General features: G+C 44.2%; 7 protein-coding genes across 19 annotated transcripts; 3 read left to right on the forward strand and 4 right to left on the reverse strand.

Moving 5' to 3' along the window:
• Positions 1-7,405: 7,405 nt before the first annotated feature.
• Positions 7,406-10,312, reverse strand: ppp1r3cb (protein phosphatase 1, regulatory subunit 3Cb). The gene is made up of 3 exons (XM_028969639.1): positions 10,245-10,312; positions 9,035-9,362; positions 7,406-8,690 (listed from the first exon to the last, which is right to left on the reverse strand). The coding sequence occupies exons 2-3, from the start codon at positions 9,046-9,048 to the stop codon at positions 7,748-7,750; spliced, it is 957 nt and encodes a 318-aa protein (XP_028825472.1). The 5' UTR covers positions 9,049-9,362; positions 10,245-10,312; the 3' UTR covers positions 7,406-7,747.
• A 1,098-nt stretch (positions 10,313-11,410) lies between these two features.
• mpp3b (MAGUK p55 scaffold protein 3b) lies at positions 11,411-23,006 on the reverse strand. 5 transcript variants are annotated; one of them, XM_028970227.1, is made up of 20 exons: positions 22,837-23,006; positions 19,889-19,993; positions 19,169-19,287; positions 19,011-19,088; positions 18,428-18,508; positions 17,905-18,042; positions 17,398-17,479; positions 16,910-16,995; positions 16,684-16,758; positions 16,396-16,592; positions 16,213-16,274; positions 15,677-15,697; positions 15,308-15,346; positions 14,792-14,857; positions 14,103-14,243; positions 13,226-13,306; positions 13,048-13,141; positions 12,748-12,856; positions 12,536-12,664; positions 11,411-12,425 (listed from the first exon to the last, which is right to left on the reverse strand). In XM_028970227.1, exons 2-20 carry the CDS (start codon positions 19,911-19,913, stop codon positions 12,246-12,248), a joined length of 1,803 nt encoding a protein of 600 aa, XP_028826060.1. In that variant the 5' UTR covers positions 19,914-19,993; positions 22,837-23,006; the 3' UTR covers positions 11,411-12,245. The 5 variants fall into 5 exon arrangements, with proteins under 5 accessions (XP_028826060.1, XP_028826059.1, XP_028826062.1 ...); XM_028970226.1 differs by having other exon boundaries at positions 15,308-15,349; XM_028970229.1 differs by lacking the exon at positions 14,792-14,857 and having other exon boundaries at positions 22,837-23,004.
• A 1,827-nt stretch (positions 23,007-24,833) lies between these two features.
• On the reverse strand, positions 24,834-36,683 carry LOC114768114 (olfactory receptor 142-like). The gene is made up of 5 exons (XM_028960237.1): positions 35,731-36,683; positions 25,956-26,082; positions 25,765-25,828; positions 25,370-25,510; positions 24,834-24,875 (listed from the first exon to the last, which is right to left on the reverse strand). The coding sequence occupies exons 1-5, from the start codon at positions 36,647-36,649 to the stop codon at positions 24,834-24,836; spliced, it is 1,293 nt and encodes a 430-aa protein (XP_028816070.1). The 5' UTR covers positions 36,650-36,683.
• Positions 36,684-45,197: 8,514 nt separating this feature from the next.
• LOC114768123 (radial spoke head protein 3 homolog B-like) lies at positions 45,198-48,123 on the forward strand. Its single transcript, XM_028960248.1, has 7 exons — positions 45,198-45,212; positions 46,614-46,722; positions 46,824-46,966; positions 47,204-47,407; positions 47,545-47,692; positions 47,821-47,907; positions 48,050-48,123. Exons 1-7 carry the CDS (start codon positions 45,198-45,200, stop codon positions 48,121-48,123), a joined length of 780 nt encoding a protein of 259 aa, XP_028816081.1.
• Positions 48,124-53,711: 5,588 nt separating this feature from the next.
• On the reverse strand, positions 53,712-60,133 carry tut1 (terminal uridylyl transferase 1, U6 snRNA-specific). 3 transcript variants are annotated; one of them, XM_028969651.1, is made up of 11 exons: positions 60,060-60,133; positions 59,594-59,820; positions 59,255-59,445; positions 57,971-58,177; positions 57,771-57,885; positions 57,541-57,668; positions 56,743-56,969; positions 56,323-56,432; positions 55,875-55,997; positions 55,302-55,394; positions 53,712-55,115 (listed from the first exon to the last, which is right to left on the reverse strand). In XM_028969651.1, exons 2-11 carry the CDS (start codon positions 59,667-59,669, stop codon positions 53,992-53,994), a joined length of 2,394 nt encoding a protein of 797 aa, XP_028825484.1. In that variant the 5' UTR covers positions 59,670-59,820; positions 60,060-60,133; the 3' UTR covers positions 53,712-53,991. The 3 variants fall into 3 exon arrangements, with proteins under 3 accessions (XP_028825484.1, XP_028825486.1, XP_028825485.1); XM_028969653.1 differs by having other exon boundaries at positions 60,092-60,132; XM_028969652.1 differs by having other exon boundaries at positions 59,594-60,125.
• Positions 60,134-60,168: 35 nt separating this feature from the next.
• Positions 60,169-64,880, forward strand: LOC114784465 (zinc finger protein OZF). Its single transcript, XM_028969897.1, has 5 exons — positions 60,169-60,470; positions 61,276-61,444; positions 61,962-62,020; positions 62,093-62,192; positions 62,562-64,880. The coding sequence occupies exons 1-5, from the start codon at positions 60,279-60,281 to the stop codon at positions 63,569-63,571; spliced, it is 1,530 nt and encodes a 509-aa protein (XP_028825730.1). The 5' UTR covers positions 60,169-60,278; the 3' UTR covers positions 63,572-64,880.
• Positions 64,881-66,187: 1,307 nt separating this feature from the next.
• ccser2b (coiled-coil serine-rich protein 2b) lies at positions 66,188-110,894 on the forward strand. Of its 7 annotated transcripts, XM_028965603.1 has the most exons (13): positions 66,188-66,516; positions 66,831-66,909; positions 76,969-78,370; positions 78,881-79,062; positions 86,865-86,964; positions 87,952-88,054; positions 89,384-89,519; positions 94,672-94,758; positions 97,585-97,671; positions 99,590-99,706; positions 102,270-102,357; positions 103,795-103,834; positions 106,517-106,710. In XM_028965603.1, the coding sequence occupies exons 3-13, from the start codon at positions 77,011-77,013 to the stop codon at positions 106,575-106,577; spliced, it is 2,361 nt and encodes a 786-aa protein (XP_028821436.1). In that variant the 5' UTR covers positions 66,188-66,516; positions 66,831-66,909; positions 76,969-77,010; the 3' UTR covers positions 106,578-106,710. The 7 variants fall into 7 exon arrangements, 5 of the variants coding, with proteins under 5 accessions (XP_028821436.1, XP_028821434.1, XP_028821433.1 ...); XR_003744207.1 differs by lacking the exons at positions 102,270-102,357; positions 103,795-103,834 and adding an exon at positions 107,402-110,894 and having other exon boundaries at positions 106,517-107,270; XR_003744208.1 differs by having other exon boundaries at positions 102,270-103,834; positions 106,517-106,625.
• Positions 110,895-142,836: the final 31,942 nt, after the last annotated feature.

Here is a 142,836-nt window from a genome sequence, read left to right on the forward strand (position 1 = left end):
CGGTCGATGGCAGAGAGAGGTCAGGCCGACTCGCCACCCCCAAGCACGCTGCGTTTCTGTCCAACGCACGGTGCGGCCGTGATGAGAACCAGGTTTATTCCGAACGATGTCTGACGGGGATCGGAGATCTAATCTGGTCGTCCATTCATCAATCACGTAACTGTGCGTGTGGTGTGGACTTACGCAAGGCATGCATACATTCCCACAGATACGACAGGTGACGGCCATAAATCGGGTCTTACACTGCAGAGGGATAATGTGGCCGGATGAGTCAACAGTTTGGCATACGTGACCCGTCACAATGCTGGGGGAGGGGGGAGGGGGGATTTAGCGGCCAAGGGGACCTACTTTTGACCAGCTGACCGCCGTACATTATTCTATTCCAGGGTGACTTGGCTGGATTATGTGTGGCATACGACGAGCCGTAAGTCATTTCTAAGAGATGAATACAATTTAATAAAAAGAGTTGGTTTCTGAGTTATTAAACTAAATTGCAGACCGGGGGCTGGTGAACCAAATGAGGGACTTTGAGGTGATAAACAACTTTATTCATCGACATTTTCCGGGCATGTCCCAAAAAGCAAACTATATCTAAATAAGTAAATATAAACCTGGGGCTTGATCAACCACCGTATGAAGATATGTCATTTCCTGTTAGCTCACTGTGATGCTTGGAGGAATGACAGAGGGGAGGGTTTGGAGAGTTCATTGCAGATATCTGTGTGCATCAAGGTGAGATGCATTCCGGAGGTGCAAACCACCTTCATCCGAATTTCCTTGTTGGTTCTATTTCAAAATTGCGATGAGGCAAGATTCTGTTTAATACATTTAGACAGATACAGACAGACATATAGACATATAGAGTGACCATGAGTGAGTGACCATAGGTGAATCACTGGATCACAGTGCAGATTAAAAATAGAATCTAAAAGGAGCCCTGCGAATAATCTAACACCCGCACCTCTCCGCCGCTCTCTGTCTCTGCCCGTCTTCGGGCCGCAGCCTTGCCAAGTCATGTCTGTCACCCCACATTCGTCAGGCCGTCTGACTGCTTCCCAGCCCCGGCCCATGCCTGGCAGTGCAGTCACACAGAATAAAGCGGCAGTGTGTGCTGGGGCAGCAGTGCGCTGCTCTGAACAAGAGCAGGGAGATGTTGCAGTCTGGCCAGTCTCTCTCTCTCACTCACAAGCTGAAAACATAGCAAAACCCCCTAAAATACTTCATAAAGTTGCGCATGCAGAAGTTTGACCCCCATGTGCAACCAAAGTATTTAAAGAGCATCTGTAAAAACACACGTGCATTTTGTGCAAATACATAGAGTATGTATTTGTTTCTTTTGTCCACTTGTTTCTTAACCTTATATTTATGTAAGGTTTAAAAAAGAAAAATCGTGCATATATTTAGTAGCAGCAGTTTTGCAACAGAACGTAAAACTGCCATTTCCTGTGTGGAGATGAAACTGTCCAAAATCGACGCCCTGCCTCCTTCCCTCTGCATAGTTTTGTCTGTTTCTGGCTACATTAGCAGCAATACATTAGGAGGCTCCTGTCCCTCCGTCCTCAACGTCTCGAACCGTCACTGTATTGTGCAGGAGTCATGGCAACATGACGTGCTTCGGTGGAACTTCACTTTGCTTCCCACTGAACCCAAATCAGGAAATGAAACCGACAGCAGAAACATACCGACAGCAAGGTCACAGTCAACCAGATGCTGGTGCTTTTTTTTTGTGTAGCTGAACATATCAGAATTAATAATTAACACCATTTCCATTGCTCCCAACGATAGTTCGGATAACAAGATTCTTTTTTCTGGTTCATTAACTAATTTAATTAATTAGATCTTTAGATGTTGTTTCTATATTTATGTCTTGTATCCGGTCACCTTTATGGTCAGTTCAGGTTGAGTTCATCAGCAGTTCCTGACTGGAGGCTCCAATCACTGTCCAAGGGGGTGTTCCACAAAACACGAGTTAGCTGGATTAAATTCAAATTTAAAGTCAGGATAAACCAATAGGAAGGCTCCTTACCTGAACTTGTATAGAGAGCCATGACTTCTATCATAAGTTGTCCCAGCTAACTGAGAAATCTTGTTTTGTGGAACACCCTGCCAATAGTCCTGTTGCCACGGAGTTATAGCCAATGAGACCAATCTACCAATCTGTTTTTTGGAACAACTCAAGAGTGTCACATCATTTGGGTCACTTCTCACAGCTCATTTCCTGACAAAAGGTTGCTTTTTGGAGCCTGTATGAAAACGACTGCACACAATCGCTCGCTCGAGCCCTCAGTATGAAGATATGAAAACCCAGGGTTTTTTTTTCATTTCCACAAGAATCCCAAAGGCCCTTGCGGGGATTCAGCGGAGCGTGCCGCAACAAAGCGGCCAAAACCCGAAAAGCGCGCCCTCAATATCCGCCCCGTCTGCAGAAGATTCCTCCGACCCCAGTCTGCCAAGGCTTTCCCCTGAAGACCTGGGCTTATTTTGCCACCTGAAGGAACCTCTTGACTGTTTCAGGCTCGACATTAAAGCATCAGGCTTTCACCTGTCCAAATCATTCTGAGCTCACAATTTCGTTTGGTTTAATAAGACAACACGAAGGCTCATTTTAGATTTTAGAAATCACATTTCATGGGGTCGGCGGGCAGCTGTGGCCACGCAGAGGTCTAAAACGGAGGGATTCCCATGGGCATAATCTTGGCTTGCTGTCCTGTTTCCACGGCTCACCCTCGACATCTGAGCAGGAGTTAATCCCCTGAACCAGATCAGCCACACAAGGTACAGTTGGAGCTGAAAAATCATATAATGTACACTACTCACAATCAGGTAGGGATATTGTTATTTACATGAGTGATTTTCCTAATTGCTTAGAATTTTAATTAAATAAGTAAAAGTTCCCCTTAAAGTGACTAATAATGTATGAGACGAAACACCATTTTCATTAGTTTAATATTTATTACCCCAAAAATCTAGACAATTACAGGGATATCTCCAAATAACAAAAATTGACAATGTCAGTAGCGGGTGTTTCCACCATTTGCCACAATGACAGCTTGACAGTGACGTCTCATGTTCCTCACTAGCATTATGATGTTGTTCTGAGGCAATGCGTTCCACTCTTCCACAAGTGCTACACGCAGTTCTGCTGGGTCACATGGGGTGGTGTACAATCTTTCAGTCTCTGCTTCAACTGGTCCCAGACGTGCATCTATGGGGTTCAGGTCAGGGGACATTGATGGCCGTACCATATGAGGCACCCCAACTTCCTGAAGTCGAGCTGTGACAATTCTGCCCCAATTCGGTGGAGCATTATCATCCAGGAACAGAAAGTTGGGGGTGTGCTGGCAGAATTGGGGGATGATGATGGGTTCTATGATGTCTCTGAGGTAAGAACGTGCGGTGACTGAGCCATGTACAATAACCAAATCTGTTTTGACTGACTGGTGATGCCCAGACTGTTGCACCTCCTCCACCAAAGCAAACCTTGGGGACCATGTTGACCTCAGCGTATCGTTCACCTCGCCTTCTCCAGCAACGCTGACGTGACACTCATCAGTGAACAGGACGGTAGACCAATGCTGCATTGTCCAGGTCACATGGTCTTGTGCCCACTGCAAATGTTCACGCCGTTGTCTTGGTGTCAGTGGAGTCACCTGCAACGGTCGCCTGACATTCAAGCCAAAGCGGTGGAGCCGGTTGCGAATGGTTTGTCTGGAAACCCTAGCACCCCTTCTCGTAGCATCTCGTAAACTGGTCATCATTGCAGTCACTCGCGGGGTTCCACTCCTGGGTCTGTCATGAACTCTGCCAGTAGTTCTGTGTCTTGATGCAAGTCTGCGGATGACACTTTGAGACACACCAAGTTCTGAATGCCTGCCACCAACGTGCCATGTCCAGGTTACACTGCTTATCCAAGTGACATTGTGTGTTCATGGCTGTTTGAATGGTGAACTTGGAATGACTTATTGACATTACCAGCTTTTTATACCCCCAGAATGCTGAAATTGATGCCACATTGAGAAAGGTTGTCTCTTGGTATTGGCCCCAATATAAACCACACCTGTACACTGAGACCATGGAAAACACAAAATGTCTATCACCCCAATTCAATTGCCTCCCTATCCCAAAAATGTCTGAAGTGAAACAAACATCACTAAGTCTCTCACAATATCTTTAACTTATTGTGAGTAGTGTAGATATATGGCAGACAGACACACAGAGCACTGATGGTTCTTACTGGAGCGGCTGCAAAAGTTTCAAAGTCTAGTAGCATTTCTTACTGTCATATTTTAGGCGAACAACAAATCCCTCATTTAAATTTAAAAGTGTGGGGGAAAAAAAGTGTAAAAAATGCATTTGAATATAATAATAATATAATAAATTATTATAAATCTATACATAAAGTTTTTGCGGTAAATATCCATTTGGTTCTCACCCCTCTGTATAAGTATTAGAGCAACTTAATAGTATGGGCTGTCTTGGTCCGCCTGCTGATGGAGTCTAACCACTTTCATATGGTTTCTGTTCAGATGTTTCAATAAACTGAGGGAGCAATATTTTGGAAACCATAACTACCAATACAGGACATTGAAAAAGTTTAGCAGACATGACTAATGGAAAAAATTATTACTGGTTCAGTTCTAATCAAACGATTCGATCAGGCAGGTTCTAAGATTCTCGTCATGATTTTAAACACCAAATGTTAACAAGACTTGGCACCAGTCAAAACCACGCCCTCCACCTTCCTGTTCATCGGCCTGATGTTGCTGCCCGTGACACATGTCAGTGAAATCCGAGTGGCATCTCTCATTGCGCATTACAAATGACTGAGCATTGCTTTTCAAACAAAATTTACACCCAGCCACATGCTTCAGGGCGGATTAGTGTACAGTACAGTACATACCTCACACTCAGACATGCTCAACACTATCCTTCCCATACGGCTGCTGGGGACTTTGCCCTCCAATTTCATCATGTCTTGAGTATCTAACCCATCCGAAGTTAAAGTCATTATTACATTATTGTAAACAGTGCCAATAAACTTTGGAATTTTGAGTGCTTTATTGAAATCAATTGAGTTTTTTTCCCCCATTATGTATGACAGGCCACGTTGAAATGTTAGCATGTTATAATTGTAAGGTTTCCATCTAGGTAAGCACATACAGGCTAAATCTACTCTCAGACTGCATTCTGGCGGATTCGTTGACAGCCGTGCTAAATTTACCCCTGAGTGACGTTTGGACCCTGGACCTGCAGTTGAGGACCAGGCTGAGAATAGAATCTGCCTACTGAGAAGTAAAACTTCTAGAAATACCTGGAATAGGAAGACCTGAGTCACCGAATCGCACGGATGCGCACGCAGTGACCCCCCAAACCCCTACAGTAAAGCACGAGTGAGTCGGCACGTTTTCCTCTCAGTCATAAGAAACGGTTGGCGCAGTGCGTGACACACGGTTAAGGAAGCGGCCCCGTAATCAGAAGGGTGCCGGTTCGAATACCGAATCGCCGATGGTGCCACTGAGCAAAGCACAGTCCCTACACACTGCTCCCCGTGCGCCTGTCATGGCTGCCCACTGCTCACTCAGGGTGATGGGTTAAATGCAGAGGACAAATTTCACTGTGTGCACCGTGTGCTGTGCTGAAGTGTATCACAAGTGACAATCACTTCACTTCATTAATAAATGACCTAAAACTTCACTGGAAATGCATGTTTACTTGTGCTGTGACGGCCATCTTTGATAATAGAGCAGACAATCGCAGGAATGTTAATCATCGCTTTTTCTGCCAGAGTGTCATGTCCAATCAGAGAGCGGGAGAAACGGCGCTTTCACATCGAGGCGACTGAAGCCTTCTGGTTGTTGGGCCCGAAAAATCTATTAATAAAAGTCTGGAATACACACAGGGATTTCACATGCATCCCAACATGGCAGTGCTTCTGCAACGCATCCCCTTATCAGGTCCTGTTTCGGGGTCATGCTCGAAATATGTGAGAAATCGCAGGTCTGGGCTATGTTGGGAACGCTCGTGCTTGCCATGGTATTTTGACTTATTAAATATCGGAATTTTGTCGAAGAAAAAAGCAACCATACCATCAGCTCTGCACGCGGCATAGAAGAACCCAGGGCCGCTTCAGAATTCGCTGAATTTTTGACATTTGTCCAAAGGAGCCGGATCAGGCCCTGTCTAAACAGAGAAGAGGCTAAACGAAGCCCCCAGCATTTGATGGTTTGGTAACCATGGCTGGTTCCTCCCCTACAGAGAGAAAAACAGATCCATGGGCTACTCCCGGACACCAAACGTTCCCAGCTGTCGTGCCACCATGGGTGTATGGATAACGTGCATGTGCCTGCCAATGTCTCCTGATAAACAGGAGATTATTAATGCTTATTTTGTAATTGTATTGTTGCATGTGTCCCCATGATAAAAAAAAAAAATAAAAAAAATTCAAGAGGCATACAGAAACATCAACTTTTAGTGTTTTATTTCTAAAAGGAACATGGATTACATCGAACAATTTCTTCTTCTAAACAGACAATTTCCTTAGCAGTGCAAATGAAATAGAAAAGCTCACCGTTTCACGTACACCCCTCCCCTCCTCCCACCATCGGCCAGCGACACAAGTGACCCGGCCTCAACAGTCCGTGCTCGCGTGCACGTGCGTGCGTGCGTAAAAATAACCGAAGCCCAAAAGCAGCGTCAACATTCACCAAAACGTTCACATAGTCCAGCTGGCTCGCATCCCTTACATACAGATCCCTCCACAGCGTTACCGGCACGTTCCCTTAAAGCAGACCCGTTCTCAAACGCCACGGGTTCGTGAAGAAAACAAAGAAGAAGCCAAGAACAGTGGAAATAAAACGACACACGCTGTGCTTTTCGCAAAGCGATAGCGCACACCCGGACGCCCAAGTGCCAAAAAGGGGTGGCGGCCATTAACACCCGTATCACGGCCAACCGCGGCCTAGTGTCCAACTGTTCCCGCCGACGCACAATTTCTATTGCATCGGATCCCCCCCCCCTTCTCAGTTTCACAGTACCGCAACCTTCCGGCATATGAGCTTCAATATGAAGCGACGCCAGGTTGTACCAGGTTCATTCACTTTCACATTCTCACGTTAAAAAAAAAAAAAAAAAAAAAAAAAAAAAAAATGACAAATGGCACATTCTTAATGTTAAAAAGCCATTCCCCTCCCCCTGGCCCAGGTGCTAGCTCCGCTGCCGATAAATTCGTACTCAGTCGCACGATTCCCCCCCACGTTAGACTACTCGGGTTAATATTTCAGTGCGGAACACGACAACGGTGAAAATCTGAACGTTACAATCCCACGTGTGCTTAAAAAGAGTACAAACTCGCATGACGTAGCACTGTTGTAAACTAATGCCACTGGATTCCATTTAATCGTTTCAAATATAAAAATAGGAAGGCGTCTACGTTACGAAAATAGTCGATTCTCCTTCTTTTTTTTTTTGTCAACACTAATTGTTTTTTCCTGGATTCTGGATTAGTCTGGGACAGACCCAGTACTAACAGTTAGGCCTAGTACACGCATCCATCTTTCAACGTCGACCATGAAAAAGATAAAGTAGACTTTCCGCTGGTGAAAAGTACAGGTCTGGACCCGTCCCAAACGTCGCAGAAGCTGCGTTATTAGACGTGACAAGCCCAGTCCTAAAAAGAACCGATTATTACTAAGCCCCCCCCCAGGTCATCATCTGCAGGATTTCATAACTAGGGGGTCTTCGTCTGCCATCACCAGTAAGGGGTATTGTTCTCGATGTGGCCCCAGCTCTGCCATCCCGGGAAAAAGCCGCTGGACGTCCTCGGGCTTCCGAACTGGTCAAACTCCATGTCGGGCCTCTTGCCTGGATTCTTGAATTCTGCTGGGGCCTTCTGGGGGACACCAGACGTCTGGTCAGGTTCACACTCGGAGTGGACCAGCCTGTAGTTCGTCTCGTCGTTGTTGTCCCAAAACGTCAGCTCAGGCGTTTTGTAGCAGACGCAGAACTCCACTCGTTCGTCTGGAGGCACGACGGCCGGTAGATCGACAGCGAAGGAGAAGGTGTCCACGTCCAAGCACCCGTACACATTATTCATATAGACACACGGAACGTCCGTGTAGCTCTTCCACGAGTCGAACGTTATCCGGACAAAAACGCTCTTCTCAAAGCTGACGTTGCTCACCTTGATGGTGCCGCTGAGCGATTTCTCCTGAAGCAGGCAGTTCTCCAGGCAGACCTGGTTTTTCTTCAGACGGTTCCTGAAGTCCAGGTAATCAGCAGCAGGCTGGCAGAAGTCCAGGACCAAACTCTTCTCCTTCTCAACCTTCAGGCCAATGATGGCGCCCTCCAGGTCCGAGAACTCGAACTGCAAGTCCAGGATGGGGTCCTCCTCAAACTCTTTGAACACGTGGATGGCGGTTAAAGACATGCCTTTGGAATCGGCGAAGACCACCCTCTTCTTCCGCTTGGCCGTCGGGCTCTTCCAGCCCCGGCTCGCCTTCTCCACGTCGGCCTTGGAGCTGATGCACGACCGCAGCGGCTTGTACTGGCCCACGCGTTTGCCCGGCCTGCAGTCCTCGTACGGGCCCAGGAAGCTGCGGATGGGGGGCGAGTGGGCCAGGCAGATTCTCACGGCCACGTCGACAGGCATGATGGGACCTGGCATCGGCCTGGGGTTCAAGATCTGCAGGACCCTGGCCAAACCAAAACCAGCACAAATGGTCAAAAAAAAAAAGACAATATTCACACACAATATTCAAATCTATTCATTTTTTCTCAAAGCACTGTTTGCAAACTATATACTGAAGGTTTTAAAAAAATTAAGGCATCGGGCAGCAAATTGCACTGGATAAGCAACCGTTGTAAACTTGTATTAAACATTACAAGACCCGGGTCGAGGAAACTGATCTGCGGTCAGCTGTGAGCCGGAAAAAAAAAAAAAAAAAGAAGCCACCAAAGCCCAGACGAATCGCAACAGGCGGCGCGTCTGCGCCTGCAACGTGACTTTTTAATTCCCCGACGCACTTCGCCGCCTTACCTGGTGCAATTCATCGGAAGACGGCGGCAGCTCGACGAGACTTTAAAACGAGGGGGAGGGTCTGTGCTCCGGCCGGGTCGAGGGGGGGAAACTCGGCGAACTTCGTCACATCATCAGACCGGCCCGCCGCCGCCGCCGGGTTGCCCTGATGGCGTCCGAGTCCAGCTGATTCCTGCCGCGCCGCACCGCCCCCCAGCCACAACTTCCCCGCACTGCCGAGAGCCGAGCCGCTTACGGCCGGCTACATCCCAGATTATTTGCGTGGCGCCTCGCGGCGGGCCAATGGGAGCGCGGGGGCGGCGACGCTGCGGGCCAATCGGACGGGAAGCTGGGGGCGGGACAAGTGGTTAGCGTGGCCCTGTAGACCCCTGCTTCTCACTGACGATTCTCATAAACCTTTTTATCTCCTTTTTTTTAACCCTAAAAGACATTATAACGCAATTATTATTGAATTGGACCTCTAATACACTCCAGCACTTTCAATCACTGTATCCCCCCAGGATTTGGCACAAATTTTCACTTTACTTTAACTTTACACATTTGCACACCTTCACCCTACCTGTGACACAAATGTTATGTTTAAAAACATAAAATTGGAATATTTGTTTATGTTTGCATTATTTGCATATTGGTTCACTTGAATACTTGAAATATTGAGATCCATATTGAGGTCCATAGCTGTCACAAAAGCATTTCACTGCATGTCATACTGTGTATGACTGTGTATGTGACAAATAAAACAGTGTCAAGACGACGTGCCTGTGGTCTTGTACACGCATTCAATATCATCATCACGTCACACACGTAGGCCAGTGAGGGACCACAGTAAGATGTCATATGTCATACAGACGAAAGCAGGCGCGACATGGGAAGTGTGGAGATAGCCGCCCGTCCGGAGATAAGAGGTGTAGGTCACCAGGCCCTGGGACTGCATACCATTGAAGTCATTTTTTTCCTCTCGGATCTCAAAACGTTTTAAGGTTCCAAAAAAAAGTGCAAGAAATTGCGGAAGTTACGATATTTAAAACAAGTTTTGTTGTAAACATGCTGCGGTGGCTAAGTTCTGTACCCACAGTATACAAGTATTACTTACAGAAATGAACCTGGAAAACTTTTTGATTAGCGATGAACGCAGCACATTTGTTTTGCATTAAATGCACTGAAAATGCACAAAAAATATTTTTAAGAGGATGTAGCACAGTTACATTACCTTCAAAAGTCCAACTTCCCCTTTGGTTTGTTTAGCCAGAAATGCACCAACGGGTTTGAAACCTCCTGTGACTGGGATATCATCATTACTGACCATTTAGGCTTTACGAAACAGGAAACGCACTGTATTTGCCAAGCAACTTCATTACCAGAAGTGAAGTAAATGCAAACATCGGGTACCATCCAGTTTTAAAACATAAAATCCCCACTAATGATGCAACCAGTAAACAAAACAAGATGCAAGTTTATGGAGGCCGTATTGTGTTTGGTTGAAGTGGGAGTTATTAATGATTCCCGGGGCACGACTGAACAATGGTGGGTGTGCTTTGCTTCACCTCTCTGTCGATTAAAATGAAAACATTGTGGGGGGTTTATGGGAATAAATGCATTTCTGTATCACGAAGCCTTGTTTGGTTGACAATAATGGTTTCATAATGTAACACACCGGAGTTATCAGCAGTAAAACAAATAATAAAGAATTGCCCTGCGTTCAATGAACGTGACTCCTGCACAAATAGCAATAATGATGGATCTTTTCCACAGTATTCAATTGTTAGACATACATATACTGTATGTCATATATGCTGGGACAGGGAAACATAGCCTAATGACCTTGGAATTATGTCAAGGCTTTGAGATAAGGATGTTACACTTTAAAAATACACGCTTTGTCAAAAGTCAAACACAGGAAACCGGACTCTGGGTTGGTAGTGGGCTAGTGGTTAAAACACTCAGCCATGAACCATTAGACCACAAACCCCACTTACTACCATTGTGTCCCTTGAGCAAGACACTTAACCCTGAGTGTCTCCAGGGGGACTGTCCCTGTCACTACTGATGGGATAAGGGCCACAAATGCAAATGTGAACTCTGAACCCCCCTGCTGACAGGGCCTGATGAAATCTTGCAGCGTGCGCCAATATTTGCACAGCTATTGCAAGAGCAAGCCCTGCATTTAAAAATAAACCAAAGAAATAGGCTGGTGGCTGGATACAGAGGATGATGCCAAAAGCTCTCAGGGTTGAATTTCACATTCTATAACTAATATTCACTTTAAATGATGTTCTCTAACATTAACATGGGATGGTAGTGTAGAGATATGACTTTCAACAGTTTAAAAAAGTTCAATTGTGCCATCTAGTGCTCATACACAATAACAACAATATATTTCTGAATGTTCCCAGATTCCAACCCGAAATACTTTTATTTTAATGAACAACACAATGAACAAACATAAAAAAAATCAAAACATGTCAGTGCATTTTTTTTTGTGCATGATATTGTCAATCACTTCACATGTTAATAAAAAAAATAAGAGAATTCGAGCCATCATGAGTAATAGGGCATTTTAACCATATTTACAACATAAAGACTATTTGGCTTATTAACAGAAAACATACAACTGGCTTTGTCTTACTTTAGGGTAAAACACATAATTTAATACTTTTTGTCATTAACGTGTACAGAACTACATTTCCACGCATATTTTAAGTACACAAAACATGGTATGCAAAAAAAGAATACATAACATTACATTCGTTGAAGTAGTTCCTATTATGACATTAACCATAGAAACACCACCCACCAGGACAGAATATTTTGCATGAAGCGAGGTGTCTCTCGAGGTGCGTTTCAGATAGTATGTGCTTCTTCAGCCAATGCAGGACAACAGTGGCACGTGGATGAGAGAGCGTTGGTTGCATTTGTAATTTGCTCAGAGAGCGACCCTCTGTGCTGAGCAAAAGCTGGGGCCTTTCCGTTCTCATTGGAACGAGCTCAATTGCATTGCATTTTACAATCTTGAATGTTTCCATCCTGAAAATCTCACCTTATTCAATTGTGCTGTTTTATTTTTTAAAGCACCCTGCCTCAGATATTCAATGTCACTCTGTTTAATTTGGCCCTGAATTATAACAAATGGAATAGAATTGAACAGGAAGAGGTAGAGGACACAGAGAGAGAGCTTTAGTCAGGCCTTGCCCGGCAGATGAAGAGCGGCGAACTAACTCCTGACCCAGCACACCGGCACCCACTGCGGCTCCCTCTCTAGCACTTCCAGAACGTTCCTCAGCTCATTGCTGGCACTGGTCGGGTCCTCTTTCAGCAGGACACGGTCCACCCAGTGGCCATACTGCTGGTCCATCTGCTCGGCCGACTGCCGCATCTCCTGCAGGTCTTCGTCCTTAAGGGAGACGGACAGGTGCACTCTTCATTTAAAGCAGCTTTTGCCTTCATATTTTGCCTCATCATTGCCAGCACATTTCTACTATAAACAGTTGCCTTGTGACTTACGTGGATGTGACCATTGGTGCCCTCTCCTGGTGAGACGGCAGTGGTGCGGCGCCGCAGAGTTCCCACAATGCGTGGCTTCACAAAAACCACGTAGGGTTTAAACTCAGGGGTCCGAAGGATCTTCAATGCCTAGGCGATAAATGATGGAGAGATTAAGCATTAACGTCGTTGAGAGAATGAAAAAAAAAAAAAAAAGGTGACATTAGGTATACCTCGGGCTGCACATCCACCACACACAGCTTTTTTCTGGCCAGCACATTGCGAATGGATTCCAGACTGGTGCCATACTGGTTGTCTTTATATTCTCCATGCTCAATGAATCTAGGAAAACATCCCATCAATGTATTAATCACATCTGAAGCATTTGCAGGGATAATAAAAACAGTGATCTCGTAGAGCATGGTTTTATTGTTGGACAGCTATAAAATTAACATAACCAGTAAGGTGCTATGGCACAGTATGAAAATCGCAACAGGGCAGAGGTGTGAAAAGGGTCAGAAGGTCAAACCCACTTGTTGCTCTGAATGTCAGCTTCAAAAGCCTGTTTAGAGATGAAGTGGTATTCCACCCCCTCCTTCTCGTGGGTCTTTCTAGGTCTAGTTGTGTCTGTAAAACCAGAGCTCATAAAACCCATAAACAAGACAGACAGACAGACAGACAGACAGACAGACAGATAGATAGATGACTTACGTGGGACAGCTGCTCCATATCGGTGTGGGTTCTCAGCAATCACCTTCTGCTTCAGTTCATTGATTCGGGCTCCAAGAGAGCCTGTCCATTAGGAGAAGGGATAGGGATTTATATATTGTACATAAGTAAAGTTAAAACTCACTGACGCAATTAACAACAACAAAAACGATTGAGATTTAATCATTTTCATCATTCAAAAAGAGATGTATTAACGAATGTATTATACCTTGTAACATGGACTGAATGGATATGGACTGAATTCACATAGTAAACAGTGAAACTATGTACAGTTAATTGATGCATAGCAAGATATGTAGAAAATATTACTTGCATTTACAGTACATGCAAACTAAAGTATGTTATTGTTTCCTTAGGGATGCATTAATTTACAATAATATACTTTATGTCTTGGGTGTGTATAGTAATACTTAAACAATACATTAAAATTACAGACAAATTTAACAATGAATTAAAACCATGAACAATTGTAAAACCATTGAAAAAGGGACTGACAGCAAGTCCCAGCTAGACTTCAAACAAGACACTTGTTTGGCGGGTTATTATTACAGTTTACACGTCTCTCCTTTGTGAAGGTCTTTAATACTGAAATTTAAATCTTCAACAGTTCACACAGAAAGGCATTTGAGGCAACATTTGGTGGAAAATATTTTTAATTATGTCAGTTTACTAGCCTGTGGCTAAGCAATTAGTTATTGCTGCTAGCTGGCTAAGCTAATCTGGAAGTGATTAGTTGTCACATGTGTCACCGATTTTTTGATAACAGTTATCAGAAGCAGTTGGTACTGATTCTGATAACTGAATCTCTAATAGAATGTTTCAACAGTCTGTGGTTCTGGAACTCATGCTGAGCCCTCACCTATAAGCACCACGACTCTGGGACGGTCGTTCGGCTGCTGCTGGTAGAGCGTCACCTCCTCGTAGATCAGGAAATCCCCGGTGTCTGAGGGCGACCCCTGTCGATCTTTTCGGCTCAGACGGAAGCTTCTGCGCAAGCCGGCTAAACAGACACAGGCACAGCTGTGACAGATGCCAGGGGATACAGACAAGTACAGTACAGGCCTAAAGTTTCGACACATCTTCTCATTCAATGTGTTTTCTTTATTTTCGTGACCATTTACGATAGTAGATTCTCACTGAAGGCATCAGAACTATGAATGAACACACGTGGAGTTATGAACTTAACAAAAAGTGGAATGAATCGCGTTCATTCATAGTTTTGATGCCTTCAGTGAGAATCTACCAATGTAAATGGTCATGAAAATAAAGAAAACACATTGAATCAGAAGGTGTGTCCAAACTTTTGGCCTGTACTGTACGTCAAAGCACGAGGACTGGTGGGCAAATGAAGGTTAATATGACCAAATTTCTGTAGGCACCACACGGTCATTCAAAAAGGTTTCTCATGTTTCTCACTCAATATGAATTTTTGCAACATAAATATACAAGAAATCTAAACTTTTTAAAAGCACTTGAACTACTGCACCTAAAAGCAGCTTTCACACACAAAAGTAAGAAGAAAAGTCATGAACAAGGCTGGAGCGGTACCTGAGTAAAACTCCCAGGAAAAGGCCTGGCCACAGGAGGGCGCCACCGCCTTGCACACGGGAGAAGCTACAGCTGGTGTTAAACCATCACACATGGACTAAGGCGAGTGTTCAACCGTCAAAACCAGCACAGCTCGACAGCATTAAAGAGCGACGTGCTTGTGCAGATGCATACGGACAGCCTCCATCCCCATGGGACAGTTTACACTCGAAGCTGCGCTTTGCACATGTTCCACGTGTTCAACCCCCAGAAGCAGCCAGCTCTCAATGCGACAGCAAGCTCACATGACAAACCGTGCACAGGCAGTGAGCTTCCATTGCGTGCAACAAGGCAGAGGAGGAGCATCAAGGAGCGCAAAAGAGATCAAGTCTCAAGATCTCGCATGAGATCGTTCAGTGTCAAGAGGTGAGGTGTGTGCCACCCGTCAGCCATATGCCAAGCCCTGCAGGTGCACGAACAGGGCCAACACCAGCCAATGCAGCGTAAAAAGGAACCGTGGGTCAGTCGTGCTCTTACCTACAGACTGGCCACTACTGCTGCCTTCACTGCCACAATCTTCTGTAGGAGAGGAGGAGAAAGAGGAGGGAGAGGAGAGGGGTTGAAAGCGGTAATCAGGGTAACAGGGCAGCGTAAGCAGCCAGGTTGGACGGATAGGGGAGCGGCACAGGCTATAGGCAGCAGGGGTCAAATTCTTTGGATCTTTCAAAACGATTCGCCTTAGGACACAAATTTTGGTGCAACCTGATCACCGGTGTATTGTCATTGGTGCATTTTGAGTTGAATGCCAACAAACAGCAGATTTATTCCTATACCTGAAAAGAAAATTCTGTTATTACTACTGGCAGAGAGTAAACTTGTGGGTAAACAGTGAGTCTGAGCACCCACCTTTATCTGTAGCCTGGTCATCTGAGGCAAGCGGACAGGGGACACAAATGACAACTGACGTCAACCGACACCATGGCAGTTAACAGAACAGGTAAAGACAGATAGATAATCATCGTGGAGTGGGTAAATCTGCACCAAAAGCAATGCGGCACGACAGAAATGGTGGTACTTTGTAGGTGCAATGTGTAGGATGCTGCTGCTTTTTTTTCTCATAGTGTGACTGAAAATGGGTTTTCTTCCAGATGCCACCAAATGGATGTGTAACCAGTCTTTTAATAAGCACTGGAAAAAGGGGGTTGTCTTATCTTCAGGCCAATGCAGTACTTTAATGCACGTAATATATCAAAATGCTTGGAAGTAAGAGTTACTTGAAAAAGTGCAGAGATCAAATTTGACGCTTGCTTTATCACGTAAAGCCACGGTGTGAGTTGCAGTAGTCTGACATATAAAGAAGTAACCCTCCCCTTAAGATCCCTTGCTTTATTGAGCAGGAAGGGGCGCACAACTGCAGTGTCAAGTGTGACGTGTGGACTCACATGGGGTTTGGGGAGACACGGGACCTTGATACGTGCCCATTTTCACTCTGTGAGCCAGTCGTCTAACAAACCATACATATCTCACATAAGCAGACAGAAATGCATGCCTTTCCAATACTCATACTTTATTATGTCACAGATATATGTGCTGCTATGCCGAAGCCGTGGCAGAAAAGTTCTTACTTTTCCTGGAAGTGTCTGGATGGGATGAGGCCGGCTCGGAGGTTGCCGTCTCCCACTCGTTTTGCCTGCCACCACGTCGGGTCATCCTGGCTCACAACCTGCAGGATGTCCCCTCGCTTGAATGGAAGCCCCGCCTCCTGGCAGGGCGTGGCCTTGTCTTCAAATGGGGTGTAGTCAAACAGGGCCCTCAGGTAGACCTGAGAGAGCGAAAGGCTTTTCAGTGTTCGGTATTTTGCACGTCTGTAAATATGGACTGCACTGGGTATCAAGTTTCAAGACTCGGGTCACCTTGCTCTCGTTCAGTTTGTCCTCTTCCTTAATTGCTGGAATTATCTTCAGTGTGATGGAACCCTGGGACTTTGACTGCGGAAATGAAATCATTTTGAAGGAACAAAATGGACTCTTCCATCTGAAGAAGCGCTAAAATTAGACGCTGTACAGGACTGAGCAAAAATAACTTTTTGTCAAAGTCTGGAGTGAGAAGCTGGGAGTGGAAAAATAGAGCACCGCGCACCAAAATCTGACTGATCTCGTCTGGCCGCTTGTGAATGATGAGGCTGCCGTTGACTTCCCTTAGCTCATCTCCCACATGTACCAGACCTGAAACACATGAACAAATCCATGGATAAACCACATTTCCATGGCAACAGAGACAGCCAGCATTGGCATAATCTTTAACATGCAATCACTGGGCCCTGACATAATCTCCTGGATATTTTGCTTAATATCTTTTACTTTTGCTTCCACCATCATTAAAATCTGTCTGGTGGCAAATTACAGCATTTATAGGGAGGCGCAGATCTGGGCTTGTGGCCACACAAGCTGAGTGTGTACTGCACAGGCCTGAAGCTGAGGTCATAATCTTCTCTTGTCTCGCGGGTACACGCTGTCTCCAATTTAGTCACATCTCATTTGTGTCAGATTAGAAAACTGCAAACCAGACCAAGGCATGTTCGCTTGATGCTACAGGCAAGAATTCATGTGATGTTAAGTGTGTCTCACCACTCCGGTCTGCTGCCCCTCCTCTCATAATTCTGGCCACGACCACTGCCCCGGTCACCTCGTCTCGGCGGATAGTGGCGCCCTAAACACACAGACCAGCCCATCACACCTGAACATGCGGAGTCCCCGTGATCAGGGTACACACTGCACACATGGACGCCCACTGCAGAGATCATGAAATGTGTCCTCTCCTTTTAACCCATCACCCTTAGTGAGCAGTGGGCAGCCATGACAGGCGATATTTAAAAACAAAAAAGATTTCCACTCAAGGTTAGATTGAAATATGAAATATATTAATTAATCAGGATGTGTTTCTAGATGGAATGAAGCTACATATTTTTTTATTAATGTTTCTAAAATGTGCCATTCCAAAATGGACCATAGTTGAAGAATTACCATAAGACCATTGTGTTTCAGTGCAAGATGAAGAACAGTATGGTGCCCAAGATAGACTGATTTCGTAATTAGTGTAATTCTGTATGAAAATAATGAATAAAATGGTGTTACCAGAGGCTCCTTGTTTTTCACCAGACGGACAATCTTGACTGACTCCTCCTCAAGCTCATCGTCTAGATCTTCTGGCAGGGGAGGCAGGACGGGATCAAAGTTCTTCTGTGCCACAGTGTCATGCACAGCCAGGATGGCCTGAGACAGACAAGTGACGTTAACTCAAACCAAAGTTAAAGAACGGACTATTTATGGTTTTCCTTGTGGCTGTGGAGAGTTGAATGAACCCAAACTGAATAAAACAATCTCATAAAAAATAGAGAATTATCCCTTTTAAAAAAATGACACAGAGACACGCAAAAGGCTATATGCTCTCTGATGGCCTTTCTGTGCACCACGCCGAGTCAGATTACTCTCAGCTTCATCTAATCACCTCCATCAAACATGAATATCATGAATTTCCAGATAAGAGCTTAAACATCTTTGTTTCTAGCAGTGGGTCACATCCCCGAATTGAGAAAGCTGGACATTACGACAGAGTAGGCATTATTTTGCTTATGTGAGTTTATCGGTGTGTGCATACCTTAATATGGGGGGCTGTCAGCAAGAGGAAGAGCTCCTGCTCATCACCCTCTAGCGGTCCGCTTTGTAGTTCCTCTGCCACCTATCAATCACAGCATTCGGACCAACCAGCATGAGCAAAAAAGTAACGACCCACGCTTTGGCACCGGGCACATGACTGCGGCTCGACGGTGAAATTCTTAACATTCAGCGTTGCCATTCTACACTGGCCCTCGATCAGCTGGCAAACTAGCCTTTGTTTACTCCCAGTCCAACCCAAAAGCGACACACAGTTTATGCCGCGGCATACTGCACAAATAAGCTCATTATGGCCCCATACACACACGCCAGATGGCCAAGCTGAATGGATTCGTGGGAAACAGGCTAAAAATATTCAGACAATCATTTCTGAAAAAAACTTTGCATTAACAAAGACGTTCTTAATTCAGATGAATATTTCAGTGGCGTTTCAGAGTTGGGGTTCTTTTAAACATCTAGCATGCAACTCCGATGGACTCACAACTGGGCAGAGACGCAGAGCACAAAACATTTCTGAAGCACAACAAATGCATCTGGACCACCGAAACAATGTGAAAGGAAATTACATCCTCTGCCAAACAGGAGGCGCTGTGGAGAACGGGCGTTGGGCTCTGATGCTCATACAGCCGCAGTCTTTCGTGGATCTGGAGAAAGCAGAATATGCACATCACACACACCGAGCACAGTTCCTCCCCCAATGCCCAAATTGTTTCGCGCCGCGTACTTTCATAAGGTAGTCGAAACTCCTCTCGCTGAAAACCTCTTTGAGGAAAAGCAGGTCTTCTTTGTGGTCAGCATCTGGGTGTAGGTGGGATGTGAGCAGGGCAAGCACCTCGTGCAGTCCTACCACAGTCAGGAAAAAAAAATTGTCATTACCAGACGACTTCAAGATAAGATACATACAGTTTATTATAAGGTTCTATTTAGTTGAAGTTCCAGTTTTATATATACATGTTAGACAGTACATAGTGAAACGAAATAACATTTCTCCAGAACCTGGTGCTATCTGTAACATTTGAACAATTAAACAAAGTTACGTACTAACATTAAGTGCATAATGTTAGTACGTCATAATTTGAATGATGTATGGCAACTTGCTATTTTTTGAAATTATGCTAAAGCAATACTTTGCAATAATGTAATGTTACTAAACCACATTAAATTTACTATGTAATTTAAAGCCTATTTCTGCGTACACAAAGTTATTGCACTACTAGCCCACTAGCACCATCTGAACATATACGTCTATCATTAAGGTTAGAGCGTGCTTGCAAGAAAACGAGCAACGTGCCTCCAGATGTTTGCGAAAAAATTGCCAAATTAGGGCCCAATATGTCACATGCGTAAAAATAAGGCAAAACATGTCACTTCCAGACACATCCTACGCAATGGTTCCTTATGTAAAAAAAATACGAGAAAAGAGGAGGCGTAGAAGAAATCTTACCAGTGTTGGGGGAAACGACAGGCATGGCTTCCTTCTGGAGAGGACAGAAACGCAGAAACTGCTGCTGTTCACCTATTCCCTTTCTTGCTCAGCTCATTCCTGTACCTACAACGAGGGAGACGACACGCTTCACTTTTTTACTCGGTATAATATAATAATTTATGCCCTTGGGAAGCCACAAAAATGTTCGTTGACAATCAGAGAAGCCGAATGTTTTATTCATGAGCTGAATCCGTGGGACAGGGCTCCCAATCACGATTTATAAACAGACTTCCACCAGTATGAGAATCCATATTTAAAGGGACAGCTCACCTTTAACCATGCATCTGTCAAGCATCTGTCACTTACCTTATCCCCGCAACATCCCTAAACTGTGCCAATGACTAACGCCTTTTATATTGCTGTATTTATTTCGCAGTGCTTCTGTCAGGCGTTGGTTGTTTTTTCTTTGTGACCTCTCTTTATTCCCTATGGGAAGAGCAACCAGGGGAATGTGGTTGGGTCAAGATGAGTAAGTTTGGTGACGTATGTTTCCACAGCAAGTACAAAAATCTCGCTGATGACGCCAATGCTATGTGTGCGCATTGAACTTATTTACAAGACGGCAGGGTGGTAGTAGCCTAGTGGGTAACACACTCGCCTATGAACCAGAAGACCCGGGTTCGAATCCCCCTTACTACCATTGTGTCCCTGAGCAAGACACTTAACCCTAAGTTGCTCCAGGGAGACTGTCCCTGTAACTACTGGTTGTAAGTCGCTCTGGATAAGGGCGTCTGGTAAATGCTGTAAATGTAAATGTAAACAAGACTGCTGTTGCGTACGTACGTGCACGCTCTCGTACCAGTAGCCCTGAAAGGATTAGCCTGTCTACTCGTCCAGAGAGACTTGACTTTCTGTTTGCACAAATCCCTCTGAAATGAAGTCTAGGCTTAGAAATTAAATAAGGTCCTGGTAATCGGAAGAGACCGGTGTCAGCTCTTCGGCAGCAGCAGCAGACCCACGGAGTTTCACAGGTCACATTCAACCCTCCTCCGGCAGAGAGCTCGAAAGTGGCAGCCAGTGACAGATGAGAGTCCTTTGGCCGGCGCTAACAGCTGGCGTATTTGCATAAAACGTGTCTCTCAAATAGGATGCTTTAGCAGATTCCGAAGATCTGCTCCAGCTCAGGACACCTTCAGGGCCCGAGAATCCCATAATCAAAGCAGAGTCTTTTTCCCAAAACGGTATAATATTTGTGCTTCGGCTAATATTTGGTAATAAGACCAGACCAAGACCTTAATGTGCTGATCAGTGGGCGTTGAGTGGAATTTCAGACTCCTGGAGACTTGACAATTCAATATCTTGGCGCAGAATATTTCGCTGGAGGTCAAATAAGATTACAAAGCTTTTTAGCCTAAGATTGAGAGTATCATCTCTGCACTGAATTAAGGTGAAGGCATCGCTGCGGCAATGTAGGATGACCGTGCTGAAAATAGGTGGAGCAAAGAGACTGCTTTATAATATGACAACGGATACAGGCAAATATTTATTCTATTTGCCAGATGTTCATTTCCTCAGCCCCTGACCCCCCTGAACGATTTTCACACGTCTATGTGTTAAATGCCTCCATTTTGTGGTCCGCCTTTGTCCCTCAGACATACCTGTCTCTTTTCTTTTCATTTTTGTTCATACTCTTTGCTTTTGCCTTGAATGTAATCTGGAAGTATAATACAAAATATGAACTCAGTCCCTTGGGCTCCCTTTTCATATGAGTCTGACAGATGGACAGACCAGCATTAGAGACGCAGCCGACTGTACACTCTCCACTGAGACGCGGGAACTGGTCATGGAACAACAGGAAGGGGGACTGGGACTGGCTATGGTCCCAGGAAATCATCTCCATCCTGGGGCTGTGGTGCTGTGACAAATCAGAGGATGACTTGGCACCTTTATTAAATGCCTGGCTGTTCTGTCAAGGTGCTTTTTAAGAACGCGGACAGGGGACACCCCGAGGAGGGCTACCCCCGCTGTCACTGATGGATAAATCTCCACCCCAGTTTCATGGCTGTGAGTTCCACCTGCAGAATCGCAGCTGGTCACCACTCACAGACTCCTGTCTCACAATTTGGCAAAGATCACTTATCCAGATATGGTGGGGTCGGATCTGGCAGGAAATCGGATTCCTGTCCCTCACTAACCCTTCTCACACTTTCGTACCCACTGTTTGTCCGTGCACCATTTTTTTGTCAATTTCCAGAATATGTGCATACTGTTTTGGCAAAGTACAATTTGATGTCCAGCAGCTACACGTCTTCCCAATCTTTTTCTTCTGAATGTGACAAATCCATAACTTCCTGGAATAAGACACTATAATGAATGGGCCCAAACCACTTCCAAACCACATCATTGATATAGTTTTAACCGTTTTGTTATAAATTCACCCAGTTTGTATCTATTACATGAATTTATAGAGGGAGCTCACAGAATTTGACATCCACTGTATCTGTTGTACACGCCGTAAGGAACGTCTTCATCAAGGGAAGGACGTCTAATCGTTTTCATGCACCTCTCTCATGAAGACCCCCTGTCCTCCCAGAAACTTGCAACCGAACAATTAGCACGAGCAGACGCGAGCATGAAAACTGAAACAGACATAGATAATACTTTGGCATAGATAAAACATATTCCACAGGATTATGTTTAAATGTAATGCATATATGCAAAGAATATTGCCATATTTTTACACAGTATCATTTCGACCAGCAAAATAATCATAAACATTACATTCTTTTTTAAATGTACATATAGGAGACTATTTAAAATGAGGTGCCACAGATGGAATTGTACCAGAACAAGAGCATCATTGGACCATGTAGTAGAGGAATCTTTTTTTTCCCCTGCCGCTGGCATGCTCAGAGTGGATTATAGAGGCGAGCAGGCAAAAGGGAAAACGCAGAGCTTCTGCTTACCTTTATCTTTCTCTCGTGTGCGTGTCGGTATTTCCACCAGAGATGGAAGACCCCTCTGCGGAGCCTGTGTGTGTGTGTGTGTGTGAGTGGGTTTAGTGTGGGTCTGTCATGGTGGATTACTCTACTGCTTCCCTTCCCCCTCCCTCTCCCTTGCATTGCTCGCGTACAGACGCATCGCACGGGCGGCCCTCCCTTTTCCAGGTCCTGTCTCTCCCTCTTTCTCTCTCTCTCTCCTCCCTCTACAGGGGCGATGCTCAGGAACACATTGGGCAGAACTTGCACCGTTAGTGAACCGCTCCCCCCCCTCGCACCACTCTCACTATTGACAAACGCCCATCCAGTGGCCTGTCAATCATCCTCCATCCCACTAAACCCCCCCAACCGCTTAACCTCAATCAGCCAAAACTCTGTGACATAATGAGACATGCTGCATGTCCGGGATGAGCAGCGAAAAGAGCAGAAAGGATTTAAGTGTGCATGGTTCTCTTTGCCGCCCTCGTGTGGCGACTTTTGCGCCTCGAGTGGCGTTCTGGTTCCGCCTTTGTTATGCCTGTCAGTAAGACGCTTTGTGGGGTTCCGTGTCCATCAAGAAGGAACAAATATGCTGTATGGTGCCTGAAAAAAAATATGCTTGAATAGAATGTACATTGAGAAATATATCTAAATACATTGCTCCAAAAAATTAAGTGAACACAAAAAAAAGACATCCTAGATCTGAAAGAATAAAATATTCTTATGAAATTGAATGAAATTGAATTGAGTTGAATGTGCTGACAACAAAATTACACAAAAATGATCAAATACAGGCTGATGAGGTGACGGATGGTGTCCTGAGGGATTTCCTCCCAGACAATGGACTAAAGAATCCACCAACTCCTGGACAGTCTGTGCTGCAACGTGGCGTTGGTGGCTGGAGCGAGACATGATATCCAAAATGTGTTCAATTGGATTCGGGTCTGGGGAACGGGCGGGCCAGTCCACAGCATCAATGCCTTCGTCTTGCAGGAACTGCTGACACCGTCCAGCCACATGAAGTCTAGCATCGTCTTGCATTAGGAGGAACCCAGGGCCAACCGCACCAGCATATGGTCTCACAAGGGTTCTGAGGATCTCATCTTGGCCCCTAATGGCAGTCAGGCTACCTCTGGCAAGCACATGGAGGGATGAGCTGCACTACCTGAGCCACTTGTGTGGGTTGTAGACGCAGTCTCATGCTACCACTAGAGTGAAAGTACCACTAAAATTGACCAGAACATCAGCCAGAAAGCAGAGGAACAGAAAAGTGGTCTGTGGTCACCATCTACAGAATCACACCTTTATTGGGGATGTCTTGCTATTTGCCTATAATTTCCACCTGTTGTCTGGTCCATTTGCACAACAGCATGCGAAATTGATTGTCAATCAGTGTCGTTTTATAAGTGGATAGTTTGATTTCACAGACGTGTGATTGACTTGGATTTACATTGTGTTGTTTACGTGTTCCCTTTATTGTTTTAGTAGTGTATTTCATTTAATTCACACTCACTTCTTGTAATGTAATTAAATTAATAAATAAATGTATATATACAGACATGTGTGCGTCTGTATGTTTTATTAATTTATGTGATTTAACATCATTAAATGTATGAAGGCCATACCATTCATAGATATGACTAAATGGTTGATTCTTCTGGGGAGGCTGGGTGGAGCATCGAATCCTGTTGGAAAAAGAAAAGTGTACATTGTTATTCAGCACAACAATGTACTGTACAAGGCCAATGTACAATGTATTTTTATTTTAGTAATCCCCATTTCTTCTCTGATCATCTGGCATTTTTTACACTTAATCTTCATGCCTTCAAGGACACAGCAAGGTTATTCAGCATCCTCTAGTCTGTATTAGATTCCCGCAGCCCATTCACCGGTCTGCAGCCACGCTTTTTATAACCTCATCATTCACTTTACTGACAGCTACTAATAAAGGCCACCTTATTCCCTTTTATATGAGGTCTACAGTGTCAACGTGTGGTCACAGAATTGGAAGCTCCCACCTGTGGTGTCTAAATGAAAACAGAGAAACAGCATATATTTTATTTTACTTTATATATATAAAAAAATATTCCTATATCTATATTTATCCCCTTCACAGATGATAAGTGGGTGAAAGCACTGCAACCAAAAGACCTTAAGTATACGCTACATTCATGGCGGTGAGCTACTTGGGGCATATAATGAGATGTCATTCCATCCAGACGTATAAGACGTTTTGTCTTACAAAAACACAAGGCTGACCACACATTTAAACTGGACCAAAACCATGCAATCTAATCGAACAATAGAATAGAATAAACTACCAAATGTAAATGTCTGAATGCATTAAATTCACTATCCCTCCTAAAAACCCACCTAAAAACTGCATTTCTAGCAAATGGTGCATAATAGTTACACAAATTTCTATGATAAACAGACATCATTTTTTATGAGCTGAAGATATAAAGGACATTGTAGAAATTTGCTCCGCAGTAGCATCAGTGCTTGTTTGCACATGCTGTACCTTGTGAGGTCCTGTGAGCGCAGGGACTGCTACAGTCACATTGTTGGGGAGGATTCTTCCACCCACACTCCCTGCCACATAACCTGGGTTCTCAAAATGCTTTCCAGTGTCCTCTATTGCTACAGCAGTGGAAGGAACGTCCTGCAATGACATGAGTGTGTATAATGTTCTTAATATGTACACTACCAGGCCAAAATTTGGACGCAGCAACTCTTTCAACATTCATCAAACATACTTCACTTTCTCCTGCTACAAAAATACTAAATATGTTTCTTTCTGGCTTCTCGAGCATGAGAGCTGTCAGAATCATCCCCATTTATCTTCTCATTTTAAACTTTGTTCATAAAAACGTCGTGTTCCAACATAAAGGGCTGTTGTCTTGTCAACAGACTTACTGTGCCGAGTGTCGCACGATCACCGTCCTTCCAGCTCTGGTCAGGGGTCCCATAAGCAGCTGAACTTTGGGAAAAAATAATCAGACAAACCTAACTTAATTAACTTAATTAATTTCTTCTATTAACACTCAACACCACATGCATGTGTTTAAACACACACACCTCTGAATTTAATCTCCCCCTTTTCTTACCCAAACCAAGGGATGTTGACGTTGATGCTGTGGATGGCTTTCATAAGTTGAGCTTTCATGTGCGCAATGATGATTAGACTGGTCAGGAAAACAGCAACTATCACCGAGACTCCTATGGCAATGGCAACTACAAGGAAGGCGGAAAAAAAACAGAAGAAATGAAACAAAAATCTTTTGCAAATGGTGCCCTGGAGTTTGGGGAGCCAGTCTAGGAACCGTTTGATGGTAACCATGACAACTGCCCTGTCCTCATGGCAAGTAGGTTACCTGAGGTTGCACTTCTCTCACAGAAATCCCCCTCCCACTCTGACGGACACCTGCAAAAAAATATATGTTTTAAATGTTCTTCTACGTATTTCTACAGATTTAAAGCCATGATGTTCACACTCAGGTTCTGGGTACCTTTGTTGTGGCTCTCGTACCTGCACTCTACGCTGTTGTCAGTAAAGTGGCAGGTTCCTCCATTCTGACATAGGCAGGGAGGGGTTGTCGTTGGGGGAGAGTCAAAACCTGTGTGATGTTAAAAGTAGTGTTGTAGTTTTTTGTGGATTCGGTCTCGACAATAAGCAAAAACTTTGCATCCTCACAGAACAGTATTATTATCTATTACGTCCCTAAATTCAAATTCAACCAGTCAGAAGCATCTTTTTTTTTTATTCTCGCGGAGGGGCTCTGTGTTTCTTGTCATCAGAGTATGAGGAAAAAATGCAAAAAAATTAAATAGTTTCTGTACCACTTGAGCCTGTGGGCACAAGTATAGGACAGTTATTTAATATTTCTAAAGCTTTTATAAAACAGCCCCCCAAAACTCTTGGGTCACTGCTTGTTATGTAGGTATTCATACAAATTACTTTTCACTAGAATGCTTCGATACACCCATTAATACACACCAAAAAGATTTAACTTGTCATATGAATCAATGTGCCAAATATAATTAGGTCACTTTGAGAAGTACTTTGAGAAGACATTTTCCTTGTCCTTGTAATCGTTCCTGGATGAAGTCAATAACGTGACCAAAGTCTGTGCAGACCTTTTGAAGGCTGAGCCTTTCCTTCCTATCCTTCATGGGCAGAAAATGAGTCCGGGTGATTAGAATCCTGCGTCTATGTGCAAGAGCAGCAATAATTGCGTTGTATGCATCACATCTGAGTTGGCTCCACCCCCAAGAAAAGCCCCTCGGCAGTGACTTGGTCTTGATACCCGCCGTTCTCTGCAATGTCTTTGTCTCGGTTTAGGCCGTATCGCTCATATATGATTTTATTAACTGCACCAGCACAAAGAGCACTATATTAAATATAATAGATATTGCACTTAGGCCTTGCTTGATAGTGTAAAGTCAAGTGTGTACTATAGATCTGGTTATCCGTATCCTGATAATTTATGGCATAGTCATTAGAAATGTGAGCTCAATACAATACCCATTAATACATACAATACACGTTAATTACATGTACACTTTTGGGGCATACGTTAATCAAACAACATATAGTTGCATACTTTTCATTCTATGTCTGTTCCGCCCTTGGCTTATGTCTGTGTGCAGATCAGTACTGAAATATCGATACTTTTGATACCAGATATTTATTTTCTAGAACTGATTCCCAAAAATAATAAATTGATATTTTACTAAATTGGGGTAAATGTGTAGATTAACAGGAAAACAGTGTAAAGTAACTATATTTTTTATATCAGGATCATCTAAATGATGTCCAGTTGATAGGAGCTACGTCTTCTTCCACCTGTCATAGTCATATGCGAAATAATATACACAGTCATATAAAACTGTATAAATGCACAAGTGTTGCAGCGTGCGGCTGCACTTCACTCACTCAGGTGACAACAATGGCTGAGCAAATGTCATCAACAGCCAAGATGACATTTGTGACACATGCAGTAAGACAGTGAAGTGCTATGACAACACCTCAGTGTGAATCATGATATGAGTTTATGACGAGGCAACCTGAGACAGGAGAGACAGGTGCATTGTATTAATTGTGAAGTTATAATTTGAAATATCATAATTTTTATATTCCAACTTTTGTATAAAGTATTGGCATTGGATCAGTATCCTTGATAGCAACTTGAATTTTACTTGGTGTCACGACTACGGACTTACGGGGGAAGGAAGCGCAGAGGTTTGAAAATGCCAGCGACCCCGAACGGGCGAAAACTTCCGGCATTTATGGGGCGTCAGGATTGCATTCCGGTGTGGAGCCCAGCTGCAGGCAATCCTGACAGAGCCCCCCCTCCAAGGGCTACGTCCTCGGAGCCCCAACAGTACCATCAGTGGAGGCGGCGGGGCGGACGGCGGCAACCACAGGGCTCCTGCCCTGCTGTATCCTCCCCTTGGAGGACCCGGTCCTTCGGGCTGGCTCCCCGGCGTGGTCAGGCGTGGCGGCCCCGGTCCCTCGGGCTGGCCCCCCGGCGTGGTCAGGCGTGGCGGCCCCGGTCCCTCGGGCTGGCCCCCCGGCGTGGTCAGGCGTGGCGGCCCCGGTCCCTCGGGCTGGCTCCCCGGCGGGGTCAGGCATGGCGGCCCCGGACCCTCGGCCTGGCTCCCCGGCGTGGTCCCGCATGGCGGCCCCGGACCCTCGGCCTGGCTCCCCGGCGTGGTCCCGCATGACTGCCCCGGACCCTCGGCCTGGCTCCCCGGCGTGGTCCCGCATGACTGCCCCGGACCCTCGGCCTGGCTCCCCGGCGTGGTCCCGCATGGCGGCCCCGGACCCTCGGCCTGGCTCCCCGGCGTGGTCCCGCATGGCGGCCCCGGACCCCCGTACCTGCACACAATAATCAGGGCCGATCCATCTGGGTACGTGTGGGCCCTGTCTCCACATGTCCCCTCTGACACGTCTAGTGTCACCCCCTGCACCGCGCAGGGAGATTGTCCCGGAGCCTCCGGCAACTGTTCCAGGCACCCCAGGCTGGTGCCTTCTGGGACTATGCAGCCCCTCTCGCTGCACGGCCCTGGTGCCAAGGGGGGGGCATTGCCAGACCATCCGGCTAGCCCCTTCTGCGTCCGTTGGGACAAGCAGGCCCTCTTCCTGCCTGTCCCAGCTGGGTCCCCATGCCTACCCAGGGGCTCTATGGCGCTCCACCCCTCTGGAGGCAGACGCAGGCCCATGCCTGGCCCGCCCTCCTCACTGGCTACCGGAGGACCCAGCTCCATCGCTTCCCCACCTCCCCTCCCCTCAGGAGGAGTCCCCAACCCGAACTGCACCCCCCCAAAAAATTCTTTGGGGGAGCACCCCCCCCGGCTGGACTTAGGGGTACCTTGGGGCTTGTCCTCCTCGCCTTGGACCAGCACATTCGGGTCAGGAACCTCCTCCCTGGGGTTCGGCTCCGCGGCTGGGTCGCCATCTGGTGGACACAAAGAGGGGAAGTGGGGGCGACATACGGACACATATGCCACACAGACACACACAGACAGAGACAGACAGAAGAGAGGGTCGTCTGGCTCCCTCTCTGGGCTCTCCGGGACCTCCTCAGGGGGCACAGCCAGGATCTCGGGAGGAGCGACCTTCTCGTCGCCCACCAGTGCTGGGTCTTCTTGCCCCGGATCCTGACTGGCACTGGATGTGGTGGAGGGGCAGAGTTCGATCCCTGGCTCAGGCCGATCAAACTCCGCCCTCAGTCTCTGTTGGAAGTCCCGAAAACTCCTGTCTGTCTCTCCCTGCTGCCAGAGGGTTGTGCTCCAGCCCCATGCTGATCCAGTCAGACACGTGAGGATGGTAGTGATCTCGTCTGTGTCTGCTGCCCCACTGAAGGGTCCCGGGACAATTGGGCGGTCCCACACTGGGCTGGGCACGTCGCTGGAGATGGTGGAAGGTGTGTGTGGTGTGGAGGGGGGTGGACGTCTTCTCCAGCAGGTGTGGGCGCTGGTGCTGCGCTGCCATTTTGCTGGGGAACGTCCGGGCAGAGGGAAGGCGGGTCGGCGACTGGAGCAGGAATGGAGGATTCCCTGCGAGGCAGTCCCGGCAGCGCAGTTGCTGGCTGGCGACCTCCCGTCGCCCTCTTCCACCAGCTTTCCTCACACTGCTGGGAGGGACGTGGGTCTCCACGGACCTCGTGACGCTCCTGGATGGGCGCGATGGGCGGAGCCATCCCGGCACCGACTGCCCAAACGGCGTCATCCTGGTCGTCGTCCGTGTCCACCTCGTACCCCTGGAAGTCACATGGGTCATCACGGACGCCGCGATGATCTCGGACGCGCACGCTGGGCGGAGCCATCCCGGCACCGACCGCCCACCGAAAATCCACGTCATCATCGCTTTCGTCATCCGTGTCCTCCCACCGGTGACTCCGAGGGTCGTCCACCCTGCGGACATCCTGGACCCATGGCGCGATAAGCTCCCATGGGCAGTACTCTGGCCATTCGGGCTGGAGGCTGCCCACCTCCTCGCTGTAGGAACGCCGCCGTTGTTGTTGTTGCCGCTTCTCACCCCCCTGGAAGTGACGTGGGTCCCCACGGACCTTGCGACGATCGCAGACTGGCGCGATGGGCGGAGCCCAACTCTCGTCTCCCGTGCTCTCGTCGTCGTCCGTGTCGTCCCAGTCCACGGGGAGCCTGGCCAGCAGAGCGCAGAGTTCTTGGCTCGACATGGCGAAGATCGTGGGGGTCGCATCTTCTGCGCTCGCTGCCCACGTCACTTCCTCGCTGCTGCCGACGCCAACGTCCTCGCTCCGCCCACTCACCCGCCGACGTTGTCGCTTCCGGGTTTCGCGGAGTTTCCCGGGGGTGACGTCATCACGCGGCGCCGCGTACCACGGCTTCTCGGGGAGAAAACGCTCCACCAGAACGGGCGGCGCGTCTCTCCCCTGGCGTCCGCGTTCGCCGCGCCGGGCTGCGTCCTTCGCGGCGTTTCTTCTCCTCTGCTTTCCACCTCTGCGCTTTTGGGTGGGTCGCTGGCATTCTGTCACGACTACGGACTTACGGGGGAAGGAAGCGCAGAGGTCTGACATGTTGGGAAGGGGATTTTATTAACAAATAAACAATAAAGAAACACAAATAAAGACTGGCGCGGTGGCCGAAAACGATTTAACTTAAATAAGGAACTGAAACTAACCCGTAGGCGTGTGGCGATTGCCAGAACTCAAATTACGAACAGTGTTACCAACTAAAGTTCACGAAAATGCCAGCGACCCCGAACGGGCGAAAACTTCCGGCATTTATGGGGCGTCAGGATTGCATTCCGGTGTGGAGCCCAGCTGCAGGCAATCCTGACACTTGGTATCGAATCAGAAAGGAAATCAGTGATTTTGCACATCATTAGCCTGTTTAGGTCATGGTAAAGGCCCTTGTAGTAGAACAGCATGAAAATGTGTGCATGGCTGATTCTAGCCTTCTCTTTTTAGTTGTGTACTGTGGTGATCATGCATCAAGTCTATCACCTCTATATGCATAAACACCAGATTGCATTTTATCAGTGTGTAAAATATACACACTTCTCATCTCAAAAAGTAGTTCTAATTAATATGAATTAATGTATTAACATTGCTGCTCTAAGGACTGAAAAAGGTAAAAACAAGAAGAATTTTCACTCATTACATATACAAAACCTTCCATACAAGCCGTACATACATGTTCTGTTGCAATGCTGTTTAATCAGAATTACTTTAGATTGATAAATTGCAACCAATTAAGGCAAAACCGTTTTTCGTTAACGGACATTATTACATACCTTGAGTTAGATGAGTTACATGAAAAGAATGTATTACTGACAAAATATGTACCGGTAGGTCCATTATTGGGGGTTCCTCTTCGTAATTTGTCAGAAAGTCTGGAACTCTATCACTGAACTGAAGCACTAACACCTATAAAGGGACAAGATTGGCTCTTATTGACACAAAGTGCAGTTTTTATGATTTGGCATATCATGTGACCTTCATTTAATATTAACTTTTTATGGTTAACATTTTAACTTGTTATGCACTACTGAGTAGATGGCGACATATTACACCTTAATGTTTTAAAATTGTAAAATTACTTAAACACGTTATTGATACATAAACAGATAATGAGGGAGTTCATGTCACCCCATCCATTTTTTTGACCCTGAAGGTCAGCTTTTGTTTCTCCAATGAACAAGTGATCCTAGACACTAATTATGTCCCAGTGGTCTTCTGGTCAGATTTGTTTGAGTTTACAGAGACAGCCACATGGGACCCATTTGGAAAATGTTTTTAAGTTTGGAAGCGTCTCAAGGGTCTCCTGTTTTTTCGTTACATGACCAAATGCAGAAAACCTAAGAGTAAACAAGAAGAAGCAATGTTAGTTCAGGTACGTCATTACCGTAGTTGACTTATAACCACTCTAAATTTAATTTCACCATGACCCATGGGTAGGCACATGGGTAAAATAGCATGTGAAGGCACAATTAAGATTTGGGGGTGTTATACTGGCTTGTCTTCCTTGTTTTTGAAATAGGATGACAAACTGAGGGGGGGGGGGGTCAGTTTAGCCAACACATCTCCTGTGAATAGTAATACTAATGATCATGCGGCTTAACAAACTCCCAGAGGCCATGAGGCCCTGCAAGTCCAGGGTTTCCCCAAACCTTCTCCTCGAGGAACACCTGCCAGAATGTTTCCATTCCAACTCACACCAGGTACACCCTGTCACACTCATTAATAAGCTATAAAGAGACCATATTAAGTCATATTAAAGTCAGTTGGGAATGAAAAAATTTTAAGGTTGGGAAACATGGAGTGAATTCATATAGGATGGCTTTTACTTTCAGAGGATATTTGTTTCAAATTCTTATGTGAAATAAAACCAAACCAAACCAAATGTATTTGCTTAATATATGCTTGAATCAGTATATATATCATATATGGTGCTATGCAAAACAGAATAGAAATCTAAACCAAATCAATATTTTGTGTGACCACCGTTTGCCTTCAAAACAGCATGCATTCTTCTATGTACGCTTGCGCACAGTTTTTGAAGGAACTCTGCTGGCAGATCGTTTGTTCCAAACATGTTGGAGAACTATCCTGAGATCTTTTGTTCCTGTAGGCTTCGTCAAATCTTTCTGTTCAGATCACCACTTTCTTACAAGGGCAACAGAGAGACCATCAATTGTGACAAATATCATTGCCCGGCCATGAATTATTAATCACAGCAATGTTCCGTGATTGTGATCTATTAACCTGTGGTCACAGGAATCAATAAACTGTGGCCACCATGTCTTATCACATTCCCACACGTTAAGAACCGATACCCCCACAACCTATCTCACAGGCAAGCAATGACATATTTCTTACCAAATTCAAAGTGTTCGCTTTTCAGTCTACATGTACCAGTAAATATGTGGCAGAGCCAGGACATTTATATGTGCAGAGCCAGGACATTTATATGTGCCCCATTTATATTGGGGCAGTGGTGGCCTAGTGGTTAAGGAAGTGGCCCCGTAATCAAAAGGTTGCCGGTCCTGATCCGCCAAGGTGCCAATGAGGTGACACTGAGCAAAGCACCGTCCCCACACACTGCTCCCCGGGTGCCTGTCATGGCTGCCCACTGCTCACCAAGGGTGATGGGTTAAATGCAGAGGACAAATTTCACTGTGTGCACCGTGTGCTGTGCTGCTGTGTATCACAATCACTTCACTTTATTATTTATTATTTACTGTGGAATGCGCAAGATGGATCTGTGATCACTTTGGGATGGCATACGTACAAATACATTTTTAATTAACCACATGATCAACCATTGAAGGTTAAAAATCTGCTGTGGCTGTTGACCCCAGCAAACGTGAAGTGTGTGTTGCGTGGCTGGGACTGGAGTCTAATTCGTGCAGAACCGCTAGTTCCATATAGCAGCTTCCTTGCACACAAAGTGGAGAAGCTCTTTGGTGGTGTCTTCCCCTGGTTTCGTAAACTTGCTGTTCAAGACTGTACGGTTTGCGTTGCCAGTATGGGAACCACAAAACACATTCACACGTGGAGCAACTGCTGTATCTGTTTGACCAAGACCAAAGGCCCGACCCCTTCCATATTTCTGATTGGCTGAATGGCTAGTGGGCCTATTGTTGATTTGCTTGAGAATGAGAGCTGCGCCTCCCAGATCTAGCGTAGATCACTGGGCGAAGCTGATTTATGTAAATATTTATTTATTTTGCAGCCATATTGCTATGCCGGCATGGCACTTGAATGCGATCAGCCCTGCGTATCATATTTGAGACATATTTCTGAGACCATTGCATTACCATAAGATATAAGGTAGATGATGAAGTGTAAGATAGTGTAAGAATTGGTGATGGTGAGCATGATGATAAGGGCCAAATAAAAACTAAAGATCCAAAGATCTAAAAATCTGTCCACTATTCTTTGGTTCAGGCATTAAAGGGTTAATGATTTTCGTCAGACCAATGCAAGCAATATGAGATCTACGACTCAAATTTTCTTCGACCCGCAGACCCAGCCAAGGCTGGCCATATGTCAAACAGGTATGGCTGTGATGCGGTGCTTGGGGTGGCCAACAGGGTGGCCAACACAGTGGCCAGGATTAAGCTTGAGTTCGCCACAGCCAACCTCAGCTAACCCACAGCTCTGCCACTTGTTGGAGAATATTCAAAATGCTTGCATTTCATATACACTTTCATCATTACAGTGTTAGAGGACCACTAAGACATATATAAAAGCAAAAAAAAAAATCATAATTTTTGCAGTCATGTCAAATATTTACATTCTGAAATAATTTAATTCTGTCGTCTTGTTTATGGTGTGATTCATGTCCATTTTGCATTATTGTATTTTTCCTTAAAGTTAAAGTTAACTCATAACCTCCAAGGATGTGAGTTTGAAACCCGGCTCAGAACTCGTGTGTGTGGAGGTTGCATGCTCTCCCCGAGTTGCTGCGGTTTTGCTAGACATACAGCATAAACTTTGGACTAACTGACTGCAACAGAGGCCTGTTGTTACTCGGTGGTCCCTTATATTGCTTTGTCTGTCTCTGTTTATTTTGTCTATTCTGTCTCTGTCTCTTTGTCTATTTTGAGGTATAGAAAGATTTATATACTTCCCATATAAATGATTTAAAGCCGCAGCTACTCCAAACCTATTCATTATCATGGATCAACAGTATAGTATATAGGCTATTGTTCCTTCAGTTTTCTTCATATTTGTTTTATGGGCATATGTGGCCTAAATCAGTTTATACTTACAGTCCATTTTAAAAGGTAGGGAAAATAATATCAAAATAATATGTTTGTGAAAGGTTCTTATCATCATGAAAAGTAGGTTCTTATTATTTAAGATATAGATGTATTACGATGATTTTATATTATTATATGCAGATTACATTTATGAGGGTATCTTAGTCAAGTCCAAACCATTTTGTACATAAACTCATATACAGCCAAAAATGACATTAGAAATCAACATATATGCTTATATTTGTCAAATAATGCATAAATTGTACATTTAACAAATTTAGAGCAGCAGCACAGTTAGACATGGTGTCCATTTTAAAATAAAAAATGAGTCATTAATTAAAGTTTTAAATATATTAACAAATTATATATTTATAATCAATCACAATATTTTAAGGAAAAATATGAATTATTTGCAGTTATCACCAAATTATTCAAAATGAGCTGCAGTCATAAAAATACACTTCCTGTAATAAATCAGACAGTACATATGCATTTTAGTTTAGTTAGGCTTCAGACAGGTGTTTTTTTATCTCAAAAATTACAATGGCTTTTTGAACACAGTGTTGGCAAATCTACAATACAATGCAAAAAGGGAAGGTCAATATTAACACATTTTTACTATTTACATTTGAATAATTTGTCATATTTTCTGTTTATGGCATTCTTTATATTTTGTGTTCTGGCTCCATAGATGATAGGGTTTAAGAATGGAGGCAGTATAAGGAAATAGAGAGATAACATCACACGGACTGGGTATGGGACGTAGCTCATGTCAAATCTGCTTTGGTAAATTTCGAATGAAGAACCAGTGAAGAAGTTAAATATTACCACCATGTGTGGTAAACAAGTATTCAGCACTTTTGATTGTTTAGTTCTTGGTAACGTGAGACATATTGAAATGATTTTTATATATGAATAAAGAATAAAGAAAAATGGAAGCACGAGAAACAGGAAAACTAGGGTCAAATTGAAACTGCTTATAGCATACATGTTGGAACAGGACAGTTTTAACACAGAGTAGTTATCACAATAAACTTTTTCAATTATCCTTCCACAGATCGGCAGCTTTGCAGTGATGGAAATCGTAATGCTGCATCGGCAAAAGGGAATCAGCCAAGTCAATGCGATCAACACAATGACTTTTGAAGTACTCATGAACTTTTCATAGTAAAGTGGAAAGCATACAGAGATGTAGCGGTCATAGGCCATCACCACCAAGTTGGTGATCTCACATCCGCAATATGTATTCACATAGAAAATCTGCACCAGGCATGCAAACCAGGGCATGTCGTATGACTTTGTGAAGATATTGTGGAGTAAAAAAGGCACAAAACTGGAGCTTCCGTACAAGTTGATGCAGGACAGGTTACAAATGAAAATATACATTGGCTTGTGTAAAGATTTATCAGCACATATGACATAAATGATTATTGAGTTGGCAATGATAGTAACAGGATAAAATAAAGCCAGCACGGCTGCATATATAAACCTCTGCTGGTACATTCCTCTGTAGCCATCCAGTGTAAAAGATATATTCATATTCATGGTAGATGTTTTCCTGAAAAATGAGAAAAAATACATCAATGTACCATCAATGCCATACAGTTCAAAATACATTTCAAAACATGCCAAATATTACAACAAAGTGCTCTTTTTACCACTGAGTTACCTGATGAAGAAACTCTTTGAATGACTGAACAAACAGATGCAGATTCACCTATTTATATATACACTAGTGACATATGTGTGTCGTCACTAGACCCAGCCCACACCCTCAGAGACAGATTTCCCCCCCCACATTGGCTTGGTGTTTAAAAGATTGGGTCACATCTATAAAAAAGTAACATGAATACATCATCAGAAGATACATGCTTTTACAATGTGGGATTGCTCACTTTGATGCTCCAGTTTATCAATAGAGAAGAGAAAAATTATTAGTACTATCAACAATACTCTAATAATAAACTATACTAATTAACATATATTTAACAGGCCTAATACAGTAGTAAATGTACACTGCAGTTTTTATGTAATACACACACACACACACACACACACATATATATATATATATACATACATATATACACACACACACACAACTCACAATAGGTTATTGCAACTTATTTTGAGTAGTGTATATCCTATTTGCTCTGAATTTTAAATAAATAAAAGTTCCATTACTAATTAGTAATACATTACTAATAATATATGAGAAAAAAAAACACTATTTTCATTATTTTAATATTTATTACCCCAAAAATTTAGACAATAACAGGGATAGCACCAAATAACAAAAATTGACAATGTCAGTAGCGGGTGTTTCCACCATTTGCCGCAATGACAGCTTGACAGCGACGTCTCATACTCCTCACTAGGCCTCATGATGTTGTTCTGAGGCAATGCGTTCCACTCTTCCACAAGTGCTACACACTAGGGGTGGGACGATACAGGTAACTCAAGAATAAATTCTGTGGCGATATGTGGCCCACGTGGCATATATCACGATATATGCCACTTAAAAAAAGAAAAATAAGGAATAAGGAAATAATAAGGAAATCATATGCATTTATTAATGCCAATATTTTCAACATTGTGCAAGGAAATATGCATTTGCATAATAACACACTGCCTCTTAAATGTAAACACTGTACAACTAGACAGATAAACGTGCATGAACATTAAAAACAACATGAACATGAATTAACATGCATAAACCATGATACTGAAACATCAATAGTAAGTTACTGTAAAGTGCTTTCCGTCAACTGTCTCGTAAAACCCGAAGTGCCTCGACACTTTAGAGTGGAAACTAGCGGGTGGGTCTTTGATTTGTTTGGGCCTGTCAGAATGACAGACCATTTACTACAATCTGACATATGCGATGAGTCGGTGCCACCAACCTGGAAAACAGGGAAAAAGGCAAAAAAGGACATGTCTTACATTCAAGGCTGCCATGATAAGACCGTGAAACGCACAGACCTTCGGCCTGACCTCTCCGCACAAAACGACATATTGGTTGCTGCACAAATCATGACCAAACAATTAAAAGTGTGAAAAACTTTGGTTTCTTAGAATTTGCGATGACACGGTTCACAGCACAGACACGACTTTCATGTTTTGACATATGGCTTGGCTCGGCCGGATTTACGGTCTGCGCGCAATTCCCCAAAAAGCGTTTTCGGAACGCGTTTATTACCCTGGTCCAAAATTGAACTTTTGGGGACTTTGTGTCCAGACGGTTTCACATACAAAAAAGTTGTTAATGTTGTCTCGTATATCTCATTCAGACCGACGTTTTGATATATGGTTTGTCTCTGTCTGATTTACGGATCATGCACAATTTTGGAAAAACAAAAAAGTGTCAATGGGTAACAAAAAAATTATTTATTATTTCAGCCTTTTTTCGACATGTAATGCGGGTCGTACCGAAGCACGCACACTGGCGTGCTACATATCAAAAATTAGTACTTTATTGTGTGAGGTGTGCTATTACTTTTACAAGCGATCGGACTGGGCGTGGCCGAGCTATTAACGATCAAACAGGGTCATTTCCCATTGAAATGTATTGAATGCTAATTTTAGCTTTGGTAGCATTGGTAAAATGGGGCCCCTTTTAAGTGGTACTGCTACTGTGTCATTGCCAGCAAAGGGGGTCCTACAAGGGGTACTGATACAGCAGCAGCGCCAGCACTGTGATTCAATGGAATCTCAAACCAGCAGCTTCAATAGGATTCCAATCAGTCACATTAAGACCCCCGGTCCGCTTAATTAGGGACGACCTGTCCTTTAGCCACTTTATTAGGGACGCCCTGTCCTTCGGCCATTTCATAAGGGATGCCCTGTCCTTCGGCCACTTTATTAGGGACGACCTGTCCTTTAACCGCTTTATTAGGGACGACCTATCCTTCTGCCATTTCATAAGGGACGCCCTGTCCTACAGCCACTTTAGTAGGGACGCCCGGTCCTTCGGTCACTTTAGTAGGGACGCCCTGTCCTACAGTCACTTTAGTAGGGACGCCCTGTCCTACAGTCACTTTAGTAGGGACGCCCTGTCCTACAGTCACTTTAGTAGGGACGCCCTGTCCTACAGCCACTTTTTTAGGGACGCCCTGTCCTACAGCCACTTTTTTAGGGACGCCCGGTCCTTCGGTCACTTTAGTAGGGACACCCTGTCCTTCGGTAACTTTATTAGGGACGCCCTGTCCTTCGGTAACTTTATTAGGGACGCCCTCTCCTACAGCCACTTTATTAGGGACGCCCTCTCCTACAGCCACTTTATTAGGGACGCCCTCTCCTACAGCCACTTTATTAGGGACGCCCGGTCCTTCGGTCACTTTAGTAGGGACGCCCGGTCCTTCGGTCACTTTAGTAGGGACACCCTGTCCTTCGGTAACTTTATTAGGGACGCCCTGTCCTTCAGCCACTTTATTAGGGACGCCCTCTCCTACAGCCACTTTATTAGGGACGCCCGGTTCTTCGACCACTTTAGTAGGGACGCCCGGTCCTTCGGCCACTTTAGTAGGGACGCCCAGTCCTTCGGTCACTTTATTAGGGACGCCCTGTCTTTCGGCCACTTTATTAAGGAGACTTTGCCCTTCGCCCACTTTATTAGGGACGCCCTGTCCTTTGGCCACTAACATGCAAGCCTTGAGCTAACATGCTAATTTTTTTGGACATTGTCCAAACGTCACCTAATTTAACATGACGGCTCTTGGCCACGCCCTGTTAGCATTTTTGATGTTAGCATGCTAGCATTAGCATGCTAACATGCTAATTTAAAACATACTCTAAACGTCACCAAATTTAACGTGACACATCTTGGACACGCCCTCTTAGCGTTTTTGATGTTAGCACGCTAGCATTAGCATGCTAACCTGCTAATTTTTTTGGACATTGTCCAAACGTCACCTAATTTAACATGACGGCTCTTGGCCACGCCCTGTTAGCATTTTTGATGTTAGCATGCTAGCATTAGCATGCTAACATGCTAATTTTTAAACATACTCTAAACGTCACCAAATTTAACGTGACACATCTTGGACACGCCCTCTTAGCGTTTTTGATGTTAGCACGCTAGCATTAGCATGCTAACCTGCTAATTTTTAAACATGCTCCAAACATCACTAAATTTAAAGTGACGCATCTTGGCCACACCCTGTTAGCATTTTTGATGTTAGCATGCTAGCATTAGCATGCTAACATGCAAATTTTTAAACATGCTCCAAACATCACCAAATTTACATTGATGCATCTTGGCCACACACTGTTAGCATTTTTGATGTTAACATGCTACCAATAACATGCTATCTTTTCAACATGTTCTAAACGTCAACAAATTTCACGTCACTGCCTGCTCTATCGGATAATAACACCGCCTGATTTCACAGCTGTGACCAGCTCAGGAGGTTATGTTCGCGCTCCTACGAAAAACACCCGGACAGGCCCATCAAAATTTCCTCTGGAATTTTGGTTTCTAGTTGTTGTTGTTTTTTCGCCATTCTCTGCGATTCTTCTTTGCTGCTACATGTCTGCCTGGTTTGTCTAGTCTGTCAGCGCACATTGTCATGTTTTAGTTTTGTGTGTTATTCCTTTTGCACACTCTTTTTGCACACTGTGAATCTCCAAAGCTTTGCAATCTCATCTTTCTGTGTACTTGTATATAGTTAGATGACAATAAAGTGGACTTTGACTTGATATGACTTTTACAAGGACACTGGAATGTAGAAACAACGCACGTAGTACCACGTGCATCGTGGTGCACTACATAAAGCAAGCAAAGACACTATAGACCTGCTATTTTTTAAAGACGTAGTTGTAAACACAAAAAAACATTTCTCGTGCAGTCTTTCGGGAACTATGCACTTTGTTATACAGTCATGTCTCAATCAGATTTCAATGACTTTTCTATCATCCATGTTTATTTCGTATTCCAAAACTTTTCAAGGCCATGAAAATTCTCTTTTCAAATTCCATAACTTGTCTAGGTTTTTCATGACCGTTGGAACCGTGAAACATGCTGACAGGTTATCAGTTTTCAATATCTGTCCGTATCATCTTTTTTCATATTCATGCGAGACGCACAGATTCTGGCATAAATAAAACCTAACCTACAGGAGTCACAAACTAAAGTAAAGTAAAGTGATTGTCACATGTGATACACAGCACATGGTGCACACATTGAAATTTGTCCTCTGCATTTAACCCATCGCCCTGAGTGAGCAGTGGGCAGCCATGACAGGTGCCCGGGGAGCAGTGTGTGGGGACGGTGCTTTGCTCAGTGGCACCTCAGTGGCACCTTGGCGGATCGGGATTCGAACTGGCAACCCTCTGATTACGGGGCCGCTAGGCCACCACTGCCCCAGGATTATCGGTCAGAAATGGGACGCAGTAGTTTCTGTCAGACATCCTAAAATCCCCCCAGGGTTTCATGCGTTCATTCGGTTGGCATTTTCTGCAAAGACAAGAAACCACACAGCTCCGGGTGCAAACACTCCAATGCCGCACTGGCATGTTTGAAATATTTACTCACCAAGCCATCAAATCGGAAGTCAGATATGAACTGTGCACATACAGCAGAAGCACGTTGCATCCTGATACTACGGTTAGCCTTTTATAGGGGAGTGTCCGTCTGGAGGTTCACGGACCTTTAACCAAGGAGTTAACCCCCCAGACGGCACAACCATCACAATCAACACCCTATACTGCCAAAGGTACTTAGGGACGTTGTAGAGAGCTGAAAATCATGTTCTCTGGGTAGAGATTTTCCGGCCAAGTTGTTGTTTTTCAGTGGGAGGCGAGGCTGGTGAATGTCCTGCATCAATCGCTGGGTAGGGGGCTTTATTTGCTCTATTCCTTCACTGCTGAAGCCTGGCTTATAACAAGTCCTGATCACTTGTTCTCAATCAGTGTCAGCTGGGAATGATCAGGACTCGTTCATCAGGTGCCTCTGCACCAGCTCACAGGATCCCCCCTCAGAGGGCGCCAATACCCATGGGGAAGGAGAGAAATGTGCAGATAAAAGCAGGGTCCCCGGGCTGTTCGCTCTGTTGGCCCTCTCTGGCGCCGCAGACCTGGAGAAGGGGGGGGATCGTCGTACCCCTCCTGGCTCAGCCCAGTCTATGTCCGGTGTCAGCCCTGCACTCCAAACCAGCCAGAAGGGGGTCCAGCCTTGTCGCTCAGAAGGGGTCCCCATTTCCAAGCCAGCCCTGTCATACTCATGAGAATGTTGCGGATCCTTTGTGTGTCTGGGAGTTTGGGAACAGCACCAAAGTACAGGTCACATGCCAGCAGATGTTGGATTTCTGCAAAGTTATGATATAAATTACTACTTATTAGAGCTCATGACACTAACACAAAACAGAGCAAAGAACAACAGCAAAAGAAACAGTTGTTTTAATCTAAAAATATTGTGATGTGTCTGAGGAGCTTACATCATTTTCAATCTGGTGCAGAATCTTCTTAAGTTTGGCGCCAGTGTCTCCACCTTTAGTCCTGAAGATATCGATGAAACGTTGAGTGAACTTGTCCAGTTCTTGAAAGAATTCTGATTCCACGTTTTTGCCAGATATGCGACTAAACTCTGTAAGAATCTAAAAAGAAAATTGTGACAAACTGACATTAAGCAATCACTTTTCACTGATGTGTAAGTAAGTATGAATTAAATATCAATTTAAAAAGTGATTAAAGGGATAATTTATCCAAAAATCATAATTTACTTGCCCTCAGGTAGTTCCAAAACTGTAGAAATGTCTTAGTGAACACAAAAGATGATGTTTGCCAGTATCAAAACAGATCTCATTCTCCATTTACTACCATAGTAGGAAGTAAATGGAACAAAGACATTTATACAGGTTTGGAACTACCAGAGTAAATTCATTTTAATTTTTGGATGAACTATTTCTTTAATGATTATAAAACCAATGTAGACAAGAATATTTACTCACCTGACTCTGTGTGAAAAGGGCTGGCCACCTTTCCACTGTATTCTTCACTGCAGGCTCCGTCTCTATCAGTTCTTTGCAAGGCAAATGTAGAATTCATGTTCTGGGCTATCAGTGCAGAATTAACGCAACGTTTCTTCATGGCTTCCACCATCTCCTTCCTTTTGGACTCCATGATGGCTTCATCTTCACCACTGGGGAAGTTTGGTAGAAAATTGATTTCAAACCTCTTGGGTCTGTTGATGTTTCTCTGAGGCTGCTGTCCTCTTCTTTTCCCACCATTTATGGATACCTCCAAACATCCAGCTCGACGCAGTTTTGAGCGGTAGTTTCCTGCATTTTGAGAAAGAGTGAGGCTAAATTATGCTCCAACTGATGATACAGTTCATCAAAGCTTTCATTCTCTATATCATTTTCCTCCAAATGTTCATCTACAGGATCAGTGATCAGAGGCTGTTCTTGTTGCACATTATCTACACTATGTGTTGCAACATACAAAAGAATGTCAAATTTCAACTGCCTCTGATCAAATGCTCCATGCTCTCAACATTTATGGGAATTAAATGTAGAGTAGACATTGCTCTCAAAATAGCAATTGTTGTATGGACACGGCACAGTTTCATGATTTTTGAGATGCTGCCGCAAATGAGAAAACAAACAGAACTTACACTTCCACTGCATGAATTTAAGCCCCCAAAATAAGCATACACTAAATATGTTACTAGCTTGTTAATTAAGATATCCTCATTCAGGCAGCGTGTTGTTCATTTCTATGTAAACGGCATGTGCAGATCGAACGTTCTAGAAAGAATGTTCATGAAGGCCGCACGGGTTTTTACCGTGCGGCCTTCATGAATAGCTTACAAGCTGTGAATAAAACGAGTGTTCAGTAAAAATCATTTTTGCAATGTAGCTAGTAAGCCATTGGTGGTCGCATTCCACATAAAACTACTTCAATGTGCCTTTTTATGTATTTTCCTCTTTCCTCACAACTAGCAAATGAAAAATATATTTAAGTTTTTAATGGGTAATACAATGACACTGGGGTTTATAAACAGCTCATCACGAGCATACTTACTTCTTGTGCCACCATATCCCGAAAACGTGCTGTTCAGCTAGGGCTGCACGATTTGGGGAAAAAGACATATTGCAATTATTGAGATCAATATTGCGATAGCGATATGATAAAGGGCACTTGCTTGTATATCAATGAAAAGTCGCATATAATTACTAATAGTGAAATGTTTAATTTCAAGGTGAAACATACAAACTACTTATAACAACTTGAAATGCCCAGTGCTTTCAAAATACACTATTCTACAAAATTAAATAATCACAAAAAAGTCTTTACTTTAAAAAACATTACTGTCGAACGACAAACCCTGGTAAGGCTAAACAACTGTTTTGATTATATTTGGCCATTAGAAAATCCTGTATTATAGTTCTTACGTTTAACCAAAACGTTGTTTGGAGGCTGACTTGAACAAAGGGATGCATAGCTTTGCTAGCTTAGCTAGTTAAACTGAGGTGAATTTTTTAGGAAACCTTCAAAGTTTGAAAAAAGTTAACTAAACAGCTAAGAACAGTCTAAATAGTTAATGCCTACGTTTAGCCAAAACGTTGTTTGGAGGCTGACTTGAACACAGGAATGCATAGCTTCGCTAGCTTAGCCTAGCTTAGCTAAGGTTAAGACTTATAAAACGGGAATTTATAATGACCAAATATATTCAAAACAATTGTCCAGCCTTACATATGAAATGTAATCCCCCGGGATCTGGTTTGGAGCGTACAGCGGTTTGTACAGCCCCAAGCAGCACAAGATTGAGGCATTTTTATGCACTTCTCTCCATAGACATGTATATGCTTCACTGCACAGCACAGCCTATCGCAATATGGCGACGACGTTGACGTACGTCTACCCATATGTCTATGTGAGTCACGAATTGGAGGTCTCCATTGAACCGAATCGAAAGTCATGTGACCAAACACGTCACATTTAAATCGCAGCCTTTTGCGTTCATGTAATCGCACAGACTGACATCGCGATTACGATTGTGATTAGATTAATCGTGCAGCACTGAACAGTTCAGCCTGTTCAAGTTCTTCTTCGTCAGCGTCCTCTCCAGACACCTGTGTCCGTCGTATTGCGCATGCGCGAGAGGAAAGTACGTTTAAGAAATTAGAAGAGTTGTTTCGCGCTATCCTGATATTTAACCATAGGCCAGTAAATACAATGTTTGACTGAGAAGCAGCAGCTGCTGATTATCTTGGCAATAAGCTTAAATCTTACTGCTTTCCCAGTTATTTTATTGCGCAAATGGGGAAAAGATCCAGAACCGATGAACAAATGAATACATAAATAAATAAATACGAGCGCATGGTAAAAGGAACATTTGTGTCTCTACTCCTTTTACCATGTGCACACACACACGCACAAAGAGCATAAAGATTTGTGTGTCTCTATGCAAATAGAGACTTAGCTGAAATAAATGTACATTTTAAAACATAAGCTGGAAAATATCCCATATGTACATAATAATCACACAGTATGAACATGCCTTCAGTACAACACGCTCAACACTCTTGTGTGTGTACTATGTACTAAATTTGTTTAGTTTAACCACTGCATCAGCCAAAAAGTTCACACTGCTATTCTAATCAAGTTAAATCAACAAATTTTCCACAGTTAGTTAAATTTAATAAACTAAATAGATCGGATCATGACAGTAAATAATATGTGCATTTCATGCAAAGAACTATTTAACAATATTACACATTCTTCCTTTTGTAAAAGTGCTTCATATTTGACTTCAACATAAAATATGTATCAAATAAATAAACATTGGGGAGACCTGGAATACAAAAAAAAAGTTTTGCCCACTGGAACCATTATAATAAAATCATGCTTTGAATCAGCTGATTTGTTTTATTGCCGTCACTGTCTCGTGCTAATTTGCTTCTTTTCTCTGTTTCTGATATGAGTTATTGACTGTAAGTGGTCGTCACATATGTTCTTCCAATTCATAAAAAATAGTTTGGGTATTGCTCTGCTCTAAACCGGGCAAGTGGTCTGGATTCAGCACTGACAGCCTCTTCGGCATCGCTGACCGCATCCCGCCTCAACCGGAAACACGTGTAGTGGGCTGCAGCGGACAGAAATGCCAATTCTATAAAATTCTGCATTTTATAGCCGATTCCGTAAGCGTTTTCTGCATCATAGATTTATCATTGATAACAGATAAATCTATAAATCATAATAGATAAATCCCTAGATATATTGTTTAAGTTGAGGATAAAGTTGAAGAAGAAGAAAATGTTAAAGAAGTATTTAGAGGAAATTTAGACAGTGAATGGAATTTTCAGTAAATATATTCATTAATTCTTGAGCATTTTAACCTTTCCTTTATACATGGATAAAGAATTTATTTCATAAAGAAGAGGTTACAATGATTATTTAAAACGAGAACTTTGATGGATTTGGATTATTTAGAATGAATAAAATGAAAAGAGGATTGTACAAAACAGAAACAAAGAAGCAACAACAAAAAGCTGTTCTGCACTTGAAGCTTAGACAGCCTGAAAATAAACATGCGAATGAGCAGGCCTATTTTAATTTTCTTGGACCAAGCTGGCTGGATCCGGTGGAGGGCAGGACGCATGTCGCCATGCAGACAGGTAGATACCCCATGCACACAGCCCACACATCTATTCTCTTCCATGTACCTGACACACACATCTGTACTATTCTAATGGACCATTTATTATTATTATTTTAGAGTTGTATCTCGAGGAACTCAGCAATCAGAGTAATGAGATCAGTGTTGGGTGCCAAACCAATGCACTCACAGACATGCCGGCCACAGTCTATTGTCCACCCAAGTCTGGAAAGGATGCAAGCACCCAGATAGAAGACGGAGAAGTTAGTACACATTGCATGCTTTAACCCCCTTTCATTCCTCAAACCAGCATCTCAAGCTGTTTTTTTAAATTCTGCATCATGGCCAATTTCTAAAAGTTTAACTCACTACGCAGTATTCCAAGGCTTCCTCTATCACCTACATTGATATGGGATTCATGAAAAACAACATATGAACAAGTTGCTGTATTGACTGTTTCTTGACCACTGGCTAAACCCCTGACTTCACCCGTATTGCAGCTTTTTGACTTTGACACGGAGGTGAAGTCGCTGGTGGACGTGTTAGTGGGAAAGACCATGGAACAGGCTCAGCTGGAGGTGCTTGAGGAAGAGGAGCTGGCCAGCCTGAGGGCCCAGCAGCAGGCCTTCATTCAGCTGCGTAATATAGAGCTGATGGAGGTGCAGAGGCTAGAAGAGATACAGCGGCGCCGCAATGAGGAGAAGGTGAAATTGTTTTTGGTGTATATATGTATATATAAACACGTCTTGATTTCCTAAGCTAACATTCCTTATCGAATTCATGCTCAGTTAATCAGCCTAAGCTAATGTACGTATCCTACTGTCCATCTTGTCAAATGCAGGAAAGGCGCATCAGAGAGCATCAAGAAGCTCTTGAAAAAGAGAAGGAAACTGAGGAACAAATAGCGGCTCGGGCATTTGCCCAAAAGTACATGACCAACCTGTTGCCATCGATCTACACCACCCTGCAGGAAGACCCAGTGGAAAGAGGTCAGTCCCAAACTTATCCTAATGACTATTTCCATAGCTAAAAAACACCAATGGCACATCAGCGTATATTTGTGACTGCCTTGCATAATGAAATATTCACATTAATCATGTATCTGATTTCTCTTTAGAAATAGAGACAGTGTTTCTGCCGTACCTCATGTCTGAAGTTAACAACAGTATAGAAAACCGCTCTTTGGCCAGAACTACTGTGGACAGTGAGTAAACATTCTTTCTTTCTGAATGTGTTGTGATGGTATTAGTGATTAGTATTATCTCCATATTTCTGGAACATTATATTATGCTACCTAGTCTAGGGCTACCATGCTTTAATTTGTGTTTTTCCCCTCCCTACTACAGAGATAATCTGGGACGTTATAGATCTGCAACTACAGGCATATCACAACATGGAGGAGGCGGAAAATGGCAACTGAAGGCTTACTTCATGTACGTTTAATATTTAACATTTAACTTGAAGTACAAGTAAAAAAATAAATTACCTTTGCAAAATTATTTCTTTGTGGAGAACTGGTGTTGAAATTAATCACATAATCGATGCAGACGTGGATGACTCTGCATCGATGAAGTGCATAACATAATTGATTATATCACAATGAAATTGCTTGGTGATTTTTTTTGGCAACGGCAAATCTTGTTAAATTCTCACACTGTGACGTATTTTCGCGTGGGCAATATAATCAAAGCAGGCTAGTGTTCTTTCAGCCACTTTGAAACACACACACACACACACACACACTCACACAGAACGGAAATTGAGGAAAAGCTAATTAGGGCTGCAACAATGAATCGATTAAATGAGTTGGCAATTAATTTCCTAATTGATTCGTTGTGTCGCGCGACGCGGAGATATTTGATTATTAAAAACAAAAACTTTATTTGAGCACGGAGCGGAGTGAACACACTCGGTCTCTCTCGCGCAAAATTGCTAGCAGAGTTTGGCGCCCCATAGACAGCGCGGAGAAAAAAAACCCCAAAAAATTAGAGGACAGATACATGGCGGAGGCAGAGAAATCTGCGCGACCCAAGTTATCCAAGGTGTGGGAGCATTTCACACTAAATAAACAGAAAAAATGTGTTAACTGCAAAATATGCAAAAGCAACATGGCACGGCACGGGAGCACCACGGCAATGATCCAGCACCTGAAACGCGTGTTTGTTGAGGAGGAAGGGAGTTGAACAGCAGGGTAAGTCACTATAGAATCCTACTTTTGTTCCGCTGTAAAGTGAGGAGCGTAATGTCCCTGGAGCTGGTGTTTACCCGTTATCCAGCTTGACAAGCATGACAAGTTAGCGTTAGCACGTTAATAACAGTAGTAAAGCAGGGGTGCTATAGTTACTTTGCACTAAAAGACTAAAGACATGTTTTTATTCACTAGCCTTTTTTGGACCATTTAATCTGTTGTCATGCTTAGCTACACTGCAAAAGCTTTTCTTACCTAGTGATTTTGTCTCGTTTCCAGTCCAAATATCTAAAACATTTTAAATCAAGAATACTAGACAAGAAAAATGTCATTAGAACATTAAGTGATGCTTAAAACTTCTGTTTGAGATTATATCTCATTAAGATTAGTTTTCTTACCCTATTGGCAGATAATTTTGCTTGTTTTAAACAATCACTTAATTCTGAGGTGTTTTCTCAGAAAACAAGACATAATTCCTTGTGCTATTTCATGTGTCTAGTAAATGTATCTTGATTTAAGATTTTTTTTAGATTTGGACTGAAATCAGGACAAAACTACTAAGTTTTGCAGTGTATATTCTGTGCTTTGGTCATCTTAAGCTGTGTTTAAATGTGGTGTATAAATGAACGTTGTACTTACTACATTGATGGTAATAATGTAATGAATAAGCTTCAAGTGAGCTTGAGAGAGAAAGAGAGAGAGAGTGTCTGTGTGTTTGTGTGAGAGTTTGTGAGTGTGTGCATCTGCAGTGTAGTGTAGAGAACAAGTTCTGACATTCAAACAAATCCTGTTAAATTTTCTGATTTTGTATTGTTCTTTATTCTTTTTAGAAATTATTTATCGTTCTGGCAGCTCAGGTGGCACTTTATTTTTTTGAAAAAGTCTATATATTTGGCAGATGTAAAGCATACATGTGTATATTTTTTGTGTTAGTTCATTTTTTTTTTTATTTTATTATTATAACAGCTCAAGGAGCAACATGTTTGTGCACTTTCTAAAGATTTTAGTTCTGTTTTTGAATAAAGGGTTGGAAATGAATGCTTTTCTTGTTTTTTGTTGTTTTTCCGATTCTATAATGAATAAAATAAAAAAATAAAAAAATCGACAGATTAATCGATTATTAAAATAATCATTAGTTGCAGCCCTAAAGTTAATCTTAACAGTCTCTCGGTGTCCAGAGATCTACAACACGACATTAGTTTGTGGGTTATCAGTGCTTCAAATACAACCGGGCCTTAAAAATAGATTTATTAAATGATTTTGCGGGCTAGATGTGGCATGAGGGTCGCAAGTTTAACACCTTGATTGGTTGTAAGAGCAAGAGTATGTCTGTGCAGTCAGGTGAAAACAGAGATCTGTACTGTGTCGTGCAATTGAAACCATTTAGCCGTAAAATGATTGTACATTATGGCATTTTTGGAATTCATGATCGTACAGAAGGTACAACTAATGTACAAATACGATAATTATTGTAAGTCTGGCAACACTGTTTTTCAGTGATAAACGTAAAAGTGTAATAAAAGTGCAGCAGTAAAACTGATTAGAATGTTTCATACTGGAAAATCAAACCTATTATCATACACAGTATGATGCAATTGGAATGGAGTTGTGCTCGTACCCAGCTACATTCCCAGATTATCATGACCGACACCACGTTAGATGGTACTCAACAGCACTGAAACATGTGGCTGGTGTGGCTCCAGGTGTTTGTATAGTGGAGGAAATGTGCGTTTTCAAGGATACCTATATTTTTAGATGTTCATGACCATCTAACTGAGGAACAGATAGTGGCTCGGGCATTTGCCCAAAGGTACATGACCAACCTGTTGCCATCGATCTACACCACCCTGCAGGTAGACCCAGTGGAAAGAGGTCAGTCCCAAACTTATCCTAATGACTATTTCCATAGCTAAAAACCACCAATGGCACATCAGCGTATATTTGTGCTTTGTGATCACTGCCTTGAATAATGAAATATTCCCATTAATCATGTATCTGATAATTACATTTTTCTTTTTAGAAATAGACAGTGTTTCTCCTGTACCTCATTTATGTTTTTTCTTTAACATGTAATTTGAAGAACAAGTTAAGAAATTAGCATTGCAAAATAATTTCTTTGTGGAGAATATGGGTGTTGAAATTAATCACGTAATCAATGCAGACGCGGATGATTCTGCATTAATGAAGTGCAGAACATAATTAACTAGAAACCAAAATTCCCGAGGAAATTTTGATGGGCCTGTCTGGGCGTTTTTCGTAGGAGCGCGGGCATAACCTCTTGAGCTGGTCTCAGCTGTGAAATCAGGCAGTGTTATTAAAGTATCCGATGGAGCAGGCAATTATATGAAATTTGTTGACGTTTAGAATATGTTGAAAAGATAGCATGTTAGCATGTTAATGCTAGCATGCTAACATCAAAAATGCCAACAGAGCGTGGCCAAGGTGCGTCACATTAAATGTATGTTTAAAAATTTGCATGTTAGCATATTAAGGCGTCCCTAATAAAATTGCCAAAGGACAGGGCGTCCCTATTAAAGTGGCAGAAGGACCGGGCGTCCCTAATAAAGTGGCCGAAGGACAGGGCGTCCCTACTAAAGTGGCTGAAGGACTGGTGGTCTTAATAATGTGGCTGATTGAGCAGGCATCCTAATGAAGTGCTGGTTTAAGATTCCATTGAATTACAGTGCTGAAATAAAATAAATAAATAAATAAATAAAAACATTTTTTCACCGATTGACACTTATTTGTTTTTCCAAAATTGTGCGTGATCTGTAAAGCAGACAGAGACAAACCATATATCAAAACGTTGGCGCGGTCTACGAGACAACATTAAAAACTTTTTTGTATGTCAAGCCGTCTGGACAAAAAAAAAAAAAAAGTCCAATTTGACTATGATAATAAACGCGTTCCGAAAACGCTTTTTGGGGAATTGCACATGTTTGTGCAACCAAAATTTTTTACACTTTTAATAGTTTGGTCACGAATTGTGGGCGTCTCGTAGTCCCCAACGAAGCAACCACTATGTCATTTTGTGCAGAGCGGTCAGTCCTTCGACCTGACCTCTACCTTGTTTCTGTCCGTTTCATGGTCTTAGCGTGGCAGCCACAAACGCAAGACATATCCTTTTTTTGCTTTTTTCCTTATTTTCCTTGGTTTCCTGACAACTGTTGGGGGTAGCAATACATCCAATATGTCAGATTGTGTGTCTCTGTGAGGCCTTTGGCCTCGCCTCAACTCCTGTGTCTCTAGCTTTTACGGCTGGTCACAGGGAGCTGAAAACATCTTCATCTGCACAATAGTAAACCATACTTTTGACACTTTGAGCCCAATTTGTGGGCGGGCCATACCACTTACCAAAACAAACAATATGTCATCTTGTCAGGAGAGGTAGCTCTTCTGCCTTACCTCTCTGTTGTTTGTGCGTTTCACGGTCTTTGCGTGGCAGCCTTGAATGTAAGACATGTCCCGACTCGTCCCATATGTCAGATCGTAGGACTCTGCGAGGGCGATTTTCGGGTCGCTAGCTTCAGCGGTTAGCCTCAGGGAGCCAAAAACGTGTTCCCAGCACAATTGTAAATGACAGGCCCAAATTATATCACAATGACATTGCTTGGCGATTTTCTGCCAGCGGTATAAAATTTCTTGTTAAATTCTCACACTGTGACATATTTTCGTGTTTCTTTCTGCCACTTCGAAACACACACACAAAGCAGAAATAGAGAAAAAGCTGATCTTAACGCTCTCTGAATGTCCAGAGGTATACAACATGACATTAGTTTGTGTCTTATCAGTGCTTCATATCGCTGGGCCGTAATAATCGATCTATATTAATGCTTTCGCAGGCCGGATGTTTCACGGAGGTCATGAGTTTAACACCTACACATTATATTGTGCTTGAAAAGTAAAAGTCACTAAAATAAATAGCGAAGTCAAGTATAGATACCCGAAAATAGATACAGTCAGAAAATTGAGTCAGTAACAAAACATTTGTATTTAGTAACTTCCCATCTCTGGGCCCCACCTAATGAAAAATGAGATATAAACGGAGCAAGATTTTAAAGGACAGATTAATTAAAAAAAAAAAAAAAAAAATTAAATAAATGCCGGTAATATCCACTGTTTTTTTTCTCCCCCAGGACAGTGCTTTTAACAGTACTAAAGTTGTCTTTGTCCGCATTGGAATTGAACAGCCTGAAGCCATGCAATTACTTCATCACACACACAAGTGCATTCAAGCTTTCGTGCAGAAGCTCTATTTCCTTCGACAGCCAAACTGCTTTAAATTTAAAAGTTGTGTCTTTACCGTGATGAGGGTCTGTGCACAAAGCACAAAACTGCCAATCGGAAGAATTAAGTTGCAGCAAGTTTGCAGAAAGTTTCACTGGTCCACTGTGATCGGTTCAGTCATTTCATTACTGATATGACAAGGTTAAATGTGTTTGCATTTGGCAATCCATAAATTAGCTGCATAAAAAAAAAAAAAAGTTGCGGCTTGTACTATGCTTTCTATGTCATGAGGTTCTAGGTGAATTAATTGTTTATGCCGACTGTTCTTTGTACGTCTCGTTTATGGTCTCAACTCGTAATGCCTTCCCTCAACACACCGCCAAGACCTTAGAAAGATTTAGAGGCTCAAATAAATAAAACATAAGATGTCAGATTATTTTCACTTGATTCCAATACAAACTTATGTTCTTACTTCCCTTGTTGTAGAAATCCTTATCAGAAACTCGCAGTTGGATCAAACTAACGTTAACCAAGGTTATCCAAAAAGAAACTTAGTTCACAGTAGACCATTTTACAACTGGAAAACAACTATGTCTAGTTACTTATACTTTTTATTGTATTATATAACAAGAAAGAAAACTGAGAAAAAAAAATAGGTTCAAATGTCTCTCAGGGACATTTTGCCAAGCTGTAAAGCAAGTAGTCTAATAATTGTCTTAACTTCAGACACTACAGAAACTAAAAAGAAACAAAAATGCATCACATCAACATAAAGTATCTTTGCTTGGCTAAACCCTTTTTAACATTAGAAACAGGCATTCTTCAAGAAGCTTTTAAGTTCGTTCCACTCAAGTTGCAACCGACTCACACCCATTAATTGGACGGTAAAGTGTCGAGAACAGCCTCGGTCACCTTGGGCAGGAATGACTCCAGGAAATGGAAAAAGTCCTGGAAGAGTCCGCCATGATCTCTGGTTGGAGTAAACTTCAACACGACCCTGGTGCTCTCATTACCGCCCACCACTTGAGCACCAACCTTGAACTCCAGCAAGTCTTCGGGTTCCGGCTCCTTCCCGGCAATGTACCCGGTGACCAAACTCTCCATCTCTATGTTGCCCCCTTCTGGGATTGAGGAGTCACTGCCTTTCTGGAGCTCCCGCCGGACCTTTCTCCTTCCTGCCCACACCCTATGCCTTTGGGCCCAAAACCACTCAACTAATGATGGATTCTTCTCAGGAGAGCCTATTCTCTTTCTCTTGCACAGGGGGCTCGTTGACACACCCTCCTCAGAGGACAGGGATCTCTTCAGTCCACTGTTTGGTTTGCTCTGGGGACTGGACTCTTCAGCCATCGATGTGCAAGGGCCTTCCTTACTTCGATTGTTGTTCACCTCTTCTGCTCCATCGTGTACAGTAGACCCCGCCTCGGCAGGCAAGATGGGGCTGCACTTCAGAACTTCTTGAAACACATTTTCCACTGCTGAGCACACTTTCCTAAACCAGAGCGTCCTGAAGGCGTCACCGGCTGAGCCCAGCTGAGCGCGCATGGAGGTGGGCAGGGCCGCTGCCCGGAAAGGAATGCTGATCTCCAGGGCCTTATGGGCGCCCTCCTGGCCTTTCCCCTCGAGCGGGCCCTTGGGGCCGAGCAGGCGCACCACCCCCCAGGATTTGCCCTTAGTGGACTTGCGCTGGTACTGCAGGCTGCGGCAGTACTTTGTAGCCTCGCCACACTCTTTCTGGAAGTTGTGCTGCGCCCGTTCGTTCAAGTTCCCCGCCACGTTGTGGCTCAGCTCGAAGGGGTCCAGGATGTTCAATGGCCCCAGTTTGGGGACTCTAGCTGGCTTGACCCTTGCATCTGAGGGCCCCTCTGTCTCGTCCATGACTGTATCCTGCTGAAGGAATGTACTTATGGGAAAAGAACGAGCTTCCCTCAGGGAAATGACCGAGCCAGAAAAATCGTATTGGGAATAGAAAGAGAAGAAACCAGAAAGAAGCATACCTGTACGAGGGAAATAATATAATTATTAAATGAATATTACAATTATAAACAATTTTGGCCATACAAAAACAAAAACAAACTTGATCTCTGTCATTACATAGGTGATCCCATATCATGATTAATGGCAATAAATGATAAATAAAAATTAACATTTTGTTTTTCATCAATTACAAAGAGGACACTTACAAAGGTTATCTGTATTCTGACTGGGGGGCACAGAGAACGGCTGACTGGGGAAGCTGCAGTCCCATCCCTCTATCACACAGACCTCCTCTTCACCTTCATACACACACACACACACAAAAGTAGATTATATACAATGTTTTAGTTTTTTTTGTGTATAAATATACAGACACACACCTTAACCACCACAGAGTAGGTGCATCCAATGTGAGACTAAGATGGGGCCATTTTGAATGAGCGAATTATAATAAAGTGTTCAGCGTAAACCTTCAGGACTGTTTGAAACAGTCTCCGTTGTAGAGGGAAGACAAGAGCATGAAATGCTGCCATCACAGCAAAAGTTCCCTTTGGAGAGATCCAAATGCCTTGTTTCCCTCTTTTTTTGTTATAACCTCTCATTATTTCATAGTCCTGTGTGATGAGTTTCGTTCTATAATGTGACAACCACATACCAATATTTTTATTTCCACCATCACTCAGCACATGATTCTTAATAGGCCAATAAAGAACGTGACATGAGTAAATCAGGGCGGCAAAGAAATGGAAACATGAAAAAAAAAATCATGTCAAACTCACAGGCCAGACTCTTGAGCTGATCCACAGAGGGCAGCACAGGTGGGTCCCTGTTCTGCAGGTAGAAGATGACCAGCAGGGTCAGTGCATAATTATTTAGAAGTGGGCCTCCGCCGAATGGGTTACCTAGAAAACCAGAGAAAAGTTGTGAACCTGCACTATATATGCAATGTGACGATTATTGGTTATTCTAGTAACAAAACCGCAGCCACAATATAAATCCCCCTTTCATGGCTGCCCACTGCTGGGTTAAAAGCACACATTTTGTTGTCTGCACCATGTATCACATTTAATCTCAATGTATCTGCAGTCTATCACAATGAAAATCACTTCACTTTCATAAAACTATTGACTAATACTTGATCTCTGCTGCATCAGATACATCAGCTGACGTTTTGAAAGATGACTGCAGGTAGAGTTGCGCTGCCATCTAGTGTCTGCAGGAACGCACCAGCCAGCTGCTTCTGCTTAGCCCAGAAGCGTACAGTGTAGACCAGAGGCCGCAGCCTCGGGTCCAGTCTTGAACACAGCTGCAGGAAGCGGGTATTCCTGACTGCCAGTCTGCAGAGGGGAGGGAAAAATCAGTCAAGATCGCAAGAGACTTAACCCTAAGTGTCTCTAGGGGGACTGTCCCTGTGACTACTGGTTGTAAGTGACTCTTGATAAGGGGTGTCTGATGATTGCTATATACATAAATGATTGTAATCATGCAAACTGGGCTCTGAGGAAGTGTAGAAGAGAAATGCTATTTTTCCCTCCATGCTCTGGTTATATTTATATCTGCAGGCTACATAAGATATATAATATAAATATGTTTGACTAAAGATGGTTAAAACTGGGTTTGTGGCACAGATTTAGGAGGAAGCCTAACCTGTTGTTAATTGTGATGTCGCCCTCAAGGTTTGGGTCTCTGTGACTGAACTTGACAACTGGAAGTCGGGCTGAGCTCAGGACCTGAACCTTGTGCACCCCTGGGACACATTTCCTCAGAATGACTGCTACCAGGTCCAGCACCTCGGCCGGGGTTGCCGTGGAGAGGTCTATGTCAGAAAGAATGGAATCCTCCGAGCGCCCGTCCTCTGACTGGCTTTCACCTGTCTAGGAACAGAAAGAAGAGGTATGAGCTGTTATTGTTCAAGAAAAGCATAAAAAAAAAAAAAATGATTCAGTACAACCCCCAACAAATATGTATCTCCCCTCAAAAAACAGCCAGCTTAAAAATAAATAAATAAATAAATAAAAAAAAAGATATTAAATAATATAAAGTAAATTAAACTGATTTAAACTGGGAGCTTAAATGTCTATTTCCTTTTTTAATTTATTACTCCATTTAGCATCTGCTTTTACTTGCCTGGTTTCTTTTTTCTGTGACACATTTGATCATCCACACCTGCCACATAACTTGTATTGCAATACAACTAAGACACGAAATCAGTAGTTACAGGGACAGTCCCCCTGGAGACACTCAGGGTGGACTTTGGGATGAGAGGGAAAATTGCACAGGATCTGGACGTTACAGTCTTCTAGTCCATCACCACAAGACCAAACCAGAAGATTACCAACTTTATATCGACAGTCCTCTGCTCTACCATGCTCTTTGTGTATTTACATGCAACATATATGAAGCTCATTAAATGTTCTCCGCGTGGCCTAAAATACCCATACACACCTGCTCCGAGGAAGCCTTCCCTTTAGCCTGATACGCTTTGGTGTTCTCCAGATCCAAAAACAAGTCCAGGTCGCAAGAGTGAATTCCAAAAGTGTTGACCGAGGAACCAAACGGCAGGATCTGGCAATCTGAAGAGCACAGGTTCAAAGCCATCAGTATACAATAAACCAGATGTAAATAAACCAGATGGACTCCACCAGCTCTGAAAGGGGGCTTTAGGAAGAGCTGACCTGGTAGAAACTCTACAAAAACCTCCTGCAGTAGCTGCACCACCAGTTCTCTGACCTTCTGCTCATTCTCGCTGAGCTGGAAGCTCTCCAGAACCTTCTGCATTTGGTCGTCCACCTTAAGGATAAGCGAAACACAAAAATCTGTAAAGAGTCTAAAGACAGGCACGTGCGTTTATGAATGACAATAAGCGTGGACGTACGGACTCAGCGTGGCACAGATCGTGACTCAGGCTCTCCAGTCTCATCTCCAGGTTTTTCGGGTCGTGTTTCTTTTTGGAGTAAAGTTTGAAGTCTTTCTTCTCCCTGGGCTTCACTCTCAGCTTCAGCCCCTTGAGCATGTGCTCTAGCGTGGCAAGAGTCGAGCGGGTGCTGTTGGCATCGCCAAACTCCACGATGGCATACACACCCTGCATTACACAGAATATACAGGCAGCCACTTAGCCCTCAGTTAGGGAGAAAATGTCATTGCTCGGTCACAAAAGTTGAATGGTTTTCTAAATGCACAGAGAAGATTCAATGGGAATTAAAGAATATTTAATTTTCACTTGTCACCGGCTCACGGGTAGAGTACTTGTGAGTGGAATTCTTGAGTGCAAAGCACTTTTTGTTAAAGACAAAGTGTCATCACGTCCAAAGTATTCAAGTCCCTTTTTCAATACTTTTTTTCAGCTGTGGGAAAATGTTCGCATTAAAAGGACATCGAATGTGTAAAAAGTCCAGACATTTTCTCATGTAAATGACTGATAGCAGGAATTGTAAATGTATGAACATGTAATGATGAACTTTATCAGCAAGTATTAGTCTTGAACTCTGTCACTAGGGTTGGTACAGCAAAATATTGCAATACAGAACCACAAAGACTGGGCCCTTCAATATCTTTTCGATCTTATGCATTTTTTCTTAATGTTTTTGGTGTCCATTATATCAGTGTGTTAAAATGCAAAGACAATACAGTTAAAATTCTGTTGTTAGCTATGTTGTTTTACATTTTTATATTACATTTTTAATGTAATATAATACATACAGCATATTTTATATGTGCTGTTTTTTTATTTTTAATTAACTGTAGAATATCGCAATATGTACACCATCACAATATATCATGATATAACTGTATCGTGAGATCCTTGCCAATAAACTCCCCTATCGGTCACTTTAAAAGCTTTATTCATTATAAGAAAGCCATTTTTAAATATTTAAGTAGAGCTGATTAAAGAAGCAATAAACTGGCCAAAACAAGGTTGCCGGTTTGAGTCCTGAACTGCCAAGGTGCCACTGAGTAAAGCACCGTCCCCACACACTTGTCCCCGGGCGCCTGTCATGGCTGCCCACTGCTCACCAAGGGTGATGGTTAAAAGCAGAGAACACATTTCCTTGTGTGCACCGTGTGCTGTGCTGCAGTGTCTCACAATGACAATCACTTCACTTTTCCCATTTCTGCCACAAGAGTATCACAGACCGCCCAGTGCATGAAAGGCCCACACCTTCTCCTTGTCCATGATGACCTCAGACACGGATCCGAACTGCTCGAAGTACTCAGTCAGCTCCGCCTGCGAGGTGCCGGCTTCGAAGCCGCTCACGAACACACTGTTCTCCTCCTGGGCCTTGCGGGCGGCGCGCAGGTTGTCGAGGTGCTGGTGCTTCCGACCCTTCAGGTGAGCGTCGAGGCTGGCCTCTGAGAAAACGGAAAACTTATTTAAGTGTTGGCTCTCTGCTTCGAAGGTCGCATCCAACCCTGTTTCGTTATTAAAGGGAAGACGCTACCGACGCGACGTGCTAGCGCAGGGTAGCATCGCGTAGCAGCAACTCGCCGAGGAACTTACGGTTCGGGATGTTAACGTCGCACAGGTTGCAGTGGAAACCTTTGAGGGTCTTTCGGACATCGCCGCCCAGCTCCATTTTAGACTCAATCGGCGAGACTGGCGGAGGACGAGCGAGTGCCGTGCGGGAAGTCAAATCTCCCTCGGGTCCGCGTCGCTTTTCCTCCCCACCGGAAACATATTAGCTGCGAATCTTTGTTCCGCACTCAGGCGATGAGTTTTCTTTAAACCTGAAATAGCCCAAAATTGTACACGCTGTACACACCGATGGTGGAAATATTTAAACATATAATGTCATGTCGATGTCCTGAGAACGTGTTGCAACTAGGTCTTTCCTTTCATGCACACTAAATAAAAACGTGTTTCTGAAACCGAGCAACAACCTAAGCCGTTTTGCTAATGTACTAGTTTAAAACAGAGGTTTTTGCCAAATAAAATATTTTTTCCACTGGGCGAAATACCAAAATACCTCAAAAATATCGTAAGATCTGATATTCGTACAGCTGTGTTTATTTTTGACGAGTAGCTCTTGCGCCACCTGTCCAGGCGATAGTGACGTATTTCCGGTTTCGAGCGGAAACAAGGACGGCCAAGGAAAACAGTTTCTTCCCCTTCCGACTAGGAACTACGTTTATTCCCTTTCCGCCCGTAGTCCCTTGTGGTCGTGTAGTTTTGCCGGGGAGCGTCTATGCGCTCGACGGGGACCATGTCGAACTGCGTGGCTCTGCAGACGCACCTGGCCTCGGTCATGGAGACTTTAGTTCACGCCGCCGTGGCCGAGATGTGCAAACTTGTGCAGCGGGGCTGCGCGTCCGCGCTGCGCCTGGAGCTCGGCGAGGAGCTGACGAAGAGGATGCAGGCGGAGTCGGAGAGGAAGCTGGTGAGTTTTGGAAGTTGACCGCTGATAGACACGTGTATACAGTGATCTTGTTGGGACAGTATAATTATCAGCAGAGTAGTATGGGCGTTACACAGTGTTGTGCAAAAGTCTTAGGCAGCAGTGAAGCTAATTGAAGTTTTTTTCGTCTTCTTTACAGTAAGTCTGAAGTAGTCCCTTCTTGAACAACCTAAAAGTAGCAATTATTAACAAGTGAAAGTGGTAATAATTTCCTATGATCTAAGGATAAACTGTTGATATCTACCAATGACAGTGAAAGTGAAGTGATTGTCATTGTGAAGCACAGCACACGGTGACATCACAAAATGTGTCCCCTGCTTTTAATCCATCGCCCTTGGTGTGCTCAGTGGCACCTTGGCAGATCAGGATTCGAACCAGGAAACTAACAATTCTTTACCCGCTAGGCCCCACTGCCCACATCGGCTACAAGAAATGGGGATTAATGCAAAATGACTATAAACAGATCGTGTATCGTTTTGAGTGTGCTGAAGAACTTTTTTAAGTAGCAGTAGAATACAAACATATCAGCTTTCACAATACGGTAAGAGGACAAACGGCCCAGTGATGGAAGTTTTAAGTGCAGCATCCAACGTAAACGGAGGGGCCGCCTCGATACCATCGCTCGCTTTCCCCCGTTGCTGGTGAGAGGTGAAAGATCTGAGCAGGATTGAGACGACACTCTGCCTGTCAGTGCTCTGTAGAGGTTGGGAGGCTTTATCAGGGTGTCTGATAAAGTGTCCGGTGAAGACACATTAAATCTGATCGATCTGTCACCTTGCGTTTTCAGACGCAGTTCGCGACAGTCATGGAGGTGCTGGGAAACGAAGCGCTGGGCAAGATCATTAAGCTAGTGGATGAAACCAAGTTCCTTCTGGACATGGAGTGCAAGACTTTTAAAGGGAAAAGAGCAAAGCCACCTGGGAGTTATTTAAATATCCTCTCGGTAGGCGGAATGGGTAAGTGTGCAGTCATATTGTTGCTAATATAAAATTAAAGATAATTAAAGGTCCCCTGACCTGATTTTTATTTTTTGCTTAGTGGTCTTATTGGTCCCCTAATAATGTATCTGAAGTTTCTTTCCAAAATTCGGCCCTGGTGCAGAATTACAGCCACTTTTTTTAAAGTACCACAATGAGATTTCTTTCCTAGATGACATAAGGGGACAAATTCCAGATCTGACTGTCTGAGCTGCCGGTCTCTGAACGGCGAATCAGGAGCAGCACACTTTACACCTGTCGCCATTTCAAGCCACTGCATGACCATAGACAGGCTAGGGGAACTCTTGTTAAATAATGTTAAATAATCTCACAAAGTGAGGGGACCTTTAATAATTTATATACATTATAACTAATGCTATTGCACTGTGCTGCTTGAGAGACAACAATGGCCAGAAACCAAATTCCTTGTCTGTGTGTTAATACGCTTGGCCAATAAACACAATTCTGATAATAAAATTTTGTCTCGTCTGTGTAGAGGAAGAACACTCTTATGATGGACACGGCAGAAGTGCTGAGTCTTTACCTCCAAGTGAGGTAAGAAATCAGATTTGCTGTGGGTCCTTTCACTTTTGATCCTTATGCTGAACGTCTGTTTATATCCTGCAGCCGGAAGAAACCGGCTATGACAGGCCGGAGTCTCCCCTGGTTATGGCTGTGACTATTAAAGATGAATTTGGAAGGATCAACTTAGAGAAAATCGCAGCGAGTGAGCATTTACTTTCCATTTTTCACACCAAGTAACAAGGCACAAAATGGTGCTATGGGACAGCGTTTATCTGAATTATTGATTGCATATTTCTAGTCTGATTGTGGGTTAATGATTAAACGTGTCTGTTAGCAGCCTTCTTACGAGTGCATGTATTCCTCAACTTGGTCGAAGATAAAACGTCAATGTCATCGGAACCCTGGAAACTTTTGTTTTGCTGTATTGCATTTGTTTAATAATATATATATTTTTTAATTATATGATTTATGTATTGAAATGCAAAATCTAACTGAAGAACCGTAGGTCGTATTTTTTTTTTTTTTTTTTAAATGGCAATGCTGTGCACTAATAAAATGTCTCCTCCCGCAGGTGTCTTAGACTCGGAGTCTAGAGAGTCCCTGGAGCAGAGCGAGAACTCCGACAGCTTCAGGGGGATCATCAGCAGCACGGGGAAGCACATATTAACATGCGCTCAGTGCGGGAAGAGCTTCTCTTCGCTCAGCAACCTACGGTCGCACCAGCGCATCCACACCGGAGAAAAACCCTTCGGCTGCGAGCTCTGCGGAAAGGCCTTCGCCCACAAGCAGAGCCTCACCGACCACCAGCGCGTCCACACGGGCGAGAAGCCCTTCACCTGCCGGGTCTGCGGGAAGCGCTTCGGCAAGGCGGCGCACCTCAGGACGCACGAGATCATCCACACCGGGGAGAAGCCTTTCGGCTGCGACAAGTGCGGGAAGAAGTTCAACCTCGCCCAGAACCTGGCCCGGCACCAGCAAATCCACACCGGCGAGAAGGTCTTCAGCTGCCTGATCTGCCAGAAGAGCTTCACGCGCGCCATCACACTCAAGACCCACCAGCTCATCCACACCGGCCAGAAACCCTTTAAATGTTCGGCGTGCGGCAAGAGCTTCCGGCACGCCGTCAACCTCAAGAACCACGAGCGCATCCACTCCAACCTCCGACCCTTCGGCTGCGACCTGTGCGGCAAAACCTTCCGCCAGTCCGTCAACCTCAAGATCCACAAGCGCATCCACACCGGCGAGAAGCCCTTCGCCTGCAAAGAGTGCGGCAAGAGCTTCAGCCAGCAGAGCAGCCTGATCTCGCACGGCCGCACGCACTCGGGCGAGAAGCCGTACAACTGCGCGTTCTGCGACAAGCGCTTCAACAACAACAACAGCCTGAAGCTGCACGAACGGACGCACACGGGGGAGAAGCCCTACAACTGCGAGTGCTGCGGCAAGTCCTTCAGCCAGGGCAGCCACCTGCGCACCCACAAGCGCCACGTCCACGCCGGGGGGAAGCAGTACATATGCGACAAGTGCGGAAAGAGGTATTCGGACACACGGAACCTCAAGTTGCACAAGTGCGTGTACGCTTGAACGCGCCTTACCCAGCTCAAGGATCATCGGCGTCTGTTCAAGCATTGGGGGGAAAGAAAAAATACAGCAAATCAAACTTGAATGTATAATTAATTTATGTCTGAGATGTTCGTTTCCTTTTTTTCCTCCACAATGTTGGTTCATGACTTCGCTGACGTCACATGTCTTCTAAAATAAAACTGTACGGGCTCGACAATGTCTGAAAAGGGGACGTCCTCCTACGTTTGCTGTCTTACCAAATACATACATATAGGTACCAGTAGATGGCGCCAAATATGCTATTTCATAAAGAATGTTTTAATTAGTCTTGATGGAGGGATTTGTCTTATATTTGGGCAAAACGAGAAAGGACTGCTGGTTACCTGTATCTTGGAGGAGGAGAAACAAATGACCATCCTCATCCCTGTTGTTGTTGTGTAATTATTTATGGCACGCCGAAGATGGAGGATTAAAATGATGTGGGTGGTAGTAGCCTAGTGGGTAACACACTCGCCTATGAACCAGAAGACTCAGGTTCAAACCCCGCTTACTACCATTGTGTCCCTGAGCAAGACACTTAACCCAAAGTCGCTCCAGGGATGACTGTCCCTGTAAATACTGATTGTAAGTCTGGTAAATGCTGTAAATGTAAAATAGAATGAGCCAATCGGGAGATGCCCTCAGAACGGACTATTTTAAACCCCCTTCGGTCAATTAGTCACATACACGGGTGCAGAGCAAGGTCCAGTTTCCTTCCATGCCCTCAGTTTTCTTCATGTGAAGAGACGTCACAATCTGTTACACCATTACTGGGGCAGGGGTGGCCTAGCGGTTAAGGAAGCGGCCCCCGTAATCAGAAGGTTGCCCGTTAGAATCTCGATCCACTGAGGCGCCACTGAGCAAGCCACCGTCCCCACACACTGCTCCCCGGGCGCCTGTCATGGCTGCCCACTGCTCACCAAGGGTGATGGTTAAAAGCAGAGGACACATTTCACTGTGTGCACCGTGTGCTGTGTTTGACGCTCACTTTCACTCTTCGCTGTTGCAGACATTTTGAGACTAGGACTGCTAACAAACCAAGTATGTTTTAATTGAAGAATTCTGATGACATTAGAGAACACTCCCCATGCAACATGTCTAACACAATAGCAGCTCCGACTTGTCTCCTTCGCCTCCGTCGTCCTCCTGTTGAAAATTTGCAGTACGCATGGGGCGGCACGCTCCACACTTCTGGTCACATAATAAAAAAAAAAGACTTAATCATATTATTACAGGTCAGAGTTCAAGGTCCATTGACACATCATCATAATGCATTCCGTTCTGTACAAATATCCGGACTGCTGTTCTTTTTTTTTTTCTTTCTTTCTTTTTCATTCTTCAAGATTCAATATCTTGTCTCGAGATGATTTCTGTGTCATACCATATTTATATACCATTTTTATACCATTGCTCTGGTCCTTTGTTTTGACATACTAGTCATTAAGATATAATTATAATGATATTCATTTCAATTTGAGTTTATTATCAGGGTAGATGGATGAGCCATGGTGACTTTTGTATCTGTTCCCACTTTTGCCCATTAAGAATGATGCTGAGGTGTCAAAAATGAACTATTTTCTATGAAGACTGATACCAAATAAAATAGAATTCATTATTCAGAAGTAGAAAAAAATCTATTTGCCAAATCTGTGTGCATTTATCTGTGTTATTTTATATTACTGTTACAATCGGTCTTTAAAACATAATAATATTGGCACTTAAACAGTCATGGGTGTGAAAGTCACATTCACATTTCTGCCAGACTCAGGAATTGTCAGTTATAATGAAAATGCATTCGGTGCATTTTTTCTCTCAATTTTTAAGGTGCCAAAACGGCTGATAAATACACTCATACACTGCCAAAAGCAGCTTCATGAGACAATCGTTAACAGCATGCGTGTCATTGCAGCAAAACGTGCTCCTTCGAGAGAGTAGTGGTCTAGCGTGCAAGACACACAAAGTCCCAGGTTCAAAGCCCACGCTTTTAACCCATCACCCTTGGTGGTGGAGTGGGCAGCCATGACAGGCACCCAGGGAGCAGTGTGAGGGAAAACTTCTGATTACGGGGCCCAGTGGTGGCCTAGCGGTTAAGGAAGTGGCCCCGTAATCAGAAGGTAATCGAATCCCGAGCCACCAAGGTGCCACTGAGATGTCACTGTGCAAAGCACAGTCCCGGGCGCCTGTCATGGCTGCCCACTGCTCACAAAGGGTGATGGTTAAAAGCAGAGGACACATTTCACTGTGCTGCAGTGTTTCACAAAGGCAATCACTTCACTTTTACCTGCCTGGCCACCACTGCCCCCGTCCCTACAGATTGTAAGTCCCTCTGGATAAGGGCCTTAAATAAATGCCTTAAATGTAAATGTGTACTACACATTTACTACAAAGCCTCATGTGTGCTGTGTCATAGCTGTGTGCGCATCATTACCATTAAAATAGGATTCCGAGGCATCGGAATTTTTCAGCATGAAAACGTGGGATGGGAGAGGTCCCCTTGTCCCCTGTGAGTAAGTGGCCATGTCGACACATGTGAATTATTATTTTTTGCAGCGTTATAACTCGCCACACTGACATCTAATCACACACGCTTACCCACACACGCCTGATGAAATGTGACCCCGGCGCGATCTGGAAACCGGTCACAAGTCGAGGGGGAGGCGGCGCTGCGGAGGCGCTGTGGTGTCCGGATCAGCCGAGCCGCCGATTCACGCATCGGCTGCGTCCGGGGGCTTTACGCAGACCCGGTAATAATAATTTAAAAAATAAAAACGAAACGTAAAACACCCATTCTAGTGTGTTCGGTTTCGTTTTGGGTTTTGTTTCTTTTTGACTAAAGAAAAAGAAAAAAAAAATCGTGCTGCTGCGTACACGGACTGTTAGCTAACAAGCTAACGCTAGCGCGGCCACACACAACAACGGTTTAAAGGGTGAGTAAAGCTAAAATATTTCCAATATAAATCGAATTTTCCAGTGTAGTCGACTGAATAAGTGTTGACGCGTTTAACTTTGCCGATGGGGAGGATTCGTATTTTCAGTGCGTCTGGACGCCGATAGCCGTCACGCTTTAGCCGAATTGCTTGCTACGCCGATTTAGCCGTTATACGTGATTTACTGTCAGATATTATTTGATCAATATTAGTGTTTTTATTTCCTTTGGGTTCGATACGAGGTTTTGTTTCGGACCATTGTGTTACACGTTCGTGTTAAAAGTAAGTAAGCGGGTGCGGGGGGATCATTTCAGGGTCTCTGGTGGAGGAAGAGCTTTTCTGGAAATTCGGGATTGCGCTGGGAGCTGACGATGGACGGACGTTTTCCATAAGGTAAGGCGGCGGTGTGTGTGGTCATCCCACCAGTAACCTTCCCGACCTCAGTAATAAATAAGCCCGCTGGTTATGTTTTTTTTGTTACTACAGTGTAACTGAAGTAGGGGTTTACATCTCTCTCTGTTTAAAATTGGGACAACTTTGCGTTTTTTCTTCGTTTTTTTTTGTGCACGGTCCCTTACAGAAACCAGACGTCTGTGTGTGTGCTGTATTCAGTGGTTTCTCATTGAATTTCTTATCCGCTTTTCTGAGCCGTTGCAGGATAACACAGAAGGGAACGTGCTGGCCTCTCACTGACAACCGGTTGTTATTTCTCCCGGTTAAATTGCGCTCGCGGTCGTTTATTACAGGAGCCCTTTGGGTTTTCCTCCTCTCTGTGTGTGCGGGGTGGTGAAATGTCTGCCATTGGTTCTCTGGAGGTTCCATCTGGCAAGTTTAACTCCAGGAGCCAGGAGCTGGCCGCCCTCTGATTTTGCTACCTGGACGGGAAGGAGGCTCACATCAGGAGTCAGGAGATTATAGACACTTTTGCTGCAGGATTGGCAGGGCGGGTGCTCTCCGACCTGTCTCCCGGCAACACGCAGCGCTCCAACTTGGCAAACGAATGCGCCGGACCAGGGTGTGGCACGGTTGGCGTTTGCTGCAACGCTGGCAGCCTCCAGGCCTGTACTCTGTATATATTTTTTTTGCTTTGCAGACGCCCACATTTTCAGTTGGCCTATACAAGACTATACAGCAATGTGAATTTGGCGTACGGAGTTCCTGTATGATACAGATCCTTTGTAATGGAGGAATTTTTGTTTATGGTTTTGTGTTGTCCCAGCCGGAGACTGTGTGTTTGTTGTTTTGTGTGGTAGAGAAGCCATTGTGTCGTGTTTGTAAAGCGCGGCACAGCTGCATTGCTCTTTATGAGTTCTTCTTTGGACCCTTGTTTTAGGGTGGATTTCTGTTGTGGACACAGCAACCTGCATGGGTCTTTGTTTAAAGCAAGCAGGGCCCTATTTTCAGAAGGCATAGTTCTTGGGGAGTGTGCACTAATGTCACATGAAGTATAGTGTTGTTTTCATTAACAAACCTTTTTGACGTGATTGACGTAAATGCTTATCATTGACTAAAATGTTAATGGATAATTCTGACTAAGGGTGGTGGTAGCCTAGTGGGCCTACGAATCCGAAGACCCAGTTTCAAACCCCACTTACTACCATTGTGTCCTGAGAAAGACACCTGAGTGTCTCCATGGGGACTGTCCATGTAACTACTGATTGTAAGTTGCTCTGGATAAGGGCGTCAAAAACAACTGTTATCGAGTCTTTGCCGAAATAAACCTGTATCTTGAAGAGGAGGAGCTAACTACTCATCCAGCCATTTTTGTTTGGTGTGGGATCATTTTAGTTTCGCAGAAGATGAGCCTTGGCGATGATTTCGCTTTCACGCACCATGCTTCCTCATTCTGGACTATTTAAACCCCCTCCTATCAATATGCTACACACGATTGTGTAGAGCATGCAGTATTGCATGATCTGTTGTAATTTGTTTCGATATTGTAATTAACATAGTTAAATGGCAATTGGTTTCCTCAACTAGCAATTTTCCCAAAAAATCATATTCAGCCCCGTCAAGTCTGTCAGCGCTGAGCACTAGAACACACACCTATCATTATATCTATTATTGTCAGCGACAGAAGGAATTCTGGGGTCACCTTGTGTAGCAGTTCCTTTTCCCCTTCACACATGCCTCTCAGCATGCTAGGACTCAGGTCATGCCATGTAAGGTCAAAGGTTAATTATGCAGTAATCTCAGTAGCCAGCGAGAGCAGAGCAAGGCCTTTCTCTCTCAGCTGCGCCAAGATGATCCGCATCTGTTCCATCAACTCCGTGCCTACCTTGCTCCTAGATTTCGATTGACAATATCGTGTGTCACGCAGTGCTGTTTTGTGGTCAGATGTGATTATTACTATTGACTCGCTGTTAATGGATGTCATTATTCATGTCTATTATCACGATACGCATGTGCAATGGTATTAAAAGCATCTACTTCAGTGCAGACGTGTATGTAGAAAATAGTGGAAGAAAATAGCAGACATTACCAATAACGACAGCGCTATGTACATGTGGGTTGCACATTATTGCACATCGTTTCAAAAGTATTTCCCAGTAATGATGAACTTGTAGCGAGCAGTGGAACATATAAGAAGGAATTAATGTTGGGATGCAGTGATGCACCCGAACAAGAGGTCTTGGTTCTAAAGAGTTGGGTTGAAACCGCAGAGATGCGGTGTCAGTTCGAATAGATTATGTAAGTATTATCTTGGGTGGTGACTTCTGCTGTGACTTCAGTACAATGTTCCTTGGCAGGGTGTTGTAGGGGGCGGGTTGGAACAAAGCTGAACGCAGACGTGCATCAGGCAGATGGAGGAAAGACAGTAAATGAAGGCATTTGCAGGGATTCTGAATCTGTGTTACATTTACATTTACAACATTTATCAGACGCCCTTATCCAGAGCGACTTACAATCAGTAGTTACAGGGACAGTCCCCCCCTGGAGCAACTTATGGTTAAGTGTCTTGCTCAGGGACACAATGGTAGTAAGTGGGGTTTGAACCTGAGTCCTCTGGTTCGTAGGCGAGTGTGTTACCCACTAGGCCACTACCACCTGCTATTACCATCTTTAAAATGTTTCTTTGTCCAATTAATTGAATCACGTTTGTTTTATATGCTAATGCTATCAGCTTATTCCACAAATAATAAAGACGTTACCAGGTATTCTTTCTTTCTAGAATGTTCTCCCCCTCCTCTGTCTCCATTCGACTTTGCTTTTGGTTGCGGCGGGGGTGCCGATGATCGCCTCGTGGTGTCTGGGTCTGTGGACCGCACCATCTGTTCACACAGCCAGCGATCGTCTGACACCGCCGCACTTTTTAACCTCTTCCCTCTCTGCAGCCCAAATACTAAAATATCCCTGCAGCACTGGACCACACCCTTTTACAGAGAAATGAAGCTATTGGAAATGTTTTCTCCCTTGTTAAGTGCTTCTCAATTATTTTCTGTTATGCTCCTCCTAGGGAGAACATTTCACAGCATTGCCAACTATTTGAGAAGCGCTGTCCTACTGGTACAAGTACAGTTTTTGCACCAGGTAATATGTACAGTATTATAATATCAGACTCAATTAGGATGTGTCCATCAGCATGAGAAGTACATCAAAGGCATCAAAACTAAGAATGAACACATGTGGAGTTATGTACGTAACAAAAAGTGGAGACCTGGCCTCCACAGTCACCGGACCTGAACCCAATCCAGATGGTTTGGGGTGAGCTGGACTGCAGAGTGAAGGCAAAGGGGCCAACAAGTGCTAAACACCTCTGGGAACTCCTTCAAGACTGTTGGAAAAGCATTTCAGGTGACGACCTTGAAGCTCATCGAGAGAATGCCAAGAGTGTACAAAGCAGTAATCAGAGCAAAGAAACTACAATATAAAACATGTTTTCAGTTATTTCACCTTTTTTGTTAAGTACATAACTCCACGTGTGTTCATTCATAGTTCTGATGCCTTCAGTGAGAATAAACCAACGTAAATGGTCATGAAAATAAAGAAAACACACTGAATGAGAAGGTGTGTCCAAACTTTTTGCCTTTACTGTACATCACATGCATGGGCAAATGTTGTCCAGATGTTGCTTTTTCCAGTCAACCTGCCTAATTCTGGCAAGGGCACCAGACCGTCCCAAATGTTTCCGGTCCACAAGATGAGCAAATCCCAGTCTGCGTATATTGAAGATGCACACACACACACACACACACACACACACGTCTAAATCCAAAGAGTGCTCTCCTGTCTGACTCATATAATTATAATGCAGGAGGCGCCCTGGTTTTGTGTCATTATGTCTCTTTGTCAGGACCACGAGTGCCTGAAAAATGAATATTTTCGGTGCGGTTACTCAGCATTACTCATATCCAGCCTGCTGTGTGTCACCGAGCCAACATACTCCTCGCCTACCGGTGCCCTTCCATCTCAGCTTGTCAAGGGCGGAGCACCGGCAGACACACTCAATCAAATATTAACGCACCTGCTTTTTCCACTGCCGCGTACTGGGACATGTGACCCCTCGCGAACACTACCTCTCCCTACCGGCCACCTGCATGGTGTCGGCTTATTCCAATTCTGTTTGGTTTTTAAGCAGGTGAGCACGTCTACTCGTTTTAGAAAATGAACCCGTTTGGTATCGACAGGGTTCAACCACGGTGACATTAATTATGCACGATGTCGCGACGTTGAAGCTGCGAGCGGTTTAAGATCGGCTTCCAGGAATTGCCAGGACTGATTTAATTAAAGGCTGCTAATGATCTGCATGCTTTTTACCCTCCTAACTACGGGATTAGTGGGTCGCAGTCAGGCCACAGAAGGGCAAATCCGTCTGCGGTCGCACCGGGCTTCCTTTGCTGTTGTGAGGGAAGTTGTCGGTATTAAGTGGGTGTACGATGTTATCAATGTAGTGTGTCGTTAATTACGTCTTTTTACTGGTGGTTGTATAGGCTGAAATCAGTGTAAGACAGTGTCGTATGGCTGGACACCATAGTAATGTTGACTTATGAACATTGATATTGTCACCAATATTTGGTTTGATTCTTGTGGTGTTGTCTTATATGCTGTATTTATAAAAAAGTTTTTAGTGGGACTGCAAATAGTGTTGGCACGTTTGTTAAAAAAATGTAATAAATTTATGAACTTTTTTTACACACTTTTGGGATTTCTCTTTAGATTTAATATTTTTCTGTTTTTTTTTTGTCATGGTATAGTTATGTTAAATATGTACAATGAAATTAAGCTGGCACTGTTCTACATGGATATTTCTTAGTGGACGTTATGTCATTATGTCTTACCTTACCATTATGTCAATAGTGCTAATTTGTGAAAATGCCTAGAACAGTCATGTTTAAGGGCATATTGCCCAGTCCTACCAGAAAATATATTTTAATATTCTGCTCATCACCAAGTAGACTCATTTATCCAGAGGTCAGTCCATTATTGATTTAGAGTGTTGTTCCTTATGTCGAGGGCTTAGCAGTTAGCTGCTAACTGTTTAGTGTTCGCAGTAGTGGTGTTAAAATTAATCTTATAATCGATGCATCGCGTCGCGGATGTGAACGTTTTGCATTGATTACATCATAATGACGTTGCGATTTTCTGACCGCATAAAAATTCTCATTAAAAGGTAGTGACTGTGGCTGCCTGATCTGATCTGTGACGTATTTTTGCTCGACTAACAGGACCAAAGCTATGCTAGTGTTTAGCCTGCCCCTTTGTAACACTCGCCCAAAGTGGGAATGGATGAAAAACTGATCTTGTCAGTCTCTGAGTGTCCAGAGATCTACAACACGACATTATCGTCTTACCGGGAGTTTAGAAAACCATGCATATTTTTTTGCGCTGAGCCCCGTCGCTGTTTTTTTAAGAAGCGCAAAAGGTGAGCGCGGCTTTTGATTTACTGTGGAGTAATATAGAAAAATGTATGTAAACATTTGAAAACCCATTTGTTCAAAAAGTAATTCAAAGACTAACACATGCACATACACACTCACAAATATATATATGTGTGTGTGTGTGTGTGTGTGTATATATATTTATATATATATATATTCGTCTAGCACTTCTATTATATATATTCCCTAGCATGTTCTATTCTTGACAAGTTAGGCCTTATCAGGGCTCTCAGTTTTATAACTCTATATAAACCTAATGAGAATTGCTGGTGTCTTCCTCTTGTAAGTCGCTTTGGATAAAAGTATCTGGCAAGTAAAGTAAAGTAATGCATCGATAATCCTAATCGAATCGTGAGAGCGGTGAAGGTTCACACCTCTAGTTCACACCTCTAGTTCACATTGGTCGACACAGTGGTGGATTGTTTCGTTGTTGTAATTACAGGTGTGTCAGGCATGCACCAGACTGCAAACATGCTTGTGTTGTAGTGCTGGCATTTATGCTGGGACAGTCACTTTGTTAAGAAAAAATCCTGAAACTGGCTAATTGGTGACCCTTCCCAAGGTTGTGGATAATAAATGGCCATTTATAGAGGGGTTCCTCGACTAGTTTTTAATTGCCTTCAAGGACTTCCTCGTGATCAGACCTCACATGGCCTTTATCTTTGTAAGATAACATCAAACGTCAGGAGAGTTCATACACACCCTGTGATCTAAGTGTATCGGGGCAGAACAGCTGACTGTGGTGTTGCTAATGCGTGGAGGTTAAATTCTCGTGGTTTTATTTCACTCCTTTCGAGAAGCACATCCACAATGTCCATGTTGGAGTTTAATGCGGATTGGCTTTCTTGACTATTCCGTGCTCCTGAAGAAGGGGCGTTAAAGTATAACTTATATCTATTCATCTGCCTACAAACACGACTGTAAACACAACATAATTATACAAATGTAGGCCATACGGTTCTCTGGCTAATGAGTTTGCCTAGAATAACCCGGTAAATCATTCATTTGTTTTTGGAATTACATTTACATTTACAGCATTTATCAGACGCCTTTATCCAGAGCGACTTACAGTAGTTACAGGGACAGTCCCCCCCCGGAGCAACTTAGGGTTAAGTGTCTTGCTCAGGGACACAATGGTAGTAAGTCGGATTTGAACCTGGGTCTTTTGGTTACTCACTAGGCTACTACCACCCATTAATGCTGTTCTAAAGTGTCCCCGTCTGCCCTTCACCCAGTTCAAGCGACCCGATCCATTGGGGATGGGGGGATTCATACGGTCAGTAATGTGTTGCCATGGAAACCTGTGTGATATGCTTTTAATGTGCCCGTGTCTGTCTTTTTGTGAACGTCCTCTACATTGAATAATTATTTGATGAAGGGACCTTTCAAGGACATTTCAGCACTAAGGGAAGTTCAATTCAGCATGATTTAATCTTCCATGAATTTTTGCAAAATACCATTACATTTTTTTGATCTTGCGACCTCTTTATAAGCTTTAAACTACAAGTCAAATACTAATAAGTAATTCCAGGCCATGCTAAGGATATGTATCTTTATTTATTCATATATCTATTTTTACCTGTGCACTGGTTCTCTAGGGTTACACTGGAAGATGAGTATTAGATTAACTTTGAAGTGTCCTCCAAAATCGGGCGCTAAAAATTGAACCAAGAAGAAATTGAAGACTCACGTTTAGGCCGCCCGTGTGTCTGCCTCACATATTAATAACACCTTTAAAAGCTGCGGCTGTGCAGTAGGTCAGTGAGACGTTCTTTAGGGTTGGGCCAGTGTCGGACTCTTCAGTTTCCAGCAATGAAGCGGCAGCACAGGGTACGGTTTCCGAAACGTGGGTTTCCACGAGGTCACTCTTTCATTCTTATGACGGCTGTGCCAGCCACTTGGTCTCGTGTCACATTTATTTTTAGTTTGTTCTCCAAATATGCCAAAAAAAAAATGCCAAAAATTCTTCATATTGAACATCACCTTTTAGGCGCAGCGAATCCTGTGTGAAAAGGTAGAGAGCGGAAGCCGCTGCCGCAGTAAGACGTTTTTAAAGGGGCCGGTGAAGACGCCCCTCGTTGCTATAATGGGTATAACCGATTAGCAGCATACCATCAATAATGAGGCTTGAGCCTCTTTTCCCTCTCTGTCCTGTATCTTTTTGCCGTGTGTGTTTGCTGGGATTTCTTTGCTCTTGTGTCGTACCGTAATTGGAGAAGTTGGCTGGCCTGTGTTTACACTAGAAGAAATTGTGCTCTTAATCTTTGTTAATCCTAGTATGATCCTACACTTTGGCCATGTGTGCCAGCATATTACTGAATAATAATTTTAATTGTGACCGACCACGGTGAAGCACTACATGAATGAAAATCCACTTCTGTCATTTGGCCAAGATCCTTTTGGAACAGGCTGTCTGAGTGAATCAGACTTGGCAGTAGGCCTGTCGGTGAGCTCAGGTACTCTCTATCTCTGTGTGTGTGTGTGTGTGTGTGTGTGTGTGTGTGTGTGTGTAGAGAAAGGGTTTCTCATAGGAGCAGTGGTGGCCTAGTGGGTCCTGGGCCCACATTCCGTTTCTTAAACCACTGTTTGCTCAAAGTTCATTCACAACACATAACTCTGTTTGCTCAGTGGGCCTAGCCTGTCCATTTATCTCTGCAAAACAGCCACGCTCTCTCACACATTCACTTTTCTTATTCACAACATACGGTTAAGTGCAAATCTTTGGGGAACGGAAGATATGAAATGTTCAGCACACACACACACACACACTGCTTTTTCATTGCTGAGTCATCCTGTTTTTTGTCAGTCCACGTGTGTGTGTGTGTGTGTGTGTGTGTGTGTGTTACCTCTCCCTGTGGACTTTGCTGATATAACCGTGAAATTGGAAGCTCGGCGCCGGCCCATTTCCTTTTGATTTAGCTAAATGTAAGATCAGCATAGCGGCCAGGGGCACAGAGCTGCGGTTCTTGATGACTTGTGGTCCTCGTCACGGCTACCATCTACTCACACGAATCTGAGCAAGATTTGGATCTTCAGGTGGATTTGCCTGCGACATAGGGGTCTGGAGATATTATCAGCAGTGGATCATAGGACAGGTGGAATGAATGGTGCCTCTGTGCAGAAAGACGACAACCGGGCATAAAGCTCAGCCTGCCGTCATGCGATGGACACCGACATGGCTGACATCGGAACTTCTTGTCTGAGCCCCGGGAGTGTGGACTTGAAAACACGTCTCCACCTCCGCATGAATGAAGGCCTCTGTAGCCCTGTTTTCCTTGTGCCCATTTCAGTGTGGGCCGTCACGTCACGTTAGTTGGCAAGGGACAGAGGCCAGAGGCTGGGATCGAGCACAAATTGTCTATTGTTAGAACCACATAGAAGCTATTGTCATTCCTCCGTTTCACATGTTGGCTCGTCTCCCACATGCCTGGTACACCGGGCATAGATGTACCCAGATACTCCCAAGTCTAATCAAAAATGGGAAACTTCAAGTTCATTTGTTTTTTTTTACGAAGTTACATTTTCAAAGATCAGTGTAAGTTTACAAATCAGAAATCATACTTACTATAGTTGTTATCGGCAGCTTGATTTAATTTTAGTTGGAGTCTAATCTTTGCATGCATTTTAGTCACGTCCAGACTCATTTTAGTCTAATCAAGTTTCAGTCTGAGCAATCTAGTGATATTTTAGTCAGAATCATCCGTGACTATTTTAGTCTAGTTTTAGTTAATGAAAATTGTATTTTTGTCTCTCTTTTTTTAGTAAAGCAATTCTATTTAACCCAGTTAATATAGTATAAGTACCCAGTAGAACAGACAAAAACAACATATTTTCTTTTAGTCAAACCAATTTCACAATTTAAACAAGGTTATCTTATTATTATATTATTGTTACTTTATAGACTGCATCCACTCCAGACACGGAAGACACTGTGATTTGTTCTATGGTTTTTGACCACACATTCGCTTTTCTTTTTCACAAAAACAACACTAAGTTGTAAACGATGGTATTAGATGTTCAGTTCTTTTAAAACCCAAAAGAAGAAAAACAAAACCACAAACTGTGCCTACAAATATCTCTAAATCAGGTGTAATGTTCAGTTCCGTCCAACTGTAGTTACAGGCTGGGTAGAAGACTGATTTTACTAGTGTACTTATTTTTTTTTTTGTTTTGCTGTATTTTTTTAATGTTTGAGACCCACAGCCTCCCAGGCTTGCGTACGCATTTGCATACAAAGCAGTTCAATTCTTTGCATGTTCAAAAACGATGGTAGGTGCATTGGTTTTTGCTGACCTGCCGGGCGTGGCAGGGGCTGTGTCTGGATGTGAAGGTGTTGCGGTTGAGCTCTGACAGGCCTTATTAGTGATCTGGCCCTCCCAGTTCTGCAGGGCAAGGAGACGCCCTTCCCTAGTTCAAACATGACTCTTATAGACTTTAGACTTTACAGCTGTTAGTAACCTTTTTACTTTTGTTTTCTCTGTTTAATTCTTTCCTTTTTGTCTGCTGAAAGGAGTTTAATAATGTTATTACATTGTTATTAATTAAATAAAACATTCTTTCTGTATCTTTGCAGCTCACCCCGCTCTACACCTATCAATGGTCCAGCAAGCAGCTGATGGAAGAGAAGACACTCAAACAGCCCCCCATGGTCTCCAAGCTGCCCAAATTCACTTCCAGACCCCTGGGACCCAATGGCCCCATTTCCAATGGCTCTGTTCCCATGGTGCCCAGTGATGGGGGGAAGGCGACGCCCCAGAGCAGGCAGAACGGGGGGATCTGCAAGCCCTCTTCTCTTGCTCTGAGATTTAAGAAGGCTAAAACAGTGGCGGTTGACAAGGAGGCGGGGCTTGAACATCAAGGAGAGGAAGGCAGGGCTACAGACCTTCGGCCCCAAAAGTCACCGGTCACAATGAGGGAGATCAAGAAGCCGGCCAATCACCTGATTAACGGACGCCGTCCAGCCTCTGCTGTTCTTAGCTCCAGAACCATCCCTCAGTACTCCAGTCCTGAGTTCCACAGCGCTGCTCCTAGACATCACGTGACCAGGCAGAGCCAATGCAACGGCTCGACTGCTGTGAACGGCATGGGTTCTGGGCCCGACCTCAGCCCCGCTTCCACCATCAGTAGTCTGTCCCGGTCCAGCGATAGCCTGAAGTCCCAATCTTCGGACCACATAGTACGATCCCAGAGCTTCACTCACGTGGGGCGGCCAGCCACGCCCACAAGCCCCCCAATGACTCGCTCCTTCTCCTTCAACAGCACCACCAAGATGGTCAAAGAGCTACCCAGACCTCTTGCAAAGTCTCCCCTATCCAAGACACCCCTCTCCTCACCTCTCCCGGTTGGTGGTAAGGATGGGAAGGGTGGCCTACCACGTCCCTCTGTGGGCACAAGCCGCATCTTGCCCCCCTCCAATCTAAAGAAATTCCTCTTGCCCAGCTTTGCCTCTGGTAAGACATCAACTCTCAGCTATAAGATGAATCGGCCATCACTTATTAAGAAGCCATGTTCCTTCCAGGTTAGCAAAGTTCAAGGTGACCAAAATCTGGATAAATACAAGAAGGTGGCGGATGTTGAGAAGACTACCACAAGTCCAATTAGGAGCCCTATTGAGGAACCTGGAGAAACTGTGATAGAGGTGGAAGAGAACACACCAGAGCTCTTTGGCCTTGTTTCCGAGAGCGACCTGCCAGAGCTCAGGGTGACTGGTGTCAGGGGTGAGGTGCTAGAGGATATGTCCGTCTCGTCCACTTCCTCTTTGGAGCACAACGACACAAGCGAGGAGTACATGGACGACTTTGATAACCTGGGCAACGGAGGTGGGATCTTGCTGATGTCGGCCCACGAGGATGGCCATGTCCAATCAGATCTTCACCCTGACAACAACATGGGTCGCCCCCGGGAAACGTCATCTGTGACGAGTCTCCACAGCTTCCTCTCAGAGTCTGTAGACTGGGTGGAGATGGGTCTGACTGGTAAGCTTTTGGGGCTTTGATTCTACACATGATCCTAATTGCAGTGCTATGCACTAAACATGACACTTATTCACGATCATTGCTCCAGTTTAAAGAGGGAAATGGGAGGAGCCTATAGAGTTGATTGACAGCTCTCACACACCTCATTGTGGATAATTTAGACCAGTATCCATCATTACAAATGAAGCTCCATTAAATTACTGGCCCCCATTAATTAGTTTGAAAAAATGGTTTGAAAAATAATATGAAAAGAGATTCTCTATAATCTATTTTAAGTGTCAATGTTGCAGACTATTGAATGCACGTACATGCTTCTTTTTCCAAATTCTGCAAGGTAGAATATGGGTAGAATAACTTATATATTATATAACTCTGTGGATCTATCTATTTTATTATTCTTGTCGAACCTGTGCAGTTAAAATCATCTGTGTTCATTTGTGTTCTTTGCTAGTTATGATGCCATAAATCCTACAAATTCTGAGTTGTCTCCTCTTTCTTCTGCGGTTCTAGGTGACAGAGAAGGCTTTGGCATCCAGGTGTCCACAGATAGCGACTTCCCTCACGGCTGTTCCCTGGACCTCTCTCCCTCGGACAGCTCCGGGGGCACCTACATGTGGGACGAGGAGGGCTTGGAGCCGCTGGGGACCAACACGCACCCCTGTGGGAGCTACGACTCTGACCTGAACAGCATGGTGAGCTTGATTTTTGACCATTTTCTAAAGTAAACATACCCTCTAATCGGGCGTTGAGGGATTTCCTGTGAACTAATGACAAAGTTGATCAATACTGAATTATTAATTTAATCTCATATTATATATATATATTTTATATCAATTCATAATGTGAATTTGGTTCATTATTTACAAGGAATTGTTAATTATGCATAGCATAAGTATGCTGTGATGATTGCCTGGTGCCTTATGCAGCCTAACTTTTGTGCAGTTTGTGATTTAACTTGCATGGCGGTGCATCAGCTACTCCGCCACTGGCCAGGGCAGGAGTGCTCAATGAGTCTCTTTCAGCTCCATGTTCTCCTCCTCCTCCTCTACTCAAAGACTGAAATCAGTATTTGTGTCCCATCTTTTACATATGACTCAAGTGCAGTGCAAAAATACATTATTATATCAGGTAACATAGATGTTTTAAGTCTCCGTGGAAACCTCTTTATACCACAGTGCCTTTCAGGACAAGCAGCAGAGGGCACTTAGCTCCCTGTCTTCCTGCGCATTCATTTGGAGCCCGTCCCACTGGAGCCCGGCCATATCCTCTCGTCAGAGAAGTAGCAACGGTCATCCGATCCAGTGAGTTCTCTCATAGGCTGCTGCCGGGAGCCCATCGGTGCCGTCCAATCACCTGGCTCAGGAACATCAGTAATGAGGATGCTGTAGGAAATGCAGTTCTAAGTGTGTTGTACTGGCACTTGTGGATCAAATTGCTGATGCCAAAGGCTTCATTTATATACAATGATCTTTTTAGTTGCCCTTTGATTCGATTTCCGATTTATTGTCTCCAGCATATAATAATCCTTAAATTATTGTCTGAAATGTACCTGCACTAGAAACTGAACTATAATAATAACTTTTGGAGGTAGGATGATGACCTGTTGTCCAGACACTGGTGAGAGCAGCCTGGCCACAGCCATCTTCTCTGAGGCCAAAACTAACCTGATTTGGCTCCTTCTGACTAGATTAGATTGGAGACTGCACACATTACACTTAAATTACTCCATGAATGTCGTTGCTCAGTTGTTCTTTAGGAAACATTAGGTAATAATACCAACAGGTGTAATTATAATTTACAGGGAAAGCCCCATAGATGTAGGTACTTACACCAAGCGAGCTTGGACTGACCTCTAATGGCCACTTGGCGCTACTGCCTCTCATGGACCTTGACTTGTAGAACGATAAAAAAATAAAAAACCACACGAGGGCAGTAAAGCACTAAATTGAAGGCAATTTGATACATTTGTTAATATAAAGTTTCAAATAATATTCTTCCATAACCAAAAATTGTGCTAATAAATACAGGACAGTGCAGATACAGGACTACAGAATAATACAAACCAAACAATGGGTATTGTGTAAGCTCTGGATAACATTAGTTAAAGTGATTGTCATTGTGAAACACTGCAGCACAGCGCATGGTGCACACAACAAAGTGCGTTCACCTTAGTGAGCAGTGGGCAGCCATGGTACGTAGCTCAGTGGCACCTTGGCGGTTCGGGAACGTTTCGATTACAGGTTCACGCCCTTACCTGCTTGGCCAACCACTGTCCCACTACATCACAGTAAATAGCAATGGTCAAGTGGCCATAACAATCTAGTTAAATCAAATAATTTTTTGTTCCCTGCCATAGCACACGTAATGGGGGTAATCCCTACTGACACATTTGGAATGGGAATGATGAAGAGAATTATAATTATATCTCTTTTCTAACAGTTAGCCTTTTAGTCTCATTTTATATAGGTAGATTGCAAAGAATCTTGTGATCCAGTATTTAGGTATTGAAAATAATGCACCACCAAAGGCAGTAACAATGTTGTTGAATTTTTTTTGTGCCACCAATTGTACCAAGTTAGAGATAAGAGCAGTGTTCATTTTTTTAAAAACGTGCTGATGAAGGTTCTGTTTTGTCTTGATCCCTCGCTGTCATCCCCTCTCACTGCTGCCTCTATCCATCTCCAGCGAGCTGTAAATGTGCTAATGTAGTGCATTACCGCTGGTGTTTAGCACTAAAACCGTGTGGATTTCACCCTGCTTTCCTCCTGCTCATGCTCTTTTAATGTAAATATCTGCCGGGGCACTGGAGTCATGTCTATGTCTAATTATGAATTTAAATCACGAGTCTGTGCGACTTCGGTTGGCCCTTTATCTACCCACCGGCGGCAGTAGAAAGCCCCCGACCACTTTAAAAGAGGAAAAAAAAAAATACAGCTTCTGTCTCTCCCAGCCAACGCTCCGTGACTGCCTCTCAGGGATTTTCATGCAGCCGATCAGGGGTTCGGACACCCTCACCTGCTTTAAGTAGAACTAATTCTGTCTGATCCTTACCAGCGTGCCTCTCCACTGCCTCATCTGTGCAGTCATCCTTCACTCAAGCTTCACTTCTGATTATTGACAAATCCAGGATAATCCGTTTTATGGGGACGTCCTGAAAAACCAACAATCTTTTTTTTTTTGAGACCTCATATGTCTCGAACTTATCCTAACAGGGCGAAGTCGGGCAGGAGCACCTCTTCTGATCTTCCGTTTCACCAACTTCGTACAGGACCCTCCGTCACGTACAGTTCTGGCAAAGTTCTGTGTCAATGCAGAGTCGTCCTCTCGCCCTGTCTGCACTGGTTGCCTCATCCTGTCATCTCAGTCACACACGTTGCGCCATGATGTCCCTCTCTGTTCCGCGTGTCTCATAATATATCTCCGAAACTGTGAGACCCTTTCCAGAAGAATAAGCCGAGCCTTGGCATCTGATGAATCACAGGAGACACTTCAGGATCAGAAACACGCCCTAGAATATCCTTTTCCCAGGAACTGACAGGCTGAACCAACACTAGTGTGAAATCAATGTCTTTTTTTTTTCACCATGTGCCTTGCACTCGTTGCTCTTTGAAGATGACGCCTGCTATACTGAAAGAGCCAAGATGTCTCAGGTAATAGCAATCTTAAATTTAGTCTAATGTGACACGGGCACAAACGTCAAGGGGAGTGCATTGCTCCCCATCGCCACCAGGTGGCAGTATTGCTCCAGCTGAACGTCGTAGCGCCTGGGCATCGTTTACAGCTTCATCCATGCCCCGTCCTCACCTTCCAGCCTCCCTCAATGCAACACACGCTCTCCATCACGCACACACGCCCTGTACATAATCATCTCTGCCACGTTTTTTTTTTTTAAAACCACTTCCCGCCTCTGCAACCTCCGCAGACTCCCCAGCACCTCCGGGGAGACCGCTACATTGTTGCTTTCGGCCGCACTTCACGGAGATCTGTATTACCGCTTCCAGCGCACAGGTAGCATCGCCCGCCCACCGCGCCGTAGCGAACGCGTTAAAAAGAATAGCCGGCACTATTGTGGAGTAGGGAAATAAATGAGAAATCGTTCCCCCGTGGTGGTCCCATGCATACGCAAATTATAGATGCGCCAGAAAAATGTCCTTTCCCCAACTCCTGTCCAGGTCATTCTGCTTCATCAACTCGGGAGAGAAAATGGGACCCATACTGTCTCATTTCACTAACTAGACTGAAACTCTAGTTTGATGGATAATGAAAAAGAAAGTGATTTGACTGTCATTGTGATACATTACAGCATGGCAACGGTGCACACAACGAAATGTGAGCAGAGGGCAGCCATGACAGGCGCCCCGGGAGCAGCTTTATGGATGGATCAGGATCCGAACCGGCAACCTTCTGATTACGGGGCCACTTCCTTAACCACTGGGCCGCCACTGAACCATGATCAGCAGGACCTCTTGTTCCTGACTATGGATGACAAAAGGACTATTAGTCCTTTTATTAGGCTGTTATATCGGTCTTATTGGTCCCCTAAAACTGTATCTGAAGTCTCTTTCCAAAATTCAGAAAATTCAGCCACTTTCAGCCAGTCTCACTATGAGATTTCCCCCGGACGCGAGGTTTCGGTGTCTATCTTAAAAGGATAAAGGAGGAGAGAGGCGGGATGAGAAGGAAACGGGCATTCGTGGAAATGACGTCATCAACACCATTCACCAACCACAGAGTCAGTCCTGTTGCTGTTTGTTCCAGAGAAAAATAATATGAACCCACTGGTTCTTCAGTCTAAAATATTTTTACTTCCAATCACCGAGCAACGACAAGGCGCTCGGCGGAGTTACTTTTTTAGGGGAGGGGTGGGAGATTCTCGGGGCGGAGAAAGCATGAGAAACGGAAGGTAACCTTTTCCCTCGTGACAACATACGGGGACAAATTCCAGATCCGGCCAGCTGAGCTGCTGCCCTCTGCAGAATGAGCGAACCGCTCTTTATACATATCGCCATTTCTAGCCAGTGCGGGACCATAGACAGGATATGGGAACTAGCATTAATGTTAAATAATCTCACAAAATGACATTTTCTTGTCATGGGACTTGTAAGATATTTAGTAGACGCTCTTATCCAGAGCGACTTAGAAGCAGTCGTTACAGAGACGGTCCCCCTGGAGAGTGTTAACCACTGGGCCGCTACCATTTGGTCAAATGAGAGGGTGCATTTTCAAATTCTTTTTGATATATGCCAGGCATTGACAGATTTAGGGTATCGATTCGGGGATTTATTAGCAAACACACGCTACAAGCTCTAAGGCACAGTGAGCAGAACTCTTTCCTCGTTATGAGCGAAATTCCATTTATAATTCCAAAAGGGACTGGGGGCTAAGAATGTGACTGGGCTGGCAGGGATGATTCTCGAATATTGAGGCGCGGTCGCGGGTCTACGAACGATGGCGGAGCACCTTACACCACATTCCCTCGGGCTTCTTTCATCTTTTTTTTTAGGACGTTTCAGTCAAGCACTTACTGTGTTGACAACGTTGGTTCTGTTGTCCCAAAAGGCCCGTAAATCCTGTATACGTGACTCATCAGAGCCATTGTGGATACGAGTTAGCCGCTAGTTAGTTTGCTTTCAGCATCCGTTCTCTGCAAAATGTTCCTTTTCTGTCTCGGGCGTATTTTAAGACATTGTTCTCAGTGTTGAGGGGGCTTGTGCCGTCCAACATTGATCCGTTGTGTCCTAACAATCCCACGCCCCCCAGGGCCGCGGCGTCCATCGCTCGTACACTGCGTGAACCCGGGTTGGCCTCTGTTAAGCGTAGTCAGACAGGCGCCTGGAGCCCGCAACCACGGGTGTAAAAAACAACATTTTTTTCATCCCTTTTTGACCCCTGCACCCCACCTGAAGGAGATGGACGCATCGCTCGCTCCACCGGCCACCTAAACCCTCGTTGGCCTTTCCTGCCATAACACGGGAGTCCTTGGCAATGACAGTTTCAATAATTTGAAAGAGCGTTCAAACGCAAAAACGGGGAAAAAACTAAAAAAAGACGGGGACCTGTCTTTCATTAAGCCGTTGTCTTGTCTCATGTGTGCCAACCACAGGTATGGAAGCGCACGTCTGCCAGCTTTCCCTCTATCATTCACTCCTCCTCCTTGTGTTTCTTTTTCTTTTTTTTTTTGGTCTCCAGTGTGCTCAGACTTTCTCATGCCTATGGCAAGACAAGCACGGTGAAATATTGATGAGCTCGGCAACATTCCCGTCTTTCTCTCCACGTCTCACCCTCCGCCCTCGCCGGCAGCCTCTCCTTTCTCCCCCCCCCTTCATCTTCACACCTAAATAATTACAGAAATAAAGACATTTGGTTGCAGTGTGGTGAGAACTAGGATTTTATTCGTTTTTTTTTTTTTTTTTTTTTTCTTCCCTGGCTTTCAAACAGATGCAGTGAGGGAAGAGGTTTCTGAATCGTGTCTGTCTGTGCGTGTCCGGTGGACCAAGGCAGTCCCGGATGCTGCGTCCGCAATCTTGTTCGTGGCTCCAGCACTCGACAGCACCCGCTACTAAACACAGTCCCCCTGTGTGTGTTGATGACAGCGTGTCTGACGCACTGGAGCTTAATAGACCCTTCAGGGAATTCAGAAAAGGGACTTCCAGCCTAGTGCCACTGGTCGAGTTGGAAGTCAGATCCTCGCCGTTTATCCTCCAGTGGGGGCAATTTGCACAACCGTAGACACTCAAACTACAGATACAGATTTTGTTACGGTGTTTTTTTTTTTTGTAGTTTCTGCCAAAACATTTACAGAATTGTCCCAACTTTTATGTTATTTGCCTTTCACATTAAATTTTTTTTATTAAATAGCACCTCCTGTTTTGTGGTAAATTAGTATTGTTTGATTGGTGTTGCAGAGATTTGTCACAAAAGGATTGCTTGGAGGCAGTTATGTTATATTTAGAGCTTTTGGGATGTAGGGAGGTTGTAAATTGGTGATTTTCTTCACCCTAGATTTAGTTTGATCTGGATTAAAGGTCACAGGGTGCAATACTCCTATTACAACTTCTGTTGGTGTCTTAAAAGAAGAAAACAGACTCAAATGGAGAAATGACAAGGCTGCCCCGGCGCGAAAGCCTGAAAAGAGTCTTTAACAACGGAGGCCAGTAACGGTGCTCTTTAAAAGCCTCGGCGGGTGAAGTGTTTTTCTTTTTTCTGTTTCCCCTCCTCCCTACCTGCAAGGACAACGTGCCATTTCTGTTCACCGCTACGCGGCTCCCACGGCTTTCGTTTGACGCCGCCGTTAACCCCACGCGGCTCCGGCCCTTTCAGGCCGACCTGCTGCGTTACTCCGAGCCCGGACCCGACCCAAAAATACAGCAGAAAAGCGCCTTTCCAAGTGTCCGCTGGCAAGGGGTGGCGATCAGGCTGTCACAATAGCGTTGGCGGACAGATGCAGCGGGACCTGACTGGCCACTTCGTCCACGTTCCCGGTGGGCATGTACAGCCGGGGCGCTGTCACGAGACATCTTCATCACCGGACGGATACACGCTGCCCCCGCACCAGCTGCTGGTGGCCACTTTTATTTCGTTTATTCGGGGCGTCCTTCGTCCTATGACCTCAGGTAGCGCCTGCTCGGTGGTTTCAGGTCAGCCAGAGAACTGCGATTGACCCAAAGGTCAAAAAACGAACCGGTTTCATTTATCTCCCTTTAATTTCCACGGTTAAACAGCGGTCCTCAAGGCACTGTCTCCTGTGTTTAGGGGAAATCATCGGCAAATTGCCCGTCTTTCCGAAATAGCAGCTTTTCCTTCTCTCCCAGTCGTTATAATTTTTTTTCCCCAATTCCCGTTCCCGTGCCGCAGCTTTTTGCAAAACATCCATTTTCCAGCAAAACCGGTGTTTTGAGAGTCCGACCAAGAAAAAACACGTGAAGAGAGAGGGAACGGAAAAATGTCAAGCAATTTGTGGTATAATAGGAAACGCTTTTATTAGGCTTGCCGACGGTTTGAACACATCGATTTTATTTTTTTCTCTCCTGCCTGTCCTTGTGCATTTCTCTTTTGCCGTTAAAATAAAGCGAACTGCCACAGACCTCCGTGAACAAAAGCAAAGCGCCTGTATTAAGGGCGAGGCCGATGTAGCATTATTGAACGATTTTGTCCAGTCGCTGTTTTCCTTTTGAAACGAATCGCTGTACCGCTCCCTTTCCAGTTCAAGGGCAGCTGTCACATAAAGAGCTGAACTTGACTTTGCAGTTGGCCTTTTTTTTTTTTTATCTGTCGGTCTATTGTAATAATCCGGCCAGCGGACAACTTTGCTGTATTATGGATTTAAGACATCCTTTGATTTTCAGTGTTTTTTAGCGAGTGCTTTTGTGATATTTGAGACATGCTGTAAATGGATAAGTGCGTGCGGACGTGCCAGGCCCAATTCACCCACTTGTTCCATGTCTCCTTTTGTTCTCCCTCTCTCTCTTTCTTTATTTTCCATTGGACTCCCAAGGACATTCTCAACAACCTGGAAAACTTGGAGTCATGTGACCTCGAAGATGATGACCTCATGCTAGATGTGGATCTGGCGGAAGATGCCTCGTTCAACAGCGGTGAGGCATAGAACAGTGGGGGCCAACCAGGGAACCTCAGCACAGAGGGACATACGTTTTTAGCCAGCTAGCTAGTAGAGAAATAAAATCTCCACCTCTAAAACAAAACAAACATTGGGAAATAGTTCTACAGTTCTAATGTCAAAGTTTCTTTAATACATCTTGCAACACGGTTTCCTGGTCACAACCTAATTCTGGGTCTTAGAATGGAAACGCTTGGAAACCAATGCCGTTTAAGTAATACTGTTTTTTTCTTCTAAAATCTGTCTTTAAATGTTTCAAGTGTGTTTAAATATTTTTGTATTAATGCATGTGTGGCATATGAGGTCAGTACTATAATAGTGGGGTGTGGACGTTGAAATTATTACAGTAATAATAGTTGCTTCCTAATTCTGAACAATGTTGTTTTTTTTACTGTTTTGTACTATTGTTTTGTACTTTTATGATTTTTGTATATTTTAACTTTATGAAGGGGGTTATAATTTTGCTAATAAGGAAGCTAAACGTATAGAAGACTCAGGCCCAGAGACGTGTAGGTTCAGGGAAATGCAGCTTCTCAGGATTGCTGGAACAGACTGTTCCCCTGTGACACTGACTGGGTTAAGTGAGTTCAGGTGACAGAGCAGTTGCAGGAAGTGCAAGAAACCATCGGTTTATGTGCCGTGTTTTGGCCGCCGCGTCGTTGTGTTGATGAGTCTGATGGAACCGGACTATTTCCATAATTCTCCTCATACAGTGGCCTTGCACTCTGATAGGAAGTGGATCTTTGCCGGGTTTAGCCATCAGGTTTGGGCTGAGCTGTTTCATTATTCGTTCTGATATCTTCTCGGGAGTGTTATGGCACCCTGAGGCGGTCTGGGAAATGAGGGTGAATTACCTGCAGTAGTGTTTCTGAAGCACTTCAGTTCGACCTAGAAAAAAACAAGTTTGTATGTGTGTACAGTAACTCATGAGAGATTTGAGTGGATCTGTGGCCTGGTGTTTCAGATGCCGATGGCGGGTCTCACTCTGAGTCGGTGGTGTGGAGCAGTCAGTGGAGGAGACGACAGCCAATCTGGGGCAGACAGGACCCCCTGCACAATAACAACAGGTGTGTTTCATCGATTTGCCTGTCTTTCTAGGAGCAAACATGACCAGGTCGACCAGGATATCTTGGCTAAATCGCACATACTCACACCGCCTTTCACCGGATGATCCACAACTCTCTGCAAGATCCCTGCAGTGTTATCCAAAGTTTTCTTCGGGGGGTCGCTTATCTTCAAGCCACAATAATCTGGTCAAAGATGCCTTAATTTGGATAAATAAACCTCATTTTATGCAAAACACACATTTGCTGTCATTAGTCACAGGAACTGTTTCTGTTAACCTTCCTCCAAAACATAAGGGTTTAGATGAAACCTCAGCCTTATTAGAAATGATCACGCATCATTTTTTAAAACGATTGTATAAAACGGCGGTACATAATCGTTTAATCACTGAACTCTGAATTTAAATAGCTTTGAGGAAATCCACACCTACTGCAAATGACATGCCGTCGTCACGTTTCCTCCCCACAGAATAACACAAAACTGTTCATAATAATGATTTATCGCCAACGCCACGTTCGTCATTACCTAACACTCAGCCTAATAAATCACAGCTCTGCAGATCTGCGCGCAGAACGTTATACCGTGCATCTGCTTGCTTGCTTATGGCCTTTGCGAATGCTGATACATTTTTATTTCCCCCCAGCATCTCCGCCTAAAAGCCAAAATGGAGCAAAGCGCTCCAGAGATTCTCAATAATGGGAACGTTTGTGTCTCGTAATGTGGTCCTCGACTGGTAATAAACGCTGGATTTTCTTTTTTCTGTTTTTTTAAGCCGTCAGACCTGCAGGGTCACATTTTCCAGCGCTGATACGAGAGCAATGATGAGCTAAACATTTGTGTAATAAACTGCAGTACAGCGTCAGCACTACCAGAAGATTAAAATCAGCATGCAGACCTCGCCGTGTTTCCTTCTGCATGCTGCGATTTTTAGTTTCATATTTCCGTCGATGTTCAAGGAGTAGAGTAAAATTGAATTTAACTAGCATGTCTGCTGATGTACTTTGGGGTATTTGTTTTTAGAGGAAATATAACTTTACGGTGTTTTCTTCAACTGGGCGCCTGCTGACCAATCAGGTCCTATTTTACGCTCCCTGGAACTGATGTAAACAGAGCGGATAGGTGCTGAGACAGCCCTCTAGCGAAGAGGAGTCACCGTTACGGGACCGACCATCATCTGTCCAGCGGTCCGGCCTGTTAGTTACTGATGTGACCCTTTCCCCGGGCTACATGAGAAAAGCATGACCTAAGTGGAACAGATTTGTGTGTTGATGGCGTTGATGTGTGACCGCGAACATGGATTTGATGTCTCTCTCTCTTTCCATCTTGTCAAGGTCTGGCATTTTGCAATCGTGCGAGAGCGTGCAAGGCCAGGGCACGACCAGGCTGGACGAGCAGACGTTGCAGCACATGGCAGAAGACTGTTCGCACGTCAAGGACCAGCTGTTACAGCTGATAACGCTGCTGGAGGTGAGTCACGTGACGCCCACATGACTGCTCTCTCCACGCGGGACCCAAAAATGTACAGTATACCACCGTAATCCAACATTTCTTTAATGAACTGCTAAAATGCATTTTTTAATATTATTATGGCTTATCCCACCCTTATTGCCACCCAATGTGTTGTTAGAATGTTCTGAAGAACTGTTGTGATGTTACTGCTTTGTCTTTTCTCACTTTTAACTCTACCGCACCCCTCAGAAATGTAATTTCATGAACGAGTTAAGTACATCATATGATTAAAAAGGATCAAATAAATATATAAATAGATCAAATCTTGCAGTCAGGTTTTGTGTTTTGCCTGACATTCTACTGCGTTTGCGAAACCGTAACAGATCTCAGTATCTGGTATGTTTACCTTGAGAATAGTTCACGCAGGGTTATGCATTAAACGAAATTTTTGCGTTTTCTGCATTGAGTCATAATAGCACACAATTTGCATCGCAGTGCGTCTTAGAAGCGATTATTTTCCACAGCTCTCGTAAGAAGTGACCGGCTCAGGTTATGTGGGGGGTTTTTTTGCGTCGCGTGCGCTCTCGTGGATGACGGGCAGCCCGAGAGCTCTTCTGCCTTCGACGCGTCTTTGTGCGGCTCGTTTAATGTGCCGCAGTTTCTCCGTGTTTGATATCGACCTGCCATTCTCTGCTCCCGCGTCGGCTGCGCCGACTCAGTAATTGCAGGTTTCTTCGAGACCGTCTACCCAGCAGCAGGGAATCAGCTCTTAAGAAAGTCTTGACTGAAGGCGTAGCCCTTATTATCGCTGTCAATCGCACAGGGATTGATCTGCTCCAACTGCGACTGCTGGCTGTACTCTCGCCTCAACGTCACAGCCACACAGATGGGTGCAGTTGTGGACGAGCACACGACCGATAAAGGATTCGTGGTGTGTGACTTTCCCAGTGAGCCAAAAGGTCTGAAGCATAAGCCTATACTATGAAACACCCCTGGGGAAATTTCAGGGAACGATGTGTTAAACCCGCCTTTGGTGCAGTGACCTGATAAACTGAATGCGCGGTGCCACCACAAAAGGTTACGCTGTGCAACAAGACCTAAAAAAAACTAACTCTAACAAGCTGTCATGTTTGGAACGTCAGTCTTCTCTGCTTTTAGATTTGACATACTCAAAATAACAAAAGTTTAGATGTTTCATATGATATTATTACTGTCCAGTTGAAGGCTAGTTAAAGAATCAGTAAGGCCAGAATCAGTACTATTACTAGGTCCAGATCAACTGCCCACCCGTCAGCGCCAGCAAAGTTCTGTATTGTGAATCATTTTAATTTCCATTTGCTGAAATACTTCTCAACCAATCAACCTGCCTAGTTGGAAATAGGGTTATTTTTTTCATTACCAATAAACTTGAAACTTGTACCTTAAAAATGTGTTAGTCAACTTTTTCATCCACATAAATGAAATATGGACAATTCCAGGTGAGAAAAGGCTGCTGTACACCATGCAACACTACGCAACAATGTCATTCTTATAAGATCATGGGGTTTCAGTCTTGACCGCGTTATGTGTGAGACCATTCCATGTCACATCTGCCGCATGTCAGCTTTTACAAAAAAAAAAAAGAAACGTAACGCTATGAGCTATGATGCAATAAGAGGGAAATCTGCTTGTGTCATTCCCCTGGGGTGCAAATGAGAAAAAAAATCCAGCAAGTCAAACCAAAATACACCACTGGCAAACTGTTAAGCTTTCCTGGTTTTTCAACCATTCGTTAATTTTCCCCAAACTGGTTACTATTTTCCGTTATTGTTATTTTCCGTTATTTGAGGCACATCAAATGTCAGTGTCCACAGTTTTTGTGAGGTAAATAGGGTAGAATGTTTCATAGGCCAATATTAAACAGAATCTGGAAGTATGTTTGGAGGGTTGGACGTCTACTTTAGGCCACCTTGCAGCACAATGTTGTGACGGTGGACTAAAGACAAAGAGCTCTAAGGAGACCTAAATATGTCAGTCATTATTCCGCATTTCATGACGTGAACAGAGCTGAAGCGGCGCTGGTAAAGGCAACAAAGATATACAAAGGAAGAAAAACTGAAGGCGACGGGTCTAATCTAGTCAGACTTCCAACATGTCTGAGTGGCAGCTTTGAGTTTTTGAAGTACAGACATTGTTTGCAGTGTATGCATTTTGTCAGATTTTCATAATATTTGCCTGAAAATAGCTGATAGAATGTTCACACATTTTAATCATTGCGATTTTAAGAAAAAGAAATGCACATTTGCCCCTGGTTGGGTTTCTACTTTGCTGAACATCTTTTTATTATTGAAGATGCATGATGTACTATTTTTCCAACTATTTTTGAACAGGTACTATGCATGGAGAATTACTAGTGTAAGGCTTTACAAAGAAAAAAGAAAGAAATCTTGAAGAGAAATTAACTACACTTTTGGTTTCTCTGTCACCCAGAACATCATCTTTAATAAGGTTTTTATAAACAGTTTAAAATGGGAGGAGCCTGATTATTGGCAACTCTCATCTTTCTCATGCGCAAACATAAGTTCTTTCTTGTTTTTTCAGTTCATTTATTTATACCTGAGGACGCCCTTGACCTTAGGCCCACACTTAGTGCATAGCAGTGTGCTTAGTGACCATAGTGCCCATTGACACCAGCGCTTCACAACCTTTCAGATGTTGTTACATTTTCACTGTAGTTATTTAAGACTCATTTAAACGTCAGCTCAAAATTCTCCTACATGCGCCTCTGGCTTCTTTTTCTTCCAACGGATGGATTGTGTCAGGAAGGTAATTTTTGCACAAGACTCACAAAGCATCACGGCAGCCATTATCCTCTTCCTGGGAGGATGTCGATATTAATGATCGGAGCTGAAGGTTTTCTCTCTGTTCTCTCTTAATATGTGACACACAGGGCTGATTTGTCTCCTGCAGAGGAAGGAGGCTTCGGTCTGGTGGATGTGGGTGTGGAGGGAATTTTTTTTTTTTTATTTACAGGGGCTTTATTTATTTTATATATATATATGTGTGTGTGTGTGTGTATATATATATATATATTAAAGTGCTGGCTCACCTGCTGTTTTGTTTTCAGTTGCCTTCAAATGTTCGGTAATGAGTTTCTGCATTCCAGCGAGTCATGTACAGCAACAGGCCCAGATGGGGCTTTTCCTCGACCAAAGCGCTCGACCATAGTATCTCATACTACAGTCGGTTCGGGTCTACGCCGCCTTCACGTTCTGGTTGTATGAACCTACTTACGATCGAGTAGCCATTTGGGGGAAATGTCAGTTGCTAAAGTCATTTAAACAATTTGTTTTAAGAAGATAACCACGAAGGGACGTCCAGCAATTGAGTTCACTAATGTAACTTTAATGTACAAATGACCGTCTCAGTAACTACTGATGCCTTTCCATGTGCCGTATTTCTACATTGCAACTTATCCAAAAATTCCGATTGAGATATTTCTGATAGCTCAGGAAAGCAGCACTGATACACGGCAACCCCTGTAGGAAGTTATTGGGTATGCATGTGAGTAACCTTACAATTTAGACCATCTTCCCTTCCCCTTGACCCAAGTAATGTATGTTTAACTCTGTATTCTATAGGCTCCAGATGACGTACAGGGTGGTGGTGTGTTGTAGATCGTTTATTAGGATTCAAGGCATGGAGCACAGTTTGATATGTGTTGGCTGAAATAAAAAGTTTATAGCGAGCAGAGTGTGGTGCGGACAAAGCGGGCTAGTGGGAGAATACCATTTCTCCCCCATCATCACAAATATAAAGGCCGCTTAAACCCAGCTCTGTGTTGTTGGCCTCTTATAGCTGAAATTCACCCATTAGATCTCAGCCCTGCTGTGGGGGTTAAGGAGGATATCATCTCATGGATCTCCGCTTTAAGATTCACTGACAGACAGGGCGAGGGAGGGTGGCGCGGATGGACGCGAGTTTTCTGTTGTAGGCAGGGATGATGGAATGAAAGGATTGGAACGTTGGCAGGATCAGGTGAGGAAGAAGACCTCCCCCACCACCCCTTCGGAGCTGCTTGATGCTCCCCACAACTCCCAGCAGCCGAGCCACAAATGCCACAGGTGTCAAGTCTCATCACGACTAAGCGGCTGGATGTTAGCGGGAAGCCACGGTTTCCCTCTTTCTCCACCAGCTTCTGCTGTATCTGTTACCACAGCCTTCCAGACTCATATTTCACTGGAGCTCAGAAAGGCAATTTAGCAGATTTAATATATTTATTTACAGTATTGTGCACTTTATGAAAAACCTGTCTCGGCGCTTAAGCATTGTCTTCAATGTTTTCCTGCACGCTCTGTTTATTTCAGCTGACAGTTTCTTGGCAGAGCTTTCCAAATGCTCCTGTGGCATTTTTTCTGTTGTTGTTGTTGTAGTGATAGGTGATGGTGAAGTGCACAGTGGTGAATATATACACTGATGTGGTTATTGGTGCTATAGATTTTTCTTTTCCTATACATATACATATATAAGGCTGGCATTTCCTTTTCTTTCACACTATGAACATAGAGCAGCATGAAAAGGGGTGCTAGGCACTGTGCAACACGGTAAGCGTCGGCTTTGTTTGCTAATGTAAGGTGAAAGGCATTCTCAGGATTACCATGAGTAAATAGGTATGGGAAACTTTACAGACAACAAGCAAATTGTACTTGTTTTCACCTTTCATCACATGTATAGAATAGGAAAAGGACACTTTAAAATAACACTATTCAACTGAATTAACCACCTATTATAATATATTTCTTGAATAGAGGCGTTGATATCTGCTGCTGTGAACCTTTGACTTCTACTGCATCCAGGTGCAGAAAACAGAAAAAGAAACACACTCGCCAGAGCTGAGAAATGGCTTCATTACGGGGCGGAACATACTTACTGGTTAACACATTCTTAACGCTCACTGGATGGAATAATTAAGCCAGGTGCCCACGGCCAAGCACAGAGCCCCTTAATTCCCTTTTCTTCTCTCTGTGCGTTACTGTGCCATAAACAAGGTGCCCAGAATGGATTTGCTTTCATTACTACCCGCTTGTGATTTAATTGCATGCTGAAAAATGCAGTCAGTGGGCCATGCGTCACTTGGAACGCTTTGAGGTGGAGATGTGTTATGTGTGATCTTTTTTGTGTGTCTTTGTAGGTTCAGGATGTCTGCAGCGTCGATGACACTTCGTCTTCTGATGCCTGCAGTCCGGACTCTTCAGATGATGTGAACTGTGATCAACAGGTTAGTGCAGGAAACCAAATTCATTCTAATGAACTAACTGAGATCCTTTATATTTCACACACACACACACACACACACACACACACACACACACACACACACACACAAAAAGTGTTTGGCATCTGCCGACTTTGCACATGATGGTAGAAAAAATGTAAAAGAAAAAAATCCAGGAAATCACATTGTATGATTTTGTATGTATGGTCAATGACATGAAGAGAGCTGGAACAACAGTAACAAAGGTCACTATTGGTAACACACTACATCGTCATGGATTAAAATCCTGAAGCGCTACAACCCCCTGCCTAAAACAGCACATGTCCAGGCCCCTCTAAAGTTTGCCAGAGACCATCTAGATGATCCAAAGAAGGATTGCAAGAATGTCATGTGGCCAAAATAGAACTCATGTTTGGAGTGTGAAGCATGGGGGTGTAAACATTACGCTTTAGGGGCTGCTTTTCTGCAAAGGGTACAGAAAGTATGACCATGTACCATGAGATCCTCAAACCTTAAAAAAAAAAATAAATAAATCTGTCATTGCCAACCAAGGTTACATTACAAAGTAGTGAAGTATTTTCTGCATCATTATACAAATACAGGGAGTGCAGAATTATTAGGCAAATGAGTATTTTGTCCACATCATCCTCTTCATGCATGTTGTCTTACTCCAAGCTGTATAGGCTTGAAAGCCTACTACCAATTAAGCATATTAGGTGATGTGCATCTCTGTAATGAGAAAGGGTGTGGTCTAATGACATCAACACCCTATATCAGGTGTGCATAATTATTAGGCAACTTCCTTTCCTTTGGCAAAATGGGTCAAAAGAATGACTTGACAGGCTCAGAAAAGTAAAAAATTGTGAGATATCTTGCAGAGGGATGCAGCACTCTTAAAATTGCAAAGCTTCTGAAGCGTGATCATCGAACAATCAAGCGTTTCATTCAAAATAGTCAACAGGGGCGCAAAATAACTGCCCATGAACTGAGAAAAGTCAAGCGTGCAGCTGCCAAGATGCCACTTGCCACCAGTTTGGCCATATTTCAGAGCTGCAACATCACTGGAGTGCCCAAAAGCACAAGGTGTGCAATACTCAAGAGACATGGCCAAGGTAAGAAAGGCTGAAAGACGACCACCACTGAACAAGACACAGCTGAAACTTCAAGACTGGGTCAAGAAATATCTCAAGACTGATTTTTCTAAGGTTTTATGGACTGATGAAATGAGAGTGAGTCTTGATGGGCCAGATGGATGGGCCCGTGGCTGGATTGGTAAAGGGCAGAGAGCTCCAGTCCGACTCAAACGCCAGCAAGGTGGAGGTGGAGTACTGGTTTGGGCTGGTATCATCAAAGATGAGCTTGTGGGGCTTGATGATGATGGAGTCAAGCTCAACTCCCAGTCCTACTGCCAGTTTCTGGAAGACACCTTCTTCAAGCAGTGGTAGAGGAAGAAGTCTGCATCCTTCAAGAAAAACATAATTTTCATGCAGGACAATGCTCCATCACACGCGTCCAAGTACTCCACAGCGTGGCTGGAAAGAAAGAGTATAAAAGAAGAAAAACTCCTTGTTCACCTGATCTGAACCCCATTGAGAACCTGTGGTCCATAATCAAATGTGAGATTTACAAGGAGGGAAAACAGTACACCTCTCTGAACAGTGTCTGGGAGGCTGTGGTTGCTGCTGCACACAATGTTGATTGGGAACACTGACAGAATCCATGGATGGCAGGCTTTTGAGTGTCCTTGCAAAGAAAGGTGGCTATATTGGTCGCTCATTTGTTTTTGAATGTCAGAAATGTATATTTGTGAATGTGGAGATGTTATATTGGTATCACTGGTAAAATTAAATAATTGAAATGGGCATATATTTGTTTTTTGTTAAGTTGCCTAATATTTATGCACAGTAATAGTCACCTGCACACACAGATATCCCCCTAAAATAGTTAAAAACAAACTAAAAACTACTTCCAAAAACATTCAGCTTTGATATTAATGAGTTTTTTGGGTCCATTGAGAACATGGTTGTTGTTCAATAATAAAATTATTCTGCACTCCCTGTACATTGTATGATTTCTAAAGAATGAGATTTCCTGAATCGTTTTACTTTTTCTTTTCTCTTTCTCTCCCATCCTTTTAAGTGCGACATCTTGCACAATCGGTGGCTGCCAAAAACTTTTTTTGCCCCACTGTATTGTCATGCATGCTCATGTGTAATTGTTGTGCAGTAATATAAATAATATGAAATATGTATTCTTGTCAACTTCATAGATACACACACACACACACAATATTCTGTGCAGTATCTCTTTGAAAATTGCCTTGATGTATTATTTAGAAACGTTTTTTTTTTTTTTGTACCTGTGTTCTAAAATAAGTTGTACAGCATGCCAGACCTTTCTTCTTTTCTGAAGGATTGAGGGCTTTTTGCTTGCATGGGGCAGCAGATATAGTCAGCCGGGACAGTCCAATGTTTAATGGATGCCTTTGCCCAGGTCATACATTGTGCCAGCAAAGGATGGTTTGAGGGGCACCATGCCCCTAGCCAGCAGTGACAGATAAAAGTACTGAAGCTGGGGTAGAGAAGACTGGGTATTCCGTTCATGCCTCTATTTTAGACTGAGCTAGGGAGTGAAGCTCAGGCTATCAAAATGCAGGCTGTCTCTGTGGCCTCGGGCTGGCTGGACCTGCTCGGCAGCAGCTGATTAAAAGTTCATGGGCTGGGCGTCCTCGGTCGGACGCGGATCCAGGTCCACCCATATCCCAGAGGCAATGTCTGCATGCCGAACGCTAGCCATCACCAGTAGTCCCAGTGTTTTACTTCCCTTCAGGTGCAGGTGCTGCTGAAGGAGGTCCAGAAACTGAGAGAGGAGCTGAGGAACAAAGACCAGCTCATCAGTCAGCTCCAACAGCAAATGGTAAGTGTGTGTACACACTTACACACTAAAACCAAACATTCCTCTCCACACCGTTAACAATACTACAGACTCCACAATTAATCGATGTCAAAAGGTGTTATGTACGCGAAGCTACAATATCTGCTCCCTAAATTCATAGTATATAACACATGCAACATTATTTTCAAAATATTTTTTTTATATTGAAAGTGAGTTTTGCAATACACTGTGCAATCATTAGTTATGTATGTTGAGGTTCCATTACGGTTCACTTTCCCCTGTGTGAATGTGTCTGAAGCCATCAGGTCTTACATAGCTGGAAGTGACTAGAAATTGTGTCTACATGGCAGAAGGCAACATCATCGAGAGGTGGGCCTTGATCCGTGTGATTGATGTGACAGTTCCTCTGCCCCCGACACTAAAAGAGAGCCACACTCTGGGGACGTGGCGGAAAACACAGTTTGACCCTGCAGCCTTTTTCGTAATCCAATTTGCACACATTGTACATTTGCACACACAAATACTGTCATCTCTGTTTTTTGTTTCAGTCAACAGCAGATGGCATGCTGGGTAGTTACCCCCAGTTTCTTCATAGTGCGCAGCAGTACAAGACAGCTGCAAGACCTCAGTGAGATGGCTGGTTAGATGAGGCCCATTGTGGAGCTCCATGACAGGACAGTGGGGCTTACTGCGGAGCTCCATGTGAAAATACGAAAATAAAGTCAGGGAATTTGATCATTCGAGTGCAAATACAGGAAATTATCAGGGAAATGTGTTAATAGCATGTAGTGCCTTAGCCCAAACCTGATGTGTATTTACGTGTTTTTGTTCCCATTGAGTGTTTTTGTTTTGCTCAAAACCTCACTCGCTATAAAAATGTCCAACATTCTAGAGCGAAGTCGACATATCTCCTTGCACTTGCTAACTGTTACCAAACATGCCAGGCAAGTGTAAATTTCAAAATATTTAAGGACTGGCTCACCCAAAGTGATAAAAAAAGATGCATGTAGAGGATGTCAGAGATGGACTGGAGACTTTGGTATGTTCCAACACGCCAAGCTGTCTATATTCTATAGCCCATTTAAATGCACTTTCTACCAAAAATGCTACGTTGAACATTTCTATTTTTGACCAGGGAATTTTCCATGGAAAGTCATGGAAAAGTTAAGGATATTTATGGACTGTTTTTCGGTCTGAGTGGTAACCCTGTTTATTACACTCAGATACCTGGGAAGTGAATTGGTAGTGGACGTTTGATTGGTGGAGAGTTCCTCTTGTGTCTGTCTCTATTCTACCCAAGGCCATGGAGCTGCTAATGGAAGGTGGCAGGAGTTATTGAGAAGAACCGAGGTGTCCCACAGTGATCAAGTGGCAACTAGGTCCCTGAACCAATGAACCACACTCTTATTTTGTTGTGTGTGAGTTTGGCCTTTGAGATCTGTGGAAAATACCTTGGGAATATGTTGGATTTGTGGGCGGTTTTCATTTGCTTTTCATCACTTTGAACACAGGGTGTTTGGAAGATATGCACTTGCGCTATTAAATATTTACACACACTCAAACCGCACTGTGTCAGTATTCCTTTCTACATTTCAGAGTTTAGTAGGGAAATATTTTTTGGGTTAGGGTTTTTTTTTGGTTTCTAAAAAGCGTAGTTCTCACACCTACTGAATGACCAGTAGGGCCTGTGTGTGTATGTGTGAGTGTGTGTGGTATGTTGAGGATTATATCCTCACTCAACACTAATTGTCTGTTTACTCTGAAGGGATGTGGAAGGTCCCTCGTTTATCTCTCATTTGGACCATTACTGACTCTTAATTGCTCCCTGACTAATTGTTTGTGAGACGTGAGTGGGAGAAAGGTCATTTGTTTAAAAGAAAAAACAGAAGGCGGTGGTACCCTCGGCTCGTGTGAAGAAACTGTGTTTATCTGCCATCAGGCTGTTCCCGGCGACAATGGAGGGTGCCGCTGCCAGCAGGGGGTGGCAGTGAGGAGCTGCGAGGAAGGACTGGCGCTCCACGACAAGACCACACAGACGCCCTGGGGAGGCCCTGCGGTGAGTTCAGTACAGTAAACCAACAGAAATACATTTAAAACCAACAACAGAAAAACTAAAGATAAATCTGCTCTCTGGGAGGTGAAGCTGTATCCACTGTCACTTTCTCTCGTTCATTCACTCTGTTTATCTCACTATTTTCTTCTATCCCTTTTCTACTCTCCTCTGTCTGACTCATATGGCCCTGTCACCTCACTTTCTCTTCCTGACTTGTGTTTCCACTCTTTTCCCACACATTTTCTCAGATGTAGTGAGTGGGGAGTGTTGGCTATATTATATTTTAAACTGTATAATACTGTGTAAAAGGGGTGAAAACAGCAGAATGGCTCTTTCCATTGCGTCTTCAAATACACTGGTCTCACCCTCTCGCCTTTTTTCTGTCTCCTTTTCTCATCTCATGAGTGTTTTCTCTCTTTTACCATCTCATGAGTTTTCAAAAGCTTTAACTTGTCCACAGAAGAGACAGAAAAGCTCCTTGATCGGCTCTCATGTGACACGCAAGGGAGGAGCACATTCTGTCAAAACACCAAATCGTCTATTCCTGCTTGTCTGGACGTTGCCATGCTGACAACTTGTCGGCGCTGTTTTCTGTGAGAAAGAACGAATCTGGTTTTTGGCCGTTATTGCCGAAGCGCCCTGGCACCTCTCTGCCGTCTGCGGCTTCATCTATGTGATGGACTGACAGACATTTATTTTGGACCTGATTCCATTTTAACAAGACACGAATGGTTGAAATACGCTTTGTAATAACGGGACTGGGAGGTGTGGGGATGATGAATTTCACGAAACCACGACGAAAGGATGCCTTTCGTAGACACACACACACACACACACACACACACAGGCCATGTGTGTGATTGGATTTACTCACCTTGTGCTGCGTGGTAATGTAGAACGAGAGGGGTGAGCGAGAGAGAGGGAGAGAGATGCCTCTGGATTTAGATTTACATCAACCTCCTTACCCCATCTGAACAAGGTTTTAAAAGCTGCCCACAGGTGGGCTACACTAACACGGGATGTGGGAGCTTTAGCACACACATATCAAACTCACTCATACTACTTACCTTGCAAACACAATGCAGTATTGCTGTTTTTATATAAAAATAAAAGTGGCCGTGTTTTTTCTCAGGAAGGTTTCTGTAAAACAGCTGAAAACAAGCGAGACTCCATCAGGGTGATTTGCCTCAGATGGTCACAGATGTTTTTTCAGTTTTTCAATTGACTATTTTCATTTGTGTTCCACCGCTACGCTGCATGCGGCACAAAATGGGAAGTGTAACGGGAAGTGCGAGAGTGACATTGGCGTCAGACGTCGCATGCGGCATAACGTATATACGTTCAGAAATTAATGGTACATATACGGATGCAAAACCACTGCCCCCTAGTGGTAAGGAGTACACACTACAGATTACTGCACAGATTACTGGTACAGTAACGATGCAAGTATATTAGCCCAAATGCAACCGTTTACAGATACGCATACGCGGCTCACAGCAAGTATATTTCTGGCTTTAGTTTATCCCTGCTTTCACGCAGAACAGTTGGAAACTGCTGGCTAAATGAGCAGAATGACCTGTTGCACATGTCTGCATGTTCGTTTGAGTGATGCAAAATGTAGGACATGCAGCAGTAGGTCAAAATAGCAAAAAAGTTGCGGTGATTCGAGAAAAAAAAACACATAGTTTGCACCGATTGACTGAATTTGTGTTAATTTTTGTGATCAGGACCATACACAGACACACACACACACACACAGAGCAGGTATTTAACAGATCAGAGGCCATCCGTGGCGCTCTGACATTTTCATTGGGTCTCCCCTTTCAATGCTGTGCATCTGTTGCTGAGATAAGGGAAGAAAAATACACACAGCCCCAGTATTCTTAAAGGCTCAAGACAATTGCTGCCTGAGTCTTAGTCTGTATCGAGCCGCTTTTTTTTCCTCCCCCCATTCGCTCTTTCATGCTGACGGGAGCGCGTATAGATGTGTGTGTTTGTGGCGTCCCTCCTGAGCTGAGCTGAAAGCAGGTATTGCGTTCGCTTTTCTCTCAGCTCTAATGCGGTGTTAGTGTTTACCAGGACGGAGCCTCTGTCTCCACTCTGGGCGCGGCAGGACGGGTCTCTTCGAAACTGTCGGCAGATTTAAAAAGAACCTCCCCAAATCCCCGAAAGAAAAAGTGCGAGAGGCAAAAGGAAGCATTTCACACGTGGATGATCTGAGCCAAAGTGGGAAGAAAGCGGGGTAAAAAAAAGACAAAAGTGGCGAGTGGGCCACGGCTGGGAATTCGGGAGCGTTTCAGATAAGGACCCGACGGTTGTGCCCCCAGCGGAGTGTATTTGGTGTCCCTCAGGGGAGTGGCGGTAGCGGTGGTGGTGTAGCCGACGGGCACGACCGTCAGGGTGCCATCGTGCCACATTGCTTCAGATGGAGGGAACTGTACTTTGCCCCACACACTCGCTAGCCATACATCTATAAAAAGCTGAAGGGTATTGGTGTGTGTGTGTGTGTGTGTGTGTGTGTGTATACACCTCCGTTAGCTTGCTCTGTTTGTCTCTCCCTGTACAGGGCATGCCAGCTCCCTCTATCTTCTCTCGCTGGCAGCGCCCGCAGCGGCCCTCGCGACGGGCATGCATGCCCCTCCACCACAGACAGAGTGAGTCAGTCGGCCCCCATTCAGGCCCCTCCCCCTTGGAACGAACCCCGTGGCTGCCCAGCCTGCTGCCTGCCACCTCAGTGTCCTTGCAGAGTCTCAGAGCATCACACTGCCACAGCTTAGCTTGTGTGTCTGTAGTTTTGTCTGTCTGTGTGTGTTTGTGTGTGTTTGTGTGTGTGTGTGTGTCAGTCCTTCCCATTTTCCCTAGGGTGTCATCTGCTCAGGTGACTCGTACCGGAAACCCAGTGCTTGTGCGTTTTGTACAGTGTGTAATGCATGTTGTCGTGGGTGTTGTCACCACACACCAGACGGAGGACGGGGGTGGCCGGTAACTCATTCCTATACTTTCTGCTTGCTTCTGCTGGCCCCGCCCCCTGCTGCAAGTCCCCGTGTGGAGAGCAGTGCCAAATGGGTGGGGTTACAGTGAGAGAAGAGCCATATGAAACCACGAGGGGAATCTTTTAAACCCTCTAATACCGAAGGAGAAATTGGTCAGACTTCTTTGGCCAAAGACCTAAACCACATTTAGATTTCAACTCGTAAAATAATTTCATCCATTTATACAAGATTCCATGTTGGAATGCCCTGGAACACCTGTGGGTTAAGTGTTGGTCAGGTGCACAATACCAGAAACGCAGACGATTGGGCTAGTTTGTCAACCAGGCTACAAGTACACTGCACTGTCATCTGCTGTGCCGCATGATTGCCATGGCGATGGTGCTGCTGTTGCCGTTGATGTGTCTACAATCAGTGTAAAAAGCCTCTTTCCATTTCACATACAGATGGGTGACAAAGGGAGAGATTTTTTTTGCAGTGCCGTAGAAAGCGTAGTTTTGGGATCGTTCACTAATGTTCAAATAAATATTCTTCATAATCTATCTGAGGTGGTAGTGGGTGCGGTCTGGAAATCACGTTGGTAATTGCTGCAACTGGCCCCGTGTACAAGAGGGAAACGGAGGAGGACGAGAGGGCAAGTGACGTAGTGGCAGGTGGTGTGTGATATTGTCTAGAAATCGCAAGTTAGTTTTAAAACGGGGCCTACAGGGTCCCTTAAGAAACTAAAAGTCGACCATAGTACACTATATGCTAAGTCTTGTATAGCATCATGAAAATCGAGGCCAATGTTAGTAACCATTCTGCCAAGTGATCCCCCCCCTTGTTTGGAGATGAATTTTTCCCTTTGAATTTGTCACCTATGTGTAACTGGGCTTGTACGACAGCATTAAATCCTGACGTGGCAGGACTTGTTGCTGCTGGACAGGCCACGTGAATGGAATATGGGTCTGTGGGGCTGTTTGGTGTCTGCCGTTGTGCCGTGTTTGCCCAGAACCCTGTCTTGACCTCTACCCTCTAACCTCCCTCCTTTTGTCCACATCTGACCACTTTTCTCTCCTTCTCTCTCCCTCTGCCTCTCCCCAAAATCTGCCCCCTGGCAAGGAGTGGAGCACCTAGTGCATTACTTCCAAGATACGGCGTGGTACAGTACACCTTCACATTACTCTCCTGTCTTTCTCATCCCATGTTCCCCTCCTTCACCGGAGCCTGGTTTGAGCGTTCTGTTTTGCTTGATCCCAACACCCCCCCCCAGACTTTCAGGCATGCTGCCTACTAGTGAATGGCCAGTTCAGCTTCATGGCTCCTCACACTCTTCCTTCTAGTGTTCTCTGCACTCCTTCCCCTTATTATTATTATTATTTTTGGCCTTGGTATCATCCCTTTAGTCCCGCCCTCTCTCCATCCTTTACCATTCCTCCTCCGAATATGACCTTTTTTCACCCTGTTCTCATTCTGTCTCATTGCTCATTCCTCTTATTCACAGCATTCTCTACCTTTCACTCCCTACTTGCACTTCTCTTTTTCATTTCATCCAAAACAGTGTAAGGTGTGATGGGTCAGAAAGCGAAATCTTGACAGCTGTACTGTACTGTGTCAGAATACCAACACACACCGCCCCGCCGTGGCCCGCAGAGCAGAGTCGATTTACCTGAAAAGGCCAGATGTTTCTAGATGCCGGACAAGTACCGCAAAAAAGTTACCCCAAATCTTTCCAGTAAACAACACAACTGGTCATATGACCGCGCCTGTTTGGGAATGTCGGTCGCTTGATTCCTGGCGGACCACGCGACGAGGGTGACACCATTCGCGACAGTCACCTGCTGCCAGGCGTGCCTCGCTTCGCCGTGGATTCGTCCCGCGAGGCCGTTCTCTGTCACTTCGCAAACGCGTTAGCATTGGATGGAGCAGGCGCCTGATCCCCCATGTGGGTACGAGCGCGCTCGCACACCTGTCAGCGATTGGCTGATATCGATTCTGGTCCTCCGGTGGCTCTCCCGTCCCTCGGCTTCGGTCTTCAGATGGCGCAGCTTCCCTCCCGACAGACCCAGAGACTCATAAAGAAATAAACCTCATCACCATCCCTCTCCCAGAGGTTTTTTAACCCTTTACCGCTGTCCGACGCCTGAGTGGAATCGTTTTCTCCACCGCGGTATTGTTCTTCTGACAATTATTTAAAGTGCCCTGTGCTTTGTCAGAATCGCTGGCGGTTATCCGTCGTCATTATTCAAATGTGCAGCGGGGAGTCGCTTCCGTCCCCGGAGTGAATTAAAATGAACTCGTGAGGCTGAGCAGCATTGGCGGGCTGAAGAGCGGCGGTGGAACGAGGCCAAGCTGCGGCCCTTCTGCCCATCCTCGCGGCGGCGAGGGGGCCGTAACGTTGCCGGTTGGAACGCGACGGGAAAAGAGCGGCAAGGTGAGCCCCTCCTTGAAACACCTGCTGCCCCTCGCGGCGTAGCCGTCTCTCGTTCAGTCTCCCTCCTCTCGCCTCTCCAGAGTGATATGTCACCTTTCGTCAGTCGCCGTTCTTCAGTCCCCCGTGAGTTGTCATGAATAATTTACGAAGCCGACGCCCCCCCCCGCTTCTCGCCGGCCGAAACAACTGTGGGTGTCTGGTCTCGGGAGCCGGTGCTCTCCTGCCCGATGGGCACCCAGGGAAGATCGTCTTTGTCTCCTTCCCTCCTCCTCTTCCTCGGCTCTGATCTCCACACTGTGTCAGATTTAAGAGAGAAAGTTTTTTTTATGACAATATAGCTTAAGGCCAACATTCGAATCGGGTAAAATTGGGGGATTAAGCTGTGTCGACAGAGTCAATGGCGGCTCGCCACGAAAGTGCCGCAGAATTCACCGTGTGGCGAGTCGCGCAAAAGTTGTAGAGCACCTCTGAGGTCTGTAGGTGGTGCTGTGGACCAGCGTATCTTCTCCAAGCGTTGGCGCATGACAGTCGTCTGAGGCGCTAAAAAAGTGGGCAGATCTCCTCTGAGCCTTTTGATCCACTGCAGTGTGTTGATGCTCAGAGCAGTTCGGCAGACACACACACACACACACACACACACACACACACACACACACACACACACACTCTCTCTCTCTCTCTCTCTCTCTCTCGCGCAAACAGTACAAAGTCGCGCGTAGAACCGAATGGCATATTCCCTGCAGTCACTACTGCTTGCAAATGTTTTTTTTTTTTTTGACCGCATCAAAAGGTTGTCCTCCTCTGCCCTTGGATCCTGGTTCCTCAACCCTTCGGGCCCGCCGCAGCATTTGCACAAAGAATTTGGAACATCGATGTCTTATAACCACCGAGATTTAACCACATTCACGATCACATAAATATGCAGGATACACATCGGGAAAAGTTCAGTAAGAAGTCAGTCCCTCATCACTGCTGAAAGCCTGGTAGTCTTCAACCAGTTGGTGCGCCGCAAAACGGGGTGCTTCCTCGAAAGCTTTGATTGTGTCTGCAGTATCTCAAACCTCACGACCCTGGAAAGCAATTCTCATCCGACCCTTAGGGAAGGAAAGGGAAAAGCCATTTCTTCTCAACACCTGTGATGCGGCCTGTTTTGGTAAATAACACCAGCGAACGGGTCCCCGGCGACACAAAGAGCTTTCAGAGCGAGGCACAAATCAGAGGTGAATCTGGCTGCTCGGCCCCACTGTAGAGCACAGTTCTCCAAGAAAAAAGCCTTTTTTTCCCCCTGTCATGGAGACTTCTCCTTGTTTAAAGCCCTTGTTTAAATTTCCATGGCCACGGTGATTCTTCTGTGATGTCATTGTCAACCTCTAACCTTCTCTTTTTTGTTTTCCCTCCCATCCCCTTTAGCCTCAAATTCTACAGCCTTCCAGACCCTTGCAAAGCAAGAACCTTACCCAGGGAAGACTAGCAAGACCAGTCGGCAGCACTAGTGCCGGCGTCCGGCCACCGAAGCCCCCGTTCAGCCAAAACCCGGCTGCTCAACACCCAGCACCAACCGCTTCTGATGCTGCTTCAGCGACCCCCGCTACAGACACCTCTTCTGAAGTCCACCTTTCCTGCCCAGATGAGTTCAAACTTCGACTCAACCACCTCCACATCGGTGACACCGATGCAGGGTCTGGCAACAAGTCCCAACAGACACTGGTTACAGGGCTGAGAAAGGAACCAAACTCCTCGCCCTACAACCTGCAGCGGGATGTTCCTCCTGCCTCCGGCCTCGTTGGTCCTAAGTTTGGGGAAAGAGGAGCTTCTCGCATAGGTCTCTGGGCGGCCCAAACCATGCAGACCAGGACAAAGCAGTTGCCCCCGCCGTCACGTGGCCTGCCCTGTTTTGGTGCCGCCCCCTCTGCTTTTGTCCAGGGCCACACCTCCGTCCCATTAAGCTCTGCTTTGCCTCGCAGACATCAGCTGGCGAACGGGTCCATCAAACCCCGAAATCTGGTCCCTCCCAGTCACTCATACCTGCCAAAGCCAAAGAACCACTGACTGCAGCACCCATACGCTGACCCCGAGCAAGGCCAAACAATAGCACATCGTCACCACCCCCCGTCCCATAAGCCCAGGGGGTCCCTCGTGGCCCCAGATTTCCTCCTTCAGCAAGGTCGGTACTTTAGCCTAAGCCCCGTTCTGTTTATTTATATGACGCATCATAATCTGACAGTGCAGAATAGTTCTGATCCACAACCCAAGGACAGAATCTAAAGCTGCCCGTTTTATTTTGGGTCTGTTCAGATATTTCTCAGGAGGTAGAGACCCTTTTCCCACCATCACGGCAAGCGAACACACATCATCTCGTAATATGAAGATGCTGTGATGGCACGACAAAGTCGCGTAACCAGAACCGTTAAAGAAGAAGTTCCCTGAGGACACCTGTCCACTGCTGGAGCTGGTTAGTAAAACGGAGAGTGCCGAAAGTGGCGGTGGAGTCTTCCCCTGTTTCTGTAGTTAAGAGCGTAGTGGCCTTTTATTGCATTTCCTCTCTTTCTCCCCCTTTGTTGTCCTTACATGTGGATGTGTCGTTTGATGGCCCATGCCCACATCCGAGTCCGCCGATTGTCCTCTCCGCCGGCGCTGCAGACGATTGAGGACTGGCTTAAGCGCCATCTTGAGCGACTGTTTTCATACCCTCTTGTTTCCCAGCCCCTCATTCTCATTCTCTTTGCCTTTTGTTGCTCTGTGTGGAGGGCAGAGGGGGTCTGGACTTGAGCCCGAGGCCGCTTCCCTTGCCTCCTTAATGACAGCGGGGGTGCTGGAGCTCAGTCGGAATCTTCTGAGAGGCTACGTAAAAATAAAAAAAAACAGAACTTAACAACGGTTTACCCCTGATACAGAGATCTTGGACTCTTTTTGCCCCTTTGTTGTCGTCAAAATGTAGGTTTTATCTTGCAAAAAGGTGGTTGGCATGGTTACGCAGCTTTGCAGCAGAGGGACATGCCCAGTAGGCGACTCCTCACCCTTTGGCCTTCGCCACTTTTTCCTGATAACTCTGCTCTTAATAAGGTCACCGAGGACCAACTGTACACAAGATTCTCAGTTCTAACGATCATATGTACTAACCGGAACACTAACTGATGCATACAGTTTTTTTTTTTTTTTTTTAAATCTCTGTTTTGCCTGAGTAGAAAGAGGATTTTTGCATGTATACCAGTGTAAACAGCGAACACAGCAACCAAGCTTGTTTCTATGCAAAAACAACAAAAAAAACAACTAAAGACCTTCCTCACGGCAAGACAACGCTGCCTTAAACGATGGCATCTGCAGTAGACTGTAGCGAGCCCTTGGGCGCTGTTTATCACGGCAACACTTTTTTTATTTTTTTTCACGTTTTCCACGCACGCCGTTACTCTTTTAACATAAACAAGCACCACGCGGATGAAGAGAACCGATCTGGAAGGTTCGCCCCTGATCGCTGTTGTTTTTCTTTTCTTATTTCTGACCCCACGGTGAAATTGTCTCTAGAAATAACTGGCTGTCGCGCCGTCAAATCGGGGATGTGGTGGTTTTTCCGCTTGCCGTGGCCGCGAGGGGAAGAGACGAAAAGTCCTCTCGGCGAGTTAAGAGGCTATGCTAATTAGACTGGCGACCACTGGGTCTGAAGTGGGCCCCGGTACAACTTGGGAGACCCCCGGTTCGGGTTTGTTAGATAGGTGGGCCTGAAGAGGGGCTCATTACGCCATTGACCTACAGCCCCGCTGCAGGTAGGTGGAGGAGCTCCTGACCTTCCCTGAAGCAAGCAGATTAAACGAAGACCCGTAAAGTCCCCAAATCCAGAATTAAGTGCGCTTGATATCAAGAGTGCTTCTGGTCCTTCTCCCCACAGCCTCACTTTGATGTCTTTAGTTCCTGGCGGCTCTCTCCGGCAAGGCTTTAAAAATAAACAGTAAAAAGGGCCGATGTGTTGTTAAGCGGGCAGAAGTGACCTGCGGTGCCACTCGGGCCCTTACCGCTTAACAAATACAAGCTAAAATTCTAACGTTTAATCTCTGCTGTCTCAGCTGTAAGCACAGTGCATGGCCTTTTACAACAATTTAGTTTTTTTTGGTCAAAATATATTTATTTTTATTTATTCCAATTATTTTAACACAGTGTTTTAATTTAAATGCACTCATATTTTAATTATATTTTTGTAGCCAGATGAACACTGAATAAGCGGGACCAAGGGTCTAATTGTTCCACTGTGTGTGTGAGTTGTGTGTGTGTGTTTATATATAGATGTGTGTGTGGTTGTGTATACACACACACACACAAGATATATAATGCGTGTATGAATGAGTGTGAAACTGAATGGTTGTGATTGTCCTTGTGCGAGCACTGCCCACAGTGCACACAACGGAATTTGTTTGTGGGTACGGTACGTTTTAGGCCACTGTGTGTTTGTGTGTGTGTGTGAGATTGAGCGAGCGAGTTCAGAATGTAAAATGGATGTATTTTACTAGTGGTTAGACTGTTGGTCCCTGATGTACTGTGCGGCGGTGTAAAGTGAAGCGCTTGGCGGCGGGGGAGAACCGCTGAAGACGTATAGAGTTTCGCGGAAGATACGCTGCATGTCTATTTCTCCACCTGTGAGTGCCTATTGCTGACATTTATGGGTCCTCCTCTCCCACGAGTCGAGAGCCTGGGCTGCTGCTTCTTTTTTTTTCCTTTTCAAATATAAATTTGCTTGAAAATGAAAGCTGTGCCCTGTCTTTGTACTGCGGGCGATGCGCCATCCCATGGCAGCTCCGGCACGTCAGCGCGGCGCTGCTCCAGATGGGGGCTGACAACAACATCGGGTCCCCGGGCCTCATCCTGGTTCACAGGTGTGTCCTCCCCACCGGCCCGAGGCGGCTCCTGTACCCCATGGCGCAGAACCAAACCTGCTTTTACATAAACACGCCCTCTCATGTGGCCAGCGCCGCCGCCACTGATGCTTATATAACTGGCATAGAAATAGCTGCTCTTTGACATGATTTACATTTTTTTTATATTTATTTCACACAGTTATTTTTATGGGACTGAGCATTTTATTGCAATGGTTGAAGCCTAATATATCTCGTCGTGTTTATCATTATAACATTTTTGGGGATCTAAAGGAGAAGAGCTCCTTATGTAGAGCGTAAACTGAGTGGTAAAATGTGGCCCAAAGATCCCACTGACATTGGCTTTTTATGGGTTTGGGTGTAAACATCAACTGGAAACTTACTGTATTGTCGTATCATCTGAAATAATGCTCATTATGAGTGGCAATATTTGTTGTGGTCTGAATTTGTTGGCACAGATCGCCCCTTTGGTTTACCGTTTGTGGCGGGTTCGACTCACGAAGTGTCTTTCTGTCGGATGTTTCACGTTTGTCGTGATTACTGTATACATTATGCATATATATATATTTTCCACCTTTGAAAATCTTAATGTGCTTTTGACGTGTCCACATCTCCAGCCTGCTGCACTTGATTTTGTTGTCGATAACTGTTGTATAATTTGTGCAATATAACAGCAATTCAGAAGTCAATTAAGAACACTGTCATCGTTATTTATATGAATATGTGTATATAGTATTTAAAGGTTGTTACTGAACTGAACTGTGTATAAATGGTCATCGCAATCAGAAATGCACTTTACAATTGTCTGTGTGGATATGCTGAAGTTGGATTTGTTGGGTTTGCTTGATTCGTTTCCTGAACCCCATGTACCTTCCCTCCTTGTTGCGTCTGAGAACTGAAATAAAGACAGAAACAACTCTGCGGTACGCGTCTGGATTTCTTCTGAAACCATATACACAGTCTGATTTCAGAAGAGAGAGAGAGTGTGTGTGTGTGTGTGTGTGTGTGTGTGTGTGTTTTGCAGCAAGACTGCGCAGGTCGGCTGGAGGTGGGTGGAATGAGCGCCCAGGCCTGCAGCACACGGTCTCCCAGCAGGCGAGACCCTCTCACCGTCGCTGGCTCCTCACTTCACCACTCCACTCCGCAGGGCACACCGGCACTTAATGAGACCAGAGCCAATACCTGCACGAGTCCGAGGCGGAGGGGTGGACTCTCGCACAAACCCCACTGCCGCCACAGGCCCGAGATCCTGATAAAGGAGGAGCGGCCAGCGGTAATGAAGCGATGGCCTATCTGTGCCCGGAGAATGACGGGACCCTTCGACGCAGTCAGTACCCGTCTGTCACGTTACGTGTCCTTCTGATACGTGTCCTAAAGAAAAACTGCTGATACGATGCCAGAGGGTGCAGAGACACTTGTAATATTTTAATAAAATGTGCACTAATACATTTTATACAAATAATTGTCTTCTGTCATCAAAGACTATTGAGCTAAAGTTCATTTTTAAGCCTTCATGTATGCTAAATTCATTACAGCCTTACGACTTAAATTTTTTTTTTGCTTGAGATGCTCTCGTACATCTCCACATTAACCAACAGCATGTCATGCCTTTCCCTCTGAATGAGAATGGCCCTTGAAAGTGAACTACCCTTCACTGGTTTATTTGACCCGCAGCTCTTAAAGACACTTATTTTGATAGCCGACTGAAAAGGATCCTATTCATAAAAAATCGTATATTTGAACATTCATCCAGGCAATGTCCTGACTTTAATTTATGTACTTCTCTGAATATAACATAATTTCATTTATTAGCATTTCTAATTGTACGATTGCGATAAGCATTGGTTTGGGGATATATATTAATAACGTACACAAAATAAATGTCTTTTGCCATCACCTACGCCAATTTATGGTGCAATCTTTTGTTGGTGAAATGTTGGTGCCCCCTAGGCCAACCTACACCGCACAGCCAATCCCTGCTGCCAGCGTTGATTTAACGGGCAGACGTGGTAAATTCGCTTTTTTGGAGGAGGAGGTAACCCGTTCAGTAATTTCATTGATTGCCAGTGAAGCGAAGGCTAAAACATTGTTACGCTCTCATCTCACACGAGATGCCTTCAATTAATCTCCCAAGTAGATGGAAATAAATGAATTAATACCATGAGAAACTACTAAAACACATTAGGCAGGCGAGTTGGTAGATCCGTCTGGGTTTTGAAGTATGGAGTACTATTTGATGTACGATTATGGCAAGCCCAGCAAACCTTCACAGGTTGGATATACAGTATATTTATCATCTTATGTTTTTATTATTTTTTTAAGAAACATTTATAAAGCGCTTGGGTTTAAACATAGCAACACATAAGCAATTCTTTTGGCTTTTACTCACCAGCGGCCGCACTGGAAGTGGCCCTGCAAGCTGGAGCCTAACCCGATAGGCAGAGGACCACAGAAGAAGAAGAACGTTTCAAGTTATGTGTCAAATAAAAGCGAACATCTTATACTACAGGCTTCTGTCTTCATGTCTTTTTTTTTTTCTCCAGCCAAAAAGCAAATGAAATGTCAAAGGTCAGGAGCAGGGACTGTTATAACCATAATTATGTTTGATTACCCAGTCCCAGTCTTACAATTATCAGCAAGCAATTATTATTCTGCACAAATTGTGCTTTAGTGCACAGTGAGGGGAGTCATTCATCCTCGCAGCCTTAAAATGGGAAAATAGGGAATAATGTCAATGAAGGTCAGGGGTCATGAAGGTGCCGAAGTGAAAGAGTTGAACTCGAATATAAATGAAATCCTAATGTTCCAGCCTTGCCAGACTACAGTACCTTTTACCAGCAGCCTGGACGTGGTCTCCACCCCGGCCCTCCCTCAGAATTTTATCTGCTTGCCAAGGGATATTTTAAGATGTGGAACAAGTGGACTAAGCTCCAAATGGACATTTAAGCTCCAAAGTGAGCGAACACGATGTGGAATGTCTATTAAATTCCGTCCACATCTTACGGCTGTGCTGTCTCCAGACCAGAAACGGTGGGAGAAGGGGTTCAGTGTTCGGCCAGGAGGCAAGTGGGCAAGACTAAACCTAGACATAGATCTATGTTTGATAATGACACAGACACAAATTCGCGACAGGAAGTCCTGTAAACACCAGGCGGGCGGGGCAACAAGGGGTGTGGTGTCAAGCGTTAATCGTTCAGTGGCAATGAAATACACACTTGTCACTATCATCTATGTTCAGCTTAATTTTTTTCCAGTTAATGTATAGACTCTTAGTGACAGTAAAGTGTGTAGAATGGACGCTTTTGTCCTTCTTAGCTCTTGCTGACTTGAGGTGTACAGTGGCAGTAACCCCGCCTGTTGCCCTCCGACATCAATCTCTGCTTACGTCTAGAAAGGTCCAGCTTTCAAACGACACCAAAGTCAGCAAAGCAGGCAGTGTAGAAGAGGACATGCTAAATGGGGAGCAGTGAAATCCTCCATTAGTCCAGAGCATGCTGTCTTTTACAGTTACATTAATGCTTATCCGGAGCGACTTTCAACGTGCTTCCATGTTACCATCTATGAAGTGATCAGTTCTGGTTCACTAGGACCCCAACTATGAATACAATCTTTTTATTCACTCTGTTGTAAATTTTATACATAATTCAGACAATAAGAAGGTTAATCTAAAGTTAATCTAAATATTCTCTAAAGAGGAAGGTCTTGAGCTGCCGTTTGAAGGTGATCAGTGACTGAGCTGTTCTGACCTTGAGGGGAAGTTCATTCCACCACCGAGGGGTCAGAGTCTAGAGAAGAGTCTAGATGAACCTTTTCCTTTTACCTTCAGAGATGGTAAGGATGGTGCTACTCCATGTTTGGCTTTGTAGGCCAGCATCAGTATTTTGAATCTGATGCGTGCAGCTACTGGGAGCCAGTGGAGGGAACGTAGCAGAGGGGAGGTGTGGGAGAATTTGGGAAGGTTGAAATCAGTCGTGCTGCTGCATTCTGTATTAGGTTGGATGGTACATAGAGGTAGACCAGCTAGAAGTGAGTTACAGTAATCCAGTCGTATAGTCTTGGGGAAGAAACGCTGCATGTCTATTTGTCCACCTGTGAGTGCCTATTGCTGACATTGATGGGTCCTCCTCTCCCACGAGTAGAGAGCCTGGTCGGACTGAACCAGTATCAGTGTTGGCTTGTGTTTTACTAGAGACCACGAGGCAGAAGAGCTAAAGACAGACAGGGTTGGGCCTGGGAGATATTTTTGGTTGGAAATTGCTGGAATTATGAGCCACCTATAGTCCTGCTGTTCACAACTCCATGGACCTGACAATAAAGCTGGGTTGGCTGTTTTTTTGGGTCCAACAGTAGATCAATCCAAACCGAACAAGAGCGATGACCTTGGTGACAGCCTACACTGAAACAGCGTTATCTTCCAGAGAGAAGATGTCCCCATCCACAGTCACCAGACCAGACAAAAACAACACTCACAACGTCACAGCCTCAAAATTCTTTTTCAAATAATCATTCATTAAAAAGACGAGTGTCCGACATTGTGATATCTATGATGTAGATGTTATCGGGATATGAGACGACATCAATGTTTTTGGTCATAATGCCAAACCCTAACCACCAGGCGGTGGAGGATCTTTTAAAAGATTGGTTTCCACTCCACCAGTAGAAAAGTAGCACTGAACTCACCGAAGATGCTTCCTGGTTCCCGTTTCACTTTTTAAACAGCCAAACTTTTAAACCTTCTGGACCTTGGTCATGTCTGACATGGTCTTGAGTTTTATGAAACAGCTTCCATGGGCAAAGTAAACATTTTTTTCATGCTCTTCTCATCGATCTTCTCATCTTCTCCTGCACATTGAAGTTCTTTCTGCTGCAGAATCACTAAAACCCAGTTCGACCGCAGCAACTGAACAAAGCTCGGGAGGCCTGACTTTGTTAATTGAGCGGAGATGTAATTACAGTCCTGAATTTGATCGCGCAGATGTTGAGCTTGACCAGGGCATCATAGCTCCTCAATGTTCACTAACGGCTACATTTGGATGTATAATGACCAAAGTGGGCTCAGGGTCTCAAAAGCAGCTTGCGGCGGCCTTGATGAAGATTTTGATTTGTACAATACACGTCGGGTCAAAACAGAAGTGCAGCAGGGGACGCGGCAGCCAGGATCTAACGTGTCAAACCAACCATGCGGCAGAACAAATAAGAAATGGTCATTACGAGAACAAGTATGTTCCTTATACAATATAAAAATGCAGATGACTTATCTCGAATCTCATTATAATTTTTATACCTCTTTTTTTCGTTCCATTTCTGGGCACCTTTTTATATGCATTAAACTGATATGACCTCTGACCCTGCTGAAATACAGCGGTGATGTAATAAACTTCATGGAAACACATGGCGGTGAGCTGCTTATTAAAAAACAGCTCCGGGGTCAGCCAGTCACTTTCTCACTTTCTCTCTTCTCCTAGATACAGTATGTCTTACGATGAATAAAAGTGCTTTTCTCAACCGCTGCTGTGCTGTCAGCTCTTCACGTCTCCTTTTGTCTTTAAGTGGACGTCCACTGGGGAGTTGTCTCGAGCCTTCGCCCCCTTACCTCTAAAGTTACTTTAATCACCATCTCCACCTATGGCCCACGTAGAGCAGGCTATCGATCCTCGTCCTGGCCCAACGTCCACTTCAATAACCCGGCTACCCGCTGCGTGCCGAACGAGGGGAGATGGAGATATCGGGGTGCCGCCGGCAGCACCGCTGACAGATTGAGTTGTGCGCAGGCAGTCGGTTCCTGTCCAAGAAAAGAGATGGTCCTCCACCCCACCCTCTGTGGGCTTCTGGGCTTATCTCCAGCCCCCACCCAGACAGCAGAACTGTCCTCGGTAAGGAGGGGAAGAGACACTAACAAGGCTATAATTAATATACCAGTGTAGTAATTGGTGGTCTTGGGGGGGTGCAGGAGAGTGTGGAGAGGAGAGTTAATTTGAGGTGAAATGACTAACGGTGGGAGTTTGCCTATGAGAAAAGCCGAAGTTAAATCCTGTAAATATTCCTTGCGGTACCAATTACATGGAGTGCTTAACCGGCTAATTTTCTGGCCCTCTGGAGACGCAACCTTTAGTTTCTGGTCTGCGTCATTAGGGGCATTTCTGTTTTATAATGCCACTCGGTCTCAGGCTTTATGTATTCTGGCAATTGTTGCAAGGTTGTGGCATTTGATCGTATTGTAGTATTTCTTTCAATAATACATTTAAAAAACGTATAGTAAACTTTGTGGAATCGAAGAAAAGAACAAGAACACTTAATAGTATAACTCAATTACAAATAGCAATTTTTGGGTTTTTGTACGAATTGAAAAAAAAAAAGAATCTTACTCAACATTATACAATTGAAAAACACAGAGACACTTACCTGCAGTAGACTTACCAGCACAGCTTTCAATAAACCCTTTTAAAGCGGTCATAAGGAAGCACAGGCAGAGCTTGTTGCTTGTTGCAACATTAAAGAGAGGGCTTATTAAAATGTTTATTGGGTGTCTAATTTGAAAAAATTCTAATTTGAAAATTGCTGTAAAAGCCAAGTTCAGTTCATTAGAAATAATACTAATATTATCACATTCTAAAGTCTTTTTTTTCATTAACTTTTTAAGGAGAAACTCTTTTTGATCACGTCCTGTGAATTCTCCCTAATGAATATAAAAGTTTTAAAAGTTTTTTTTTTTTTTTTTAATTCTAGACCCCGTAGGTAAAAAGTCTTATATTCAGAGCAATATGGCCCCTGCTGTTGACGTCAGTTTACAAAACTGCGGCATCAGCATCTGCGTAACTTCACAACCCGTCGCTGTACCTGGACGATTAAGCTTTTGTTCTGTTCCTGCTTTGCATCCACGCTTCCAGAGGCGCACAAGGCACAACAGAACTTAGCAGAGCATCCTGTCTGCCTTTTTTTTTTCTTTTAAACGTTCACTCGTTTGCTGCCCGGGTGGTTCATTCCGAGGTGAGGGACCAGCAGAACGCAGCTCCGCTGGCTTGAAGAACGGCTGTAATCAGCTCTCCGGATGCTCCCCGTCTCCCTTGGTCTTATTAATTCGGTTCTTTCCTCCCCAGCTTCTGTTTTTCTTTCTTTCCTTCTGCAACTTTTGCACATTTCCGCCATCCCTCCTCCTGCGGAGACCAGCAATGGGGCATTAGCGGATGCTGGCCCGCCTCGCTGGTGGGGTACAGATAAGCCTGCCAACTCTTTGTCATGCCGGACGGACAATTATAAAAAGGGACGATGATTATTATTCTTACGGGTGTTTATTGTGGCCGAGGCGTCCCTGCACGCCACGGCCGGCGGCCTCTCTCCGTGGCCCTTCAAGATGAAATAAGCAGAGCGGCAGGCTGCGGCGCCTGTGCGGATGCTGACAAGACACTTATCTACAGTCAGATTCAATTTGCCCCCTGGCTCTGCCTACCTCCAGCTGAAGATATTTTCTTGCTGTACTGCCCAGCGTGCCGAACGCTTTCCGCTTTTCTGTAAAAACCTACGGGCCCTTTACCGACTCCGACAGCCGCTTACGTACTTGTACAGGTGAAATCAAAAGTTTACATGCACTGTATAAAAAGACATATAACTTTTTTTTTTTCTTACTGTCTGATATTAAATCCTACAAAACCCTTTCAGTTTTAGGCCCGTTCGGATTCCCAAAATAATTTCTATTTGCTAAAGGTCAAAATAACGAGTGAGAGAATCTTTTATTACTTGCTTCAGAGTCAGAAGTTTACATAAATTTGCTTAGTATTTCGTAGAATTGACTTTAAACTGATTGACTTGACGCAAACACTTTGGGTTTCCTTCCACAAGCTTCTCGCAACAGTCTAATGGAATTCCTCTAGACAGAACTAGTGTAATGGAGTCAGGTTTGTAGGCCGCCTAGCTCTCGCACGTCTTTTCAGCCCTGACCACAAATTTTCTCTGGGATTGAGATCAGGGCTTTATGATGGACACTCCAAAACATTGACTTTGTTGTCCTTAAGCCACTTTGTAACCAATTTTGCAGTATGCTTAGGGTCATTGTCCATTTGGAAGACCCATTTGCGCCCAAGCTTTAACTTCCTGGATGATGTCTTGAGGTGCACCAGTCCCTCCTGCAGAAAAACACCCCCACACCATGATGCTGCCACCTCCTTACTTCACAGTTGGGATGGTGTTTTCAGGCTTGAAGGCTTCGCCCTTTTTCCTCCAAATATGACGATGGTCATTATGGTCAAACAGTTCCATTTTCGGTTCGTCAGACCACAGGACACGTCTCCAGAAATTAGGGTCTTTGTCCCTGTGTGTATTTGCAAAGTGTAATCTGGCTTTGTTACGTCGCTCTTGGAGTAACGCCTTTTTCCTCGCTGAGTAGCCTTTCAGCGCATGTCGGTACAGGACTCGTTTCACTCTGATACGTTCTTACCAGCTTCAGCCAGCATCTTCTCAAGGGCTTTTGCTTTTGTTCTGGTATTGAAACGCACATTCCGCACCAGAGCACGTTCATCTCCTGGACTCAGGAGCCGTCCCCTTCCTGAGCGGTATGATGGCTGGACATTCCTATGTTGTTTGAACAGATGAACGTTGCACCTTCAGGCATCAGGAAATTGCTCCCAAGGATGAACCAGTCTTGTGGAGGTCCACAATTCTCTTCCTGATGTCTTGGCTGATTTCTTTAGACTTTCTCACAAAAAAAGGGAGGAGTGTGATGAGGTGTGCCTTTAAATACATCCACAGGTGTGCCTACAAAAACCAACTCAAGTGGTGTCAGTTAACCTATCAGACGCTTTCAAAGCCATGACATCATCAACAGGGCTTTCCCTAGTAGTTTAAAGGCAAGAAACTAATACAAAAATTCTCTCACACATTTTACATTTAGCAAATAGAAATTATTTTGGGAATCTGAAGGGGTCTAAAACTGAAAGATTTTTGTATGATTTAATATCAGACAGTAAGAAAAAAAAGTTCTATGTCTTTTTATAATGTGCATGTAAACTTTTGGTACGTACGGTACTGTACGTACAAAGTGCATGTGAGTTACAGAGCCAGGGCTCCATTTGACCATCAGTCACAAGGGATCATTCTTGCGCCACAGAATTTCCATTATGCAACAGTATTTTTCACTACTATCGCTATAATCACTTTAATTTGTTTAGAATATTTCACTTGTTCAAATAACGCTGTTGATGATTACTGTATGCTCACACGTGCACTTAAGGATGGAGGTGTCTGACGTACACGGAGACGCACACGAAGAAGGTCCATTTACATGGTGTAATGTTTCTTGTTTAGCACCGCAGACGGCGCTTTTAATTATGTATATCAGACCACATAGTTTCCCTCTTCTACTGTTTTTTTAATGCAGGAACTTTGAATTTGCATAAGCATGAAAACAGGCCGATTTTCTATCCTGTTTCTTTCTCTGTTCTTTTATAGGAAAAATTCATAATCCCCTCCCTGGAGGTTCTTTAATTGTATTAAATGTTTTTTAAAGGTCATTATGAGCTATTGTCACATCAGCCGTTTTTTAATTATTCCAAGTGCCTCTGGCAACACGGCCTACCTCCAAAATGTACAGTTTTTGGTTTCCGTATGCTGTGGAGTCTGGCTGCTAGTTACTAAATTAACTTTGATTTATGCTAAATAATCAAAAAAGTGAGTATTTTGATAATATGCATATCTATGTAGAATTATTATTAGCATTATGGAGATGTTAATATATTGGTATTTTGGGCATTGTACATTATTATTTAAAAGTTTGGATGCACCTGCTCATTTCTGGGGCTCAAATGTTTTGCATTAAAGAACAAAACTGATGACGCATGATTATGAAATAATGCAAATAATAAACAACCGAAAAAAAAAATCGAACAAGGCAAAAAGTTGAAGCAGAGAGCTTTTGTTGTGATGGCAACATTTCACACTCTCCACAAACTTAAGTTTGACAATGGGGACAGTTTCCAACAGTCCTGAAGGTTTACACTGAAATACTTTGAAGTGAAGTGACTGTCATTGTGAAACACTGCAGCACAGCACACGGTGACACAACGAAATGTGTCCTCTGCTTTTAACCATCACCCTTGGTGAGCAGTGATATAGTGGCACCTCGGCAACGATTGCGGGTCTGTTTTCTTACCCTCTGTTCCAACCACTCCTGATACATATTTACTATTTTTGTTTCTTGCATTGGATTCTTCAAAATGGCTACATTTTTTGTCTCCATAAACGCCATAGACTGCATCCACACTGTTGAGGTAGTGTAGTTACACTGCAAAGTAAGTGCAGCATAATGCCCACTATACAGTAGACTGATTTCAGCCACTGTAATAAATCCCTACGAATCACACTGTGTTATGGATCTAATAAAGTAGTAGGAGGACCCAGTGTTTTTTTTTTCTTTGTTGCTATATTATGTACCGATATTCCTTTGTTTCACCTCCATGCTATTCGTATTTTGTGCACTGTTGCACTTTGTAGACTGTCATGCCACGGGGTGTGAAGGAGACGCAAACGCTCGACATTTGAGAGTGCACAGGAATTTAATCAATGAAAAGAAAAAGGCACGATGGCCAAAAAACACAGAACAGAAAGAAAAAGAAAAGCAGCATAACAACACCAACTACACAGAACAATGGAGGACAAATGAGTGTGGGAGAAAAGCAACTTATAAAGGGTCCCAATCACCCACACTGAACGAGCAGAAGGTGAGGGTGACTATTTAATGGATGAAAGTCCCAAATGAGGACAGTCCCCGTCAAAGACCGTGTTAATCAGCATTCACGGCAAGCATCTCTTTTCTATAGACGGGCACAGCATCATCTAAGATCTGCTGTCTAAACGAACCATCACGCTTCAGTCGAGAACTTCTACATCGTCACAAATCCCTCAGGCAGCAGCCGATCAGCCGGCTGTTGGACCAGCACAAGCTCTCTGTGTTACGGCTTCCTCCAGGGACAGAAAAAAAAAAACCATCTCACTATTCTGGTTCGGTCGCCTGACCCTGATCTTTAAGTGGAGCGCGCCGGATGTAATGAAAGGCAGTAATTATGCAGCTTGTCTTCATAAAGAATCAGATAAGAACAGCAACCTGTTCTGTTATAATAGCATTCATTAATGTGTTGAGAACATTTTTAGAACACATTTTGAATTTTGAGCTAGTTGTCCTTCAATCAAGATATGTCCTGCTCCTTATGTGAATGCACGCAGAAATGGCATATTCAATTTTATGCGATTTTCTTTGTTTTTACACCTATTTCTACCGCGGTGCTGTTAAGAGTAATGCTGTCTGACCTTTGAGCTCCACAGTAAAAGTATGTGTGTGTGAATTTAATGCCCAAAAAAACTTACAAGCTGTTTCCATGTATCCTTTGCTGACACATCAGAATGAATTCAATCAACTATACACACCAACAGATCCACCAAAAAAAAAAAAAAAAAAAACTTAATAATGTAATTCCAGGCTTTGGTGGTGCCCTGCCTGTGAAGTTAACAGAAATCCCTCTCGCTCCTGCCAGCTACAAGCACTTCAATCAGCGGTTCGCAAGGTCTAGCAAGGTGTAAAATTGGAACATTTCTTCAGTGGCCGAATGTGCTGTTGTCTGACTGGAGACTTAGGCGGGCCGAGAAAAGCAGCGCTCCTATTGGATCACGGCCAGATCTAGCTCTGATCGTCCTTCGTTCACAATGACAAAAAATTAACCATGTGCAGCGTTTTGGATAACGGCCCAAGAGTCGGAGTGATGTGTTGTCTCATAAAAAGCCTGCAAATTCACAGATTTTCAGGAAGTATCCAGAGCTTTTTACATTTATATTTGTGGCATTTAACAGACGGCCTATTCCAGAGCAGCTTCGAATCAGTAGTTACAGTGACAGTCCCCCTGGAGACACTCAGGCTTAAGTGTCTTGCTCAGGGACGCAATGGCAGAAAGTGGTGTTTGAACCTGGGACTTGATGGTCCTCTGGCTCACAGGCCACTACCGGAGCTTAAACCTGTAAAAATATACAGATTTTTAAAAAATCAAATTCAGCTGGAACATTCCAGAAAAACGCGTTACATTTTTCAGCACAGACTGCTGATTAATTTAGAATCTGGGTCTGTGGAAAAATTGCCATGTTTGTGTGACATTCTCTTGTTCCCTGCAAGTCATTAATGGTAACATCATTTCGAAAAATGTCAAGATCGTTGTATTACTTTTTTTTTTTTGGGCTGCCGAGTGTGGTATGAGCATCCATTAGAAAGAATTACCTTCACTTTCATTAGAGAGAAAGAGAGAGAGAGAGAGAGAGAGATAAACGCACGTATGCTGATTGCCCTTTGAAAAGTCAGACCTGCACTGGAAGCTGACGAATCTCCTGTGGTCTAGCACGGGCGCGAGTCGACGTGAAACGACCAGTGTGTCGCACTCATTTCACTGCCGCACCGCGGCCCTGTTGCCTGCGTGACCATGAAAAACGGGACGTTCACAAAGGTGTGAAATCGATAGTGAAGAGCAGAGTGGCTTTTTCATTTGCCTGTCAGAGCTCATCCAGCCATTGGCTGCCTGGGCCTGATTAAGAAAACCATCAGAGTAGACTTTTGCAGGGGTTCGAATCAATTTTATCCTGGTGCTGCATATGCATCTGCATTTCATACATGAATTCATCGTGTACGAAGAATTTGGCAACTCGAGGAGAAACTTTTGCACCCACCCAGCCAAAGAACATATTTCTCAAAGTCTATGTATTTGCTAAAGGGCGATCTAACGACCCACCCAAACCTTTCTAAAACTGTATTAAAACTGGGTGACTAACTTCTATGATGCTTTTTAAATATGGGAAGAGCCTATAATAACTGACAGCTTCTGACATATAATCCTGTTTAGGGCAGTGGTTCGAATCCCGACCCGCCAAGGTGCCACTGAGCAAAGCACCGTCCCCACACACTGCTCCCCGGGCGCCTGTCATGGCTGCCCACTGCTCACCAAGGGTGATGGGTTAAATGCAGAGGACAAATTTCACTGTGTGCACCGTGTGCTGTGCTGCTGTGTATCACATGTGACAATCACTTCACTTCACAGCTGTCACTGTCTTACAGACTATATAATTTTCTTCCTGCCCATCTGACACACGCCCGTCTCCTCCCTCTATACTCTAGACTTTCTACTCCCTTCTATACTCCTAATAGCCCAGTAGACATCACAAACATGGTCTCTGCTGTAGTCGTCCTGGGACCATGCCCCCTATTACACTAAACTTGCACATTGTCAGTCAACTGAACGTGACGTAAGCGAACAAGTCCAGTACGCCACATCTTACAAAGCGCTGATATAACATGACCCTTTACAGCGCTTAAGTGTTCCACATTGATGCAATCCATCCATCCATGTCTTTGAAGACCATTCATTTCGAAAATCCTCTCGCCCCGACTTCACTGACAAAATGGAAATGAAGTGCAAATTAAAGATCACCATGTCCCTTGAATCATCATCTTTGAACCTGGAGTGAAATGCAGTGCTGGAAGGTGTCGGTGACCTTTTTGCGTTCAGCACTGCTGTTTCTGTGAAGAATCCTTTTGTCTGAATGAGCAGGGCCCTATCAGTAATTAACACCAAAGGCTCTGCAGGAGCCAACATCTCAAAGGAGGTGAAATAATCCCAAGACTTGTTTTGTCTCTCTGTGTGTGGAAAAGTTCTTCAAGAAAAATCCCTCGGCCCGGTTTTTTGAAAGACCAACTTATCTGTAAAAAGGACTGTTGTGATTAGTGTGGCAGTCCCGCTAATCGTTGTCCCGCCCTACACTTCACGAGGGAGCGCCGGTCGCATTTTTCCCCTCCGTTAACCCCCCCGCACACTCGCTGACTGAGCCCGGGACAGGCAGAGACATATTAAGTTCCGTTGGCACGGTAGCTTTTGCTGACATGCACTGCTATTGAGGCCACGAGGACCGTGGAGAGTGCAGGAGCGATTTTAATCAGCTCTTTGAAGGGTTAGTGAGCCTTGCAGTGGGTCCGTGCTGTATCAACGTGGCACTTAGCGACAGGCAGCCACCATGGACCAGTCATCTGCTGTCTGCTGCACTGTGGCGTTGCGATGGGAACTCCGTAATAGCGAAGAGAGCAGCAGAGTCTATCTATCTATCTATCTATCTATCTATCTATCTATCTATCTATCTATCTATCTATCTATCTATCTATCTATCTATCTATCTATCTATCTATCTATCTATCTATCTATCTATCTATCTATCTATCTATCTATCTATCTATCTATCTATCTATCTATCGCAGGTCCCAGTCTAGGTTGGGATTGAACAAGAATAAGTATAAAGAAACAAAGATAATCTGGGTTCAGTTAGATGTACAGGTTATATATAGGGCATATCTATACGCGCTCTGTGGTTTATTTTATGATCTTCTACCTCCATATCCATTTTGACCTTCTTGCTTGTTCCCAATGGAATGGGAAAAAAAAAAGTTATCCAAGGTTCACTCACCAGTTCCATGGTTCCATAAGAGAGATAAATGCCTGCATTTCAACCATTCATTAATGTCTTAACTCTAGCAATAGTTTTGCTTGACTTCCTCGGCACGAATCCTAGCTTGTCCCCAAGCCTCAGCACAGATGTGTTCAGGGATTACATCACAATGGCCTCCTTGTTGGTGTGAAAGTGACACATCCTCTTGTCTCAGAAGCCACGCTGACATCCAGCTGGCTGGGCGATTTCTCACCCCGATGTGTTTTCATCGAGCTAGCCTTGCAGCGTGCTATTCCCCCCACAGATACTGGAGACTGTGGGAGAATGACTGTGTCTCAAGCTGTCGCTTCCCACCAAGGAACAATTGCAATGTTACCATCAGCTTCTGACCACCGATCGCATTTAAGGAAATACTGATTCCCAAACCTACCTAATCTGCCCCATTTATTCTTTAAGGCGACTATTCACGAGCGTAATGCGTTTTTTTTCCCAAGTTGGAACTCTTCAGAGAACGACTGCAGTGTTTGACTGCCCAGTTCTCACCATTTTTCTTTCTAACTACTTACCTTGACAACAATGGCCCTTGACTACAATAATTTCATGTAATGGGATCCTTTTCATGAAGGTAGAGCTGCTGCCGTCCATAAAACCGCTCACACTGTACAGGGTGAGTAATTCAGCCCTCCTGAGTAAGGTTCGGGCACCAGCGTTCCGTCCCTTCGATGGTAGTGAGCTTCTGACCCCAGAGCAGATGCTGGCTGGATCAATTTTTCGATCAACGCAACACCAACGTCCTCATACCACGCCCATCTAACCTCGGCCCGCTCAACAAGGCATGGAATTCGGATGCGGTTCGTTGTTCCTCATTAGTACCCAGTCGTCCCGCACACGCGCCGCGGCAGGTCTGTTGAAACATTGCCCTTCATCAGGTGTTTGTGGGCTGCCCCCCCCCCCAAAGTTAACGATCTTGGCATCGGATGCTCGCATCTGTCGAAAAAAAAAAGAAAACGCCGGTTAGTGTTGAACTTTCCGCCGCCTGCGCCTCGCCAAGGCCCAGGTGTTTACCCAGCCAGAGCTCAGCGCCGCCCGGACTCCGCCCTTCCGAACAGACATCTGCTCGGCCTCATCAGAGCGCCCAGGTTTGGGGATGCTGAGCACGGCTTGCCGGCTCCTAAATTCTTGAGTGTGCTGCAGGCTTATGCCGGCTCCCCCTCCCCCGGATAACGAGGATTATAATGTGCTACAGCAGAAGCCCGCGGGCCCGCGAAGGCCTCTCTGGCAGCAACTTTCCAATCATTTACGAGGGGGCGGCCAAGTCGCGGTAATGGCCATGCGGCTCAGATCAGGTTCTGGCTGGTGCCGCTTAATGAATGGCGAAGGCCACGCTTTTAGTTTCAGTGTTTTGTTAGTGTTTACAGGCCGATGGTTCGGAATTCCTCAGATTGTGATGGTTTAATTAGAGCTGACAGTGATCTAATTGGCTACTTGTTGAATGGCTCTACTTAGAAATACTAAAATGATGAATCTGTTTGTTCGGTCATCTAGTAGCATAAACAACGGAATATCCAATTTGCTGAGGTAAGTACTGTATACTAGTATGGAGGTCACCGTATGAGTGAACAATGGGGTTGTGACCCCATGCAGCAGAGGGACATGCGAGGGTCATATACAGCCTGCACACAGACAACACATCTGAGACTAATGTCGCATGAAACACAAATTTGTGGCCCGGGTGGAGACCACTACTGGCAGGGGGCTGCTAAGACTGAGGCGTGGTGTAAAAATCTGGCGTAAAGCTCCAGTAATTCCCTGTTACATTTTTAATTCTGCTTTGTTAAAAAAAAAAAGTAAAAAGCCAACTGTAAAATTCATTATTATCTTCATTTACATAAACAGTGAGAAATTCATTGTCATTATAGCCATAAAAAATAGGAACTTCAGTGTCTTTGAATCCTTTCTGATTATAATACACAGAGATCCAGTGAAAAATGACAGTAATAGACTTTGTAGCGCATATTTTAATATTATTCTTAATAAACCATATTAAACAGATATAGCCACATGTCCAGATTAATCTCTTAAAAGCTAGCAAGGGCCCTGGGGAGTCTGTAAAAAATAATTACATGCATGCAAACAGATTTGTTTCCTTCTGTGAACTTTTCTGAGGCCGTGCGGAAAAGTGTTTTTTTGGCTGGGCGGAGCCAGCCATCTGCAATGGGAACGATACCCGTCTGTTCGTGTCAGCAAATACCAAGGCTGACGTCGCAGAAGCGGCGTGTCTGTAAACTTACTTCCACAGTTTGACAGCCTGGTGTATGTTGGGTATCGCACCCTCCAACACTGCATTTACTGCGAACTCTTTTGTTCCTCGATTTCTCATTAACGGCGCACCGTAGCAGGCTCTCCAGATGGGCTGCCAGGGACAGGGTTACGTGGATAGTCGGCTACATCTGTGATTAAATGAGAATTGTCAACGTGCAGAGTGCAGCATTGATCCCTCATATTTCATCTGCTGTCCTTTTAAAAGGATCCTTGTGCAACATAACCCTTCAAATAATAAAAAAGAAATGATAATAACAAAAGGCTCAGAGCATCTGCTTATACAGAGAAGGTTGTTCTCCCTCATTGCTTCAAAAGGAACACGTTTGTAAAATGTGCCGAAGTTCTTCTCCGCCAATTACCAGAGGTCTCCCCGGTCAGGGTTGTAAAACGAGTTCCAATCCCCCGTAACGGTGGAGCCGTTCCTCGGCCCCACGCCTCGAGGCCGGGGGCATTTCTCACTGGGCGTCTGCTAAAGTGCCCCGACCTTTTCCAGGGGAGACTTATGAATGTGTGTGAGAACGAATGACGGGCGATTAGGCTATGGCGCCATGATGAATAACACAGGTTTTATGGCCTGTGGACCTCATGGAGCCATAGAAGGGAAACACAATGAAAATTGCCAGAAATTGCCAGTTCCATCGACGTTGGGTTTCTGCTCGAATGCGGTGAGCAACTTCTGAAAAGGAGCAAACACACCATTTCGTGCTGCACAGACAGTCCTGAGTGTCACTGATTGTGGCGGATTTATAGCGTTTGAACGCTTTCCCCAGCTCCTAGCCGAGAAGAACAGTGAAAGCCCGCATTTGTGCTGGGCCAAGCTGCGGGGAACTTAAATTGAGTGTTGCATCCAGCTCCTTCCGCAACTAAGGAGGATTTAATGGCAAAAAGATGAGCATTGCGAGCGATTTATAAGCCTGTGCGCTCGCAATGTATTTAAAGGACGCCGTTCGTTCTTACTCCATTAAAGCAGCAGCCCACCAAAGACATAAAAAATTAATGCACCAGGATAACTGTGAGTCTTTGGGTGGCAGGGCTGTTTGCAGGCTAATGTGGCGAACAGGCCAACACGCTAGGTTCCCATAAGTGCTGTGTGCTGTTGCTAAGCAACCTGTGTGGCTAACATCACATGACGAGTGTGGAAAGGCAGGCTAAGTGGACATGTGCGAGCTTATAGGGATCTAAATTAGGAATCAGCTCTCTGGAAAACCGCCGTTGTGAAGTTAGGTAACCTCACTAAATGACCCCGGAGCGGCCGATGTTCTCCTCCATCTGTGTGGAGAACATCTCAGTTGCCCTCGGTGCACCAGTGTGCCTGGGTGCTCTCCATCGAAAAACACAGAAAAGCCTCACGATTACAACACGTGTAAAAGTCTTGAGATCAGCATTGAATAAAAATCCCCGCAATCAAGCTGCATCAAGTCCATGTTGATTATATTGATCCAGTTCTCTCAGCTCTCAGTTTCCTGAAAAAAAGACATTTTCCACTGGCTGGATATTTTTGGACCCCACCGCACATGAGTCAACTGTAAATTTTTCAAGGATGAACCATACTGTAACACTGCAGTGAACAATGCACCTCAGGCATCATTTTGGTGGTGACAACAGCATATGGGTACCACTGGGTTTCGGGCGAAGTCCTATGGAAAAACTGAGAAACATTTTTAACAAATTCATAACTGGCTTGAAGCTTAGAAAATGACAATGGAACTCTCTGCTAATAAACTACTGGGCCAATTTGCCATACGGCCTGCATCAAAAATGGTCTTATTTTATCACAAAACTTGCCTTCACACAAGTCTTATTACCCTGAACCTTCCTGAGTTCTTCTCTTCCTCCCTTTCAGGCAGTAAGTGCACATCATTGTTACTCGTACTCGTGCACACGTGGCTGTTGTACAGTGTCGCCCAAAGAAATACACACGTGCGATAGCGAGCGTACGTACAGAACGTTAGTTCTAAACCACGGATAGGTTCAGTCCTCTTTTTTTTTTTCCTTCTCCATTTTGAATAATGAGCTGAGCTGCTTCCAGCACTATTACTGCAGTGATTCACCGTCCGAAATGGAAAAGTAATAAGTAATATACATGTGAGTAATCCGTGTTTGCTGCGACCTTAGCGATAAGGAGAGGCTTTGGAGAACAGGCATCTCGGCGAGACGGCTGGTAATTAAATAATCACCGTAGCCAGTAGGCTATTATCATTCTGAAGCCATTCTTTTTGGGGTCGAGTGGCTGTGCCCTCTTGGAAAGTTGGTTACACCAGTGCCGCCGGAAAGAAACAAAAAGCCTTCTCGCTTTTCTAAAGAGCCTGCGATGATTCATCAGTGTTAATACATCGTAGACAATGCCCAGTGTGATCCCAAGGTTAATGCTGAAGTCCTACATTATATACCATGTGACTTCCTCGGAACAAAAATACTTACTGTGCCTAAATGACAGTGCAAAATTCAAATGAGTTCATTAGATAAGATACAAAAAAATTTAATCACCGTATCTCTTTTACATTGGATTAACATTTTATATTGTATGTCTGAACATCACAAAGCCAGATCATTTAAATCTCTCTAAATTTCACAGCCGTCTTACATAAGAGGCACTTAATTTTTGTTGAATTTCTGTATGGCGCTGTTTACAGTGCTTATCAGACAGATGAAACTAGATTCAGGCTCAGAGGCAATCATACAAAAATATCACCATCAGCCGCTCACATCAGAAATGCTAAGGTCCGATTTGATTAATGGTAAAATTTGGACACACCTACTTATGCCTACTGAGATGATGGAGACTTGCTCTGCACACTACTGTCACCATCATAAGCAGCTTCACGAGATGACCATGGTCATGATCATGACCCGGAACTCTTTCACGATTGCTGGAAATGTTGTCATGGCAGAAAAGGTTCACCACCTCAACATTTAGTTTTTTTATTTACTACATAAACGCATTATTTCACAATGTCAGAAAAAAATACCCATAAATAGGTGTGTCATAAAAAAGCATCTTATGGAAAAACACAGTAACAAATGAAAAGTAAAAAAATGTAAAATGTACACAGTTTAAGACTTCAGGTTCAGACTTCATTCAACCATTAAAATAACAAAGTGGGATTAAAGTAGCATTTACGTGAGTCACATTAAGTAGCCACATGAAAGTAATGTAATATTTCCCTTTACAACACATTCCGTGAGGCGTATACGGTCTCTGACACACTTTATATTACCATATAAAGCGAACGTGTCAGAACCTTTTGCATTCGGCTGGGCGGAACGTCAAGTGCTGATACATGAGGATTGACAGACCCGACAGGTAAATGATACACCTTCTGTTGACAAACTACACAGCAGTTTCCATATTCTGCCTTCACCTGCTCTTGAGGGGCTGTGACGTTACACGCCGACCCTCCAGGGAATGAAGGGAAAATGAAAATCCCCAGGACAGAAGCAGATTGGACACCTGATTTAATGCATTTTTATGGGACTTTAATAATACGGCTAATACGATTTTTGAAGTAGACTTCATGGGACTGATTGGCTGCACCATTTGGGTCTGAAGAGGACTCCGTGGCAGGTGGCTTCATAGTAAAACCAGGTGAGGCAAATTATTCAACATAATTACACCATTGTTATCTCATTTTTACCAACGTGTTCATTCGATTCTGAAATGAGTAAAAAACTCATAGATTTGCATTCAAAAAATGTCTTAACACTATTAAACATAATAAAAATGAAAAGAATAACACAATGCTGTGGACTAACCCACACTAATCATAATAAAGACACAGGGGATAAAATATTATATATTATAAATATAAATCAAATTGAAAAAGCATAATCAGTGTCCAAATTACAACAAACCTGCTGGGCAGCCAGCACCAGCTCACCAACTCACATGAATAAGCTAAAAGAAAGAAGGCAGCATATTTTGTGTTTCATGAATTTTCTGCCCTTTAAAAACTCACTGGGTTAATTACAAAGACTAAATATATATTTGTATGTAAGAAAAGTTGCCAAATATTGAACCATGGTTTGATGCTGTGGACGAATAGCGCCGCCAATGCTCTTTGGCACAGGATAGTTAAAGCTTCACGGTTTGACTCTCGCCTCCGGTGTTTCGAGGACGTCGCCCCCAAACAACCCTGCCAGGCCCTCCCACAATTGAGGAAGGACCTATAAGGTTATTTCAGTGGAATCCAGGTTGCTGTGGCAACAACCAGAAGACCCGAGCGAGGGGGTTTGGCCTGTGAGCCAATTACGAAGTCAATGACATTTACGAACACTCTGAGGTAGAGCCTGGTTTCAACAAGAGTTAACTAGCCTACCAGAGACTGGCACAGTACTGTCTGCCTTCACCAGGGGGCGGTAAAGAGTCGCAAAGCCACAAGGAAACTCGTTTATCTCATTTAGAAACCTTTAGACACAAGCCCACGATGAGCTTGGCTAAATGCAGAATTGCACGAGTGTCACTGATGTCGTCTCACAGGAAACAGATTTTTTTTTTTTTTTAAAGAAAGAAAGAAAAAGAAAAGGTTGACAGCAACTGCACTACAAAGGAAAGTAGATCAGACAGAGCGTTGCAGTCCCACTCAACCCCCCCACCCCAGCACCTATGCCACGGAATTTGGCTTTCATTTTGTCTCTTCAAAAGGCATACGGGAAAGGGAGCTGCCATCTGTGTGAAGCAACCTTGTTAACGGATTCTATTATTGCTCCTCTGATTTACATTAAATGTAAAAAAAAAAAAAAATTAAAGATGACCAACTGCTCATGTTGTGTGTTTTTCTGTTTCTGAAATTTGTCCGAAACCCACTTCGCAACGCAGGTGGAGGTGCACGACAAGCACTTTTAAAAGTAACTCTTAACACGTGCTTAGTCCCTTTCTGTCCCATACTTCCCATCTGAAGAGACGCAATAAATAAAGTGGAGGAAAATGTGCATGGGAACACATTTCAGGCAACAGCATGCCTGCAACGTGCATTCAGAACATGTGCTGGGGTGATTAATTTTCTGCCCCCCTGTCAGACAAAATTAAAATGATCTCTTTTTTTATTATAGCGGGAACACAAGGTATGGCACAGGAAGAAAAGATTCAATTTGGATGCTATTATAACGTGCGTTCTGACCTAATGCAGAGGCGCACACACCCCGGCGCGTTCTAATTCGTTCTGACTACGCGTAACCACTGTGATTAGAGTCGGGGCTCCTCACCCCGAGACATGGTGACATCTCACACCGTGGGCCATTCCACCTTCCCAGAGGACCCTGAATTGCTTTCCACTAACATCTTAATTGAGATTTTCATTATGCATTGTGTCTGCAAACTGCTTTTGATAGTTTCGCTTGGGCTGTGTGGTTTTGTCTTTGACTGACATGGGTACGTTCTAGTCTGTAGTAACACTCTTCACATTTCAAATTTGTCAGATTAATGATTGAGTGCACGTTTCATTGCCGGTTCAAAAGTTTAGGGCTGTTTAGAAAATGTCTTCATATCGATGCACCGGATATTCGTCTGGTTCAAATAAGCGCACCTTCATTCACTTCAGCTGCATTCAGCAGAACTAAGATTATTGCAAAAGGGATTCCTATCAATCAATAAAGCTTCTAAAGTGACAGATCTGACCGTTGCGTATATCAAACATTAACAACCATTTCCAGCTACCATGCAGTCATTTCCAACATGAACTGGGTTGGAATTTGATCAGTGTTATTTTAATGGCATGATTTAATGGCATCTTATTTCAAAGCATGAAACATTTGTTTTCTACCAAATAAACTGCCTCAAATTTATATGGATGACAGACATGGGCATGTAGAGGGGTGAAGCGTCTTGTTAAAATTCGAACCAATCAATTTCAAATTTTATTTGTCACATACATGGTATGTGACATGGTCAGGCATGGTATGATATGCAGTGAACTGCTTTTTGCGACTGCTACAGACCACAGTATTGCAAATATTGCAAGTATACAATGAACCAATATGCAAATATTGCAAACATAAAATATAAAATATCAAAAAATCTAATATTTTCTATATTTAATTTTCCATATTTTGTAACACAGACTAACATTTTTATAAAACCCCTTATCTTTGGAAGTCCATATAATAGACTGTTTGGCTGTTAAATGCTAATAAAATTGACAGTGCCCAAGAGGATCCAGTAAATCTATTGAATCAGACTTGTGGCATTTTTTTAAACAAAACTTTTCAACTCTTTTTCATGTCACTAGTGATGGGAAGTTCGGTTCTTTTCAGGCCCTTGTGGCATCCGTAGCCTCATATTTTAGCCTTACTTAATAAATATGAATACTTTGTGTGTTGATAAATCATATTTTCCATGCAAGGCTAAAATATGAGGCTCTCTGAAAAGAACCAAACTTCCCACCACAACTCTGAACATATCTCGCAGAAATAGAGTTCCAAGGAACAGAGCTGTCACTCAAATACCTGTTGGCCAATGAGTCGAAGTCCCGCCCACACGAGAGAACTGTGCCAGAAGTCAAACCATATTCTCAGGCAACGTAGGCGTAAAACGGGGCGGAGCACCTGGAAAGCCAGTAGTGAAACTGCATAAATGTATCACAAGAGGTCGAGATGTAAGCAAAAAATTATTTTATACTTCAAAGTCGTATTTTTTTGTTTGATATTTGGAAAGTTTTGTTTCAAAGTTTTGGCCCAAATCTGATTCCATATTGATCTCACCCCTAATGGGGGGGCAGTTGCCATGCTGGGATGTGTGTGTGTGTGTGTGTGCAGCGCTTAACGCTTCCTTTCTTATAGCACAGATTCTGTACAAAGCCTGGACTGAAACCACTGCTGACACGCGCACATCAGCCATAACATTATGACAGGTCATTATGACCCTGATCATCCATCTTGCAGTGGGTGAGATATATGAGGCATCAAGTGAACATTCTGTCCTCAGCATTAAAAATGGATCCGTGTAACGGCATTTTGATGGCATCTTTGTGGGATATTCCTGTGCTGCCAGAAACTGTCCGAGGAAGGAAAACCGGTAAACCGTCATGTGATGGATGTTGCCCCGCGTCTGCAGAGGTCCAAGACGGTGCAGGTGCTCGGTGCAGAAGTGGCACGTTCTCGCCTGCTGGCGATGCGAAGGCGTCCTCGGCACATCTGCCTGAGGAGTCTGGGGGTCCGGCAGCGGCGGGACCAGGAAATTCACAACCAGAGCCCGGAGTAATCGCGTGGCGTGGCATCTCGAGACACCTCGCCTGTGTGACCGGATAAGGGTTCGCAGCCTGGAAACCGGCATGATTTGGCGACTACGTTTGCCCGTCTGCCCGCAAAAACATGGTCGTGAATTTCCTGGGGCAGTGGTGGCCTAGCGGTTAAGGAAGCGGCCCCATAATCAGAAGGTTGCCGATTCGAATCCCGATCCGCCAAGGTGCCACTGAGGCGCCACTGAGCAAAGCACCGTCCCCACACGCTGCTCCCCGGGCGCCTGTCATGACTGCCCCCACCCAAGGGTGATGGTTAAATGCAGAGGACAAATTTCACTGTGTGCACCATGTGCTGTGCTGCTGTATATTACATGTGACAATCACTTTATTTACTTCATTCACATGAAATAAGATGCTAAGGAAGATGGGGGAGGAGTGTGTATAAAACTTATAAAGATCAGCACTGAAAAAAAAAAAAGAGGAGATGAGGAGCGGAGGGCAGGGGAGCAGATGGCTTAGAGAGGAAAGGGAATAAGAGAAAAGAGAGAGAGGATGGGACACTAAAGAGACAAAAATGAGTTGTGGCAAACAGGAACAGTGCCAGGCAGGAGTAAAGGAAGGAGATTAGAGGACAGCGGGCCGGTTCGAGTGAAATAACAGAAGAGTAAGATGGACGAGAGGGCATGAGACACGAGAGAAGAGAGGAGCAAAATGGGGGAAAAGGAGACAAATGAGGGGATTAAAAGGTGAACGCGCGAATAGGGCAAGGCCGTGGACAAAAGACCAAAAAAAAAAAAAAAAAAGACAAGAAAAGGAGAGGACATTAAACCGGAAAGAAAAAAGAGAAGCGGGAGGAGAAGAGATGAGATTAGCCAGGCGTGAGGAGGCGCTGTGTGACGCGACATCTCGCTCCCCCGCCGATGAGCGTTTTTATGATGCGGCAGGGGGGAAATGGAGAGACACTTGAGGCTGTTTGAATGTCCTCGGACAGTGGGGGGAGAGAGCAGGACGGAAGGGGAATGCCAATATCCAGGCAGCGCGTCGGCGTGGTCGTAAAACGTCTCTGCTGCAGTAAAACAAGCTGGCACGGTAAAGAGACTCACGGTGGCAGCAGCTCTAATTCTGTCCCTCACAGTCACCGTCTAATTATTCCTCACCACGAAATGTAACATAACGCTCTCTACCTAAAATGTCCATTTGCGCAGCACAACAACAACAACAATAATAATAATAACAATAATACATCATATTTAAAGTGCCTTTCAATGTACCCAAGGACACTGCACAAAAAAACAAGGGCATTACAACCATTACAAAACATACTGGTAGAATTAACACTCACCTTCAATCAGCATTAAAGAAAGAAAGTGAAGTGATTGAGAAACACTGCAGCACAGCACATGGTGCACACAATGAAATGTGTCCTCGGCTTTTTTTACCATCACCCTTGGTGAGTAGTGGGCAGCCATGACAGGCGCCCGGGGAGCAGTGTGTGGGGACGGTGCTTTGCTCAGTGGCACCTCAGTGGCACCTTGGTGGATCGGGATTCAACCGGCAACCTTCTGATTATGGGGCCGCTTCCTTAACCGTTAGGCCACCACCACGCGAAATAGAAAGAAACAATAGAAAGAGAATACACGGGAGAAACTACTCTCTGTGCCATCAGTAAGAGGCACTCATGACCCGTTTGAATGTTTGAGATGGGGGAGGCAGTTTAAGGGCAATGCAGCAAGACCAGGTTTTAAGGCTATATTTGACGTTAAAGAAAGGGACCTGGCACAGTGTGATGAGTGGAAGGGCATTCCAAAATCCCGTCTCCCATAGAGCTTAGTCGGGCAGAGGGGGCAGACAGGGCCAGGTCAAAATGGTGAGGGGTCAGCAGACTCGACAGACAGGAGGGAGCCAGGCCATGCAAGGATTTGAAAATGAGCAGAATGACTTCGTATTTATTCGACTATTGTGAAAGTGAAGTGAAGGTGAAGTGATTGTCATTGTGAAACACTGCAGCACAGCACACGGTGACACAATGAAAAGTGTCCTCTGCATTTAACCATCACCCATGGTGAGCAGTGGGTAGCCATGACAGGCGCCCGGGGAGCAGTGTGTGGGGACGGTGCTTTGCTCAGTGGCACCTCAGTGGCACCTTGGCGGATCGGGATTCGAACTGGCAACCTTCTGATTGTGGGGCCTTCTGATTAAGGAACCGCCCCCCCCGTACAGACAGCCGGTGTAGTTGAATAAGAGTAAGAGTAACACGTTCCCAAGACCTGGCACGGGTCAAGACTCCAGCAGCAGAACTGTGGCAAGACACCTAAAAGAATAGCCGAGCGAGGGGCCAAGGTTGAAAATGTTTCTGAGGAAGGTAAAGACGAGTAGGACACCTAAGTTTTTTTAACTTCTGGAGCGGCGGTAGTGAAATGGGAATGTCACGATCTACAGCACGTCCAAAGTAACACCTACATCGGGGTGACTCATTCTGTGCAAGTCTCATGCAATAACGCCAGACATTCTCCGAGTGCCATATTTACCTCGTTTTACTTACTGCTGAGCGAATGACATCGCCTACCAACAACTGCATGACAATTGTTCCTCACCGAGGTCTTGCAAGGGGGGTGTTTTCATATCTAAGATGTCCTGCCTTGCTTATGATTGCAGCAAGTCACACGCCATGTAATATCACGTTGCGATATCACAATGCTAGAAGGTTTGTCCGTCCAGACAACAACGTGCTCCCAGATAATTATTCGGTGATTGAAGTATGTCGCCAGAACTGCCAGTTTTTCTGGCTACGGTAGCGTGTACAGGCCAGCGTAGAAGCCGCTTTTCGGAGAGTTGCCGAATATCAACTCAGATTTCAGCAGGCTGAATGTGGGAGTTTTAATATCCAATCTGACAATCTCATAATCTTCTTTATCAATCCCTTCTCATCAAAAGGTTCGAAAGGCAGCAATCCAGTTTGTGTTTATCTTTTAACCTGTAATAAGGATTAAAAATCCTGCACCACGTTCTTATTGGCTTAGGAAATAGACTAAAGCCAGTCTTAAACGTAATTAGACCGAATAGGCCGGCACACCGAGCTGGTCTCGGCTCCGGTGCCGCACACCGCTAATCCTCGCTCGGCTGATTAGCACGCCGCAGAAGTGATTATTAACCCACCACGATCCACGGAGTCGCTGACACGCACTGCGAAAGTTGAGACGTGAGAGCGGCGGAGAAGACGGGATTCACTGCAGCGACTTCGTCGGCCATATTATGTCTTATGTTAGAAGTGTGCCGACGTTCTGGCTTCAATACGCATCATACTGCAACGGTTTTCCAAACCAGATTTGTTTTTCATGAATACTAATTTGGGCTGTCATGAGAAAAAATACTAATGAGGAACTTGGTGAGATTCAAAATGCATGGCATTACCATGTTATTTAGTCAGTTACTTTATTCACACTTTAACTTTGCCAGCCACAATAATTATCCTTAGAATTGCAGTGGCATAACAGAATTTTCACAGAATTTCACTGCTATAAACATGTCAGTCTTATTTCAAACACCATGAATGTGTAGTTCTCAATGGCCAGTAAGAGCATGCGCGAGCTATTGTACCAAAATAGCGTGTTGTTTACGGTCATTTTATATCACCCACATTTTCCCACAAATGCAATGAACTTTTGGCCCAAATTTCACTATACAAAACACAAATCATTTCAACACTGTATTTTTTTTTTGTCTTAGAACACATTGTGTCTCTGCTTCATCCTTCTATCATGGTTAAGTTAGAGTCTATAAAATGATTGCGTTTTCAGATATTGAATGCGGTACCCCTAAGTCTTCTAATCAGTATGCAGCCTGTAGCACCCAGAACCCCAGGGAATCTGTGAATATCCGTAAAGTGACGCTCTGTTCTCGTGCTGTCGAGGGGGAAGGCAGGACATCACGGTATTTACTGACGAACTTGCCTGGTGAAAGATGCTCACGATGCTGGACCCCGCCCCCATAGTAAAGAAGATGTTCATTTAATATGATCGGGAAGGGAAAATCCTCAAGGATTTCATTTTTAAGACCAGACCCAGAAGAAGATGATATATGACCCGCAGAGACAACGTGTAAAACCAACTCAGTCAAGTGTAAATAGGACTGCCTCAGAATACCGTGGTTATCTCCTTGCTGCCCCATATGCCTTTAAATAATAATGTAGACAAGAAGATAACAGGAGATAAACTGTAAAAAAAAATCAATTACTAAACCCATCATACTCCACTTATCAATAGCCATGGAAAGTCATATACTTTATTAGTGCAATTTTTTTACACAAATAATTATTTTAATGTGCAATGTGATTATTTTTGCTAAAATAAGTGAAAAAAAACATGGGATGTACATTTATAACCACAGATTCAAAGATGGAGAGAATAGACGTGGTTGTTAAATGTCACCTTGTGCCAACTTCATTTAAATGTCCACTCCTTCCTCGCAAACTTGTGTACATCTTTTATCAGCCTCCAGAAGTCATCTAGACCCCCCCTCCCGAACAATAACGAAGACATTTAATTCATACAACTTTAAAACTATGATGAAAGAACTTTGATGTATTTCCTTCAAGCAGCTCACGTTCATTTTGTACTGAAGAGCCCATACTGTGCCACTTCACAGCATCTTCAACATAATTCTTACCAGCTTCTGTGACTCAAGTTCTCCTCATTGCTATTTAGTTGTGAACACTGCAGAGCCACTGAGAAGCCTGCAGTTTCACAGTTCTTTACTCTGCCAATTACCACCTTGAGCGACGCAGCCATATACTCCGATTGGTTTGGACTCTCTGGGTTCATTAGTCTCCAGCGGCAGAGCGGTGACATGGTGAAGAGGAAGCCGCAAGCCCTAACTGAACATTAGAGAGCAGAAACAATGCAATGAGGCAGCTTTATAAGTCATGGGCTTGCATTGATGAGGGGTGCTGGAAGAAGACATCCAGTCACTGACTTTGCGATAAGACCAGATTTGTTTCTGCCAAGGAAGCTATGGGTGACATTTCTATGGGAAAAAAATTAAATGAGTACATACAAGCCAATTTTTTTAAAATATATTTGAGGGATTTTTCCAAAGACCTTGATTGAATTGCACACAACTGTCATTTGATGTATCATTTTTGTATTTTGTCCTCTATGCATCAATAGTTTCCTTTCCCTAGTAATTGTTATTATACTTTATTATAGTAAAAAATTTGTTGGTTTGTTTAATTGTTTTTTATTGTTTCTAATTTGAAGACTTATCTTTATTATTAATTTTACTAATTACTTTCTTCACCAGGTTAACTGTACTCAAAAATAGCATTTTTGGGTTTGTTGTCTTTTTGGTATTCGGTGTGAAACCAATTAAACCAGCATTGTTGTTTCTTTTGTGACAAACATGAAAATGTAATATTAGCAAATTTCATAAATTGCTTGAAATAGTTTTTTTTTTTTTTTCACACAACTTGGGTGCGTTTGTCTTTTTCATAATTACAAGACTTCTTAGTAACCTGCATTTTGTGTGCAATAGTTAATTCATATTCTGACTTGCAAAAGTTTTACTAAAACCCCCAACCGACAGCTGATCTTGATCTTATATTCCCGTCAAAGTTGCATTTCCCTAAAGTCAAATCCTTCCTTATCCCAGATTAGCCTGTGGTAATGAAGGCCAGATCACATGTGCCTGAATCCTTGAAGACATTGAGCCCTTTTTCACCTTGTTATAGTTTCCTGGGATGACTAATGAGGCCGGAAGAGCGGGATGAGACTATTTCTCCATAATGCAAGGTCATGCTCATGGGATAAGTTGGAATATTAGTTGACACTGAATGCTAAATTAGCAAGGATTAATGCATATTTAGGAAACATTATCAGAAATGGCCTGCACACCATAATGGCACCATAGTAGAAATATTATATGGAGTGCTTTTTGATACTGTACATTTTTGTATTTAGATAATCTACCATTGTAGCAGCAGATAAAATCAAGACACTAAAATTTGCATAAATTACAAACGTAGATCTTCCCAGAGGTAGCATTTTACCAAGTAGCGGACCAGAGGTTTGAAGTTGTTCCTACTTTAAAAATGTCAGTGCTCTACTGTAGTGTACTGTAATGGAACATGCTTGAAGGAGCCAAAACCTGAAACATGAGGTTTATCAGAGTGTCAAAAGTGGGGATTCAAAGGAAACAAAGGTCGGGCTTGAAATGTCTCAACATGTGGGGCAGAAAGCGGCAATGGCACAATAAATAGGCCTGGAAAAGGCCGATAAAAGGATGTTTTCACAGAGCAATCTAGCAAAACATTCTGGGAAAGAAAGAGCCACCTACCGCAAGAAAGAAAGTCAGGCCCCTTCTTCAGTTCTGCCGCATGCTTTTTCCTTTACCAATTCAGTTACACAAATGTTCCAAATGCTGCATCAGAATAAAGGTGATTCTGATGCACCCCACATCAGTGATTAAAATCTATTTAAAAAAAAAAAAATTTATCATGTAAGGAGTGATTGCTGAAACGTTTAGAAAAATAGAGAATGTTCATGTATTCTGTAGTTTGGTTTAATGCTTAAAGTCCTTTTATTCACTTTGAAGGACACAAACACAGGGTAAAAATGTACGTAATGCTTCACAAACTGTGATCAAAGAGTGGGGACATAATGGCATTTAACAGTTCCTGTAATGGGCAGTGGGTCGGTGCAGGCAGGAAGGGAAGGTCACGTAATCACGACTTGCATGAAACGAGGGATTTGCATCAAAAATTTCACACCGGACAGGACCGTGGAACATTTCGCACTGGACAGGACCAACAAGGGGGCAACAGGGGGCAACAGGACCAACAAGGGTATAACATGCAAACTCTGGACCGGCACGCGGCATCGGAGCACCCCACCCGAGTCCTCCCGCTTGTCAGTCCGCCAATCTGCATCATCACAGGTATCACCAGGAGCATCAGGACCACAAGGGGGCAGTTGAAATATACAGAACAGGTGGGTGCATACAGACAGGTAATTTAGGTGAATTTAGGTGGACAACATGCAAACATGCGACATGCATCAGGATCAACAGGTGGGGGCAGTGGTGGCCTAGCAGTTAAGGAAACTGACCCGTAATCAGAAGGTATGAATCCTGAACCACTGGTACGAATCCCGAACCACTGAGCAAAGTACCGTCCCCACAAACTGCTCCCCGGGCACCTGGCATAGCTGCCACCGTGTGTAGTGCTGCAGTATTTCACAAGGATAACCACTTCACTTTCAACAGGTCTCCTCGACCTTGTCTCTATACGGAACAGGCCAGAATATTATTTCCACGTTGCGACAGAAGGCTTTACTGTTAGTGTTGCTACAGGCTTTAACCACTAGGGTGGGTAGCCTAGTGGTAACACACTCGCCTGTGAACCAGAAGGCCCAGGTTCGAATCCCACTTACTACCATTGTGTCACTTAAGTGACACTTAACTCTAAATTGCTCCTGGGGGGGACTGTCCCTGTAACTACTGATTCTAAGACGTCTGATAAATGCTGCAAATGTAAATGTAAACCACCCAGAAAACTTCTCCTATTTATTGCTGTATGCTTACTCGTCTTCTGTCACCGCATTTAAAAACAATATCATTCTGTAAAGATTATTACTAAATGGGCTCAGGAATGCTTCTGGAAACCATTGTCGGTTAACTACAAATGCAAGTTAAAACTGTAATATGCAATGCAAAAGCCATATATCAACCACACCCAGCAACACCTGGCTTCTCTGGGCTCAAGCTCATCTGAGATGGACTGACGCAAAGTGGAAAATGTGTGCTGTACTCCGAGGAGTCCACATTTCAAATAGTTTTTGGACATCAAGGACGTTGTGGAAAAAGACCATCCGGACTGTTATCAGCGCAACATTCCCAAGCCGTTGTCTGTGATGGTATGGGGGTGTGTTAGTGGCCATGGCACTGCCCATGGGTAACTTGCACATCTGCGCAGGCACCATCAGTGCTGAAAGGTACATACAGGATTTGGAGCACCATATGCTGCCATCCAAGCAATGTCTTTTTCAGGGACGACAATGCAAGGCCACATACTGCATGCGTTACAACAGCGCGGCTTCGTAGTGAAAGAGTGCAGGTACTAGACTGGCCCGCCTTCGGTCCAGAACTGTCTCCCGTTGATATCTTCGGCACATTATGGAGCAAAACACGGAGACCCTGGACTGTTGAGCAACTGAAGTTGTATGTCAAGCAAGAGTGGGAAGGAATTCGCCCTACACAGCTTCAAAAATTGTCCTCACTTCCCAAATGCTTTATTGAGTGTTGTTCAAAGGAAAGGGGATGTAACACAGTGGTAAATATGCCCCGTTGCAGGCATCAATGTCAAAATGAGAGAAGATTTGCAACATTAGATATCTTCTCTTTGTAGTGTATTCGCAAACCACTGTATTCTGTTTTTAGTTACGCTTTACACAACGTGCCAACTTCATTGGGATTGGGGTTGTACACAGGACAACAGGCGCAGACGTGGACAACATGGAAATTCCAGTGCCAGAAAATTAATATTAATATTAATTTCATGGCATTAACATACTTAACATACCACATTGTACACAAAATACCAAATGGTATGCAACCGATAAGATGCAAAAGGTGGATCTACAACCTGATGACATAGTGGCAGGGCAAACGAGCGACTTTGGCAGAAAGATGAAAGACAACCTGATGCACTCGCCGCAAACATTTGCTGCACTGCAGCAACCCCCCCTCCGACACTTGAGCGATGCTTTGTGTGGAAACAAGTAATGAGGCGTGGTGCTCTAAAATAAATGAATCATTTAAGCGTAAAGTGTTGTTTTAAAGTATAAAATAGGAGGGACGCTGTGGACGACTCCTCTGTAAAACATCTGGTGGTGGTTCATCAGTTGCTTCTTAGATTCTCTCC

This window comes from Denticeps clupeoides, chromosome 2, assembly GCF_900700375.1.
Source record: "Denticeps clupeoides chromosome 2, fDenClu1.1, whole genome shotgun sequence".
Taxonomy (NCBI): Eukaryota; Metazoa; Chordata; class Actinopteri; order Clupeiformes; family Denticipitidae; genus Denticeps; species Denticeps clupeoides.

Excerpts from the sequence above, each read along its gene's own strand:
- mpp3b (XM_028970226.1), bottom strand. The coding sequence starts at position 19,913 with ATGCCTGTCGTTTCCCCCAACACTG. Across the intron at positions 17,480-17,904 it reads TGAAAAACAAGGAGCCTCTG|GGCGCCACTATCCGCCGAGA; the intron begins GTAACACCATTT and ends CTGTGTGTTTAG. Across the intron at positions 15,698-16,212 it reads CGTGTCTCCCCAAACCCCAT|ATGACCAGGCTACAGATAAA; the intron begins GTGAGTCCACAC and ends CGCTTGCCTCAG.
- LOC114768114 (XM_028960237.1), bottom strand. The coding sequence starts at position 36,649 with ATGAATATGAATATATCTTTTACACTGGATGGCTACAGAGGAATGTAC. Across the intron at positions 25,829-25,955 it reads GTCAACATCCCTTGGTTTGG|TTCAGCTGCTTATGGGACCC; the intron begins GTAAGAAAAGGG and ends TTTTTCCCAAAG. Across the intron at positions 25,511-25,764 it reads ATCGTGCGACACTCGGCACA|GACGTTCCTTCCACTGCTGT; the intron begins GTAAGTCTGTTG and ends ATGTCATTGCAG.
- LOC114768123 (XM_028960248.1), top strand. Across the intron at positions 46,967-47,203 it reads CCCAGATAGAAGACGGAGAA|CTTTTTGACTTTGACACGGA; the intron begins GTTAGTACACAT and ends CCCGTATTGCAG. Across the intron at positions 47,908-48,049 it reads GGCCAGAACTACTGTGGACA|AGATAATCTGGGACGTTATA; the intron begins GTGAGTAAACAT and ends TCCCTACTACAG.
- tut1 (XM_028969651.1), bottom strand. The coding sequence starts at position 59,669 with ATGGAGCTGGGCGGCGATGTCCGAAAGACCCTCAAAGGTTTCCACTGC. Across the intron at positions 59,446-59,593 it reads CGACGTTAACATCCCGAACC|AGGCCAGCCTCGACGCTCAC; the intron begins GTAAGTTCCTCG and ends CCGTTTTCTCAG. Across the intron at positions 57,886-57,970 it reads ATCTGTGCCACGCTGAGTCC|GTGGACGACCAAATGCAGAA; the intron begins GTACGTCCACGC and ends CTTATCCTTAAG.
- LOC114784465 (XM_028969897.1), top strand. The coding sequence starts at position 60,279 with ATGCGCTCGACGGGGACCATGTCGAACTGCGTGGCTCTGCAGACGCAC. Across the intron at positions 62,021-62,092 it reads AGTCTTTACCTCCAAGTGAG|CCGGAAGAAACCGGCTATGA; the intron begins GTAAGAAATCAG and ends TATATCCTGCAG. Across the intron at positions 62,193-62,561 it reads CTTAGAGAAAATCGCAGCGA|GTGTCTTAGACTCGGAGTCT; the intron begins GTGAGCATTTAC and ends CTCCTCCCGCAG.
- ccser2b (XM_028965601.1), top strand. The coding sequence starts at position 77,011 with ATGGAAGAGAAGACACTCAAACAGCCCCCCATGGTCTCCAAGCTGCCC. Across the intron at positions 86,965-87,951 it reads AGATGCCTCGTTCAACAGCG|ATGCCGATGGCGGGTCTCAC; the intron begins GTGAGGCATAGA and ends CTGGTGTTTCAG. Across the intron at positions 89,520-94,671 it reads AGCTGATAACGCTGCTGGAG|GTTCAGGATGTCTGCAGCGT; the intron begins GTGAGTCACGTG and ends GTGTCTTTGTAG.